This window comes from Miniopterus schreibersii (genome assembly GCF_964146895.1).
Source record: "Miniopterus schreibersii genome assembly, chromosome: 17".
Taxonomy (NCBI): Eukaryota; Metazoa; Chordata; class Mammalia; order Chiroptera; family Miniopteridae; genus Miniopterus; species Miniopterus schreibersii.
In genome coordinates, this window is record NC_138117.1 from 3,771,592 (window position 1) to 3,880,016 (window position 108,425).

The window sequence follows — 108,425 nt, forward strand, 5'->3', positions numbered from 1 at the left end:
ATGTTTGTCCCCTTTCCAGGCTGGCACCTGTTAGCTTACCTCGAGTTGGCTAACACTGCCCGCCCCGCGCTGGTGACTCCCTGAGACCCCGCCCAAGCCCTTTCGGGGCCTTTTACACACAGGCTCACCTAGTGCTTCTGAGTGGCCCCAGGCCCAGCACGGGTGGCAGCTGACCTTGGTTCTCAGCGTGGCCTCTCCCAGGCACCCCCAAGCCCAGCACAAATAGCAGCCAGGGACAGATGGCTTTGCAGCTCGTGCGCGAGAGGCCCAAGAGCCAGCCCGCCCTAGGCTGCTTCAGACCAGGCCAGAGGACCACCCGACCGCCTCCTCCAGCAAGTGACATACTCCAGGGGTGAGCTCAGCAGGGGCACCGGATCCCTGCTGCAATGAGTTCTGCTCCGCAGGGTTGGCCCCTGCACAGCTGATCCTCTGCTGTGCACTCAGCTAGTCCTTACAGAAACTGGGCTGGGTAAAGCCCTCCCACTGACCTGACAACAGCAACCAAGGTTCACCTACAGCAGGAGGGTAAAGGGAGCCTGCACAGGGAACGCACCTGAAGCGCCCAGCTCAGGTGACCCAGGAGGCTGCCCCAGGGGGCCTTATAGGACGCCTTCTACGTAAGGCCACTCTACCAAGACCAGGAGACGTAGCAGCTCTAATACATAGAAACACACACAGAGGCAGCCAGAATGGGGAGGAAAAGAAACATGTCCCAAATGAAAGAACAGGACAAAACTCCAGGGAAAAAAACTAAAAATGGAGACAAGCCATGTACCAGATGCAGAGTTCAAAGCACTGGTTATGAGATGCTCAATTAAGGGGGAGGGTAAATGAACTTAATGAGAACTTCAGCAGAGAGATAAAAGCAAAAATGGAGGTAGAAAACTCACTGAGCATCCTTACACCTGAGACTAACAATACTGCACACCAACTGTAATTGAAAAATAAAGTTATTTTTCTAAAATTCAGAAGCTACCCAACATGGTTTTAAATCCTGTTTTAATCACTTTTTAAAAAAAATTTTTTTTATATGTCTTTATTGATTTCAGAGAGAGGAAAGGAGAGGGAGGGAGAGAGACAGAAACATCAATGATGAGTGAGTCATTGATTGGCCGCAGCCCACAACCTGGGCATGTGCCCCCACCGGGAATAGAACCCCAATCGCCTGGATCCTAGGGTCGACGCTCAACCGCTGAGCCACGCCCGGCCGGGCCTGTTTTAATCACTTTTGAGTCAAGCGCCTCAGGTTTCTACATCTGTAAAATTAGGGTAATACCTCCTTTCCTGGGCTGTTATAAAGACTGAGTAATATATGCATGAAAGGGATGGTCAACATGCTAAATTACTTAGTTTCTTATTTATCTAAGATTTTTAATCAGGACATTTTTAATTTGCCTAGTATTAATTTGCTTCTACAGTACTAACTTATTACTTTGGCTGGCCTTAATTCCTGAGTGTTACACTAACAGTCAAATAGCATAAACAACTCTCTGATATTTCTCAAAGATTATATTCAACTTAAAGCTAAAAAATCAAAAAATGTAATGTAGTGCTCGCTTCGGCAGCACATACACTAAAACTGGAACAATACAGAGATTAGCATGGCCCCTGCACAAAGATGACAAATTCATGAAGCATTCCATTAAAAAAAACCTGTACATATAGTCACATATCCTTATTATTTAACAAATGTAATTACTTAAGAAACAATTATTACACGCATTTGCATCAGCTACTGGGGGCAAACTTCAAATTCTAATGTGATTAAGGCATCTTTAGAGATGAGCTTATTAGGTTTAAGAATTGAAAGGGGGGGCCCAGCCGGGCGTGGCTCAGCGGTTGAGCGTCGACCTGGGATCCAGGCAAGCAGGGTTCGATTCCCGGTCAGGGCACATGCCCAGTGCAGGCTCGATTAATGACTCTCTCAACATTGATGTTTCTCTCTCTCTCTCCCTCTCCTTTCCTCTCTCTGAGATCAATAAAGATATATTTTTTAAAAAAAAATTGAAAGGGGTTTAGGTTTTCTTGGGTTTTTTGAGGCGATTGGGGATATGGGAAGATTTCCTTTACTTTTCAATTAAACATCAGAATCTTCAGAGCTGAGATTTTATTCACTGGTGTTCACCTAACTTTCTATTCACTCACAAATAGTTCAGCAAAACAATAATAAAGGAATGAAATGAGACTCATACACTCCTTTGTTCTTAAAGAGAACTCTATATTTTATGTCAGCTCCATGTGTTATCTCTTGGGGAAAATAAGGCTATTTTCTGTTATAAACTTTATTTCTGTATATGAAGTCCAGATTTTATTAGATACTCTGGATTCTCAAAATAACTATTAGGACACACCTCATTTTAGGCTTTAAATAACTGTAATAAAATAGCAAATGTAGATACAAAGCTGAAACACAAAGTACATACACATTTCTAATGTATAGAAGAGTGTTGTGTTTCTATGCACCAGGGCACCCTAGTAAATTAGCACAAATGCCAGTTTAAATTTTTGAGGGGAACACATTTCTTGGACATAACACAAACTACTAGTTTGAGGTAGTTTACACTTTCAATATTAGATAGCCCTATTATTTCTTTCCAAAATCTGGGTTTTTAGCAGCTGTGAAAACAATTACTGTGCAAAAAGTATAGTGGAATAGAAAATGAGAGCAATAGTGAGGATCCAAGCTGGTTCCAAGGTATGAGAGCTGTACAGGGTCTACAGTTACTAGTGCTTATGGTATTAATTCTTATTAAGCTGTTTGGACTTGACTGCTTAATAAATGGAAGTATTATGCATTTCTTTTGTCCTAGATGTGCTATTAAAAAAAAATTCCTGAAACACTAAAGGGCACCATGAGCTGAGAAAGTATCAGGAACATCTGTGGTGTAGGAAGGTATAACCTAAAAGTAATTTCATCATTCATTCTCTACCTAAGAAATTTTCTAGTCTTATATAAGAAGGAGAAAAAATATATAAAAACATACAAAGTTTGGATTTTTATTGAAATCTTGTGTTAGGTATCAAACAAAATCTGCTTTCTTCAGATAAAAATATTCTCTCAGAGTCTCCAGATAACTGCTAAAAGTCTAAATTGGTCCTTCAATGTCTTATTTTATTTTTATTGTTGTCATAAAATGTTCATATACACGTAGGATGTTCCCAAAATAACTTTTATCGTGTGAAGGACCGTACATGACGACCTCTGCCACTGCCTCCACTAACAAACTTTCCTCTTGAGCCTCCACTGCCGCTATTGGCACTTGCCCATGAGGGTCCAAGTCCCCCACGGCCTCTGGAAGCGCGGTCACGAGGACTTGGGCGGTAGCCTGTAAAAGAAAGAATACAGTATTTAGCTGCAACATCTGTTCCTTTCCCATTATATGAATACTCGTCTATCACATTGAGCACAAACCCAAGACAGAAAGTACTCTTTGCTCCTTTAAAATCCAAGTGTAAGTCCTAGGAATGTGTTAAAGACCAGTGTGAACTGTCCTAAGTAGGTAAAATGTTTCATATGTGAGAGTAACATCTCAAAGCTATTAAGGGTCATATGCTTACACACACAATAAAATACTGCAACTAAAAATGGAATATGCCCTATGAAGATACCTCTTATTAAAAACATACCTTAAGGATTCACTTTCACTATTGAAATATAAAAACAGAGCACATCACCATGAAACTGCTCAGACTATACACAAAGTGCAGAAACTAAAATTCTGATTATTTCTACAGAAACGTACATTAGGTACTCATTCGTATATAAAATTAACTCACTTTAGAATTGCACATCTACATTCTAAAATATTCTCTCCCAGAATCAGAGTACATGACATTCCACAATGTGAAAGTGAGACTTCACCTCCCTCTCAGCAATATCAAGTAGGAAGAAAGTGTACCTGTAGAACTAAGTGGTCTCAGAGGCGGGAGAGGGCCCCTGTTAAAGTTGCTCTGGCCTCCGCGACTTTCATTGTAAGTTCCTCGAGGAGTATTCTGAGCACTCCAACTTGAGCCTCTCGTTCCCTCCCGACGACTGTAGTTTCCTAAAGGTAACAATCAAAATCTTTTTTCAGGACTTCAACTGGATTAAGAAAGATCTGACAGGTTTGCCTTAACCTTCAAAAGTAATGGAAGGTAAACTGAATTTTTTGTAAATGAAATATACTGTAGAGTGTTAGGAGCAGAAGCTCTGGAGCCAGACTGCCAGGTTCACATAGTGGTTCTACCACTTGTACTTATGTGTCCTGGTCAGCTGACAGTTTTCTCTTCTGTAAAGTGGGTGTATTAACAGAGCCTACCTCATGGGGTTGATGCGAGAGTATTATATGTCAAGTGCTTATAGAAGTTCCTGACAGTTATGTGTTTGCTATTAGTGTGAACTCCTATTCTCCTTCCCTCTCACCTTCTGCACTCAACAGCGGGAAAACATGTCATCAATCTACTGGTAAAGTATGATTTCTATAATGAATTCCGTTTCTAAAATCTTGAAACCATTTAAAATATTAACAGAACATTAGGAGGCAAGTACATAAGAGAATCAATGGTGATATAAAACAATCTTAAGAAAATTATTGATAAGTACAACTGCAAAAATAATGCATAAATATTCAGAAAGGATAAATACAATTCTCAATGTAAAAACAAAAATAATCACCCAACACTTAATTAAACTCATCACTAAATGTGCAATCAAGCAAAGGTTAATATAAAAAAGAATTTTTTTCTATCCAATAAAGTACTCTGCAAATAGAACCACTGGTCAAGAGGCAGCTTAATTTTAGTAACAGGAAAATACTTTACCTGAATCACTGCCATCTCAATCACTTCTATTAAACATTCTAATATTCCAATATTCTAACCCAGCAATTTTCCACTGTTCTCATCTCATGGCACACATAATTACTAAAATTCTGTGGCATACCAGAAAATATATTTTTTGCTGATCTGATAAAAAATAGGTGTAATTTTGATTCATTCACACTGGACGGCTATTGTGTTGGCGGATGTCATTTTTTTATTTGACAATCTAAGGGAAGAGGTCAGTGCCCCTGACTAAATAGGTATTGAATGTTTTAAAAATGATTGTAGCGCACTGGTTGAAAATCGCCATTCTAACCTATCAAAAAGAATATATAGCCCTGGCGGATGTGGCTCAGTGATTAGAGTGTGGGCTAGAGCACCAAAGGGTCACAGGTTCCATTCCCAGTCAAGGACACGTATCTGAGCTGCAGGTTTGACCCCTGGCCCTGGTCAGGGCACATGTAGGAGGCAACCAATCAATGTGTCTCTGTCTCTCACACCGATGTTTTACTCTCTCTCTTTCCCTGTGCATGTCTCTGTCTTCCTTTCACTCTCTCTAAAAATCAATGGAAAAAATATCCTTGGGTGAGGGAAGGAAAGAAAAAGAAAAAAAAAAGAGAGGAGAGAGAGAAAGAGAGAGAGAGAGGGAGGGAGAGAGGCAGGCAGGCAGGCACGCACGCACATATAAGTAATTACCTTTTGAGGCAGGCGGTGTGAAAAACCTATTTTGACTATGAAAAGCTCCCCGTCCTCCTCGATTGCCTGAAAATCCACCGCGAGAAGAAATCTTCTGTGATACTTTGAGTGGCCGTTTTGGGGGGGGTATTCCATCTTGAGGGACCACTTCTTTACTTTCAGCTGCAACAAAGTCATCCACATGCATAGATGGTGGTCTGCTTGTGTTCTGTTTTCTCTGACGAAAAATATCATGGGGTCGTATGCCCTGTCCAAATCCTCCCCTGCCCCTTCCTCTTGGTGGTGGCACAACATGAGCTCGTTTGGCAGGTTCAATGTACTCAGATTTTCCACTATTAAAACAAAAATACTCCATGAAAGCATTTTTTAAAAATATGTATTTCCAATGAAAATATAAGTCACTCTTTGCAATATGAAAACTACATTTCAATTATTTCTTATTCCAACTGTGGTTACTTTGCAAATATCTCTACGACAGGCAAATCTTGCTTTAATGTGCTTTACTTTACTGAACTTCACAGATATTGCATTTTTTACAAACTGAAGGCAAGATCATAAACCAGCAAGAAGATTATGACTCAAGGCTCAAATGATAGTTAACATTATTTAGCAATCAAGTAGTTTTTAACTAAGGTATATACACTGGGTTTGAGACATAATGATACTGAACACTTAATAGATTATGGTATAGTGTAAACATAACTTTTATATGCACCAAGAAACTAACAATTTCATGTTGCTCACTTTATTATGTTATTTACGGTAGTATGGAACCAAACCTGCATATCTCCCAAGATATACCTGTACTTTCGATGGAAATACAACAAAACTAGCTAAGAATGGTACTCACATTTTATTGGTATTACTAACAATTATTTAAAATAATCCAGTTTACTCTTGTTCAAACCTTCCAAACTCTCATAAAGTAAAATAATAAACAAATATACTGGATATGTCTTGGCCAAATTATCTTTTTAAAAATTTCCAAACGATATTCATGATTCAAGCCTTATGTCAACTTCCTTTATCCTTTCATTTTTAGTAGTTTATTGATTTTTAGAGAGAGAGGAAGGGAGAGGGAGAGAAAGAAACATCCATGTGGGAGTGCAACATCAATCGGCTGCCTCCTGCATGCCCCCTATTAGGGATCAAGCCCAAAACCCAGGCATGTACCCTTGACAAGGAATTGAACGGGTGACCTCCTGGTACACGAACAATGTCCAACCAACGGAGCCACAACGGCCAGGGCTCCCTTTGTCCTTCATTAGTCATGTATCTGGGTTAAAATACATTAAAGCAAATAAGCTTACACGACCCACAATCAAGATCTTCAGTAGAGTCTGGCCAGTGTGGCTCAGTGGCTGAGCATCTATGGACCCATGAACCAGGAGATCACAGTTCAGTTCCTGGTCAGGGCACATGCCCGGGTTGCAGGCTCAATCCCTAGTTGGAAGCATGCAGGAGGCAGCCAATCAATGACTCTCTCGCTGATGTTTCTCTCTCTCTCTCTCCCTCTCTGAAATCAATAAAAACATTTAAAATAAAAAGATCCTCAGTAGAATAAATTTTACCTTGAAGTTATAAAGGTCTCATGCTTGTGCTTCCCAAGTTTGAATCCTTTAGTGGTCTTGGTTCTCCCTGGAGATGACGGTTCTGACAAAAATGAGCGCTCTAATTCTGAGTGCAAATCAAAGTCGCTACAACATTTTTCAGAGAGTTCAATTAAGTCAACTTTCACCTGCAGTCATAAACATTAAACAAAATGAAAAATACACTTTAAATGTAACTATTAATGTAGCATCTGACTACAGAAATTATTTCCTATAAACTATATGACTCAAATTAATTATAGGCCTGCCTCTTTCCCTCATCTTTTGAAAAAGCAACATCACTGGTAGTAAAAAAAAAAAAAAAAAAGGAATTCACTTGTGGGGTTTTTCAGCCAGGGGAAAGGTTTGGCATTCTTTTTCACAAAAGTGATATTAATCTAAGAGACCTCTGCTGCCTGACAAAAAAATCGCAAGATTTCTCTATATAAATTAACAAGTAGTATCTACAGAACTTTTCCAAAAGAATATAAAAATTACATACTCTGCAAGCCTTGTATAGTCAACATATGTGCTATAAAAGGATTTTGTGCCACAGATCTCAAAGTTCCATGCATTTAATGAGGTTCCAACCTAAGTCTACTTTCTGAAAAATGAAAATTACATTTACTTAGGTTTTATTCAAATTTATCAAACCTAAAAGACCTAGGCCATGTAAGGTCACAATGATCATTGCAACACAGTTGTGATTCAAAATAAAGTTATAAAAAGAACAATCTGTAACACAAATGTTTTATTTGATGCCAAATATGGTAGCCATTAACCACATGTGCCTATTTAATTTTAAATTAATTAAAATTAAAATTAAATGCAGTTCCTTAATCACATTAGCAATATTTCGTTGCTCACCAGTCACATGAGGCTACTGGCTACTGTACTGGACAGAATATAGAATATTTCTGTCACTGCATAAAGTTCTATTGGAGAGCACAGCTCTAAAGAATCAATGACCAATTTCCAATGGGAAAAAAATTAACTCTCTAATGAAATTTAAATTGAATTGTATGTGATCTTTTAAAGAATGAAAAAGAACCCTCAATACATTAAGTGCACTTTAAGTGTGGATCAAATTTTTAGTTTTATTGAACATGATGAGTATTAGCATTTTTTTTTTAGACCAGGAAAAAAATATATATTTATTGCTTTGATCAAGAAAAAAAATCATATATGGTACCGCGTAAGATGTGGCTGAATCATCCTCCCTAATACACCTCTAAGAAGCATGAAACAGACTACACTGAGTTTTTAGTCTTAGTGCAACTATACCATCTCCTACTCAGCATTATGTTTAAGGCTGTCAATTCCCATTAGTACTTCATTGTTTAACAAATACATTCTCTCCATTTCCCCAAACTAAGAAAAAATACCATAACACCATTTCTCTCCTTAAACACAAATACAGGAATAATTATAATTTTGTGGGATAATTTATTCTCTACCCTAAAAATATAAGAAAACAAAGTACTTCAGAGTACTTATGCAAAAATGGGATTTGCCCCTAAAATGTCTTTCTCATATATACAGATCACTAACCAGAAAGAATTAAAACAAGTAGCAATAGCCAGCTGGGCGTGGCTCAGCGGCTGAGAATCGACCTAGGATCCAGGAGATCGTGGTTCGATTCCCGGTCAGGGCACATGCCCGGGTTGCAGGCTCGATCCCCAATCAGGAGCCTGAAGGAGGCAGCCAATCAATGACGACTCTCTCATCATTGATGTTTCAACTCTCCCTCTCTCCCTTCCTCTCTCTGAAATCAATAAAGATATTTAAAAAACGACAACAACAAAAAACACAAGTAGCATAAAAACTGAGTCCTGAACACCATTAAGTGGGTGATTGACATAAAAAGTATGTGGTACTTGATCCCCAAACTTTTAACAGCTATATTAGAAGTAACCTATTTTAGAGCTAACAATACACAAAGAACAAAAAAACCAACTTTTGTCTAAATATTTAGTAATGAAATTATACCAAATCCAGGTCTGCATCAATCTCTTCAGCCTGAAATGGAGTAAACCACATAGACTTCAATTGATCATCCATGACATCAGCTAGTACATATGCAGTCCTGGAACAGGAAAAGTATTAGGTAAAAAGAAGAGTTCCAAAATCAAATTTTTAGCTTATCTTCTAAGTAAGAGCTGTGTACAGTACAATTAAAAAATGTTACCCTGTAAAAGTATTAAAAATAGTAAGCTGGCTCTCTCTACACCCCAGCCATCAAATACACTATTTCTAGTCAACCACAAAACATTGCTTATTTTACCTATTGTTAAACAGGTTCTGGAGAGATTCTGGAGCTGAAAGTACTGGTTCTATGTCCTGGTCACCGAGAGGTAAAGGATCACCTGATGACTCCAGCATCTGCTTAAGTCCAACTACATTGTCCAACAAAGAATCCAGATTGTCATCATCTTTTGAATGTTCCTATATACAAACAAAAACAGAGTAAGAAGGTGCAGGTAAAACTAGAACATTTATGCCCCAAATCTATTAACTTGTTAGTAGAAAAGTTTGTATTATTTCATTACTTAGAAATTTGGAGCACCATCAGGGAATTATCCACTTAACATTAAACATATTAAAATAAAACAAACACCAAAAACACTTGCCATTTTATTTCTAAAGAATGATAGCAGGGGGCACTGCATTCAAACAATAAACAATTCCAAAAATACTGCCTTCATTTACTCCTTAAGATTCTTAACAGTATGAAGGACTTCACTCCAAATTATTAACTCAAAGAGTTATTTCAAATGGTATAAATACCCAACTAAGGATTCACTATTTTTAAAAAGTCACTAGAAAAACCTGAGCTAGTCAAATGGAAAAGAAAATATGACTTGGGAATGCAGTTTTCATTTCATTTCTGTTTTCATTTTTATTTTTTACCAAAACAAGTTTCTCTAGTTCAAGGAACAAATTTTCTGGACTTTCTTCTTTGCTTTGTAGAAGCTGTTTTAACTCTGCAGCATTAATACTCATCGTCCGTGATGGATGAGCTCCATCTACTTCCATGAGACCACTATCATCTCCACAACATCCCTGTAAATGTCACACACAAATCAAATTTGAGAAGAACGAAATTTGCAAAGATGCTTCCAAATTTATTTAGATATTTAAGCCATTTTTGCTGCAATCTTCCCCTCAATGTTTTGGTTTTACATTAGTATAAATGGCTAGCTTCAAGAAGGATTTAGTCAGCTCAAAACTGAAAAAAGTTTTCTTTGAGTAAGATTCACAAAATAAATAGGTAAACACATGCAGTCAATATACTGGCACCAAGATTTCACAACAAAAATATCCAATGGAAAATACCAGTGTACATGCAGGACACATAATATACTGATTGATACTCAAGTTAATAAAATGTCTGCTATAACAAAGAACTGAGGAAACCTGAATTTATTTTCCTGGAGATAAGTCACACAACTAAAGAAACAGTAACTATCATGATAAAAACACTCAACAAGCTACAAAAAGAAGAAAATGTCTTCAGCCTTGTAAGGGAATGTATGAGTAACTATAGCTAACATTGTATTTAATAGTGAAAGATTGAATGCCTTCTCCCTAGGATCAGACACAAGACAAAAATGTCAACACTTGTCATCTGTATTCAACATGTACTGGAGGTTCTTGTGAGAGCAATTAGGCAAGGAAAATATGTAAAAGGTATCCAGACTGGGAAGGAAGAGGGTAGGCTGCCTCTACTTGTATGTGACATGATCTTGTATATATAAAATCCTAAGGAAACAACTAAAAAAAAACAATAAACAACTTCAGCAAGGTTGCAGGACACAATATCAATATACAAAAATAAAATGTACTTCTGAACACAAAGAACAATTCTAAAAAAAATGAACAATTCTATTTATAATAGCTTAAAAAAATTCCCAAATAAGAGGCATAAACTTAAAAGTGGTATAAGATTTATACTTTGAAAACAATACATCGTAGAAAAAAATTAAAGATGACCCAAACAAATGTACAGCCATCCCATTTCCATGGACATGAAGATTTACTGGTAATACTCCCAAAATTGATCTACAGATGGAATACAATTCCCTTAGTGGCTGCAAGGGAGAAAGGGGGTTTCCATCAATGGGCACAAAGGCTCTTTGGTAGGTTATGAAATCATTCTAAAATTAGATCGTGATGATGGTTGCACAATCCTATAGATATACTAAAAACCACTGAATCATCAGTTTAATAGAGAATTTTATGGGGTGTGAATTACATCTCAATAAAAATGTTACCAAAAAAGGAGCAAGAAGGGAAAAATCTAAGGTCACGTGAAACACAACAGAAGACAAAAGTAGGAAAGGCCTGTGAGTAAACTACCCAAGATGAGCAGCCCTGGAGATGAACAAAAGAGGGAAAACCGGCTATTTCATGATTTCTATCTTGAATGTCAGGGAAGATAAATGGTATAAAAACATGAAACAAGTTTATGGGGGAAGATAATTAATTTTATTTTGGACATTCAGAAATTCTATCCATTATGAGCAAAGGCAGGAGAGAGGAAGAGAGAAGAGAGAAAAGGAATCAGGTAGACTATTAGAAGAGAGATCGACGTCATAGAAATGAAGTAATGCAGGGAACATTTTTCTCTATTAAGGAAGGAAACGAGATTAAAAAGAACAGGGAAACAATTAGGGGGGAGTGAAAGGATTTAAAAATTAAAATAGCCTTAATCTTCCTAATGAAGGAGGTAAGAAACAAAAATGCATTGATGAGGGATGAATAAAAGCATCAGTTAGCAGTGCTTGAGTGCCCAGCAGATTCTGGATCATGAATAAACTGGTGGGTGGCTGCTTATTAGGAACTGTTTAACTGATGATATGTGTAAGAAAATGACTATATTGATTACTCAGCAACATGTCACTTATGATCTGATGAAACTATAAGTAGTCTTCCAACAAGTAAAACTCATATCTCTTCAGAGCAGCCACAGTCCTACTGTTAAATATACCAATCTTCTAAAATCAAAGCATCTGGCAACTTTAATTACTTTAATAAACTACCTGTGACACAAAACAAACAATAATTTAGCAATAAAATTGGCACAGCAATAGCTACAAATACAATAGGTAGCCAAGAAGGGTTTATTGGAGTAAATATTTTCAACATAAATTATATGCATAAGAGAAATACACTAAACAGTAAACTTAATTTTTTCTTATGAAATCCTTCCATATTATATTTACTTTGGTAACACTGTACTAAACAGGTCCCCTACACCTCTTCCCAAATAGAAATCTTAAACATGAGCAAAATTTCTTACATAAGTGTTGACAGAATACTAACCCATGGAATGTTAACAGCTGTGTACACACACACACACACACAGGGGGATTTTGCAAGAAATACATTTGGACAAAGTTGGGTTAGGTTGCAGTAAAGCAAATTTCTATTTATCTGGAACCTTTTAGAGCTTGTAATATACTAATGTGCATAGTTAAGTTCCATCAGGGGAGACATTTCCAAACTTATTTGACCACAAACACTTTTTAAAGACAGACCTATTAAAAAATAAGAAATAAAATAAAATAATAAAATAAATATAAAAGATAAATAAAATAAATAAAATATAAAATAATAAAGTAAAATAAAATTTTAAAAATAAAATAAAATAAAAAATAAAATAAAGGCAGGCCGATTAATGGTTTCTGGAAATGTGTCCACAATATATAACATGATTTTGTAAAATACTAATAAGAGAAACTCTTAATAAGATTTTAGAGTTAAATAACCTTTAATTCATATCTAACATGAATCCAAAATAGTCTAGTATAATAAACTTTACATTCACCCCAAAATCACAGCAACCAAAACACAATCAGTAAATGCTCATTTAAGTGAAGTAAATAAATACTTAATTAGAGGCTGATAAAACTTGACTATTCTGGTGACCCTAGCAAGGTAACTCAATGTAAAAAATACACTGTAGATAGTATTTTTCTGTATTTAAGTTGCAAAATCAGCAAGTATTCATAAATTGATAATGTCTAATAAATCAGAGTTCTATAAAGACTACTCAAACATCTCATTTTTAATAAATAAACAATCTGATTTTATAGTGAGGGGAGGACACAAAAACCATGATTCTAAATTCCAAGTTCCAAAAAACATTATTCCAAGGTTTTTTTGAACCCAAGGGGTAGTTTTAACTTATGATAAAAAGTTTATAACTGTAAGAAATACAAATACATATAATATACATATCTACTTACCATTGTGTCAGAGTTAAGAATTTGTCTCATAAATTCCAAAAATGAAGATGCAAGTTCACCTGTGTCCTTACTAAAAGTGCTGACCACTCGTTTCAGTAAACTATGCAGAGCATTACTGTTTTTCCTTAAAGAACTGTAAATTTTAAATAGAAAAAACTCTTACAATTTGAGCATATTAATCTAGTATGAGAAACAATCTCAGTTCAGACAGAATAAAACTTAGTCCACCATTTTAAAAAAAAGTAAAAAGTACTCTGGTATGTCTGTGTACACAAACCATGTAACAAAGCATTATTTATAGTTGACATTTCCTTTAAAGATAAGCTTTAAGCTCTTAAAAAACACACACATACACACACACACAAAAACAAGAAAACCTTCCACCAAATAATAAAGGTATAAAACTTAGCGAAAGAACTTTACAGGTTCCCTTTTACACTTTTTATAACCTGAGGATTTCTCTAACATAAGGAAGTTATAGCTATCTCAGAAACCTGACCAAAAAGCTTAAGTTAATAACTACAGAGACCAACTATCTTTATGTCTCCATAATCTGACAGAAGGAAATGAAAGGTGTGGAGCATGTGTGAACAAGTTTTTTATGTAAAGAGCTTGATGGTAAATAGTTTAGGTTTTGTAGTCTATACACAGTCTGTTTCTCTCTATACAGTTTCAGTCACAAATGCTGAACTGCTGGTGTGAAAAATCGGCCATAGAAACACAAAAACACCAGCTATACTCCCAATAAAACTACAAAAACTTGTGGTAGGCTGGATCTGGCCCGTAGCCCATAGTTTGCCAACCCCTTTTCTCCACATCCTCACCACCACTCATTGTTGATTTACTAATGACAGCCGCTCTGACAGGTGTGAGGTGATAGCTCATTGTCGTTTTAATTTGCATTCCCCTGGTGATTAGCGATGTTGAGCATCTTTTCATATGTCTATTGGACATGTGTATGTCCTTTTGGAAAAAGGTCTATTCAGCCCGGCCAGGTGTGGCTTAGCGGTTGAGCATCGACCTAGGGTCCAGGAGATCGGGGTTCGATTCCCAGTCAGGGCACATGCCCAGGGTTGCGGGTTAGGCAGCCGATCAATGACTCTCTCATCATTGATGTTTCTATCTCTCTCTCTCCCCCTCCTTTCCTCTCTCTCAAATCAATAAAGATACACTTAAAAAAAAAAAAAAAAAAAAGGTCGATTCAGGTCCTTAAGGCACAGATTATTTTAATAGTTTAAATAACATGAGGCAGCAGGATTAGACACTGCAATTACTTAATGATATTTTGGATAATTTAGCTTATAAACACTTTTTTTAAAAGCTTGCTTTTAAAAAGTATTAAAAGTATACATTGCACAACTCTATATAGTCTAAATTAATCAAGTATACTATTTTATGTTCTAATACCATAAACTGCCCAGCCGGAATGGCTCAGTGGATTGAGCATTGTCCCATGCACGAAGAGGTCACTGGTTCAATTCCCTGTAGGGGGCGTGTAGGAGGCAGCCGGTCGCTGTTTCTCTCTCATCATCAATGTTTCTATGTCTCTCCCTCTCCCTTTCTCTCTCAATAGCAATAAAAACATATTTTAAAAATAATAATGATAATAAAAATACCATAAACTAGTCCTTTTTTTCTTATCTATTAAACATACAGATTTTTTAAAAATATATCTTTATTAATTTCAGAGAGCGGAAAGGAGAGGGAGAGAGAGAGAAACATCAATGATGAGAGAGTCACCAATCAGCTGCCTCCCGCACGCTTCAGACTCGGAATCGAGCCCACAACCCAGGCATATGCCCCGACCAGGAATAGAACCCCAATCAGCTGATCCTAGGTCGACGCTCAACCACTGAGCCATGCCCGGCTGGGCAACATACACATTTTTGTCTCTTACAATACACAGTGCTTATTTTCCTGGTATTCTTCTGTACATAATACTATAGCACATTAACACTTTCTTTTCCTTTCTTTTTTTATTGATTTCAGAGAGAGGAAGGGAGAGGAAGAGAGAGAGAAACATCAATGATGAGAGTCACTGATCAGCTGCCTCCTGCACGCCTCCTGTTGGGGATCGAGCCCACAACCCAGGCATGTGCCCTGACCGGGAATCGAACCAAGATCTCCTAGATCATAAGTCAAAGCTCAACTGCTGAGCCACATTGGCCCAGCACAAAACAAATATGTTAAAAGCATGAATTAGCATCCCTGGAATAATAAGATTTCCTTAAATACTCTAAGATGTCCACATTAATTTGTCTGTCTATTCAATTTATATGTTTAATCCCAATTTCATTATTATTAGCACATTCCACTGCTAACAAATCTTCTCCATAAATATAAATCACACCTTCAACCTTGTGCAATAGCTATGAATTAATTACTATCAGGGAGGGGGTGACAGAGACAAAAATTAAATCCAAGAGTATATTAAATTAAACATTACCTTTTTAAATGAAATAATCCATAATCATGCTCTGTAAGAAACATCATTGTTCTAACACATGTCAGTAAACAGTTATAACTGCTCTCAGAGTTGGCCAGCACAGCCAGTAGACAATCACAGATTGAGGCCATCAATTCTTTGTTTGGTAGAGAATTGGAGAGCTGCTCTAGTTCAGAAATAGAACCTTCAGAAGAGTTTGGCAAAATAAGAGCAATGTCCTGTGAGGGAGGTGGGGAATAAGAAAAAATAATTTTTAAAAATGATTATCACCATCACTTAGCATTTTTATTTCAGAAATACTTAGCATTTAATACTTAGTCATTATTTCATCAAAATATTGTTCCAGTCCCATCCTAAACACAGATTCCAACACATTAAAAACAAAGGAATCATTCTGCCCTACTACAGAAGTTAAGGTAAGTATATATACCTAAAGAAATAAAAACCTAAATATTTTATTTTATAATATTTTTACTTTAAAAGAACATCCTTTTAAAAAATTTTCCTTCTGTATTGCACTGAGTATAGTTTGTATCTTCAACTGGTTGAGTGAAGTACTTTTGGTACTAAAATATTTTAGATCACTGCACTATTCATTCATTTGAATATTTTTAAACTTACAAAGAAATTATTCAGAGAAATAAATTTTAATAAATATATCCATATTTGAACTTAAAACATCACAAAAGGGATATAAAGTATAGCATAGGGAATATGGCCAATAATGCTGTAATGACTGTATGGTGTCAGATGCGTACTAGGCTTATCAGAGTGATCACTCTGTAAGTTATATAAATGTCTAATCGCTATGTTGTACACCTGAAACTAATATAATACTGTATGTCAACTGTAATTGAAAAAAATTTTTTTAATGTATTAAAAAGTTGCCCTAACAGGAAAACATTATATTAATTCAACCAATCACAAAGCTATAAAATTCAAGAATGAATTGGTATATAATTGGAAAGAAAATGAATTAGACATAACTAACCCCCCAAAATACTGTGTCACATAAGGCAACTATCCAAGGACACAATCTCATAAAGAAAAGGAAAGAGCTCTTCAAAGAAACCTGTGAAGTACAAACCCAAAGAAATCTTTGAAGCACCAAATCATTTTATCGTTGGTTTCTAGTCAAATTCATTTCCCTGAACAATAGCAGGAGTAATAAAACAGGTGAGATCTCCTTGTTCACAGATAAGAATTACATCAACAGCTTTTAGACACACACACACACACACACACACACACAAAATTTATGAGTAACTATAAATACCTGATCACAGAGAGACTGTAAAATGGATGTGATGTATTCAACGCACTGTTGGTGAGTGACACTGTCTCCGGGAGACCGCACCAAAGCTAACAGGTCCTGGAATATCTCTGCATATTTTTCATCACCTTTAATAGTTCCATTAATTAGATGCAAAATAGCTAATTTACAAGCTTTGTGTGAAGCCAGAGCATCAAGAAGAGCAAGCAACCTGGTGGTTTGGCTAGTATACTGTTTTTCTTTATCTTCTGAAGTGCTGAAATAAAATCAATACATTCAATAAACAAAGTTCTTGATGTTAAGGCATTATTTAACTAATATTTGTTTCTCAACACATATCAACCTATACCAATCTTGTATAAAACATTTCAAAATGACAACTTCTCTGGAATTTTACAATTACTGTAAAATTTTATAAATTTAGATTTTCAATAATGTATTTCCTTAAATCAAAATACATTATGGTTCACCTTTCAAACACCCAAAATCAAGGCCTACAAGGCAATTTGCACATGAAATAATGAAATAAAATTTTCTAATTAAAGTTAACTATCTATATATAGATATATATATATATTCATATTTGTATAGGTGGGTGTGTATGTATATATGTGTGTATGCATATATTTGGTCTATATTAGTATGTATACATCTTATCTGAGCATTCTACACCCTGGTTTCCAAGTTTTAAGGGGAAAAAATGTATGTGTGTCAAGAACAACTTGAAGAAAAAAAATTTAATGCAAAATGAAAAATACCTTTGCAAGTCTTCTACAATCAAATCCAACACAGTTCTCATAATCAGAAGTGCAGTTGGTGAGGCAAGATCACACAATTGAACACAAATACGCCGTAGCATATGTTGAATGGGCTGGCAGGTTGTGCCAGAGAAAGAGCGAACTATTTCTTGGAGCAACTTTGCTTGAACATGAAGGTGCATGCTCCACAATTTTCGGGTGTTGAGTGCCACTGATATATCATGTGGCTCAATAACCTGTTAAAAAAGTATAATGTATGTGTTCGTAGATTTTTTTTCGTATTTATTTATAGTCACAAAAAACTGTTCAGGAAGGACTATTATGAAAGGAACATCTTTACTGCATGCTGAAAACATTTAAGATGCTTAAAACATCTATTATACAATTAAACATTTGCTTGAATTCAATGCATCTAAAAAAATCTTATTGTTCTCAGGTTAGCAGTCAGTAGAGCAGAGTCCATTGGTGAAGAAACCTAGTAAACGGCAAAGTCTAACACATAATAAAGGAGAAAAAAGGATTTAAAAATAACAAAAGTACAAGAATACATAACAGCATAACAAAATTCACATTAACAAAAACTTAAATGTCACCCCCGTATTTCCTTAGTGACCAACTTGCTTCAGTTTTATCTCACCCTCATCCAGTTATTTTACGTCTTTTTTAGGGAAAGGGGATGGAGATTGTTTTCGTTTTAGTTTTTCCTTTAACAAAATCACTGGCTTTTAAAAAAGTGTTACTGCAGTCATTTATAAGATGCATGTTATATGGAAGTGATACCTGAGTTGTTTGCATGGGCAATGGTAGAGGCAGCAGCTCTGAAAGGAGTATGAGTCCAGAAAAAAATCCTTCAGGAACCTTCAAGATTGAAGAAAGAACTTCTTTTAACATTAAAGACCAAGTATTATTGGCCAGAGTCTCTTCTGAGATTGTGAGTTTTTCATTAACTCCTTGTGTAAAAGTCAGTAAGATATCAATGATATCATTCTGAATTTTCTGTTCATCACTATCCAAACGACCTGAGAGGGGGATAGAGCACAGGAGCATGTGTAAAGTCACAAGTGCTGAAGGAACACGCATATCCTTAAACTCAAAGGAGCCACCTCTCAGGAGTTCCGTTAACATAGTTTTAAGAAGAGTGAGTGTGCAGCGAGCCATTGAAATAGTAGTAACTCTGTGAAGAGTAGTCCCCATGTTGACATGGAGCCTCCAAGGCTGAGTCAAAATACTGTTCAATTTTTGCAGAACCCGAATAAAGGTGTCCATTCCTTCAGCAGAAAAAAGCTGAATAACAGCAAGATTCCATTTCAGGTCTTTCTGTTGACCTTTATATAAGATAAGAGGGGAAAAAAGCGAATTACTTATATGTTAATAATCAGTTAACATTTTTGAATATTTTATTTAATAAATGATATTCATACTAGGCTTAAAAACTGGTAGTTTTAAAAGTTTAGTAGCCACATTACCTTCAACAGGGGGTGGTGGGCATGCCACATTGCAGAGAACACGCAAAGCAGTGGTAAGGCCAACTCCTTCTGGAGTCATCAAGTTATCGATATTCTTTAAAAATAAAAATAAACAAAGTTTAATTTCTTGTTACCTATCAGAACAAGAGAAAATTCCAGAGAAGGCATAAGTTAAAAATATGAGTTTCAAATTCACATAAAGTTCTTAAATTTAAAAATTTGAACTTTTACATATGTTGTACCATGTGATATTATGTAAATAAAATAATTGCAAAGTACAAATATATTAAAAAGTACTGAAACAAAAGTAACATACAGAAATGTATGAGACTCTCTGTAATAAGAATTTAAAATAGCTCCTTTTGGTATATTCTTTCTATACATCCTCTCTCCCAAAAATGAACCAGATTCTGATTTTACAAAGCCCTATAGGTGATAAACCTCTTTCAAAACTGAAGCAGCAGCCCAGCCAGCATGTCTCAGTGAACTGAGCATCGTCCCGTAAACCAAGAGGTCGTAGGTTAAATTCCTAGTCAGGGCACATGCCCAGGTTTCTGGCTCAATCCCCAGTATGGGGCATGCAGCAGGCAGCCAATCGATATCATGTTTCTCTCTCATTGATGTTTCTATCTCTCCCTCTCCCTTTCTCTCTAAAAATCAGTAAAAACATACTTTTTAAAAATAAAAAAAAACTGAAGCAGCAGCCCTAGACGGTGGCTCAGTTCGTTGGAGCATCGTCCTGTATACCAGAAGGGTTGCAGGTTCAATTCCCAGTCAAGGCACATACCACAGGAGACAACCGATTGATGTTTCTCTCTCACACTGATGTTTCTTTCTCTCTCTCTCCCTCTCTGTCAAATATCTTCGCATGAGGATTTTTAAAAAAACAACTGAAAAAGCAGTAAGAAATGTTTACAACTACATAACACACATTTTTAAAAACAAAGATACCACCGGAGTCTAGTTATGATGGTCAGTTGGGGCATAGTTAGAAGACAAAAAAAAATACAATTGCTTATGTCCTTAGCACTATGTTTCCTGACAACAAATAGTTATGATTAAATTTCGTGTGTGTGTGTGTGTGTGTGTGTGTGTGTGTGTGTGTGTATGGTTCCCACAGGGTAACATATAGATGGTTTAAAAAAACTAAGAAGAAATAACACATTAAAATGTTGCTATTTCAACTTTAAACCTCAGAAGAGAAACTTAAAAGTCAGTCCTTTCCCTCATAGTTTTGCACCTTAGATGATCTTTTCTTCTATCTCTTCCTCGATGACTTTCAATAATTCCACAAATTATACAAGGCAGCAGGAAGCCACAGAGTGAAGTTTCAGTCTTAGATCAACTGTTTTTAGTATATCTTGGAATGAGAGTCATTTATAATAACCATAATTAATGGGATGAGGATTTGCATAAAAATCAAAAATCTTTTAATTACAGCATACAATTAATTCAGATTTCTAGAACTAAATTTCTTGTTGGTTAAATACTTTTAACAGGCCATCTGGAATTTACTGACTACTTCATACATTCTCCTGACCATGCACAAGTACCCTGAACACATGACCATCTAAATTTACAGGACATTACTGTACTGCTACTGAATTAAAGACTAAATATAATGGAAAGCTACAGATGACCATCTGAGGCCAGAGCAAGGAACAAAGAATATGGTAGTATACCACAGGAGGTGAAAGTACTCGAAGGAGAGATGGAGTAAAAAGAGAAAATAAGGGAAGGCAAGTCGGTCAGAAAAACTCTGAAGCAGAAAAACCCAAATGATACGCTTTGTTGCTGGGTCAGAATAGCAATAGACTGAATAATATACTACATACATTTCAACTCCAAGACCAAGATGGTTTACAAACACTCACACATGTACACACATAAACACCATACACATAGCCCATCTGTTAAATGAAAGATCACTCAAGGTGCATTCTCCCCCTATAGCACAAAACCTTTGTGCATTTATAAGCACTTTTAGCCCTGAATGTGTATACATACACATTGTATTCAATTTTAAACTTCCAAAACTAACAATGCAATGATTTTTTCATTATGATTTACTTGAACTGTATACAAATTTTCAACTGTAATATTATAACTTACATGATTTTCACCTTTTATGAATTTTTTTAAATGTTTTTATTTATTTTAGAGAGAGAGGAAGGGAGAGGGAGCAAGAGAGAGAAACATCCATGAGAGAGAATTATCGATTGGCTGCCTCCTGCACACCTCTCATGGAGGACTGAGCTCGAAACCCAGGCATGTCCCCTGACTGAGAATCGAACAGACACCTCTTGGTGCATGGTATGATGCTCAACCAGCTAAGCCACACTGGCCCAGCAGGGTGACTATAAATTATTTCAATTGCATATTTGAATAGTCCCAAATTAGCAAAAGTAGAACTAGCCTCCATTGCAATTATCTGGAATTGATTCCATCACTTTTCACCTAAAATTTTGTGGGAAATTCTTTTTCACTAAAGTTTAACTGAAACAATTACATGTTACATTCTCATAGCATTTAACTTTAAAACACTTCTGTAAATGTCATCAAAATGGTAGGTGACATTACTGATTTGAGAGGGAAAAAAGGACAGAATCTGGTAGGGGAAAGCAGAATACATGAGGTTCTGTGCATGTATGTTCATGTATATACACAATCGCACACCCACCTACATTCATGTGCCAATCTGTAAATAGAAGTCTAGTAAATCAAGCAGTACACTTAATAATTACTGCGTTATCTACACAATTGATTTAATGAAATATTGCTATATACTACCAAAAAGTTCACAAAATCAGGCACTTTTAAGCTTTACTTACCTGTTTGACATATTCGATTAGATTTGGGATGCAGTTAATTTCAAATCTAAGGTTTTTCAGAGGTTCAAGCCATTTGCCGAGTTCTTAAAAGCAAAAAGAGTAATTTAAAATATGTTTTAAAATAAGAGCCTTTATAAAAGAAAAAATAAAGGTACTCGTTTCCAAAGAAAAACATTAACAGATCCATACTGATTTCAATAATCTAAATTTCACACAGGAATGAACTCATGTCTAATCCCTTAAACAAACTTTAAAATGAAATATAAATGCCTTAATATACTGGTTTAGAAGAAAGAAGTGACCACTCTTAGTATATGATTTCTGAAAATCTAAATGTTTTAATTCTTAAATAAGACAATCTAAATTGTTTTTGCAAAATTAAAAAATTTTTAATAAAACTGACTGCTTATAAACTAACTAATAAAACAGAGTTTATTCACCTAATGCTGTCACTGCCTCCCACACTCTAAAAAGAGCATGCAAAAAAATGTATTCATTTCTAACAGATCAAACCCACTGGGGAGGCATTTACTGACTACCTTTTCCCTTAACATGAATTTTAAATTTTGTCACTTTCCTAATTTGACCTTATAATATTAAAAAGACACTATCACCCCAAAATAATAACAGCAAACTTTGTTTATAAAACAAACATGAATAAAATACACCATTTACAACTGAACTCAAAACTCTCCTAGAAGCTATAGCCAACACCTATACTTAATCACCAAATTATGTTTTTTAAAAAGCATTCTAATACAAAAAGTAATATATCAGTTTCAAACACTTTATAGGAATGACTAAAGGAAACTAAAAATTGTCATGTCTGCCTTGGTTCTATACTCCCCTATGAGGATTACGACTGTGTACATGAGTATTTTTCTTACTCACTTGAATATCAACTCTTTCATATACACAGACTATATTGCTCGAATGAAAAACATAAGGAATAATAATAAAACAAATACAAGTGGGCCCACTGCCCAGATTAAGTAGTAAAGCATTAATACCTTTGCAGATACTGTGCCCTCCTTCTATAAAGGCACACTTCAGGGGAAAAATCTATTTCCAGTTTGGAAGTTGAGTTTACTACCCAAGATTTACTGGTAGTATCACATAAAACTGATGGCTAAAAAGAAAAAAAGGCTCTGGCTAAGTAGCTCAGTTGGTTAGAGCATTGTACCAATACACTAAGGTTGTGGGTTCTATCCCCAGTCAAGACACATTCAAGACTCAACCAACGAATGCATAAATAAGTGGAACAACAAAAATTGATCTTCCCTCTCTCTCCCTCCCTCTCTCTTTAAAACAAATAAATAAGAAGTTTAAAAAAGAAAAAAACTTACATGCTATTCACAATATTTACTCAGTGTTATCAAATTTTCTACTTGGTAAGGTCAGCAAGCCAGGAACCAAAATAAAATACTAAAACACTGTAATTAGATACCTTAAACATTAAGACTGCCCACATAAGCCTTGCCATAAACTTCATTCAACATGTTTATATATATTAGAACATAATGTCCATATTCATTATTCATTATACTTTTGAGGACTGCACTTGTTAATTAACCACAAGTGGTTAAGTTGTACTTACAACAGTGTTAAACCTAGAAATATATACATAGGAAAAACATACATAGGCAAACTATACTCAAAACTGAACTTCTGAGTTTGTCTTTAAATTACTTTTTCCATTTTGATTAGGAACTTCAACCAACCACTAACTTCCATGACTTTCCAGGAAAAGGTACTTTCAGCAATTTCCTAAAAATCTTTTTAATGCCATATGAAATACCTTCATAAAAGGTACTTTCAGGGAGTTTAAAAACAGAGTATTACTAGGAATATTATCAAAATATAATAAAGTATTAATTAGAGATATTCGAAGACTTTTTCCTTCACACATCATAAATGCTTAAAATAACTCAAGTACCATACCTTGCAATTTAGCATTATTTTCATCTGCTTTACAAAGCTTCAAGAGAGATACTGCATGATGTTCTAGCATTTGGACATCGCTGGAAGACTGAACCACCACCAAAATAAGTATGCATGCATAATTATAAGCTACTGACTTCTTAGACTTGGAATCACTGAAACAAAATAAGATTTTAAAGTTTTTGGTACAAAAACAATTTTTCCGGAATTATTTTAAACATTTTTTTCTACTTGGTTTTAAAGAGACCAAAGAATTTTACAATGAAACCTGAGTCATTCCCTGAAGAAATGAGATTTTAAATTTCACTTCCAATTCACCTAAAAACAACCCTTAAAAGTATATAAACAAAGCACATATATCACAATGGAAAGTGAAATTCTATTAAGAAATAAGATCAGAAAAACAATGAAATATTAACAAATATATTTCATTAGCAATGGATGATTAGAGAGTAACACTTCACTGGTCTCCTTTAAAATGTTTAAACAGGAACAAGTATGCTGAATCAATCTACTGCCATCACCATTCTTCTTGACATAGAAACCACTGCTGTCTGGCCTTCCCTAAAAGACCCGTCACTCAGGGAGTCACATTGAGACCCAGCTGTGAGTTACCTGGATGCCACTGTGTGACACGAGCCAGGAAGAGCATGTTTCTCTGCTCATACGCTAAAACCTTCTGCCCTACTGGACAGGACTTGAAAACGATTATCATTCAATCCCCTCCACCCAAAGCACTTCTGAAACCAGAGCACCATGAATAGCTTAGAGGTCAGAAGATAGCAAGATAGTCCTCTTAAGGTATATATATATTCCTGTGCCTTAGGATTCCCCTCCACACACATTAGCAGGGGCACTACAGTTGCAATCTTTGTCAACACCACAGGAAAACAGAAAGAAGGTGCTAAAAGATCCACTTCATTGTTTCACAGCCATTTTTTTCTATTTTTAAATTACTGTCATTCTAATCCTGAAATTATTAGGTTATGTGTTAAACAAAACAATATAGTTTTTACTTTCCAAGCAACACCTTCTAAACAACTAGTCCATTAATGATGTAATTTTCCAATATAATAGAAAATTTAATGAATAAATAGGAAATTACCCTAAGGCTTCTTTGGAATAGTATTCCATTAAAGTAATAAGACTTTGGAGATTTTTCTCAAGACTGAAAACATGGCCAACAGCTGATCTTCCCACAGGATTAAAAGTAATCAAATAAAGATTGTGAAGGGTTCCCAAGAGATCTGAATGGTCAGTTTCTTCACTGGTTGTGCAACGCTGAAAATGGTTGAACAGTTCTGTAATACACTGCAATGTCTGTGTTGAGTCCTGTAGCCACAAGGCAAATGCATCATCAATAACACCATCAGACTGGAGACCGTCCTCTTCATCTTGATCGTAAAGGTGACATAAAGACCGGATCAGCAAATTTGTTGCTTCATATTCTGACATAAAAAAAAGAAGACCCTTCTGTGACTGTGCAAGAAACTTTAAGACATCTTTTGTGGCTTGCAGCACACCAGGATGGGCACTTGTTACTGGAATTGACAGGAGCAAGGTAACCAACTCCAAGAAATGGTGACTGTGAAGATACCTGTAGAAAAATTAATTGATAGATGTTAAGTCAGTGTAAAACATTCTTCACTTACTGAATAATCATTAGACAGGAGAGGTAAAAATTTTAATGGCCATAATCCTTATCCTCAGCAATATACTGCTTTACTAAAAACATAAGGTGAGTTACAAACTTTCCCTCCACTGGGCCAAACAAACGTGAAAGTTCTGTGAGGCTTTTTCCTTGCTAGCATTCAACAGATGTTGAATAAACAACTGTTGACAAGTTTTCTCTTCTCAGGATCAACCCTGACTGTAAATTCTGGGCCTTTTTTCCAGGCTATTTATCAAATGTTTCTTTTTCACCACAGTCCTAATTTATCCATGGCATATCTGAATTAGTGTATCTAGGAAAAACATAGGACATGTACCATAAAAAAATATATAGTATATTCGGATTTACTATAGGTAAAATAGTACCTCTAGAGAAAAATATTTCAAATTATCCATTTTTCATATTTGACTAGTTAATACTACTATACATAGCATTCTTTATTAAATCCAAGAACCATTTGTAGCATACATGGTTGTTGTACAAAAAGTCTGAATTTACTCAGCACCCCAAAATAGACACAACTGCTACTGATAGAGTATTTTCATTGTCCTAATACTCTATACTCCACCTATTCATGCCTTCCTCCTCTACAATCCCTAGAAATCACTGTTCTTTTTTACTGTCCCCACAGTTTTGCCTCTTTTAGAATGTCATATATAATTAGAATCACACAGTATAAAACTGCCTCTTCAATCATGTTACTGCTTACATTCAGGCTTCTATTTCATGATAATAAACACCCTTACTAACATTACCATAAAGGCAAACAAGACTCTCAAAAAGACAAAACCCCATAATTACTATGCTCTAAGAACATCATTACCTTATTCAGAAAACAGTTAACATGACAGGCCTTAGACTGCTTATTGCTTGCAAGGTTGGCCCTTGGCTAGCACCTGGGAACTTGGATTTTGGGAGAGCTCCCATCGCCCAGCTGATAAGAATACTCACTGTGCCTAAACTGTTTATGCAAACAATATGTAATTTACGCTGAACATAAGCTTTCCTTCTGGGAGTCTGAAATTCTGGTACATGCTACGTACTAGTAAGCTATTTCCCAATAATAAGCTTGGATGCTGAGATTCTAACGAGATTTCAAGTAGGCAACATTTCACACATGTTGTCACAATTTGTTTCTGGAGAATTAACTGGGTCCTGTTTGGTTCCACTGGGAGAGGACTCTAGAAGCTTATGACTGGTTCCCCAGGCTTCTCCCTATGTACTTTCTTCTTTTGATGATTGTGCTTTGTGTCCTTTTGCTTTAATAAATCATAGTTGTGAGTACAACACTGAGTCCTGTGAGTCCTAGCAAATCTTGAGGGTGACCTTGGAGACCACAACATAGGACATTAGAGTACTGCCATCATTTCAAACTAATACTTCCAAAATGCAATTATTTCTCCTTTCAAAATTCTTTCTTATTTACCAGTTTTTGTCAATAAAACCAACAAAGTTCCAATAGTTACCGTAGCTAAAAACATCTTTAGCTCTTCCTCACTGTCTCTTACCTACTTGGTCCAGTTGCCAATTCCCAATAACTGCTCTTTTATAAACTCTATCGACAGTAGCACAATATCTGTCTTTCCATTCCTTGTAAGTGCCACTATTTAGGCCAAGTACTTAACACAACACCAAGTACCTAGAATCTTCAGACTGGTTTATCCAATAACTCCAATTTCTTTTCCATTGCAATACATCTCACAACATATAACCTAAAAACACAACTTTGATCATATCAGATGAGGTATTTCAAGATCTTTCCACATTCTAAAAACAAAATCTAAATTCCTTAACACAGCATTCCAGACCCTTTACTTCCTAAAGCCTGATACTCAAACATACCTCCTCGAGGTATGGCGGAAAAAGCAATATGTAATAAGTCATTAATTACAAGTTTCCCGACTGTTTGAAAATATTACCTCTTTCCTACACTCACTACCCTCAGCCATCCTCAGTGCATGACTTTACCTTCTACTTTACTAAAAATGATCAGTGAGAAGTGCCTTGGCTCCTTTACTGTCTCCATACTACAAATGTATCTATATTTGTATACTTATAAGATTTCTTTTTTCTTGTTCAAAGCTAAACCCCTACACTTGTACTCTTGACCTCTTCTCCTACCAGATACTTGCTCCAGCAATTACCATCTCTTATTCCTACAAGAACTCAAACTAAGGCAAGATCTGTTTCAGTTCAAAACAGGACTGGACAGGCATAGACTCTAAGAGTGAACAAATACCCTATTTCCTATTATTGCACTATGCTCCAAATCAAGGCAAATTTAATCACAGAGAAATCACGGCTATAAGAAGTAAAATAATAAAAATACCATTTTTCTATTAGTTATGAAATTATTTACAGGCAAAATGTCCCCCCAAAAAGATTAGAAAATTTTTAAAATCTGCTGTGGGTAATGATCCTAATAATGGCAAAAATGTATCAACAGATAAACAGAAAGTTAGATGGCAGAAACAAATGCTAATTAAAACTTAAAGATATGTTTAACTAAGACCATAAAATTAAGTTAGTAAAATATAAATTTAACCTACAGTATATTAGAGGAATAAAGGTAAAAAGAGGTTCATACAGAAAAGCTCTCCTTCCTAATGCCATCCATCCTATTATACCACCTTCCTAGAACTCAGCAGTTTCTCATTTATTCTTGCTCACAGACATGCTTATATAAGCATTGTTATTACTGTATTTCTAACTTAAGTTGCTACTACTACTTTAAGAGATAACAAAATACAGCTCACCCACTGTAACATACTTCCCAGTCTCACAGCTATCTATTTTGAAATATCACATATCCTTACACAGATATGCATTATCTAATGACATTTTAAAAAAAATCAACCACATAAAACTGCCTCCAATGATTTGTGAAATAATTTCCCAAACCAGAAGTCTTACCTAAAAAGAACAGGATATGGATCATCCCTCTCTGGAGGTCCAGTAATACGTGCCATCGTTGGAAAAGACTTAACAGGAGGTTGGATCATTGTATGAGGTGCGGTTTCCATTAAATGGAAAACTTCTTCCAGGAGGTTAATAAGCTTTTCTATTTCCCCTTCACTTATATTTGAGGATTCTAAAAGATCCATATCCATCGAAGCCTCTACCTCATTTTCATATTCTGGGTTTGCTCTTTCAAGTCCAGTATCTGTGTCATGATCAGGTTCACCATGGTTAGGAACAGATGAAGTCTTCTCTGCTAAATGGTCCCCAAGTCTTTTAATCTCTGACAGGATTTCATAGAAATGGCACTTCTGAAGGATAGCTGAACCAGCAGTGACAACCCTCACAGTCTGATCTAAAAGTATGAGCTCCAGAAGTTTTTGATAGCCACTTTTTTCACTCTGCCTACCTCTTAAAAAAGCTTCCATTCCTTCTGTCATACTAATGACACTGTCCAAAGCTTTAAAAGCGTTTAACTTAAGAGAAGATGAGACATGATCAGCAAACAGGAGCTCAAATAATCCATTGATCACTCCTGCTTGTAGCAGACCCACGACACCCTGAGATCCACATTCTGCTAGTGAAGACACTAATTTGGTCCCAGCTTTGAGCTGTCGGACATTTAAGGCAATGGGTTGGCGAAGGGCTACTTGTAAATTTAAAGCTTGCATGGTCCAGTCTACCAACTGGCCAAAGGAGTCCTGTTTTGTGTTTGTCAATTGCAAATAACTTAATCCTTTTATTATTAAACTTGGAATTTCTTCTAAAGCTGTTACCCATTTTGCGCCTCTGTCTTCCCTATATAAATCTAACAGTTCAGTTAACTTCAGTGAGGCTTCGATTGCCCCTGAATTTTCTTTATCTGGACCTTGATCCTTCATTCTACTGACTTCAATTTCAAAAGTAGTCTTGTACGGGCAGCTGAAGTATAAAAGTGGCACAAGCTCCCTATCATATGGATCATATGTCATAGGAGGAACAGAAGCTAAGTCTTCAGCAGTGTATTCAACATCAAAGTTTGGATACTTAAATGTTTCACGTTCCAAGTCAGCAATTCCATCTTCATCGCTGGAAATTTGTTCATAACCATCATCCCCTGAAAATTAGTTTGGATAGTATTTAAATATTACATCATTATTGTTTAATGCCAAAAGTCTAATTAATCAAGTTTATTTAATAGTATGAAAAAAATAAGAATGATTTAAACAAAATAAACTTCTGCCTCAATATCTTAACAATTACATTTATAATTTCTAGTACTTATGAAGAAACGTCATAAGCAAAGTCTTCTATTATATTTGTTCAGCTTTACAACTAAATACGCTATAGATATCTTTTCCTCACAAAAATGAAACCAGAAATTAACTAGCCTATTCTCTCACCTTCTCTACTAAAATGCCCTCTGATTAAGAAAACACCCTGCCTAAAATCTAACTACTATTTTCCAGTCAAATACAATAAATCTAAAAAGGATTATTTGATGATCTGGGAATGGGGAAAGCTAAAAATGTATCACTTGCCCTGGCCAGTGTGGTTCAGTTGGTCGGGCATCATCCCACGCACCAGGGAGTTGTGGGCTCGATTCCGGGTCAAAGGCACACGCCTGGGTTTTGGACTCGATCCCCAGTAGGGGATGTGAAGGAGGCACCCAATCAATGATTCTCTCTCATCAATGTTTCTACCTCTCTCTCCTTCTCCCTCCCTCTTTCTCTAAAAAACAATAAACAATTCTTTGGGGGGAAAAAAGGCCCTCTTGGAAAAAAATTTTACTCAACCTATTTATATTTTGTAAAAGGGCCTCTGTGATGCTGAAATAAGCCTCACTATTTTAGAAAAAAACAAGGCAGACCATCTGTCATTTTGAATAAATGCTTTAACATCATATGCCATCTTCTGGACAAATTAAGAGTTCAACAGCTGGAGTATCTCTCACATTTTGCTTCAAAAAAAGGCAAAACCCAACTAAAGTAGTCTTAACATCATGCTCTCAATATCTCTGTCCTGAGATTCTTTTCCCCCAGAATTCCTAACACTAATGCAGCTCTGAAAAGCTGGGCGGCAGGCCTCTTTAGGGCGTCTACCCAGCTCACACCACCACACCTTCCTTTGAGACAGGTGGCGGATCCTGGTCACTGTACTGGCTGCATGACCCTGCTGCCCTGACCAAAGCCCACGGTATCAAAGGGCAACTCAGAGCTACCAAGGCACACAGAATCTTTCTCCCAGGACACTAGACATGACAGACACAGCCAGTGAGCTGGCTGATTGGAAAGAGGAGGCTGAAGCTGTGGGGTGAATGGAGGAACAGGTTAGCTGACTGAAAACAAACAGCAACGTAAAGCGGAGATGGGGACCCCCCAGCCCAGCCCGGGCTTTCTCGAACACCTGCCATCCCCGCCCAGCCCGGCCTCGGCTCACCTTCACCATCCTCGTCGCCCTCGTCCTCGTCGGGGAGGCTGTCCACCGTGTGCCGGTCGTCCTCGTCGTCCTCCTCGCCCTCGCCCTCGCCCTCCTCCTCCTCCTCCTCCTCCTCGCCCTCCTCCTCCTCCTCCTCGTCCCCCTCTTCCGGCTGCTCCTCCTCGCCCTCATCGGAGTATGGGCCGTCTTGGGGAACAGAGCTCCGATCCGGGGAGATGGGCTCAAAGTAGTCCTCCCTGTGCGCGGCGTCATCCTCCTTGTCGCCCGACACTGAAACATTGAGTAAGGTGCAGGTCGCTTTTTACACTTATTTTTCAACTACAGCTGACACACACTATGACCTTAGTTCGGGTGCACAGCAGTGATCAGACGTCTGTTCACTTCACAAAGTGACCACCCTGCTGAGTCTGCACCCAACACCAGCTGTCCTGAGACCACTTGCTACGTTCCCAACGCTGTGCTTCACAGCCCCACGGCCGCATTTGTAACGGGCAACCTGGACGTTTAATCCCTTCTACCTTTTTCACCCCCTCAACCCTTCCCATCGGCCACCATCAGGGTGTTCTCTGTATAAGTTTATTTGTTTTTAGATTCCACATATAAGTGAAACCATATGGTTATTTGTTTTTCTCTCTCCGACTTATGCTGCTCAGCACAATACCCTCTAATTCCATCCATGTTGTTGAAAGCAGTTAAGATTTCATTCCTTTTCATGGCTGAGTAATGTTCCCGTGTATGCAAGCACCACCTCTTCTTTACCCATTTCTCTTCAATGATTGCTTCCGTATGTTGGCTACTGTAAATAATGTTGTAATAAACATGGGCGTACATATATCTTTTCCAATTAGGGTGTTGGATTTTTTCAGATAAATACCCAGAAGTGGAATTGTGAAGTCATATAATAGTTCTATTTTTAATTTTTTGAGGAACCGCCATGCTGTTTTGCATAGTGGCTGCACTAACTTACATTCCCATCGCCTGTGAATGAGGGTGCCCTTTTCTCTACACATCCTCACCAACACTCGTTGCTTGTTGATTTACTAATGACAGCCGCTCTGACAGATATGAGGTGATAGCTCATTGTGGTTTTAATTTGCATTCCCCTGGTGATTAGTGATGTTGGGCATCTTTTCATATGTCTATTGGACATGTGTATGTCCTTTTGGAAAAAAGTCTATTCAGGTCCTCAAGGCACAGATTATTTTAATAATTTAAATAACAAGAGGCAGCAGGAATGGATACTGCTATTACTTAATGATATTTTGGATGACTTAGCTTATAAATACTTTTTTTAAAAAGCTTGTTTTTAAAAAATATTAAGAGTATACACTGCACAACTTTATATAGTCTAAATTAATCAAGTATACTATTTTATGTTCTAGACTCACAAGATTAATCATCATCCCATGCACTAAGAGTTTATTGGTTCAATTCCCTGTCAGGGCACATGCCCTGGTTGCAGGCTTAATCCCTAGTAGGGGGCGTGCAGGAGGCAGCCTGTCGATGTTTCTCTCATCGATGTTTCTCTCTCTCTCTCTCTCTCTCTCTCTCCCTTCCTCTCTAAATATCAATAAGAACATTTTAAAAAATAATAATAGTGATAATACCATAAACTAGTCCTTTTCTTATCTATTAAATATACAGATTTTTATCTCTCACAATACACAGTGCTTATTTTTACTGATACTCTCCTGCACATAACACTACAGCACATTAACACTTTTCAAAGCAATGTTGTTACACCTTCAAATGAATTCACTGATTTTTTTATAAAATAAGTTCATGCCCTAGCTGGCTTGGCTCAGCGGTCAGAGCATCAGCCTTCAGACTGAAGGGTATTGGGTTCGATTCCAGCCAAGGGCACATACCTTGGTCACAGGCTCAATCCCCAGCCTGGTCAGGGCGCATGCAGGAGGCAACCAATCGGTGTGTCTCTCTCTCAGTCATGTCTCTGTCTCTGTCTCTCTCTCCCTTCCACTCTCTCTGAAAGCAATGGAAAAAATATCCTCTGGTGAGGATTTAAAAATAAATAAAAAATTTTTAAAAATAAGTTCATATGCCAACAGAAAAATAGAAGGAATTCCTGCACAGTAAGAAAGGGGGAAAAAGCATTCATTAAGATTCTATTACTAGCATCTAATTTTTTTCCTTTAATCAAAAAACACTATTAACATTAATCAAGAGTGTTAAAACAAACAAACAACTAGCACTGATTTTATTTGTACCTGGCAAAGGCATAGGATCATCTTCATCATCATCAGGTGGAGGGGGTCCTGGCGGAGTTCTTGGTCCCCTTGGCTGTGGTCTTGGAGGGCTTCCATTAAATTGATCTTCTTTCTCCCCATCAGCTAGAGTTTTATTAGAGACAGAAAAAGAACTTCTGAGTTATTGCAGTACAGAGAAAAAATACCTCATGATTTGAGGTTTTCCTCTTAAGGGTTTATGGATCAACTTTCCTGTCCTGATGTCTAAGAGAAATTTTGCTAATTCCTATTAATGAAAGAATTTCTGACTTCCCACATACCAAAATGTAATGTATATACTTCTTGGGTATTATCCCAGAGAAATAAACTTATTTTCCTGCTGGTATGAATGCTCATACCAGCTTTATGTGCAATCATCAAAAACTGAAAACTACCTAAATATCCTTCAATGACTGAATGGTCAACTAGACTATATTACACTCATACAACGTAATACTACTCAGCAATAAAAACGAATGAACTACTGACACACGCAACAAAGTAGATGAACCTTGAATTATGCTGAATGAAAAAAAGCCAATCTCAAAAAGATATCTGCTGCATGAATCCATTTATGTAACATTCATGAAATAATTTAATTATAAAGAACAGATTAGTAGTTGCCAAAGGTTAAGGATAGGTGAAATGGGTATGGCTATAAAGGGGTAATGCCAGGGAATCTTGTGATGGTATAATCAAGTTTCTTTTTTTTTTAATATATATATATATATATATATATATATATATATATATATATATATATATATTTTTTTTTTTTTTTTTTAAATATGTCTTTATTGATTTCAGAGAGAGGAAGGGAGAGCGGGAGTGTGAGAGAGAAACATCAATGATGAGAGTCATTGACTGGCTGCCTCCTGCACGCCCCCCCACTGGGGACTGAACCTGCAACTTGGGCCTGTGTCCTCACAGGAACTGAACCTCGATCTCCTGGATCATAGGTCGACGCTCAACTGCTGAGCCACACCAGCCAAGCTTTTATCACGTTTCTTGATTGTAGTGGTGACTATGAAAGGCTAGACATGACATAAACTGCAGAGCTACATGCACACACACACACACGTGCATGTATAACTGATGGAATTTGAACAAGCCCTAGAGATTGTACCAATGCCAATTTTCCTGTTTTGATATTGTACTATCCTTCAACTTTTTAGAGATAATTTTGATAGTAAACCATGAATAACCACTGGATTACTTTATCATTTATATATTTAAATTATAAAAAACCTCAGGTCAATTTAAAAAGCATTCTAGGAAAGTAGAGGAAGAAAGTAAAATGTAACCATTCCAACATAAAAAGAAACTCTTACAGGAAAGAAAAGGAAACTGACAAATACCTTGTGAAGTCTTAAGCAAGGTTCAAAAGGTAGAAGAGCTCTTTGAATTACCTTTCCCTGCTATAATGGACATAAATGTCACTGACAAAAGCAAATTTAAAGTTCTCACCATGTTTTGGATTCTTTTTCAAACTTGGCTGTGGTTGAGGAGGTGGAGGTGGTGGAGGTGGAGGTGGAGGAGAGTCTCTGTCATGACTTATCACTCTATCCACTGATCCGTATATTGCCAGTGTCAGACAATTATACCAGCCTCTTAGCACCAAACCATCAGTATTCACCTGATTTGTTAGGGGAAAATATCTTTCAAATTAATGTTTTAATATGCTAGAAGTAAACTGCTACCAAATTACTTTGTGGCTCAACTAAAGTCTTTAAAAGTATGCTGAAAATGCCAAGGTCAATACTGGTGAAAATTCACCAAAAGGCACAGCTTTTATATGGCCCTCGAGAGCTACCTCCCTTAACCGTTTCAAGACTGTCCCCATTCCTATACTTTATGTCAACCTTATTCGAAAGCATAACAGATTCCCAATCAAGGGAATAAAAATGAGAATGAAATTAAGTGGGAGTTAATGCCAATTAACGAATTAAACCCGAACTGTTACAGGGGTCATGGAGGTGCACAAAAGTACAAACTGTGCCCAGTCTCAACATTATTTATAAAGTCCATAAAATTGTATATCATTCTTTTAACATGCCCAACTCAAACATGCAGGTAACTTTTATGTACCCATGTTGTACTTAAAAAGCATTAAATGAACTGTTTTTGCAAAACCTCCTCCTAAAACGATCAAAGACTTTATCAATGCCATTAACCTTCAATACTTTCTTATAAATTTTTTTCCAGAATTTATCTCCATTAATTCCTCTATTTTCACAATAACTGTAGAGGTAGTCAAAGCAAGTATTACCAACAAGTAAGAAAATCAGAGTGTCAGTAGAAGAACCTGGAATAGCCCCTGACTTCTGAGTTCTCTTTACACTCTACCACGTTAGGTAAAGATGAAGTAATAAGTGGTAATGGAACCCCTTCTAGAGGCACAATAAGGAACAAATTATTATTCTCCTGGCTAACTCTAGCAACCTCTAGTAAAGGGAAACTGGGGACAAGAAGAAAGGCTTGAAGGCTATCCCTAGGTATTGACAGACTCTAAATAGAAATCCAATTAGAAGGTAAAGAAATAAGAAAATTTTTAGTCTAAACAGAGTGCAGAGGATTAAATACCCATACCCACCAAAAACAAACAGCATGCTGAGTAGTCCCAAACTAGATCACAATTATTTTTGGATTTAAGATCTTCCATGATTGGGATCTAGATGCTTCTAGAATGGCATTTGGTATAACAAGAAAAAAAGGCATACTTTTGATATGAAAGGGAGAAATATGGAATATGTACTTTTTAAGGAAACTTTAACTAAGGCAAAATAGTGTTTAATAATTTACCTGCCTATCATCTTCTGAAGGTGCGACCTAAACATAAGGGAAAGTACAGATGCTGACCTCTTCCTGACTCAAGTCAGAAAGAGCTTAACATTGAGAATGACATTATAATGTCTTTGCTCCATTTTAAAATAGCTTCTGGAAACAAGAGGAATCAGACAAGTAATGATGATATTGTGTAGAACTGGAACCAAATAAGCTGGCATTCTGCATCACTGGTTTATTTGGATCAAAAACTCTGAATGGAGGTGAAAACAAACAGTAGTAACAAGTTGAAAACTGACTTTCACAATTACCTTTGAGTTGGGTCTAAAGATGATGGACGTATTCTCATCATATTCCAGGCTGCCAAAAGAGTAGGAATAAATATACACACTCAAACACTGAACATCACAGTTCATCAAGAAGTCTCTCTAGTTTCATATATTTTAATAAAATCATGATAAATTTTCATTTTGATTTAATAAACTGCAATGTTTGGGTTTTACTACTCCTCCCAAAATGTTATTTTTTTTAAAAGTATAAAACAAACCCCTAGAGATTCTGATATAATTGTTTTGAGGTGAATGTAGGTATCAGTATATTTTAAAATGCCCTAGTAATTCTAATGTACAGCCAAAATAGAGAACCAGACCATTATAGTCTTCAAAAACTGTACTATGCTGGGATCAAAATTAAAGAAGAGCACCTACTTTAATCAAGTAGGTATTGATATAAGAAAAATATTCTAGCCAGGCCAGGCGTGGCTCAGCGGTTGAGCATTGACCTAGGATCCAGGAGATGGAGGTTCGATTCCTGGTCACGGCACATGCCCAGGTTGCCGGCTCGATCCCCAGATGGGGGCGTGCCAGAGGCAGCCAATCAGTGATAACTCTCTCATCACTGATATTTCTCTCTCTCTCCCTTCCTCTCTATGAAATCAATAAAGATATATTAAAAAAAAGAAAAAGAAAAATATTCTATGATATTAAAAATTAGCTGCTTCAGATTATCTACCTTCCCATCACTTAAAAGGTTAAATTATCAATCTAATTTAATAATAAATGAGTAAAGAATCAACGAAAGAATAAGTCTAAAAAAACTGTTAATTCCTGATTCACACAGAAATTTTTCCATTTTTAATTTGCCTTTTAAATTTTTTATTTTATAAATGAATTCTAAGAAAATCCATTTAATAGTCAACTATTTTGCAGATGTCAAAACAACTAGTTTTAATAATACCTAGCACGTGTTAAATAATCCAAAAAGAAGTTATCTATTAACAATATTCTCATTTTACAAAATATGACTATGCAATTTTAAATATGCAGTAGTATGATATAAAAAACAGACAAAACATTATCCCTCAATGTACTTATATAGTTATTTTTATAAGAATCAAAAAGCAATCTTTTCCAAATTAGGTTATTATCAAATCATGACATGTATAAGAAATGAATACACTATAAAAAGCAAGCAAAAGATGGCTAATGTTTCACACAGTTAAAATTTTATTTTGTAAATAAACTCAACATCTTCTTAGGAACATGTCATTTCTTTAATATTGCCAACTGATGAAATTAAACCCTGAGTTCCTGGGTCTACCACCAAATATATCCTTTCGTCTATCTAAAGAATGAAGAGGTTTGCTTACTAATTCATGAGTTTCTAGTGAAATTACCTAGTAGGTACATACCTTCCCAATCTATCGAAGACCGGGGCACTTGGTTTGCTTACATTGTTAAAAAATAAGTCTAACTGAAATGTGTGTGGAGATGTCTCCCTGTGGGGGAAAAAAAAAGTTGAAACGTCAGCCTTTGCAATAAATAGTTCCTAAATTACAACAAGAAGCAAAGTAAATACAAATTAAAATCAATTCTAGAATTAAAATATAATATTCCTAAGATTTAAATAACAAAAATATACAGTTAATTGTAATATTTTCTGTAATTTTATTCACATCTAATTCTCAAGCAGCCAACTATCCACTTTGAGTATTATTTTTAAAAGTTTAATCACCAAGTATCACCCCAATAAATTCAATAAAAATTTTAAAAATAAATTACAAAAAAAGTTATGTTTCTAGGAAAACCTTTAGTCAAAAATACTTTCAAAAGGAAAGTTGACTTACCCATATGCTCTATTGTCAGGGAGGTTGCTATGGGCTCTTACTCCTGGGGGTATGACTCGAACTTCATTGATATAAACCACACATGGAAAACGAACCACATCTATATGAGAACTTTGCTTTAAAAGGGGAAGAGTGGGGGAAGGACATACTGTAAGTAAAATACTTTGTCTATTCAAAATTTACTCATCTTTAAAAAAAAATTTACTCATCTTCAATTTGTTTCATTCAGAATGCCACAAATAATCTTAAAATAAACTCTGTATCATTAAAACAGTGCAGTGCTATTACATTACTTACAATACTACAAAAATCATTCCTTTTTAAAATAGCTCGTGATTAAATGTACCTAGTTAAATCTTTCCATCTGTATAATAACATTTTCTACAGCATATTTTTCTCCCTGATTTTTTTAGGCCAATACAGACCTACAATCTCTTATTGGAAACCTCTAGAGCCAGGTACCTTTTAGAATCCTGACTTTTTACATCTTTAGAAAAATAATATGATACAAATACTGTTTATTATTTAACACCCCCAACGGCTTCTGGGACAGCACCTTGTAATCAAAATATTAATATTTCTGCAGTCACATATATAAACATTCACACTAAATAAAGATTCTAACTAATATCATGTCAGGTCAGATCAGACTGCATGCTCAAATGAATTCAGGGCAGATTTTTCTGCCATTTTAGAATTTCTGAATCACAGATAAGGGATTGTGGATCTGTATTTAAATTAGCTTAATTTATTAAACTTAACATACCAACTAATATCAAGAGAAACCATTTGGGTATAGAATAGTTGAGGTAAACCCTCTCTGAAATTTAAAAAAGAAAAAAATACACAAATTAAGTTTATCATAATAAAAGAAATAGATAGCATAAATTTAGTGTATACTTATTTCTTTCTAGCATTTGACATAGGATCAAACAAATGAAGCTCTTGTGATCAATAATTTTAAAAGCAAGCTTTCACATTGTTTTTGGACTATTTTACATCAACCTTTCCTAGCAGTTCAGTCAGTCATCATTACCTAGTGGTCAAACTTCATAAAGAGAAGAATGGTTCACATTATTTGCATCTAGAAAGACCGAGTCTTCAGTCTCTCTTGAAGCTGCAAAGAATATAATGCATATCAACAGACCAAATGACTGTTCAAGTTTGTCTTTCCTAATATGTGACAGAGGACAACTTCCCAATTTTGCAATTTGAACTCAGATTACAACGAAATATATAGGGCATAGAAATCTTAATATAATGTTTACTATTGAAATGCTTTAACTCTCAAAGATATAAATGCAACAGGATGAATGCAAAGTGATTGCTAGCTGTCTTACAACACCCATTCCTGAAGAGAAATCTGAGCTGGGCATAAGTGAACTAAAGACTGGATTTCCCATACTCCTGGGAAGCCAGTGTGAACATATGATTACTAAATTCTGGTAAATGGGATGTAATGAAAATAATGTAGGTAACTCTGGGTCACGACATTAATGGGAAGGTTCAGACTTCAGAAACTCGTTCCACCTCTTCTTCCAATATCCTGTTGTCTTTCTAGAACATAGAAGTTACTGTAAGCTACTGTGAACAAGGCAGGCAATACCCTAAAGATGGCAGGGGAACAGTACAGAAGAACCTAGAGCTGTCATATTACCCCTAGAATACTTACAACTACATTACTGAGAGAAAATCCTATCATCCAATCCACTGTTATTTTGACTTTTGTGACAGCAACTCAACTTGTATCCTAATTATTACAAATATACTGTAGGTATTCAACAAATACTACAATGGGTTTATATAAAATAAGCATTTTGCCTCAAACTTCGGTGCTATGTTTCCTTCCTGTAAGAAACTCTTATACTTAAAAAGTCTCCTACAGTCATGTGTTACTTAATGGTGGCACACATTCTGAGAAATGTGTTATTAGGTGACTTCGTCACCACACAAACACTTAGGGGCCATGATGAAAAAAAACAAGAGATTAAATGAAGCACAACAGAAACTGATGCAACCAAGAGGCGAATATCTGTGAAGCTGCTGCTGGCCTTAGAGCACACTGTTTTTCAGCAAAGATTTTATAAGTAGAAAGAATACGCTCTAAAATAACAAAAAGTATAGTCCAATAAATACATAAAGCAGTAACACAGTCACTTATTATCAAGTATTATGTACCATACCTAATTGTAAGTGTTATCTTTTTATATGACTGGCAGTGCAAGTTTGTTTACATCAGTATCACCATCAACACGTGAGCAATGTGTTGTACTATGACACTACAACAGCTACGACACTAGGTGACAGTAATTTTTCAGCTCCATTATAATCTTATAATCTCATATATCCAGTCCGTCATGGATCAGAATGTTGTTATGCAACATATGACTGTACACAGAAGCTCCTTTACTGACACGGTTATAAACTCTCATTAATGTTTTACAAAGGACTCTTAGAGCAAAAGTTTATCAATTCTCTCCTCCTCCAACTTGCCTGTCACTAATTAATGAACAGTATTAGCAGTAGTTAGGGTACAGTCACTATGGACCTACAAAAATGAACTTAAGCTTTTTAAAAACAGCCTTTCAAAATCTATTTTGTTTATAAATAGAAGATTTTCTGTATTAGGTGCTACCACTTTCATTCAATAATTATTTCTAAACATTTATTAAATGTCTATTATGTTCCAAGTTATACTAGGCCCTATGGATACAAAGAAAAGGCAACCTCTGCCATTAAGGAACAATCTATTGGGGTAGACAAATTATTATGATATAAACTCACACAGGAAATTATGAAAATTCAGAGGGGTACTTACCTAACTCAGATTTGGGGGAGGGAGAAGGAGGGAAGTTTTCCCAAAAGAAGTAGAACCTTAGCTAATTAATTCTTCAAGGAAAACAGTGGAAGAGAAGATCTTCCCAGGCAAAGGAAGAAGTATGCATAAAAAGAAAGCACACAAGAATGTGGAAGGGTCAAGTAATTGCAAGCGTAATTCACCATGGCAACAGGGCAAAATAGGGGAGGAAAGTAGGGCAGAGTAGCTAAGTACAAGCAATAGAATTACAAGAAATAAGATTTTCATCTGCAGCCAAAAGTCAAATCTATTATCTCCATCTAGGACCTCTCTCCTGAGCCCTAGACCCCTATATCCAATTGCATACTGGACATCTCCATTTGAATGTCCCTCTGGCACCACAAACTCGGCAAGTCCAAAAACTCCTGTTTCATTGATAGCACCACCATCCACACAATGGCCAAGACAGAAACTATTATCATTTCTCGCTTCTACCTCACCCTTTTCCACCTAAATCATTCATCCATCCAAACATCAAGTCCTATTCATTAAACCTCTAAATAGTTTCCAAATCTATGTGATTCCCTCCATTCCTGCTGCCACTCCTCTAGTTCTAGACACTTTGCACTCCAGTATGAAAAACAGCAATAGGGTACCAAAGTTTTGTGCTTCTTTCTTGCCCTCCTCCAACCCATTCTCCTATTGCAATGTGATCTTTCTACAATATGAATGTATTACTTCCCAGTTCCTTACTATCCCTAGGCGAAATTACTTGGTCTTAAAAACAAGTCTGGGCTCTTCTCGTCACTCCAAACATATAGCCCAACTTACCATGCTCTTTCTCGTTTTTTTTTTTTAATATATCTTTATTGATTTCAGAGAGAGAAGAAGGAAGAGGAAGAGAGAGATAGAAACATCAATAATGAGTCACTGATCAGCTGCCTCCTGCAGGCCCTCTTCTGGGAATCGAGCCCAGAACCCAGGCATGTGCCCTGACCAGGAATCGAACAGTGATCTCCTGGATCATAGGTTGATGCTCAACCACTGACGAGAAGAGCCCAGACTTGTTTTTAAGACCAAGTAATTTGGCCTAGGGATAGTAAGGAACTGGCCACCTGGGCACTCTTTCTCATCTTTATCATGCTACTGTCTCTGCTTAGAATCCTCCCACACTCTGTCACAATGCCTTTCAGATGTCAACTTTCTCTTGAAAGATGAGCCAGAGCAAGTCCAGATAGGTGCCTCCCCTTATATATCCAAAATCTCCTATTGAACTAAATTGTAGTCACCACTTTTCTCTTCCCCATTAGAGTGTTGTTTCAAAAAGACAAGAATTGAGTCTGAGTTTACTCTTATATTCATAGTACTTAGCGTATTCATTTAATAAAAGGACTTTTACTAGTTGCTTAATAAAAGTTTATTGCCCGGCCAGGCGTGGCACAGCGGTTGAGCGTCAACCTGGGATCCAGGCGATCGGGGTTCCATTCCTGGTCAGGGCACATGCCCGGTTTGCGGGCTCAATCAATGACTCTCTCATCATTGATGTTTCTCTCTCTCTCTCTCCCTCTCCTCTCCTCTCTCTGAAATCAATAAAGATATATTTTAATAAATAAATAAATACATAAATAAATAAATAAAAATAAAAGTTTATTAAATTGTATTTGCAGAGTTTACAATATTACAATGAAGCAGGAGCTTAAAATATCTAGAGTACAGGTTGAACATGGGAAATCACAGAAGGATTATAACTAGGGAGCTAACAGAAATGTGAAGATTAGACTGGTCGGATTCCAGGACTCTGAGCCATACCTATCCATTTGAAGGAATCTTTGTGTGTTTAAAGGTCACATCTCCCCTTTTTCTTTTTTACCCTTTCCTAAGGGTAAACTAAGGCTATCTCATCTTTTCCTAACATTTCCATTATCACTTCTGTTCAGATGAGTTACAAATTGGTTTCTTAAAGGAACTCTGAAATGAAGTAGGGCTTCCTAGCATCAATCTCTCTCATAAGAATGAATTTTAACCCAGCAATTCCACTCTGAAAATAAATAACTGAAGATGTAAAAAATAACTTAGCATCAGGAATATTACATCACTGTAAAAAGTCAGAAGCCTAACTGTACGAGAATTTAATAAATAAGTAGCATTACCACTTAAAGAAATAAGAGGCAGCCAATAAAAATGATATTGCATAGACTAGGGAAGGAAGCAGGATGGCTTGGGGATAGAGATGAGAGAAAGACTTACTTTTTATTGTATACCCTTTTGTACTTTTTGAATTTGTACCTCATACATGTATTACCTAGTCAAAAAAAAGAAATAATATTTAAAAATGAAGCTTGCTTTTAAAATGTTATATAGGTGTACTTCTTGACTTATAAAGATACACTACGCACCGTTAGGTAAGAAAAGGTATCACAGAACAATATTAACGTATCAGTACATTAAAGTGGATGATGAGTGTATGCATTTAAGCATATGCAGGCTGGGGCAAAAGTAGATTTAGTTCATATGGAAAATAATACAATAATTAATAAATAATACAAAAAATAAACTGTTCCACATACTCACAACTGTAAACCTACTTTTGCCCTACCTTGTATATATTTACTAGAGGATTTGGAAAAAAACATTTTAAATTAATAATAGCTGGGACTAACAAAAGTGGAACTGTGAAAGCCTCTGCTTTTATATAGTTTCTAGTTTTTTTATAATGAAATTAAAAGTACTAAAATAAGTTATTTTTTTATTTTTAAAAGTGGCATACAGCCCAGCAGGTGTGGCTCAGTGGTTGAGCATCCATCCATGAATCTCGAGGTCACAGTTCAATTCCAGTCAGGGCACATGCCCAGGTTCCCCAGTAGGGGGCTTCCAGGAGGGCAGCCGATCAATGACTCTCTCATCATTGATGTTTCTCTCTCCCTTCCTCTCTCTGAAATCAATAAAAACATTTTTTTTTAAAAAAGTGGCATACAAACACAATTCGCAACTCACTCAGCACCCTCAAACCCCTGTAAGTACTCCTCTTGTGAAACTGGAATAAATGTCAGTCTTCCCTACCAGACTACAAATTCCTTTTTTTTTTTTTTAAATATATTGTTATTGATTTCAGAGAGAGGAAGGGAAAGGAAGAGAGATAGAAATATCAATGATGAGAGTGAGTCATGGATAGGCTGCCTCCTGCATGCCCCCCCTGCTGGGGATGGAGCCCGAAACCAGGGCATGTGCCCTGATAGGAATCGAACAGAAATCTCCTGGATCACAGGTCAAGGCTCAACCACTGGGCCACGCCAGCCAGGCTGTGGAACATATCTTGTTGCACCAGAGACCAAGTTCACGTGCCAACTGCCTTGATGAACTCTTCCCAATACTCTCAAATGAAGAGTAATCTCTCCCTCCTCTAAAATCACTTAGCGTTTATTTGAACCACCAAAGAGAGCTAAATAAATGTTGACTGAGGTCCTAATATGTCAGCAAGTGATGGGCATTTTGGAAATAAAGGTGATAAACCCCGAGGAATTCCCACTCTGTCTCTTCATGCACTCATCACATTCTAACTTGAATCATAATGTTGTGGACCTAATCTCCAATAGTTACTTATAAACTCCTTGAGAACAAAGATCTTAATATTCCATATCCCCCCACAAACCCCTACTTCTTCAAGAATCAGATCAAATGAGATCTCTTCTACGTCTTTCCCAAACATTGCCAGAAGAAGGTATTTACTACCGCACTACCAGTCCTATCCTCTCACGGTTGTCAATGTTTGTCTAAAAATGAAGAAATACTAGACCCTTAAATATATAAGTGAATGAACGCCAATTTTCCTAAACTAAAATACCACTAAACTAACTCACCATATGCTTCTTTCTTTCATTTTTAACTTTTCTCTATCTCTGTACACATAATAGGTTTGTTCTGGTCCAAATCTACTGCCTCCATTCTGAGTTTTCTAAAGCCTCGTTGTAATTAGTCAGAAAAGTATGATCACTGAACAAACAGAGCTAAGTGACCCACATGAAATGAGAGACCACAAACGAATTCACTGTTAGCAAAATATGCTAGAGTTTCCAAAGTTTCTATTTTTACAGACCTATAAACCATGTGTTAGAATAATTAAAACAACAACGTTGTCGACTTTTCATTTTGTCAAGTAAAGCATTAAAACTAAAATATAACCACTACCCACTATCAATCACTATTTCCAAAGACAGACCAGTCCTCTAAAATGATTACGTTTACACTGAAAGAAAATGTGAGTTCTGAGGTTTTTTAAATTTCTCTATGGACTGGGTTAATGTTCATCCTTGACCAGCTTTTGAGAACCTTTATAACCTGTCTGGCTATACTCGATTTACATGTGGCAGGGCCAGCCGGACGATCACGGGGGCTCCGTTTATTTCGAAAAGATTACTCCGCAATTCCCCACCCTCGCCCCTCAAAACCACTGTGCTACAGTTTGACTACGAGCCTCCCAATATTCCCCTCCTCGCACGTATCCTCCACGCAAAGGTCTTTCCGAGCAAATAGTTCATGTCCTAATGTGTGAGATCTTCCCCAAAGAAAAGCACTCAAGTTTCAGGACAGGCTGGGGAACGCCACAAACTGGGGAACACCGAGCGAGGGGCACACCCGGGCAACCTGGCTCCCGTTAGAAAAGGGACCTAGGAGAAGGGGCTTAGGAATCACGACGCCAACGTGACCCGCTCGGTCCCCTGAGCTCCTGTCAAACGCCAGCTGCCCGAGACCCCTCCCCAACACCTGAGGCAAACCTGAGAAGCAAGACATTCTCGAGGCCCAAAGCTGACGGGGGGAGAGGGGGGACAGAACAGCCCACTCAACCAAAGACGCGGGAGCCTGGGACAACGCAGGGAACGGCCCGGCCCACGGCTGCCCTCCCTCGACGCGGCCCCCACACCCCGCTGGGGGAGGGGGTGTGGACGTGAGGAACTGCAGCAGCCACCGCCGGGGGGAAAGTCGAGGCACGCCTAAGGATTTTTTTTTTTTGCAAGGGTCCTAAAGTCGAGAAGCAAAGTCGGAATCAAGAAGCGAAGCCTTACCTCTGCGCTGGGGTGTTTAAAAGTATCTAAAAATAGCAGTTCCATCGCCGAGTCCACCGCCATGTTTGCAGCGGGAGACGGGCGGACCACTTCCGGGGCAGCCCTATAACCTCAGCGACAGAGGCTCAGGAGAGGGAGAGACGGCGGCACTTCCGGTGACGCAGCGCTTGCGCCGCAAGCCTTGGCCAATCCTGAAGCGCGGTGCTGCCGGAAGTTTCCGGCCCCGCCTTCTCCAGCGCGGCGGAGGCCAGAGAAAGGCTGGGAGAGAAGGGGCGGGTCCTACGGTGGCTCTAGTGGTCCAAACCCTGTCGTTGTACTGCGTTACCAAGCCACGGGGGCCTCAGCGCGGAGGGGCCTTGGGGGATGCTTCCAACTCGGGATACCCAGTGGAATCCCCGGCGAGCAGTCCTTCCAGGGCTGGCAGGAGAACGCTGCAGTGAGCGAAGAGAAACGTCTCAAAACGAAGAGATTTTGTTTTCTCGCCTGCAAAATGTGATTCAGCCATTCCCAGCTAGATAGGGCTCCGCTACTACAGAGGCACTTCACACCGTGGTGACCTTCGTTATGTGGTTTGCTCTGCTTTGCCTGTGACCCCTCAATTTGGCTTTTTAAAGTTGACTTTTAGAGAGAGAGGAAGGGGGAGAGAGAAACGTCAATGAGAGAGAAACACCGACGGGCTGCCTCGTGCACGCCCCCTACCGGGGGTCAGGCCACAGCCAGGCGTGGGCCCTGCGGGGAGTCAAACCAGCAACCTCCCAGTGCGTGGGCGACACTCAACCAGCTGAGCCACACAGGCCAGGCGCAAGGGGGCGTTTAAAAACCTGCGTGTCTCCAGCCGGGTGGCTCAGTTGGTTAGAGAGTCATCCGGACCCCAAAAGGTGGCGGGTTCTACTCCCCGCAGCCCTATAACCTCCGCGACAGCAGCTCAGGAGAGGGAGACGGGGCATTTCCGGTGACGCAGAGCTTGCGTCAGGGCACGTACACAGGTTGCACGGACGTAGGTTGCAGTGCAATGTTTCTCTCGCGCATTGATGTCTCTCTCTCTCTCTCTCTGTCTCTCTCTCTGTCTCTCTCTCTGTCTCTCTCTCTCTCTGTCTGTCTCTCTGTCTCTCTCTCTCTCTGTCTCTCTCTCTGTCTCTCTCTCTGTCTCTCTGTCTCTGTGTGTGGAATATAATTAAGAGTCCAGAAATAAACCTTTACATACATTATGAATTGATTTTCAACAAGAGTGCCAAAGCCATTCAATGGGGAAAGAATAATTTCTTCAATAAATGGTGCTGGGATAACAGGATATCTACATACAAAAGAATGAAGTTGGACCCTTACCGCATACCATATGCAAAAATGAACTCAAATGGATCAAGGACCTAAATACAAAAGTGAAAACCATGAAACTCTTAGAAGAAGACATATGGGTAAATTATTACCTGAAATTTGGCAATTAGATATGACACAAAAAGAGAGCAACTAAAGACAGAATAAATTGGATTTTCACAGAATTAAAGATGTTTGTGCATCAAATGACACTAAAGAGAGTGAAAAGAAAATCGGTAGGATAGGAGAAAATATTTGCAAATTATGAATTTGATAAATGTCTATTTAAAGGAAATTGAACAATGGATGGGGAGGAAAGCCGAGTAAGTTACTCTACTGGACTCATGTGGCCACCAGGGGGAGTCTAAACTGTTCAAACCATTTTATCAGTAGAACCTCTGCAGTTTTGTTCTTTAGGTACTATCTTTACCACTGACTTGCTCCAACCCAAACATGTATCTCATACAGGGTAACGTGTTACATAAGGCAGCCCAATCCTGTTTTCCTCATATAAGGACTTGGAGCCTGTTCTGTTTCTCTGCTGCTCTACCAAAGTGGCTAAGGGTCCAGTATGACAAAGTGAGTTTTCTAAGCAAAAATAAGGTCCTGAGGATCTAAATTCTAACCACTGCTTGTGTACACACATGCTCCAGTAGATGGAGTAGCAAAGAACCAGCGTGAGCTCAGCTTTTCACACGTGTGCTTCTTTTACACTTCAAATAGACCATTCTCAGAAGTGGCCGGAAAAAAGAATTTTGGGGCCCTGGGTAATGAAAAGATAACAGTGCTTCAGCCCTACCCAAAGCAACACTAAACTATAAAGTGACAAATCCAACATATTCTGAGCTCTATCCACCACTTCACAGATGAGAAATCAAGGCGATAATCTCATGCACAAAAGTTCCAGCCAATATTGCAGTAACTTTGTCACTGATAGGCAGCAGGACCTTTTCCAGCATGTACAAGTAGAGACACGGGGGAGATAGGTCATTTTATAACAAGTGTCTACCCAACCTTATGGAAAAGTGCTCTAGTTCATATCTCTGTTGATGAATCTAATAAAAGGAATATGCTCAAATTTATCAAAAAACTACTAGAAAATAAAATGTGGGGTTTTTAAAAATCATTATGCTTTTGTGGAATAGACTGGCATATGAGACATGCAAGTTTGGTAGTAACCTAATTGCACATACCCAGACATCTATTTTTGAAAACCAGTGAAAGGAGTTTCATTGCAGATGCCTGAATAATTTTGTTATTATGTAATGCCCAGGTTAATTTCAGAAATCACTTAAAGCAGGCTGGCGATTAGTAAAGTAAGCAAAAAAAGATCAAAATGTAGAAAAGTCACGTCCAGATATGTTTTTTAACGCTCAGATCAGAAGCTTCAACTCTTACCCTTTCCTCTCTCCAAGCTGCCAAACTGGCTTTTCTGGAAGCAAGCCTTGCTCTGGGTGAGTGGCAGTTGGTGATATTTCTGATTGGGTAAATCTCCTTTGAATTTTTGGTTTCTTGCTCTTTTCCCTAACTCTTTACTAGCCCAACACTGTGGAAATGTAGAATTGAATGTACTTCACACTAAGGGGTTGTGCCACTGTGTCTGATGCTGCTGAGCTGTTGAGCAAGATGAGAAGGAAAAGTGATGATGACCTTAACAAAGGTAGTTCCAAGGAGTGAGGAGTTGAAAACCCACTGGAAACCTGGTTTTGATAATAAGGAAAACTTTTGTGAAAACAGTTTATCCAGAAGAGAGGCATATACAGATATGTTGGAAAAAGTCCACCCAGGGCACTAAAGAGAAATCCTGAATAAAAGAGATTCCCAACCTGGCTGAATGTCAGAATCACTGAGGAACTTAAAAACAAAAACAAAAAAAACAACAAAGAGAGTTTCCCAGTCTCCTTCTACATCTACTGAATTAGTAGTCCCTTACCCAAGGGGGATACCTCCCAAGACCCCTGGTGGATGTCTGAAGCCACAGATAGTACCAACCCCTATACATATTGATTTTTTTCTATACATATGTACCTATGATAAAGTTTAATTTATAAATTAGGCATAGTAAGAGCTTAACAACAACAACAATATAATGAATTATGATAATATACTATAATAAAAGTTATGTGAATATGGTCTCTCTCTCTCAAAATACCTTATTGCACTGTACTTACCCTTCTTATGAAGATGTGAGGTGATACAATGCCAACGTGATGAGATAAATAACGTAGCAGTAAGCTACTATTGACCATTGGACAGTGTATCAGAAGGAGGATTACCTGCTTCAGGTGATCCTGGGTCATCGAGCCATAACATGTTGACAATTGGCTGTCAGGATCAGATGATGTTGATGATTGAGGATCCTCAATAGTTGGCTTTTTTTTTTGCCAAAAGCTTTTGGGAAAACATTATAATTGGAAGTTGCTGTTTCTTTTTAACTCATCAAGGTGTTGCTGCACAGATGGTAATTCTTTGGTGATCATCTGGGTGACTTTAATGCTGCATCCCATCAAGGAACATATCCCATAATTTTTGTAAAATCAGGGTTGCTTGAACACTGGCACAATGGATCTGATAGCCCAAAGGGCTGCTAAGTGACTAAGGGGCGGGGATACCTTGGACAAAGGAATGATTCACGTCCCAGGTGGGATGGAGTGGGAGGGCAAGAGATGTCATCATGCTACTCAGAACTGCACACAATTTAAAACTTATGAAGTGTTATTTCTGGAATTTTCCATTTAATATTTTCGTACCACAGATGACCATAGGTAACTGAAACCACAGAAAGTGAAACTGTGGATAAAGGGGACAACTGTGTATATATACACACACACATAATTTTCATTAGTTTTGAATTTAATTTTTACTAATGAATCTATATTTTTTAAGGACTCCAATAATTCTGATTTAGCTAATTAGAGTAGAAGCTGACTTGGACAGGAACATTCCCACCAAAACAGAATCAATACCTTTCTCCTAGCTTAAAAAAAAAAAAAGGGTTAATAGGTAGAACATTCAAATTTTAAATTCGCTTCCCTAAGTTGTTTCTTCATAGAAAAAATGAGAGCGTGCTACCACTTATCTTTTGATGAACTTTAATGGAACACAAAATGAATATGTACTGAAAAACTCAGAAACAGGTACCATACTCAGTCTGCTCTTTTTCATGGGTGTCTGCTCATGGCTGAGATTTGACACAGCATATACTGAATTAAAAGGGTTTTTTTGCCACTGAAATTGTTTTGGGGTTCTTTTAGTGATTTCGACAGTGTTACGCAAAATGCATATAACTTTTAGGTACTCTGCCATCAGAACAAGTTTGAGAATACTTGAAATGAGCTCTGAAACCTTCATGCTCTCACTTTCTCTGCTCTCCCATCTCCTCCTCCCTCTCTCCCCCTCTTAATCTCTCTCTCTCTCTCTCTCTCTCTCTCTCTCTCTCTCTCTCTCTCTCTCTCTCGACCTCCCTCTCCCATTTTTCCTCCCCACCCCCACCACCTCTCTCTATCCCTGCTCAGGTAAGCAATATCCTCGAGGGAGACCTAATAGCTAAATCTCTGTACCCCTTGAGTTCAACTAGCTGGAAGAAAATCCCAAAATAGGAGTAATTTGATCTGTCTGGAAGAAGTAGGAAAAACAATATTTACAATAGGATCTTCCCTCAAAGAGGCCTTATGATACCATCTCACGTGTGTAATCACCTTACAGTTCACCATGCATCTTTATGTCTATTACTTTATTTGATCTGTATATGAATCTTGGGAGAAACTATGCTCTTATCAACTTACCACCATTAAAAAACAATAACAAAAACACACAGATGAGTAAATGGAGGCTTGGAAGGGTTAAGATAATTCCCAGGGTCCTTCTAAGAGACTTGTTCACAATAACAGAAAAAAAAAAAGAAAAAAAGAAACTCAGCAATAAAAAGGAACAAACTATTGATATATGCAACAATTTCGATGACTCTCCAGGGAATTAGGCTGGGGGGGGGGGAGCCAACCCCAAAAGGTTAAATGCTCTATAATTCCATTTATATGAAATTTTTGAAATGATGAAATTTTAGAAACACACTAGTGATTGCTAGGGGTTAGGTATGGTGGAAGGAGGTGGGGCAGGAAGGAGGTGGGTGTGGTTATAATAAAGCAACACAAAAAATCTTTGTGCTAATGGAACTGCTCAGTATCTACACTGCCATGGTGGATGCGTCCTTAATGAGCAATGAAAATGTATAGCTCTAAATACACACACACAACTGAGTACAAGCAGAACTGAAAATTCTGAATAATGGATGACATCAATGTCAACATCCTGGTTGTGCTACAGTTTTGCACAATAATACCATTGGCAGAAACTGAGTAAAGGGTACATTTTCTCTGCTTCATGCCTTACAACTGCATATGAATCTGTAATTACCTCAATAAAAATTTCAATTTGAAAAAAAATGAATGAGTCAGAGTATGTCTCTAGCTACTGGTTCTTGCCTGTGCAAGAACTCTTTTCCTTCCCCACGTGTAATGGAAAGAGCTATGTCCTTGTTCTTGGAATTGCCAATTTGACTCAATGCCCTTTGAGTGAGTTAGAGATGGGGGCGTATACAAATCTGACTCTGGAAGGTATTATTAAATCAGACCAAAAAATAGGTTCTCCAGAGTAATTAAACTTCCAGAGTATCATAATTGGGAGCCAGGACACCCTAAACTTTAGATGGAGCATCACAACATTTTTATTTTTCTGAGCCAGCTATTCCAACACGTGTACCCTGAGTTTTCCCTTAGTTTTCCGGCTCAGCTTTTGATGGGACAGTGTTCAAGATTGAGAAAGAAGGGAACAGGAACAGAGCCCTAGATCTGTGGGGCAGGGCAGTTAGGGTTGCTTGTGGGAATAGCAAATTTCTCTAAGTCATTATCTGTGTGAAAGAACCAGAGCTAAGCGCCCGGATGCTCAGCCATCCCAAGCCTCAGTCTCGATTCCCCCTTTTCCTTCTGTCCGCCTCCTGCCACTTGACTTTAACTGCCTCTCTCTCTGCTCTCCCCACCCCACCTTCTTTTCAGTCTCTCTCGTGATTTTTATTTTTCTTCTTTTTGCTACCTTGTTCTACTATGACCATATTTTCATTAACACAGAATTTTAAAGTCTCTACAAAAAAATAGCTTCTGGCCAGTGTGGCTTAGCCGCTGAGCATCAACCTATGAACCAGGAGGTCACGGTTCGATTTCGGGTCAGGGCACATGTCCCAGTGTGGGCTTGAGCCCCAGTAGGGGGTGTGCAGGAGGCAGCTGATCAGTGACTCTCTCATCATTAATGTTTCTGTCTTTCTCTCCCTCTCCCTTCCTTTCTCTGAAATCAATAAAAAAAATATTTTAAAAAATATATAAAATATACGGTGAAACCTCCTGTCTTAAAAAAAAAACAGCAAGACAGTCACTAAGGCCTAAAACGGTTGTTGCTGCAAGGTCACAGGACTGCAACTCTAGTCCAGAGCAGCCTCCACTACGAAACAGCTTCCTAAGAAAACCTGAATTACAGTCTGGGCTCCACCACTAACTTGCCACTTTGACCTCAAGCAGCTTGTTCCCTCACCTACGAAACAAAAGGAAAGGACTCAAAAATTTCCCTCTTGAAAGTCACTTTCAGTTTTGTCTGAGTCTGGAGAAACAAGTCTTTCTGGCCAGGAGTGGTGGGATGCTGGAGGAAGACCGGCCCATCTCGATGGGCAATGAGAAGTTAGGCCACTTTGTTGGGCACCTTTCCTGGAGGCTGGGTATTCTGGTGGGCAGGGAAGTTATCAGCAAGCCATGTGCCATCAACCCAGGGCCGCTGTGCGGGCCAGCCCTGTAACCACACTCACTCCTTAGCAGCAAGCAAGAGCTCGGGGGCTGGACCACAGAGAGGGGCAGTCAGTCAGGGGGAAGGGAGATCTGACGAGCGCAGAGTGACTGTCAGCCTGGGAAGGGACGCGATTCTTTCATGCGCCCTGGCAAAGGTGTGCGTGGGTGACTCACAGCGGCAGGGAGAAGGCTCTCATCAGGCACCGAGTGAAGAACAGAAAATGTACGGAGCGGAAAACAATGAAGAGAAGTTGCTCTTCCCGAGGCCCATTCCCACAGCAAGAAGAATACCCTGCCCCTGCCCAACAGGTTAGGGTCAAAGCAGAGGAGGGGCTTGTCTGTGGGGAGGAACATACAACTTTTATTGGGCTCTTAGTACAGGCCAGGCACTTTCATGGGTGTTGTCTCATTTAATCTCCACAGCAACACTACCAAATATTAATCTCCATTTAATACCCAAGGAAATGGAGGCTCAGGGAGGTTAAGTCACAAACTAGCATGTGGGGCAAAGCCAGCATGAAAGCTGGGCTCGTCTGAGTCCTAAACCCGAGCTTTGTATGTTCTTTTATTTTTTCTTTTAAATATGTTTTTATTGACTTCAGAGAGAGGAAGGGAGAGGGAGAGAGAAACATCAATGACCAGAGAGTCATGGATCTGCTGCCTTCTCCAAGCCCCCTACTGGGAATCCAGCCGGAAACCTGGACGTGTGCCCTGACTGGGAATTGAACTGTGACCTTCTGGTTCATAGATTGACACTCAACCACTGAGCCACACTGGCTGGGCTGTAGGTTCTTTTTAGCAGCTCCTGAGCCATCACTTACTATGAAATCTCTAGTCTCACCTTGCCCCAGACCCATACACTAGTGATAGCTCTGAGAATGCTGTATTATCTGGCAGTGGGCAGGAAGCTGCGGCCCTGATTTTGAGTCCGAAAATTCTGAATTTGATTCTGGCTCTGCTAAGTTTATGCCTCTGGGCAAGATGCAAAACCTTAAACCTCAATATTAACTTTTATTTATTTATTTATTTATTTATTTATTTAATTTTATTTCAGAGAGAGGAAGGGAGAGGGAGAGAGAGAGAGAAACATCAATGATGAGAGTCATTGATCGGCTGCCTCCTGCACACCCCCCACTGGGGATGGAGCCCAAAACCTGGGCATGTGCCCTGACGGGGAATCAAACTGTGACCTCCAGGTTCCTGGGTCAATGCACAACCACTGAGCCACGCTGGCCAGGTTCAATATTAATTTCTTTAAAGTGGGAATGATAACACTCACAAGTCCCAGAGTTGATGTGAGAATTATATGTAAATATAAATCAGAAGCTCAGTGCTCAGCACATGAGTGCTAAATAAACAATAGCCCTTAAATGATGTTCGTGTGAGCCCAAGGTAGCGCTCTATCTTGGCTGCACACTGGAATCACCTGAGGAGGTGTAACTACATTGAGGCCTGTGCTGGCTCCAGCCCTAGAGGCTCTGCTTTAATGGGTCTGTGGTGCAGCCTGGGATGGAATTTTTGCAAACGCTCCAGGTGATTCTAATGTGGTTCTCGGGATTTGGGCACATGCTTCAGCATCACCTGGGGGTCCCACCCCCACATTCTACATCTGAAACCTGAAATCTTTCAGAGCCTCCAAGCTTTCCAAGTTCCTTAATGAAAATAACATTTTTGTTAAATACCTATTACTTACTGGACATTATGCTAACTGCCCTAATGGTAGTATATCTCATTTAAGCCTCACAACAACCCTATGATTATTTTTCATTTTACAGATGAGTAATGTGAGGCTTAGAGAGGGTGACTCATTCCAGATCCCACAGTTCTTATGTAGACAGAACCAGTTTGGGCTCCCAAGTGTACCTTTTTTTTTTTTAAGTATATTTATTGATTTCAGAAAGAGGAAGGGAGAGGGAGAGAGAGAGTCAGAAACGTCAACGATGAGAGGGTCATCATTGATCATCTGCCTCCTGCACACCCTCGATGGGCATGTGCCCTGACCCAAGTGTACCTTTTAATCAAGGCTCTAGAAGGCCTCTTTCCCTTCTAAAGCAACTCTTCCCTGATTGGTTTGTCCTCAAGCAAATAAGGACTCCAAATCCACGCAGTGTGGTCCAAAAGGCACTCTCCTGACAGCTCAGAATAGAGCCACTGGGGTTGGCCAGTGAGGAAGCTGATGGGGATGTGTGTAGCTTCGACTAAATGGAGAAAGCCTCAGTCTTTTGGTTAAAATGGGATTCCAGGAACTCTCTTATAAGGATTGGCTCAGATGGCAGAAATGCAGCGCAGGCAGGCAGTTCAGTGCAGAGGCCCATAGTTCAGTGCAGGCTTCCCCCTAAAGTGTAGTTTGTAAGAGAGGCCCCTGGGTAAAAATGGCTGCTAGGTTCTGGTGTTTTTTTGCTTTTAATTTGAGCCCAGGTAGCCACTGGGAGCCTTTTTTAGTAGATATCTTCTTTCTCAGGGTCCACACTACAAACAGTCCAATAGAAATGCTTCAACTCAACACTGGGTACTATGACATATACTAGAGCATAGTTGACTTATTTGCTGCCGTATCCAGTGCCTGGCACAATACCTGGCAAAAAGTAAGCGCTTGAAAAATATTTATTGAATGAAGGAAAGGAGGAAGGAATGAAGCTGGGCAGGTAGGTGTGAGTAGGTTTCTGGCTTTAGAGCTGTGTGAAAGTAGGGCAGGGTATTTGTGTGAATGAAGCGTGATGATCACCGTAGGCTTAAAAGCAGTATTTCCAGAGTGGAAAGAGCTGCTTGTGGCAGCCAAAGATGTCTTGTTCCTAATCTTGGGAGAAAGCATCCAGTCTTTCACCATTAAGTATGAGGGTAGCTGTGGGTTTTTCAAAGATACTCTTGACCAAGTTGAGAAAGTTCCCCTCTATTCCTAGTTTGTTGAGTGTTCTTCTCATAAAAGGGTGTTAGACTCTGTTAAATGCTTTTTCCATAGTAACAGATGCTCATATAGTTCTTGTCATTTGTTCTGTTACTATGGTGCATTACAACGGTTTATGTATGTTGGGCCAACCTTGCATTCCTGGGACAAATCCCGCTCGATCACAGAGTATAATCTATTTAAATATGTTGCTGTATCCAGTTTGCTTTATTTTCTGTATTTGAAAAAGATATTGGTCTGTAGTTTTCTCTCCTTGTGATGGTTTTGTCTGGTTTGGGTATCAAGGTAATACTGGCCTTATAGGATGAATTGGGAAAGCGTTCCTTCCTCTTTTTTGAAAGTGTTTGTGAAGGATGATTAGTGTCAATTCCCCTTTAAAGGTTTGGCAGAATCACCAGGGTACCCATCTGGGCTTATGGATTCTTTGAATACTATATGGTAGGAAGTATGGACAGTGTGGGAGGCTAGAGGAACAAGTGGCCGGCTCTGCTTAGAAGAGCAAGGAAGCTGGATGAAGAAAAAAAGAGTTTCATTTATATGGCTGATATATAAGGGACATGAAAAATGAGAGAAAAAAAGGGTGGGGGCCCTGGAAAGACAGGCTGGAGATAGATGAGGCAAGATACTGAATACCTGATCCACATGCTCATCAAACATAATCTGCTACCCCTCCTATGTGGTTATTGCTGCCATTGTTTTGAGTGCAGGGGAGGTAGGGAGGTTAGTTGAGGGCATTATACCAAATAAGTAAAAAGCCACCCACCAAACCATGGGAGGAACTTGCTGGCCGACTGTCAGTCAGTAGAGATAACACTGCAGGGTGAAAAAGGTAGTTGAAGTCTGAGTGTCTAATGAGGAAGATGGAATGGGGTTAGCCATACTGGCAACTCTGGGGCTCAGGAAAGCATCCCGTGCAGACCATGTGCTGCGGCAAGCTCCTTATACTTGCTCTGGGCTGGGGCCATGTCCTTAAGGTGTCCACACCACACCAGTCAGGCAAGTTCTTTGAGCTTTGCCTCTTCAAGCTCCTTAACAGCAGATATCATGTCCAGAGATTTACAAAAATCAAAAGAATGCATCCCTTAAACTTTCTTTGGAGAGTTTTTATTTTATTTTTAATTTTTTAAAATGTATTGACTTGAGAGAGAGAGAAGTGAGAGAGAGGAGGAGAGAGGGATTTTTATTTCTCCATTTATTTATTTCAGAGAGAGGCAGAGGGACAGAAACATCAATGATAAGATTCATTGATCGGCTGCCTCCTGCATGCCCCCACTGGGGATCAAGGCCCAAACCTGGCCATGTGCTCTGACCGGGAATCAAACCACGATCTCCTGGATTGTAGGTTGATGCTCAACCGCTGAGCCATGTGGGCAGAGCTGTTCCACTTATTTATGCATTCATTGGTTGACTCTTGTATGTGCTCTGCCTGAGTGGGCATCGAACCCACAATCTTGGAGAATCGGGAAGACACTCCAACCAACTGAACTATCCAGCCAGGGCTGGTTTTATTTCTTAAATGGCTCATCCAAATCCACATTCCCACCTCCTGCTCTCCCACTAAAACTCTTCTAAATCCTCAATGTGTCAGGCAGTAGCTCCAGAATTAGATTCCAGAATAGAAAGGTGTGTCCCCATCAGAGAGGAACACCCAAGTCCTCTTTCCATCCCCTAAGTTTCAATGAAGATCTCTGAATCAAGATGTCTGTTCCCTCCCAAAAGCTTAAGAAAGGTAATTGTAGCCAAAATTAGCTATACAGACACCTCTGAGTCCCATCTAGAAAGCCTACTATATTCTCAGAGGGAGCATACTATCTGGGTAGTCATGGACACAACAGGGAAAGAGCACTGGGTTGGGAGCCAGGAGACCTGAGCTCTAAGTACAGTCCTGCTGCTAATTAGCTGTGTCACCTTAGTTGGGCAAATAAGTCACTTTTGCCGATCTGACCAAAAAATAGGTATAATTTTGATTCACTCACACCGGATGGCTATTGTAGTGTTGGCTGTTGTCATTTTTTTTATTTGAAAGTATAAGGTAAAAGAGGTCAGTGTCCTTGACTAAATAGGCAGGTATTGCATGTTTTAAAAATTCTTGTGGCACACTGGTTAAAATCACTGCTCTTGAGTAGTAACTTTCCTGGTTCTCAGGTTTTTGTGTGTGTGGGTGGGGGTGAGGGGGTTTAAGGAAAACACTTCTTTATACATATCCTCTCCCCTGAAAGTGTACATCATCACCATCTCCATTTTTACAGGTGAGAAACTGAGTCCTTGTGAGGCCAGAAAACACACCCAAGGCCACAAGGTAGTAAATGGCAGGGCTGATTAATAAACCCATACTTTGTCCACACAGACTGTCTATAATAATTGCTATGATAAAAGTTCAGACCAGTAATTTGTTTATATGTGTAATGCACAGAGTAATCAACAGAAAACTATAATGTATTTAGTTATCTTGACGATCACCTCTCCCTACCTCTTCACTTCAAAGAGGTTGGACTTGTCCAGGGACTATAAAATGTGATTTCTCTTACAACTGCATCTAATATAAGTAACTAAGAAATATCAATGGCTTGGCAGCCTCACATCACAGGCTTTTACTTTGATTTGATTTAAAAAAACACACACATATAGCCCAGCTGGAGTGGCTCGGTGGTTGAGCATTGACCTATGATCCAGGAGATCCAGGTTTGATTCCCCGTCAGGGCACATGCCCAGGTTTCGGGCTTGATCCCCAGCCGGGGGGAGGGGGGGCAGGAGGCAGCCCATCAATGACTCTCATCATTGATGTTTCTATCTCTCCCTCTCCCTGCATCTCTCTGAAATCAATAAAAACACATGTATATATAAAAAACCCCACACATATAATTTACATGCCATAATGCCCAGCCTTTTAAAGTATACAATTCAGTGGTTTTTAGTATTTTGTGTCTGTGCAACTATCACCACTGTCTAATTAGAGAACATTTTCATACTTTGATTCACTTTGGAAGTGTGTTTTCTTACAAGAGAACATGCAATTGAGAACTCCAAGAAAGACCCAGAGGTCTCAATCAGCTGGAGCCGGCAAGTGCAGTGCTGCTACTGTCGTCATAAAGAGGGAGCTGCACTGCAGATAGTGAGGATGTAACACGGAAGGCCGCGGCCCAAGGGCTATCGCTTGGTTAGGGTGCCATCCCAATGCGCCAAGGTTGCTGGTTCGAACCCTGGTCAGGGGCACATACAAGAGTCAACCAATGAGTATATATTATACACATATATACATATATCTATATGGCCAATGAGTATATATTATATATACACACACACACACACACTTTATCAGAACCATTTGGAAGTGTTATAGACATGATTCCCCTTATTCCTAAATACTGGGTACTTCCTAAAACGAAGGACAGTGTCCTGCCAAACCACAGTATTACAAAAATCAGGCAATTAACACTGATACCATACTGTTATTTAATCTACAGACCTTATTAAATTTTTCTTCTATTGTCCCAACAATGTCCTGTAAAGCAAGAAAAAAAATAAAGTGTTTCTGGTCCAGGATCCACGTTTAGATATGACGTCTCCTAAGTTCCTTTAGTCTGGAATCGTTAGTTCTTCTGTGTTTCTCGCGCATGACCTTCACAGTGTTAAGAAAACAGGCCCGTTACTTTTCAGCCCTCTCTCAGTTTGGGTCTCTGTTACTTAAACAACAACAACAAAAACAAACAAAACCCTCACATTTATTCTGGAAGTTTTAGGGGGGCTTCCAGCGAAGGCCTAGGCAGAGCGCGCCTCTTCCCAAGGCTCCCCCCAGCCCCGGCCGGGCGTTGCCGTTGCCACGTTAGAATTCTCTGCGGGTGGGACGGCAACAGGGCACGCGGGCAACAGGACACGCGCGTCCAGGACAGACGCGCCGGCAGCCACAGGACTCCCCCTGGGCGTCCCTGCATCTCACAAGGGTCGAATTTCTCCAAAAGCAGGTTCGTCTGAGAAGTCGCACCCGCTCCTCTCTAAGCACCCGAGGCCTCAGTCACCTGCGGACTCCCACTCTCCGAAGCTCCCCTTCGCGGTGGTGAGCTAGGCCCTAACCCAGGTGAGCTGCAGAGCAGGGACGCGAGTGGCTCCCCGAATTAAGTCGACAAGGATCCGCGGCGCCCTGGCCGGGAAGCCGGGGAGTCAGAGCGGCGTCCCAGCCGGCCGAGGGCTGGAGCTCGCCTCTGGTCAGGGCGCACGGGGCCGGCGGGCCAAGGCGCGAGCCGGCGGAGCCACAAGCCCTGCCCCCCCCTTCAAGAAATAAAAAATAAAATACATCTGTGTATCCGTGGACCGCCTCGCCTAGGTCGGGCTCCCTTCCAGGCCCTGGGAATACCTTCGAGGGCAGAGAAAAACAAAACTGAGCCGGCGCGCCGGCGACCCAGGTGGGCACATTAGAATTTAAATGAGAGGAATCAGAGCCCAGGGGTCGACTTCCTCACACAGGAAGAAGGCAAAGCTCCGCGCGGACGGGAGCCCCGAGGCTCGGTTCTAACTCGGGGGGCGCTGCGGGACCCGCCCGGCGCGGGCTCGCTTCCCCGGGCGCTTTCCACTCGGTCCATCCCGCCGCCAAAGGCCCGGGGGCGCGGGCGCGGCAGGGATCCCCGGCTCTCCAGCCACCTCTCGGCCGCGTCGGTCCGCGGTGCGCTCGGCGCTGCACCTCCGCGCGGCCCGCACGCGCCCGGGTGCGCCAGCCCGGCCCCGCACCTGGCCCCGCGCCCCCGCCTGGCCGCCCCGCCCCGCCCAGGGAGGGCCGGGCACCTGGGCACCGCGCGCCGAGAGCGCCCCGCGGGGCGCGGCCCGGGGGAACCGGCTCCTCCGGCGGCCTCGCCCGCTGCAATGCAACCTGGGTGGTTTCTCCAGGTCCCTCCCCGCCCGGTCCTCGCCCAGTCCCTGCCCCCGCGGCGCCTGCGGGCCCCGGAGGGTGGCTCCGAGCTTGGGGACTGGGCGGGGCGGCGGCTGGGGGACCCTTTCCGACGCCGCGCCCCGCGGCCCGGGGCCGCCTCCCGCACCCCAGTAGCCGGGAGACGCGGCGGCTGCGCCAGGCTCCGACCCCCGCCCGCGCTCTCCCCGCAGCCCGACCCCCGCACCCCACCCGGCCGCGCGTGCTCCCCGTCGGGAAAGCGCGATCGCCCGCTTCCCCTGACACGCGTCCTGCAAGGTTCTCGGTTTTACACCCGGAGCGGGTCACGGCAGCGACCTGACTATGTCGTGGACAGAAAGGGATGGACCCCTGGAGTCGAAATAGTACATTCAGACGGGATTGTGTCCCCGAGAATAGATCAGCTCGAAATAGAAAACTCGAGGGAACGTCACCTCGAGCGCTTTTCTCTCTAGAACCCAGCGGGTCCCACCACGTCGCCGTCGGGCGGTGGCGGGCGCCCAGCCTCCGGGCCCGACCGCGCCGAGCTAGAGGGAACCGCTTGGGAACTCGGCCAAACCGGCCCGAGGACAGAGGCGCAGGTGGGGCGGGGGCGCGGGGCCCGAGCCGGGGGCTGCGGGGAGGCCTGGCTCCGGCCCGAGGCACGGTCCTCGGGGCAGCTGCGTCTGGTTTGGGACTCAGGGCACAGTAAGGAACTGCGCCCCTGCCCTGGAGGAGGTCTCGGTCTCCAGGCAGCCAGGACCGAACTAGAGGTGGCAATCACAGGAGGAAAGGCTGTGGGGTCCACTGCGCCTGATTTCCCCCCCCCCCGGGGACCCCCCTGCTGCCTAGCGCGCCGCGGCTGCTTCTCTGGGCGCCGTTTCGCGGCTGGTCATCCAGCCCCCGGGCGCAGGGCTTTCACCCCAGAAGGTGGGGCGGCACCTTGGGGTCTGGAGGCGCTTGCGCCCGGGCGCCAGCTGGAGGCGGGCGGGACGCGGGTCCCGCGGTTTGCACTTGAAGGTGTGCTGGGCTTGGGAGCGGCTTTCCCGGCACCTGGCGACGGCCCCGCCACCTCCCGGCTGCCGTTGGCGGTCCCTCCCTCCCTCCCTCCCTCCGCGATTCGCCCTCTCGAGGCGCCGCGCCCTGGGCAGCCACGCACCCCGCGGCTTCACCTCCGGCCCGCGGCCGCCTCCCCGCGCCGCCGACCCTGAGAACCTCCGGCTCCGTTCCCCGCAGCCCGCCTTTCTCCAAGACCCCAGGCCCCTCGGTTGCCTGCAAAGGCGTGACCTCCCCGAGGCCCGCACCTTCACCCTTCACCCCTCGCCCTTTCCCCTTCTGGCGTCAGCTCCCCTCCGGGTGGCCGCCGCCTCTTCCCGCCCTGCGCGCCTCCCCCCGCCTTCCGCGGCCGCCCCTCTCCATTCATCCAGCCATTGTCTCCTGCTTCCCCCAGGCGGCCTCCTCCCCCACCGCTGCCACGTCTCGGTTTGAAGGAGCCAATAGGCCGGCGCCGCCAGGTGTCTCTTACCTGCACCACGTGGGGGAGGGGAAGGGGCGGGCAGGTAGAGCCACATCCCAAAACAGCGAAGCTTTCAGCCATTGCGCGCGCCTCCCGGAGGTGCAGCCCGCGCCCGGCTCTCGGCAGCGACGCCCGGGCCCCTGGTACGAGAAGGGCCGGTCCGCGGCGCCCTCCGTCCACCCCTTCCCGCCGGGCAGTGGGGTCCGGCCAGGTGCGGCCGGTGGCTGGCGACCGCCCTCTGCGCCCGCGGCGAGGAGGAGGGGCGGGTGGGCGCACTTTCCTTTTCTCGGGCGGGAGGGCTGCGCCCGTCGCCGCGGCCCCGCTTCCACCCGCCGCCGGCCCCTCGCCCCTCGCCCTCCCCGCCGCTCGTCATGACGGCGTCTCCGGATTACCTGGTGGTGCTTTTTGGAATCACTGCGGGGGCCACGGGGGCCAAGCTGGGCTCCGACGAGAAGGAGCTGATCCTGCTGCTGTGGAAAGTCGTGGATCTGGCCAACAAGAAGGTATTTCTCCGCGTTTCTGCCCCGGGGGGGGGGGGCGAGAAGTTGGTGGTAGGAGTTGCGGTGCGTGCAGAGGGGGGTCCAGGTCGGTAAACAAGCGCCCCGGTGTGTTCACCTGCGAGGCGGGACCTGGGGCCTAGAGCGCGCAGTCCGACCCGGCTCCGCGGCCGCCGGCCTGGCGGCCTCTCGGCCCCCCCGAAACCTGGCTGCGCCGGGAAGGCCCCCTGGGGCCCCCGAGCCCGCTTCCGACCCGACCCGGGTGGGGGTGCGGGTGGGGGGGGGAGCGGGGCGCGCCGACCTCCCCGCGCCCGGAGTCGCCGGCAGCCCCGCGGGAGGCGCGCGCGGCCCCTGGACGGCGGCGAGGGCGGCGGAGGGGCCCGCGGGCGGGACGCGGGGACGCGGGGACGCGGGGACACGGGGACGGACTCCTGCGTCTCCCGCGGAGGTGGGGCAGCTGCACGAGGTCCTCGTGAGACCCGACCAGTTGGAGCTGACGGAGGACTGCAAGGCGGAGACGAAGATCGACGCCGAAAGCCTGTCGTCCGCGCCGCAGCTGGACCAAGCGCTCCGACAGGTGACAGCCCCGGGCCGCGCGCCCTCCCGCCGCAGCCCCTCCAGGCCCCGCGCGTTCCCGGGTGGGGGGACGGGGCCCGCCGCCCGCGTGCGTGGGGATCCCGCCCGGAGGCCGCGTCGGGCCTGGCTGGGGGGTCGCCGCTGCCCCCCGTCTCGCAGACCCCAGGCCTTGCGCCCAGACTCGCCCGCTTTCGAGCTGCCTCCGGAGCGGTTCCCTGGGCCGGAGGCGCCCCCTCTCCAGGCCCAGCCCTGACGCCCGGCCCCCCGCAGGGGCTGGGTCGCGGCTCAGCCCGGGGTGGGGGCGCCGGGGTGTGGACCCGGGGCGCCGGGCCTCAGGGCTCTGGAACCCCCAAAAGGAGAGGCTCGGTCCCGGTTCCACGATTCCTTTAGTGGCCCCGGGAGGCTTTGCAGGCCCGGACACGCAGGGCTGCCCGTCGGTCCCCGGGAAAGTGCAGGAATCTCCAGGTTGGAACTGAGGTGACCTAACCACCGCTGCTGCGGGGCCCTGACCTGGGGGGGGCGGGGCTGAAACACCTGCGCCCAGGTGCGTGTCGGATGCTCCGACGGCCCCCGCCTAGCACACGAGTTGCCAATTACCCGGGAAAGCAAGGCGTCCTGTTGAGGCGCTTGAGGAAACGCGTTACCAGACTTCCAGAGGTCCGTAGACCCATCACCCACATTGCCCAGCGGGCAGCTTTCCTAAGCCTAGAACATCCAACCGTAAAAAAAAGTGACACCGGGGAATGATGTAATCTGCAGGCAATCTGCTGACGAAACGAGATCTCTGATTTAAAAGTCTTGGATTTTCCGCAGAAATAGAAGGGGGTAGGGAGCGCATTGACCGAATTCTCCCTTTAGTAGCTGCGGGTGGACTGGAAAACCTTCCTGTCTAAAGGAAGCACGTGCTTTATGGGAGCCTAGTCTTTCCAGTGTTGCCCCCAGCGCCCCCGTGGCCCTTTTCACAGCAGGTAGCTCGGTTTTCTCCGGTGATCACCGAGCGGGGGGCCGCTTTGCAGGGTTTGGAAATGCATCGATTGCATCCTGTGTCTTGTTCTTTTCAGTTTAACCAGTCAGTGAGCAATGAACTAAATATTGGGGTAGGAACCTCTTTCTGCCTCTGTACTGATGGGCAGCTTCATGTCAGGCAAATCCTGCACCCCGAGGCTTCCAAGAAGGTAAGAGCGCTGGCTGGTTTACCCAGTTTTCTCTATTTTAGATAGATGCATGTGGGGAGCTGTGGTTTCATGGGTGCAGAATTTCAGTTTGGGAAGATGACAGAGGGATGGTGGTGATGGTTGTGCAACAGAGTGAATGTACTTAATGCCACTGAACTGTACACTTAAATTGTTAAAGTGTTGGCCCTGGTCGGTAGCCCAGTTGAGAGCGTGGTCCAGATAAGCCGGGGGTGCACAGGTTGGATCCCCATTCAAGGCATATACAAGAATCAATGAATGAATGCATGGATGGGCGGACAGCAAATAGATGTTTCTCTCTCTCCCTTTCCCTTCCTCCCTCTCTCTCAAATCAATTTTAAAAATTACATGTAACTTGTTAAAGTGTTAAATATTGTATTACGTATATTTTACCACAATACAAACTTCATGACACTTGCATAGAGATGTCTGAGATTGCAGTAATTTTAGAGATAACCCTTAGGTGACTTAATAAACGTTTAAGTTTTTGAAATGCGTGACATTCTCCCTTTTCCAAAGCATATTAGCTGAATTTTTAACACTTAAGGTAAACTAGTCATAGGAGAGAACTGTACTTTATAATACACTGTAATAGTCCCATCCATGCAGAACATGCTTTATCATCCTGGAAAGGAAGGGGCAAAGAAAAAAAGTTCAATTAAAACTTTTTAATTGTATCTTTTCTAATAATTTCATTTAAAAGCTTGTGCTTCGAAAGTAAGACTTTACCATGTAACTAGTCAAATGTGGATTATGGTATACTGTGCTTTGTCTGACTTAAAGGAAATGCTCGAAACTGATTGAATCCTGTGTCAAAACAGTAGGGCCAGCCCCATCTTTTACCTTTGCTTGTCTTTCTGATAATGGGAGAGAGCTTGGAGAGAGGGAAACCAGGGTCTTACCAAGGGGCCTCTCTCCAGGGTAGAAGCGGGGGCTGTGGGGCAGGAGGCCCCGGCAGCAGGCCCACTGTGGCCAATCCTGGCTCATGCAGTTCACCTGAGCCACTTAAGTAGCTTGAGCTGTAACTGGAAAGGATGGAAGTAAAACATCTTTAGGGAAACGGTATGAGGCAGTTCTTGTGATGAAAGGCTCAGACTGACCGTTGATGCCCTAAGTGAGTCCTCAGTGCAGATCTTTTTACTAAGCTAGGGAAAGGGAAGAAATAAATGTATAATGATAATTTTTAAAGTTCAAAGGAGAAACTCCGGTTCCTATATCTTGAGGATTGAGAAAATCACCCCCTGTAGAGCAACCTTAGTAATTATTTGATTAAGAGGGGGGAGTATTTTTTGTTGTTGTTAATTAAATGTTAGACCAAATGCTCTACCCTTGATCCAGAGATAGACATATATGAGGACCCCTCCCCAAACTTATATGAGGGGGATAGAACTCAGCCCTTTCCCTGCTGGGCTGAGGAAGAACAGCTGGTTTTGTTGTTTTAGATGGGCTGCTTTGGATATGGGAAAACCTCCAGAGAAAATCACACATTTTCCTGAGTCACTTCGAGTAGGATTTGGATAAAGAAAACAGAAACTATTTAGTATCATAAAACAAGAAACTAAAACAGTTTAGTATCATGATGAAAGTTACTCTAGTCATTAAGGAAAAATAGAGAAAATGGTAAAACATTAAAGTAAATAATTCTGCCACTCAGAATATCTTGAAGTATTTTTTTCTAATATGAACATATTTGAGTGTATTCTTTGAGATTTTTGTAGAAAAGCTTCATGTTTACAAGGAGCGTTCACACTACACAAACCTTTTAGCCTGCTCTATACTTTAACATTGAAATCTTCTGTAAGCACCAAATAAAATACTCAGTGTTTTAAATGGATGCAACTATTTAAAGCAATATTTTATTGCTGAATATGCAAGTTATTGTTATTATAAATAGCTTTTAAATGAGCATTTTTGTAAGAAATTGTGAGGATTCATGATTCTTTTGGTAACTATTTTGAAAACTGATCATGATACAGTGATAACCTATTTCAAATAGAGCATGAGCAGGTTACATCTAACAGAATCCAATAGCGGAAATTTAGAGAGACATTATTGCATAAATGTTATGGGTCACAAACATTTAAAAGTCTTTATTCCCTTGACTTTCTAATGTACAAATGAGTAGAAATTCCCAATAAGTGAACACAATGAAAGGTTTTGAAATTTTAAGAAAAATCTAAATTCAGTTTTAAAAAATCTTCAAAAATTATTCAATGAAGGTTCCCCCCTCCCAGGGGGTGGGGGCAGAAACAATAGTGTAATGTTTGCCCCAACAGTTGCTTTGTTTAATAACCATAAGGGTGGTGCTAGTAGCTAAGAACAGCTACTTTGCCTTTGAGATTTGTGAGGTCTTTTTCTTTTTTTTAAGTCTAATTTGACTTCTCGGGTATAGCCAGAAAAATGGTCAGGAAAACTAATGTGGGACTGTAATTTGGCACAAAAATAATCCTTTTCACTATCTTAATCTGATTTTAGTACAGAAAATATGCATTATTAGAACCCAGTATTTAAAACTACTATGTTTTATAACTGAATCCTATGTTTAAGCATACATTGTGAATGCATGCGTTTGTATGAGAGCTGATTCGCTACCTGAAAATACAGCTGATCTAAAATGATTACAGCTAGAAAAAGAATATAGTCTTATCAAACACAGCATATAAAACAAAACAGCCCACATGTATTATAGCTTCAGAAGTGTTTTGAATGGATGCATAGTGGAACGCAAGCTTTACAGCCCCATTGCCTTAAACTAAGACGAATTTCTTCCCATGAGACTTGTATATTGGTTGTAATACTATAACCAATAAAATAAAAGCACCCTAATATTTGATTTAAAAAAGAATTTTTTTTTAATTGTGGTAAAATATGTTTACATTCAATCCTGAGATTCATAGCAGTTAGGGCGCCGGTGACCGAATTCACCTGGTTAATGATGTATGCCTTGCCCTCCTCAGAATGTATTGCTGCCTGAATGCTTCTATTCCTTTTTTGATCTTCGAAAAGAATTCAAGAAGTGTTGCCCTGGCTCACCTGATATTGATAAACTGGATGTTGCTGCAATGACAGAGTGTATCCTTTAAGTGATGACCCAAAAAGCATTTGAGAAGATAGCTGCAGGGGGGGAAATGGCAGTTCAAGAAATAGTCAAACATTTGTTGCTCTGTCAGTGTGTGGATGGAAATGGCCTGCCCAAAAGTTGTCTGTGTGCTGCGAAGAATAGTACAATTATAGGCACACTTTAAAGTAGTTACAATTTGCAGAATTTTAATAGTGACTTCGGTGAATTTTTGTGAGTTGAACACCTCTAAAGTAGAATTCAATTTCATATTATGGGAGTGGTTTGGGCCTTTTTCGTTGTTGATAAGTTGAAAAATGTGAAGACTAATTTCTTTGCCACTTCCAAGGCCACTTGTTCTTGATTATCTTGGTTTTAGGGTTTATTTTGGCTTCGTTTGAATGGATAAGAATTTTTTTAAGTAGTGAATATATTTCTCTTTACAAACAGCTGTTAATCGGTAAAGCTGGGATTGTCAAATACATATAAAATCGTGGTGATTATATTAAGCCATCTTTTGAGAGAAAGGGAGGTTGGTTTTTTACCCTCAGATTTTTTATTACCAAGATAGTACATTGAATGCATTCTGTATTTAAAAGTAAGTCTAATACACACAAATCTTGTAATCATGAATGACTCATCTTTAATCCAGTAAGCCTGAAAGTGCTAATTAATAAGCAGTCCTGTGCTAACATATTGAGTGCAATACTGAGTAATAGAAGGCTTAGGTGACACACCCAAAGCCACTATGAGAATTGTCATGAAGTTGGATTCATGTTGCTTTCAGGAACTTGAGGGTTATAGATGTTTCTTCTTAAATATGCTCATTCCTTTTCTGGAGCCAAAGCCCGGTTTTTTATTTATTCCAGAATTTCTTTTCTTGATTGAAAAAGGTTTGCATATTTTTTCTAACCACTTGTAAGTGGGTCACACCCATTTTATATGCCTTCTTACTGGAAGCAAGTGAGCTGCAGTTTTGGTTTAGCTGCTGGTTAGTAGCTGAGTTTTGGTTAGCTGGTTTAGCTCCCAGTAGTGCTGGGGGAAGGGTGGAGTAAGCACATTGCGAGGGAATTTTTACAAGAATTTCATTAGAAAGCTGGGACAGCAGAAAAATCCTTACTTTTTGTTTTGTTTTGAATGCTGGATTAGTTAGCTCAGGCTGCCATAACAAATACCATAGACTGGGTGACTTAAAGAACAAATTTATTTTCTCACAATGCTGGCGCCTGGGAAGTCTAAGATCAGGATGCCAGCAGGGCCAGTTTCTGGTGGAGGCTCTTCCTACCTCCTCACTGTGTTTCTCAAGGGTGTGGGGAGAAGTGGGGGAAATGTTCCTTTTCCTCTGTAAGGCCACAGGTCTCACAAATTAAGGCCCCTTCCTTATGACCTTAACTGCCTCCTGAATACTCTGTCTCCAGGTAGTCACATCGGGGGTTAGAGCTTCAGCATGAACTTTGGGGCAGAACACTGGTACAAAATAGAAAACTAAAAATTCTAGAAAATAAATCAATAGATGGTGGAGGAAAAGTTTAATAAGTTATCTTAATTTAGAAAAAGACAATTTGAGTAGGAAAGGCAGTTAAGAATTGTTTATCCCTGACTATTCAGTTCCCTCTTTTAGCAAAGAAATGCTTTTCCTGGCGAGTGTAGGTCAGATACTAGTAAAAATTTCCATAGCTACAAACAAAATATTTTTATATTTTGATATTTTGGTTTTCTCAATGTGTTGACAGTGCAGGGAAAACTTGTTAAAGGTTCATCCATTTTTTTCTTCTTGGTTTCCTAAGAGTTTCACATATATAAGGTTTGGGGCTGTTATTAAACATTTTCAATACGGTAAACTGGGCTTTTTACTTGCTCTGTGCTGTGTTATCTACACACCTCGGTGTACGTTGCTTTTTAAAATAAACTGCATTATCTGGCCTTTAGGTGAGTGGGTAGGATGCGATGCTGTTTTCTGGTCATTCCTTTTCATCCTAATTCTATAACTATTTGTTGGCGGTTCTTTTTCAAATGCCACGCAGATGAAAATCAAATATAACAGATGGTTCCATTTCAGGCACATTGCACCTGAAGTTTTTGGAAGGATCTCATATCCACTAAGTAATGTCTTCATTGGAAAACTAGAGCATTTTATATTTCTTTAAAAAGAGCCTAATTAAAGCCTAGTTTCTTTTGGCTTACATTGGGAGAGTCTTAGGTTTATAGTTTTACTACCAGTTAAGAAGTGGATTTTAAATCTTAAATGTTTTTATTAACGTTTATTTGTATGGTCCTCCCCCCCCCCCCCCCTTTAGCAGGTAAGAGATTTTATTAAGCCTTCCTAGTGGTGGCTTTTGTTTTACTTTGCTACTGTGATCTATTGTTTTATGGCTCCTAGTCAGAGGAATCATTATTTCCCTGAGCGGGCCACCGAACCAATTCCTGAGGTCGAGGGCAGTTATACCAGATTTGAATATCAACTTGCCCTTATCTACGCAAAGGGTTTCCACAGTGTCTGAGCTCAAGAGTGTCCTATGCTTCCAGACCACTAAACATTTTCCTTTGTAATATGGAATCAGCACTAAATCTGGAAACATAAAGATGGTCATTACACATCCTTGGTGGTTTTGCCAAGTAGATGGAGAGTCACTTGGGCCTGAAGGGATTACCTGTTCTACCAGGTAAACCAGCAGGAGAGGGCGGCTCTTGCCAACCCCTGGAAAGGGACAGGTAAGAGAATATGCAACTTTGCTTCCCTGGGAAAGTCACTTGCCTTCTCTACGCCTCAATTTTATCTCAGGTATTCCCAAATGAAAGCTTTGTAAACTTTCAGGTGCTATGTAAACAAAAAAGTATGACCACTTTGATAAAAGGGGTTTGAGGAATTTCTTGAATGCAGCTCTGCTTATTTTAGCTCTTACTTTGCTCTTTTGTCACTGCGTTGGTTCTAAAACCACTTCTGGCGTCGGTGTCGGGCCTCTCCGAGTTATGCCAATGGCAGTGTTGTTACCTGCCTTTTGAACTAAGCAGTCCCAGCTGGAGAGAAGGCTCATTTCGTAGGTGAACTGTGGGTGGCATTTGGTAAGCTTTTTACTTAATCAAGTGAGGTGGTGAGGGTGTGGTGATAGGGATCGGGGGCCCCTGTGATTTGTTGTTCTTTGGGGGAAGAGATGATCTTAGATCCCTTGTGGAAATTAATACTAATGTCTCCTGGTGAAAGGACATTTTGATTGTGGGACTATTTATACAAATGAGTTACCCAGTTTTAAAAAGTGTAACCCTATTGTATCCCCTCATGTGGGATGGAATTAGTTTCTCCTGGTTTCTTGACCTATTTTTTGCTAGCTTTGTTATTATTTGTGAAATGATTTATTCTTATTAATCAAGACCTCTCCTGTTTTGTTTACTCCACTTTGCCAAGCCTGCATTAAGGACTTATTTTTAATAAAGGATGGCCTTGTACGGAGAGCAGGTGAGAGAAGAGAACTGTCCATTGAGTGCTTACTGTATATCCCATCAATAGCTTCACAGCAGCCCAGTGGAGGTGGTATCACCCCTTTTTATAGCTGGGGAAACTGAAGCTCAGAGGTTTTTTCTTGTGTTGGTTAGGAGCACTGGCATTTGATCCTGAGTCTGATATAAAAGTCCTACTCATTAATTAGAGAGCAATATTCCAAAATGTGTCAAGATCATTTGAGGGTGGGGTTGGCATTTTAAATAGATTATCTCCCTTATAAATTTATGTCCCGAGTTCCTGAGCACATACTGACTACACTATTCAGGAAAGGGAAGTTGATTTTGTAAAATTTCTAACCAGTTGTAGGGTATTGCATCTGTATGGATTGTTTGACATTATTAGCAAATATCATTTTACTAGCTCAGCTTTCCATGATCAGGGTAAAAAAAAAATCACTCAGCCACTCTTGCCTGCCTATCCAAGGATTAGTAGAGGTGCGTATGTGTTTACGTTTCATCACTTAATGGGGGTAAAGGATATATGTGTGTGCGCGTGCTACTAACTCCGTGACATTGCCTGTTTGTTTTTTTTCACATATTAAAGGTGTCATATATAGCAGAGTGCTTAAGAACATGAGCTCCAGAGTCAGATTTTTTGGGGGTGAATTTACTGCACCTCTATACCTCAGTTTCCCCATCTTAAAATGGGCATGACTATTTTAAGGAGTAATGAGACAGCGTCTGCAGCCACATAGCCAATGCCTGGCCTGCTGCACACTCTCCAAAGTTGGCTCTGATCCTTTGAACCTCACCAGGTTGTTGGGCATCTCTGAAGAAAAACAGCTGCCAAGGACTTGGAAAACGACTTCCTTATTGATTTCAGACCATATTTAAACGACTTGACACTTAAAGCTTTTTTAACTCTGTGTGAGACCAGATACAGACCTTTTACAGTAAACTTCAAGGTTAGTTTCACTTCTCCATTTGTGAACTATTGTCTGTTGTGGGAGTGGTTCATTCTGCTCTTCTGTGCCTATCGGCTCTGATTAATCTCACAAAGCTTCATCGCCCTGCTTAAGTGGAAGGAAGTACCTTTCAGGGTATGAAAGGGTGTTGTTTTTTAAAAAAATATATCTTTAGTGATTTCAGAGAGAGAGGGAGAGACAGAAGCCTCAGTGATGGGAGTCATTGATCGGCCGCCTCTTGCACGCCCCCTGCTGGGGATCGAGCCCACATCCCGGTCCTGTGCCCTGACCGGGAATCGAACCTCCATCTCCTGGGTCCCAGGTCAATGCTCCACGGCTGAGCCACGCCCGGCTGGGCTGAAAGGGGTTTTTAATACTATCCAGTGCACAGTTAAGCTGGGTGAGTAGTTGACCCTGTTAGCTAGAGGGGGGAAGAAATTATCTTTGGCATCACATGGACATGATGTGAGTCAAATCAGCAAATACTAAGTTAAGGGACTAGAAATACTGTATATTCTTGGCCAACACTCAGAGATATGTTGATTTTGTATGGCTTGTTTTAATTATAATTTACTTTTAAAATATGAGTTGGGAATTCCAGGATCATTTTTTTTGTGTCAAAAGGCTTTAGAAGAATTGTTTTACTATCATGGAATCCCCCTTCCCTAACTTACCCCATATAAGTGGCTTTTTCTAAAGTAACATTTTCATCTCTTTTGTTGCATTAGCTCCCACTTCCATTAGATTTCTCCTGGGGTATAATTGACTTGTCAGTTTTGTTAGACATTCGTGCGATGCTTCATTACAGTCGTACCTCCTGAAGAAATATTTGTTAGGGTAGATATCATTGTTTTCCTCTTGGAAAGGGTAAGCTTCTGAGGAGTAGAGTTAAAACTATGGTTTTAGGTTATTTTCCCAGCATTCATTATGGGTATAAAGACATTTTTCTTGCCTTGGCCCCTAGTTATGTTCTTTTCCATAGGCATTCTTGACTGGCTTCTTTCAAAGCTCATTTTAAAATATAGCAGATCATTTGTAGAACCCATTTTTTAATTTTCAGCTCGTGTAAGGGTGATTTGTCACTTGCTTCCCTCCTTTACATAATTGTAGGAGTTTCAGTTCTTAACTGGAGCACCACTTCAACTTTTCTCTTGGCATATTGTTTGCTCTTCCTTTTTCATTACCTTAGGTATTTTATTGTAACATGCCTGGTGGTTTAGGCAGTTGTGTTATACTACAAATAAAAGACTAAACAGAATAGAAGGGGAAGAGACAAACTTGTCTTTTGAGGGGTCCCTGGCAGGGGAAAATGGCTTCGAATTGAAATTTTGAATTGGGGTGCAATTGTAACTTAGGATATTTAAATTATGCAGTTTAATCTTAATTGTTGCACAGTGTATTTATTATTTTATATGTGTGATTCTCTTCGATATTAACTAAAAACTTGGTTTAAAAAATGTTTTTAGAAGTAAAAATTAGGTCTTCTGAAAACAAATGTGTCCATTTTCAGTTAGTTGGGAAAGGTGACATTTTTGGAACAGATAAGCTAATGAATTTTGATGAACTTTGCAAAATTTCTCTCTACTTTCAGCTAGTAAAAGTGTGGGTTCAATCCTGAAATTCGTTTCACTGAAGGTGGCACTAGAGAAAACACCCTTCTTGCTCAAATATACAAAGTCTCTGGACTCCTAAACTGAGTGTAAATGTAGCACGTCGCCCACTTTTGGCCTGAGATGTTAGGTTTGTTCCCACTGGCAGGCGCTCCCCTCCGCATCCCTGGTGGCGTTTCCCATCCGTAAAGCTGGCTGAGCCTGTTGGAGCTGTTGCGGCCGCCCCGGGCGGGATGAGTAAGGTGCGTGACGAGCCATAACTCAGGAGGCGCAGGCCATCCCGCCTCCCCTCAAGATCAGGCGTGCAGCAGCCATTCAATATATAATTATAAATTGATAGGGGAAGGAATTGGTACCAAAACTTCTTCCTCACTCCATTTGTTCTTGTTAAATTCTGGTAAGGGTGACGAATGGAACAAGCCCTCCAAAGAGGGTGTGTGTGTGTGTGTGTGTGTGTGTGTGTGTGTGTGTGTGTGTGTGTGTGTGTGTAAGGGGTAGTTTGGGTATGGGGGGGGTTCAGTGACTTTTCAACATTGTTAGGAGCTTAGAACTGCTGATCCTTTGGGTGTGACGACTTGAAGAGAAACATGTTGGGGCGTGTTATGTGGAACCACGTTAGCCAAATGTCTAGAACATGTTCTTTTTTCCCAATTACATCTTACATTCAATATTATTTTGTATTAGTTTCAGCTCTAAAGCATAGTGGTTAGAACATCATGTCTTTTACAGTGTTTGCCCCGATGATTCAAATGTCCACCCGGCCCCAAGCATAGTTATTACATCATTGACTCTATTCCCGATGCTGTAATTTACATCTCTGTAGAACATATTCTTAATTAAAAAGTAGAATTCAGTAAAATAATTCTCTGGCTATGAATCTCTGTCTACACAGATAGGATACTTTAGGTTTTTACTTTTGCTGTCTCTTACTTGGCTCTTACATACACCATTTAGAAAGCTTCTCACAAAGCATTGCTCCAAACAAACAAGGCAGAGCTTGGTGCAGGGAATTCAGTGCACATGGTCAGATCTGAGCTGTATTGTAATCCCAGCTCCATCACTTACCAGCTGGGAGACTGGGCAAGTTACTGCAGTTCTCTAAGTTCTAGTTCCTTTACCTGTTTGGTTTTCCTATTGGCAGGGCTATTGTGAAAATAGGAGGAAATAGTTGTTGTTTGGCCAGTTTTCTTTATTTTTTAATTTTTTAAAATTTTATTATTTATTTATTTTGTTTAAAATATTACAGATGTCTCTTTTTCTCCCCAATGACCCATTCCACCCCGTCCCACCCACCCCTCTTGGCCAGTTTTCTTTAAAAATCTCTGTCCAGTGATGGTCTCGTACCTGTAAGAGCTTTTTCTGACAGTTCAATAGTTGGTTAAGGGGTGGAGTTGGAGCTGTTGGGAACTGGTAGCTTTTACCAGTGGTCCTCAGCCTTTGCCCACCAGAGGACATTTGGCAATGTCTAGAAACAGTTTTAATTGTAATTGGGGTAGGGAGGAGCCAGCATGCTACAAAAAAAAATCCTGTAGTGCACCAGAAAGCCCTTCCCAACAAAGAATTACACGCCCTACATGCCCAAGTGCCCAGGCTGGGAAACTGGCTTATACAGTAGGATTGGTTTCCATTCCTTGGATACATTTCCCTCTACTCGTTCCATTTTGTTCCTGGCAAAGCTGGAAACGTTACTGTACTAGAACTGCAGGGTTCCAGATGGTTATTCAGCAGTGACAAAGTTTATACGAAAAACTATGGCTGGTCACAGCAAATCTTTCTTAGTTCTGTAAGGGCCCTTAGAGTAACCCCTTGGCCCTCTGTTCCTCCACTGAAAATTTAGGGCAGTTGTCTCCCCAAAGTATCATCCTTTGATTATGGTTTTCTATCCTGCCATCATTCTTTGAAAGTGGCACTGAATTAATAAATACTTCTATCCACAGCCTTTCCGCAGGTGACCATATTAATGACCCCAGTAGGTGGTCATCGCTCTGCTGCTCGGAAACCTCCTGGGGTTGGATTTTTTCTGATCCTTCAGTGAGCAGCGCATTTGTTTCATCGCTAGGTGATGTAAAGGGTGCGTGTGCATGTGTGTGTGTGTGTGCGTGGCAGAAATTACCTACCATGTTAGCCTGATGGTTATCTTATGAGCATACAAATAGGCATCTGGTGAATTTAGATTTTTTTAGTCATAAAGGTGACCCTCAACGTGTGATTATATAATGGGTTATGAAAGTTGGTCACCTGAGGGTTCTAGGAAGAAGGGGAAAGGACATCACTTGTTAAATGCCTCTTTTGTGCCCTGGGCTTGCTTTATCTCATTTAATCTTTACCAAAAAAAGCCCAGGGAACCAAAGATGATTCCAGTTTAGACTTTACAGGTAAACTGAAATTCAGTGGGGTCACGTAGTTTGCCATCTGCATTTGTACCTGTGGTATATTTAGCTGCAGAGACCTGCAGCTGGGGAGGGACCACAGAAGAAGGGATTTGCCTGGCCTGGTTGGAATTATGATAGCTCTATTCTCAAGTTTTTGAGGAATCATCGTATAGTTTGACATAGTGGCTGCACCAGTTTACATTCCCACCAACAGTGTAGTAGGAGGGTTCCCTTTTCTCCACACCCTTTCCAATACTAATTTGCTGTCTTTTTGATATAGCCATTCTAATAGATGTGAGGTGATCATTATGGTTTTAATTCCCATTTTCCCAGTAACTAGTGATGTTGAACATTTTTTCATATGCCTGTTGGTCACTGTTTTCATTTTAAACTTGAGAAGAAATAGAGACCCATTGTATTATATGTTGTTTTTTTGTTTTGTTTTAAAGAAATTTATGTTTTGAGGGCAAGAGGAGGCAAGCAATATAAAAAGAAAAAGCTTATCTGCCTTTAATTGGCTTTTCTTTCTCTTGTCAAATGGGGGTGGGATTTTATTTGTATAAGTTCTAAGGGTCCCAAGCAACTCATAAATCCTTAAACGGGGAAGCTGTGGGCAGAAGTTCCTTAAGCAATCCATTGGGAGAAATCTCAGGGTGAGAGTAATTGCTCAGTGTCGCCTACTCCCTTCTGCTCCCTGTGTACTACAAAGTAGGCATTGCCTGCGATAGTGAGCCCAGCAGTAGTGGGAGAAAAACTCTAGAAGCCCACTCTGTGTGCTTGGCACTGGTCCAGGTCCATTATGTGGCCACAGCCTTGATTTTCTAAAAAAACCCAAGGAACTCCTTTTCCATGAGCTCTCTCAGGAAAAGGAGTTCACATCACATCACCTCACATCTGTTAGAATGGCTATATCAAAAAGACAAAAGATTACTCCTTTGTTGAGTAATCTTTATCCTCAGCAAATCTGTGAGGTGTGAACATCATGATTTTCATGACGTGTCCCATTTGTGACCGCATTTTGGTGAGGTCTTGGCTGGAGGCCTGGCAGGATTGCTAGGCTGGCTGGATCGCTGGGCCAGTCAGTTTTGTTATATGTATTCTACTACATTATAAAATTAATACGAAGGGTAGCTATAGCATTGAAACTTTAAAAAACTTAAAACTTCAATGACTGTTAACTTTCTAAGGTAGCTATCTTAACAAAGATACGTTTTTATTTTAGAGAGATTGCAAATTCATAAGACTTGATGGAACTCTCTTTTGGGTTTCACCCTCAAAGCCAGTTTGAGCCATGCATTTCTTTAAAGCTTCCTGGTTTACCCAAACAGCCTACTCTCTTGATCAAGAGCTGTGTTGGCCAGTGTTGGCTCTGAGTGCTTGAATTCTTTCTTAGCAAATTGACTCTCAAGGACAAACATTTGCTGCCATCCAAGATGGCCATACCATGGGCCTCTTACAATCCCCTAGAAGGGAAGTTCTGAGTAGAAGTAGCATCACAAAAACAGCGTCATCAGTAATTTGAGGTGTTTTTTTCCAATATTAGGCTTAGAAAAGTCATTTAATGCCTTATGGTCTTAACCAATGCAATCGTATCTTTAAGTAGACATAGGCATTGTCTTGTGTGGGCTGTAACAATACATAGGATGAAGAATTCTATTAACTTTGTTGAATACTTCATGGTTTGAAACTAAACAAAAGTCTCAGTATTTGTGCGTTTGTTTGCTACTGCTCAACAAACAAATTTTATTGCTGGCAAGTACCTCAGGACAGGGTTGAATTTGGCCATTTTACCTAAGAGAGCATTGGAGACTTCAGGATGTGTGAGAATCCAGACTGAGGACCTGGCCATTCTGAGGTTTCAAAGAATTGTCAATCTGGATACGTTTCACTTCACTTCTTAGCTCTGTGAGCTCAATTTGACGTTAGAAGCGACCTCATTCTACCTCCCCAAAATGTTTCCTTGACTTTATCTCCCAGGTTTAAACTTTGAGAAGAATAGTTCTGTCTCCCGGTATGGAGCCTCTCAAGTTGAGGATATGGGGAATATAATTTTAGCAATGGTTTCAGAGCCTTATAGTAAGTATCGCTGTTGAACACTGCAGGCCTAGAATTTGCCCCCCCCTTCCCTCGCCTGTACATTTGAATTTCCTTCCACAACTGTGTCTCTAATAGTAAAATGATGACTTGTGTGTGTTCTCATTTTTAGATCACAGGTTTTCAGATCCAGAGAGAGTAAATTACAAATTTGAAAGTGGCACTTGGTAAGTACTTGGGTACTATTGCACTTGAGCCTTTTGATATGTCTTCTTAATTCTGTGGTATTTAACTCCCTTTATAGTCTGGCTATCCCTTCTTCAAAATTAGGTCATTTATAAAAGAAGGTCTATCTTAAAAGTGAGTTTGCATGTCGGGATTAGCATTTAATGACACATTTGCATCCTTAGTCACCATGACCTTAGGTTCATCATGTTTATGTCTCTGGTTCTCATTCTAGCCTCTTTGAACTATCTACCCTCTCACTGGGAAACTTCCAAAGGGAAAAACCATAGGTTTTAAAAGAGTTCACAAGGTCTTTACTGAGATAATTTAAAGTCTGTTCTATGAGCTTCTACTTTAAAGCAAAGGAAATAACCGGGCGGGAGCGTGAAATGGTGGTATCTCTGTTTGTGATCACAGGGAGACCTATTTTAAATTTGTAAATCACTGCAGTAAATTGCAGGAGATTGCCTGGTGCCTGACGTGCACAGAGACTTCTGACATCTTTGCCCACAGACAGACTTTGAGGCCTATTTAGTTGTGGAGAAAGTGAGTCATTAGGAAAATGTCTTAGGAGTACTGAAAATATGAATGTGGGAGGAATAGAACATCAGGTGTCAAAGTAGATCGCAGGTGACTTGCCAGTGACTCATCAAGGCGTGTGGGCACTCCCAGGCATTTCCACAAGCACTCTTTAGGATGGCTCCCCTGTTTGATAGGGCAGATACTGTAATGGCAGACTTGTGCCCGTGCTCGCACATTCCTCATGTGGATAAACTGCCAGCTTTAGGCAGATCTTTTTTCTTTTTAAAAACAATATGTTTTTATTGATTTCAGAGAGAGGAAGGGGCAGAGAGAGAGAGAAACCTCAATGAGAGTCATGACCAGCTGCCTCCCGCACGCCCCCTGCTGGGTGGGATGAGCCCTTGCGGGTGATGTGCCCCGACCGGGAATCGAACCCCGACCTCCCGCATCCCAGGTCCCCGCTCAGCCCCTGAGCCACGCCGGCGGGGCTCCACGCAGATCTTAAATTTTGCTGTCAGACTGGGTTGAAACCCCACTGGCGTACTGGCCGGTTCTGAGAATGAGCGTAACAAACCCTGCGCCCGGGCTCCGGAGCCGAGGCGCCGCCAGGCTGTCTGTCGGGGGAGCTCTGCTCGCGGCGAATGCGCCCTGGGTCCCCGTGGGTTTCCCGCCCGGGTGGGCCCGCTTTCCGCAGCGAGCCCCCGAGGGTGACGCTGAGTTGTGCCCAGGCAACGTCGGCGGGGGCGCAGGGCGTCGGGCAAGAGCTGAAAGCGGGCCCCGCTCCCCGCACGCAGAGAGGCGGGCGGACCGACGGCGGGGCGCGCAGAGAGGCGGGCGGACCGACCGACGGCGGGGCGCGCAGAGAGGCGGGCGGGGCGCGGGGCGCGCAGAGAGGCGGGCGGGGCGCGGGGCGCGCAGAGAGGCGGGCGGACCGACCGACCGCGGGGCGCGCAGAGAGGCGGGCGGGCGGACCGACCGCGGGGCGCGCAGAGAGGCGGGCGGGCGGACGGACGGCGGGGCGCGCAGAGAGGCGGGCGGACCGACCGCGGGGCGCGCAGAGAGGCGGGCGGACCGACGGCGGGGCGCGCAGAGAGGCGGGCGGACGGACGGCGGGGCGCGCAGAGAGGCGGGCGGACCGACCGACGGCGGGGCGCGCAGAGAGGCGGGCGGACCGACCGACCGCGGGGCGCGCAGAGAGGCGGCCCCGCGCCCCGCCCGCCCGCGTCTGGCAGCCCCGCACCCGGCCCCCCCCTCCCCCCGCCCCGCGTCACGCAGCCCCGCGCTCGCTCCCCGCAGCAGCAAGATGGAGCTGGTGGACGACAGCACGGTGGTGCGGGCGCGCGGCCTGCCCTGGCAGTCCTCGGACCAGGACGTCGCCAGGTTCTTCAAAGGGCTCAACATCGCCAAGTGCGTTCCCTCTCGGCTCCCTTTCACCTAACAGCCCCGGGGGGGGGGGGGTCCTGGGCTCCCCGCCCCCCTGCCCCCCTGCCCCCTCGCCCCCTCCCCCTCCCCCTCCCCCTCCCCCTCCCGCCTGACCGACGCGTTTCCCCCTCGCTCTCCGTTACCAAGGGGCGGCGCGGCCCTCTGCCTGAATGCCCAGGGCCGGAGGAACGGCGAGGCGCTGGTCAGGTTCGTGAGCGAGGAGCACAGGGACCTGGCGCTGCAGAGGCACAAGCACCACATGGGGACGCGCTACATCGAGGTGCGTCCCGCGCCCAGACCCGGCGGCGCGCGCCCAGGCCCGGGGGCGCGGCGGCGGGGTGCTCACGGCCCTTTCTTTCCCCAGGTTTACAGAGCCACCGGGGAGGACTTTCTTAAAATTGCTGGTGGTGAGTGCCTTTTGTGAAACGTGGCTGTGGCAGGGACTTACGAGCTTTACGTATAGACCAAGGTTAGAAGAAGCAGGGACCTGAGTGGTTTTATATTTTTCTAGTTCCCAGGGAAACATAGGAATCAGTTTTTTAATTTTATTTTGGTAGGAGGAAGCAGCTGTCCAGTAGTGTCAGTAAGTGCCTCACCCTGGCCCTACGGCTGAGTGGAAGCCTTTAGTGAAACTGCCGCTAAACGTGGCCTGACACTATTGGAGGTGAAAGGGGCGTAGCTCTTGGAAGAAACGGAGCAGTCTGAGAACTGCTTGTGAACAGCCAAGTGGAATACCTGCAATTGTTCAGTATCTGCTTCTAGTTTTTCTCGAAATGTCCTTAATTCATCAGTGGCCAGTGAACATGGTAGCTTTCCGGCATCTGGTATTTTGGGGGATATGTAGTGTTTGGAGTAGTATGGCCAGGAAGAAGCGGGAACAGATAAAGTCTTTATCTAATTCTGGAGTGATTTATAACTTTAAAACCTAAAATAACTGATGCATAAAAAAATGTTAACTATGATTTGTCCAACAGATTTTTTTCTGTATGTGTAACTACTCCGTAAGTTTCTGTGGCTCTGTTCAGGTTGCTTTATAACCCCCTCGCTCCTTTGAGTATAGTGAATATCTTCCTGTGTTACGCAATTCTCTTAAATGTTAGTTGCTATTCAGTATCTTACGTACCATAAATTTTTATGAAGCATCCCTGTTGCGCATTTACACTCACTTATGTTGCAGTGAGTATTTTTGTACCTCTGTATGTGCCACTCATTAGGATCATGTCTAAAAGTGGGATACTGGAATCAAAGATTGTGGGTGACCCTTTTAAGTGGCTTTTGACCCCTTTTGCCAAAATATACTAGGGTGACTTTCACTTACAGACAGAGAACATTTGTTATATAGCCCTGGTAAAAATATTTGCAATTGTAGAACTTGTAGTAACAGCATCCTGTTTACACAGTTTGCTGTTATAATTCTGTTCTAGCACTTGTTTCCTGAGATAAACCCAGGCTTCCAAATTCAGAGTTTCAAGTTTAATAGTGTTTAATACTGTTTGGTATTGGTTAGGGATAAAGTATATTTTGGATTGCTGTGATTCTGAGGTTCCATGGTCGATAACATTGTAAGATGCAGGTGGCAAAGTTAATTAATGTTCAAGTTAATGCCTGGGATTTCATGGTGTGTACGCAGTAGGGTTAAGGGAAAGTGTTACTAGAGTATGAGCTTGAGTGATGTGCATTTGAGTATTTGCTACGTGGCCTTACTGTGCAGAATGCTTTGTGTCAGGCGGAATGTTGACAAATGTTGAAACTAACTGCCAAGTATATTCATTACAATATTCTCTCCACTTGAGTGTGTTTTAATCTTTTGTAATAAGAAGTAATCAGAAAAATAACAACAAAAATCACCAAAGTACTTTATACATAATAACTTGTTCTTTTAATTTATGAGAGAGGTAATTTTACCCTCACTTTACAGAGGAGGAAAGGAAGTCACAGAGGCTAAGCTTTACTAAAGTCGTAGCCTAGTAAAAGGGTAAAGCCAAGATTGGACCCAGACACTCTAGCTGCAGGACGTGTGCCCTTAACCACCGTGATCAGTAATTGCCTCTCCACGAGAAGAATATGGTGGTTGGTCCATAATTTAATTGTCTGGCTGTCCTCCTAATTGAGGCGTGCTTATGACAATGGTTAGGGGGAAAGTTTTAAGTCTGTGGGAAGAGAGTTCTTTTTTCCTGGGTGGCTGTTATCAATTCACTTGGGAGTGTGGGTCTTAATTATGGATTCAAGACATGGCCAGGGGTTTTACTGTTTTAAATTTGGTAAAGTAGGTGTCTTAATCATTTCTCCCCATGCTTCCTAACATTTGTGTTTCCCAGGTACATCCAATGAGGTAGCCCAGTTTCTCTCCAAGGAAAATCAAGTCATTGTCCGCATGCGGGGGCTCCCATTCACGGCCACAGCCGATGAAGTGGTGGCCTTCTTTGGGCAGCACTGCCCCATCACGGGGGGCAAGGAGGGCATCCTCTTTGTCACCTACCCAGACGGTAGGCCCACGGGGGATGCTTTCGTGCTCTTTGCCTGCGAAGAGTATGCACAGAACGCACTGAGGAAGCATAAGGACTTGCTGGGTAAAAGATACATTGAGCTCTTCAGGAGCACAGCGGCTGAAGTTCAGCAGGTTGGTTTTTAATAGCATGTTGGTGGTTTTGCACTGTTTCTATTTATTCCTGAAACTAACCCTGCATTACTCATTGTTAAAATAAAATCTTACTCCGTAACCAAATGATAGCCGCTGTTGGCTTACGTACACACAGAAAAAATACCACCTGTTTTTATATAACTGGAGTACTGGTATAGAATTACTCTTTTGTATTCTGTTTCAAAACTATGTATCTTGAAAGTTTACTCTTGTCCAAAAAAAATTTATATTTAAGTTAATATGTCTCATGGAGGTTCATATAATTTATTTAGAAATTCTGTTGTGCATTTCGATTGGCTTTTTTCCCTACCATTAGGAATTTCTAGATAAACGTGCTTATAAAACTCAGTTTCTGATTGATTTCTTTACAACTGAATATAGGACATGAGCTTTTAAGGTTTGTATTTCTAATGTCTTGCCAAGTTTAATTCCCAATAAGCTTGATCAATTCCACACTGTTGGTGGCAGTGTAAAGTGTTCGTTTGTCCTGTTACGTTCAGAATTCAGAGTTGTTTTTGAGGCACAAATGGGATAATCAGTTCCTGAAAACATTGTAAGAATCTATGCATGAAACCATGTGTGGAGTCTCAAGGCTTTTGACTTCTCTTCCTGACTTACCAGCTGAACACTTCTCTTCGGGGGTTAGGGTTCCCTTGGAGGCATCCTGTAGACGGCTTCATAAGGCTCTTTCAGCTTATTCTCCTTGGGCCCTGCAGTAGAACATAGTCGTTTTAATGATTCCTTTGGGCTTTTTTGCGAGCAGTTAGAGCACTGATTCTGCTATTATTTCTGTGAGTTCATAAAATGATTCTGTGTAGCTTCTGCAAAGCCCATCGTATATTGTGACTTAAAATAATTAAATAAGTCTGTACCTTGTTGAAAATGAATATCAAATTCTGAATCTCTAAAATATGCTGACCATGCTTGGGGCTTCAAACATTACCTACATCCTTCCCAAACTAGAGAGAGAAAATGAGATGTTTTTATTAGATTTAAAATATATATATGTGTCTATTGATTTCAGAGAGAGGAAGGGAGAGGGAGAGAGACAAACATTAGTGATGAGAGTCATTGATCGGCTGCCTCTTGCACGCCCCCTGCTGGGGATCAAGGAGCCTGCAACTCAGGCGTGTGCACAGACTGGGAGTCGAACCTCGATCTCCTGGATCCTAGGTGGATGCTCAACCGCTGAGCCACGCCAGCTGGGCTAATGAGATTTTTAATTTGAAGACCGATTTCATGGAAACCATAGCCTGGAATTGACTACCCCAGGGCCTTGGCTACTTTGTATTGATTGTTTTAGGTGTAGAGTGTGCTGCCTCTATGTGACCCTAGCATAAGGTGGTTTTGAGTGTGGGTGACCTTCCTCTCCAGCCCCCTATTCCTAATGATTTATTTAATAAGATTGGAAGTAGTCACAGACTCTGCACTGTCTCTTTTCGTTACTAATGATATTTCATTCAGTAACTATTTGCGCACCTCCAGTTTGGCAGGTTCTGTAGGTGCTAGACCATTTCCCGCCCCAGGTTTGTCGGCAGCCACTTTCCTTTTCCTTTTTTCGCATTGTGTGCCCACCACAGAAGTCAAATCTTCCGTCTCCAAGTATTTCATTCCCTGCTTATGTGAAATGCCTGTTCATGTTCTTTCTCCGCTTTTCCCTCCTACTGGCTTATTTATTATTTTCTTATTAAGTTATGGAGTTCTTAATATTTTGAATATGAATTATCTGTAGTTTGTATTTTTTACTCTGCGGTGTCTTTTGATGAACGGGAGTGCTTTGTTATAGTATATATTCCCTTATGGGAATCTTGAACACAATTTTTAAAACTCTTGAACATGATTTTTTTTATCTCAAAGGCATAAAGATGTACTTGTATGTTGTCTTCTAAAAGCTTTATAGTTTTGCCTTTCACATTTAAGTGTTTATCCTACCTGGAATTGGTTTTTGATGAGGGGAATCTAATTTCATCTTTTTTCCACATGGATACCCAATTAGCCCAGCACCATAGTTCATCCTTCCATCTGATCTGCAAAGTGCACCCTGTCAAAAATCAAGACTCCATGCTGTGTCTCTTTCTGGGTTCTCTAGTATGTCCTGTTGGTTTAATAGAAACTCTGTGCTAAATCCATGCCCTCTTAATACTAATGCTTTATAAATGAAATCTGATACTTGATAGGGTAGATCCCACTCCTTACCCGAACCAAATCCCATCATCTTTAGAAGTAGCTTGGCTGTCAAACCACAGTAATTGTCTATTTGTGTTCTTTCCCTAGTGTTTGCTGCTTCTGGACTGTTTGTATAATTTTTAAAAGTCTTGCTGTCTTGTGATAAAATTTCTTTGGTTGTATTTTGTATTTGTTCTTTGGAATTTTTTTCTTTCTTTCTTTTTTTTTTTTGTCACCTCTTGCTCAGATAGCAACTGGACAGGGTGTGAGAAAATTAGGGCAGATTTCCAGGAGTTCCTCAATTCTGTATTTTCAGTTTATAGGATGATAAAGTTTGCAATGGTGAATTGTTCAGAAAACCCAGGGATGCCACACGCGGTGTTTGCACGAGGACCTTCTCATATTAGCAACCAGTAGGCATATTCTAAACTAAGACAAAAATAGGCAAGAACTTTGAGTTTTGCCTGGGAACAACTTTTTCTCTCCAAAATGTACCTGGCCTCGTTCATTCTCAAGATAGTTTAATTTCATATATTTAATAGTCAAGATCCTCTGTCTTGCCTGTGTCTAAAGTTCACATGGAAACTAAATGGTTATTTTTATGGAGACTAAATTATTTTTTTCCGTTGTATATTACCGTTCTATCTTTTGGCTTTATATATTACTTGCTTTATAAATGTGGCATCATATTTTCATATAATCCAGAGTCACCATTTTACCTGTGGTTCCATTACTCTGGGTTATTTTCTTTATACTTCTTAGGTTTGGAGGTAGAATGTGAAGCAATACTAAGTGGACTATTGTACTTAGTAAAATGAAATCTAATAGATTGCTACAATAGTCCACAATTAGTAATTCCAGATATTTATGAAAGTGGCAGACTTTAAGGATATTTGTCCCAAGGCAGATAGTGATGTAATGGTCGAATAGACAAGTCCTTAAACTAAGTGCTTTTGTGCTGGGTGTGGTATATGCCTTGGCACGCATTTGGCAAACGTGGCTGTCATGCTTGCCCAGATGAAAAGCATGAATCCCTTCCTCCATGAGTGCTGCTCAAACTTTAATGTGCTATGAATCATCTGGGGACCTTGTTAAAATGCAGATTTATATTGACTGGATCTGGGGTAGAGCTGAGATTATACATTTCTAACAGGCTCCCCAGGGATTCCCAGGCTGGTCTGCAGACAGCGTTGGCTTGGCAAGACTCTAAATCACTTCTGTTTTGCTTTGAGTACAGGTGCTGAATCGATTCTCCTCGGCTCCTCCTCTCATTCCACTTCCAACCCCCCCCATTATTCCAGTACTACCTCAGCAGTTTGTGCCCCCTACAAATGTTAGAGACTGTATACGCCTTCGAGGTCTTCCCTATGCGGCCACAATTGAGGACATCCTGGACTTTCTAGGGGAGTTTTCCACAGATATCCGAACTCACGGGGTTCACATGGTATTGAATCACCAGGTAAGAGTCGCTTACTCGGAAACTGAGTTGCTTATCTTTATCATCAAAGAGTGCCTTCCAATAAAAGAATACAAGTGCAGTTTTATAGCAAGTCTTGAAGGAAAGATGTAACTGTAAATGCTAGAGGTCTTTAAGCTGAACTCCAGGAAGAACGCGGCCATGGGTATGATCATCGAAATTTGGGTCTGATTCTGTCGTCACATCCATCTGTCAAATTCTCAAAGGCATCACATAGGACATTGTCCATCTAAGACAACATTTTACTGTTGCAGCTACTGAGCTCTGCAGTCACGGACAGTACGTAAATCCATGAGCTTGTCTGTGTTCAAGAGTATTTTTTATCCATAGACTGTTTAGAAACGGCTTATTTTATATATGTGTGTGTTTTAGATACCAAATTACATTCAGTAAAGTGCAAACTCAGTAAGGATTAGTGTCTGCATTCACCACTTAGAGTGTGGTCATAACAGGCACTCAAATGTATTAATGAATGAATTGTTTAGTAGAAACCTCTATCAAAATCTAACCAAATTCTCTGGTATACAGGCATATATTCTAAGGATATTAAAAGTTGTTCCTGGCTTAGTGTCCCTTGATTTTTGGTTTAAAGAAAACTGATCACCTTTTTGCTGGATAGTATGCCAGTATTTTCTGCCGTCACAAGCAGGACAATTCTCAAAACCTATAAACCCTGTAGTCCTAATTAAAATTTTGGCACTCTTTATTAAAAGCAGGGTTGTATTAATTTTTGAAAATGAGGTGTTTCTGATGAATGATGATTGAGTGTAGGTTTGTATGGGAAATACCAATGTTTTTCTAAATGGCTAGTATTCCACTTTCTCTCTTCACATGGGGATTTGGTCACATTCACAACCATAATCCCGTCTCACTGGAAAGTGCATGGCACTGGGTACAGGCAGTCACCATTTCTAATGACCCAGGGGCTATCATTGCTCTTTCACTAATAACCACAGACAGATTCACCTACCACTGACCCACAGGGCCTCTTGTGATTGCACTTGGGAGAAATGCTTCTTAGATTATGGACAGGCTCTTAGCTGTCTCGAAGGTGTTAGGTTTCCATCTTGGACTGGGTTTCCCTGGTGTCCCTAATTTCCCTGGTATGGTAACTCGTATGGTAACTTGCATGGTAATAATTTGCACTGCATAGTCCCTCAGAGGCTTTTAAGGGAATCCATTCATAAGGAAGAAATCTTATAAGCTGATTGTATCTTTCTCTCCCCCATAAAATGTCCATGCTAAATAAAAGTGAAGCATTGCAGTTCTGTGGAACAAATCTGTCAGCTTGGCTTTAAATAGGAGATTTTTAGCAAGCTATTAGTCATAGAGAAAATTACTATCCACACCTGCCTGGCCAAGATGTAAGATGGAAGCACATGGGCAGAGGTGAGAGAAGGGCTCCCATGCAAGGCTGATGATAGAGCTGTAACCAACCTTCGCTGTGCTTTGCAACTGCCAATTTCCTGTCTCCCTCCCCTTTCCCCAAGGCACGTCCCAACCTGGGCTGCTGGGGGAAAGGAAAGGGATGTTGCAGGTCAGTGACGGCCAGAACTTAGAGCCGAAAGAACGCTAGTTGATTCAGTTTCTCGTAGGAGCACACACAAAGCTCTGATACTGGTTCTGTCACCAGCTTTTCTCAATCAAATGTTAGAATTGGGTTTTTCAGAGTGCAAAGCCCAATACACAATCCTATACTTTGAAACCACAGTCACAAGGAGACCTTTCCAAGACCTTGTAAATCTGATAGGAATAGAAACCAAAAAGGATCACTTTCAGCTATGACCTCTCAAAACTGTGTCTTCTACGTTTTGTGGGCCATTCTGGTAATTAGGTGATGAAATAATGCAAGTCAGATTTCCATAAACCACACTGTCACCCAGATTTTGTGGCTAAAATGTCTGTAACTATGGGTGATTGTCGCTTTGCATGTTTTGAAAGCAACCATTTCCTTGTTGAAGGAGACAGTCTCCTTTTGTTTCTATTCTTCCCCCACGCGCTCAGGGCCGCCCATCAGGAGATGCCTTTATCCAGATGAAGTCTGCGGACAGAGCATTTATGGCTGCACAGAAGTGTCATAAAAAAACCATGAAGGACAGATATGTTGAAGTCTTTCAGTGTTCAGCTGAGGAGATGAACTTTGTGTTAATGGGGGGCACTTTAAATCGAAATGGCTTATCCCCACCGCCATGTAAGTTACCATGTAAGTTTTTCTTGGGTCTTGGCGCTGTTCTACGCTATATGCTGGTAGGTGCTTGAGCTGCTTTCTGTGTCCTTGGTTCTTTCTGAGGCAGGCAAGGTGGTTCCACAAGGCTTTCCCATCTGAAATCGGTAGTATCTGGTAATCATGTAAGACCTTGGTTGTGGACACCCATAATTAGAGATGCTACAGACACCTTTCAGATTATACTCTTGCTTTTCCAGTGATAAGCCCTTGATTTCTGAAGCTTAGTGTGCTCAAGATAAGCACTGACTCTGGGAGGCAACCTGGCTATGTAGATATTTTAATACGCATTTAAAGTAAAATAAGAATGACTGGATCTTTTTTTGATGCCCATTTTGTATTTTTAAGTTATTGAGCATTAAGTATTTTTTGGATAGGATAACCTGGGGAGCATTTCTCTTGCTCTCCAGGATATCTGGAATGAGCAAGTTAGTAAAAAACATAAATGCGTAAATAAATTAGCCAAAGTTTCCATTGGGTCGCAGGATCAGTGCTTAATTTCAGGCCATGCTCTTGCTCATTGGCACCTGGGTGCAAGCCATCTGGAATCCTGTTTGAGAGGAATAAGCCCTTTAGTCTGAAGACCAAGCTCTGGCTAGTGACTGATGTTAAAACCTGAACCTTTTGGCACAGTTTTCACTTTTGAATAAGACGTACCTTGTTAGGAGGCATGTTGGGTATGTCTAAAAGCATGTAGCACTTGGAATACAGTCCAAAGATAACAGACCAACTGGATTATGTGCTTGATTCCAATAAAATGGGGAGTGTTAGGACATTACTTTCTAATCAAGAGGAATCTATACCAATAAACCTATTTGGATAAGTATTATTCATGGACTATTCAGTGGGGGCTTACTCCTTTTTTCCCTTGGAATTCTACTCGCTAATACTCCATTTAACTGCTGCTTGCTGTTGGTGACTATCTAAGAGTTGACCACTAATGAGCATCATGTTTTGAAAATTTATTACTGGGTTTACTTAGTTATCTTAAAGTAATCTTAGTCATGTATTCTGTCCACAAGCCGCTGGTAATGTCAGTAACGTCTACAATTTCTCTTCGTGATAATCTATCAAGCATTGTGAGATAAGGGAATTTCTCCTTCACGTGTAACCCAAATTCTGCTCAACACCATTTTATTTATCTCCTCCTGGTGCAAAACTGGTCATTACACTTTCTTCATAAGATTTTCATTTCTTCCCCTTTCTCCCTCACAAGCACTAAAGTAATAAAAGTGTTAAATGCATTTTTCACATAAAATGTTTTTCCATATCTTCGCTATTAATAGTTTCCAAAAATTTTAGCTAAAAAGAAAGAAAATTTGGCTACTGGCCATTTTAGTGGAAGAGTTTACTTATTTTTTAGTTTAAATCAGAATTCTATTTATGCGTGCTAATTATGCCTGTTCTCCTGGACTGCTTTTTGCCTCCCAGCTCACTTTTGGTGATTGCCTATTTATACAACAGCCAAAAAATACTTACAGAAATCGCACTGTTTTTTTATATAATCTCAAGGACTAATACAGTTTAAAATGGTGACTAATTATGACTCACTGAGGAGTTTCTTACTGAATTTCAGAAAGAAGTGCTGCTAAAATCTCATTGTTTTAAAGTTGTAAACATTTATTTATTGGAATTTAACTTTTCAAAAAGTTGAGCATTTTAAAGTCACCTCCATTTTTGAGCCTGTGAATACGTACGTCTTACTCTCTTTAGGAATATGAGAGCAGCTGTGCTTTCATTTGAGGAATACCCAGATCTGTTTAGTTATTAAAAATTACTACTTTTCTTTGTTTTGAGGCAGAAGAGACTTATACCTACTATATATGTCTGTCTCTTTAGTATGAGATGCTGTCGTTTCAAGAACTGATTAATAGTTTTGAAAGCAGGGTATGTGCATAGACTTTGTAATTTTCTATATGACTACGGTGCCTCAGTTTGTCCTGATTGCCTTTTGTGTGGACTCTTTAAGGCCAGGAATCATAATTTAAAAATCCATCTACATGTTAGGTATGAACATGTAGCTCAATTTTTGGTGAGTATGAATGAGGTACCCAAAAGGTGATGAGGCCGACATGTGTCCCCGTATTCAGCGGACTGCCCTCCTCCTCTCCATTCACTTGTAGAAACTCAGAAGACTTGTAGGAGACAGTAGAGTTTCATGTGAAAAAGCTATCCCTTGGGCCTCTGCTACTTTCAAACAGAAGAGGTGGTTCTGGGTGTGAATGTTAAAGTTAGGACCCCTAAATTCAGACAACCTCTCAGTTACCTCTTTTGTTGGGTACAGATGGCCTGGATAGTGTGTTCATCCCACTCAAATGCATTGGGTAACCAGGAGACAAAGGAATTCCATTCTTTCTATTTTCTATATAATCTGGGTTCATAGTTTAGCTGCTGACTCTCAGGGTGACTTGTGCTTCTATTTTTCAGGGCTAATTCCCAGGTTGGATTTAAAAAAATTTTTTTTTAACAGTTTTGAAGGTGTAGACTAGCTTCAAAGGTGGAAGTAATGCAGAGTTACTCTACTTCTTTTATATCAGTTCACTCTGAAACCATCTGTGCTCTGGCATAATACATGGTGCTGGTGAAGAGCTTCCTCATAACCATTTTATTTCAGGCTGTACTGTAAGGTAGATAAGATGGAATAGCAGTGTAGTTCTCAAAAAAACAAAAAATCCAGCTTTTAGTTTGAAGTTATACTAAACGTCAGCCCTATGTGTCTTCCCTCAAAGTGTTTGTGGTAACTGGCACTCAAGAGTGGAAAAAAAATAGCACATGTCAAGAAATAGTTGAGATTTTGATGGTATTGATTTTTCCAACTTTCAGACCGAGAACAGTTCTTGAGGTTGATGGAGTGAGTGTGAGAACTGAGATTACTTCTAGGTTTTGTCTATATAATCAAAAAGAAGTTGCTTGGCGTAGTATGAAGAATTGCTTTCTTACTTGAAAACGTGTATATGCAATAGTAACCTTATGCCTTTAGTGCTAGCACGTATGTGTCAACTGTTTCAAAGGTCTCAAAGTGTCTCTCTCTGCTTATTTAGGCCTGTCTCCTCCTTCCTACACATTTCCAGCTCCTGCAGCGGTGATTCCTACTGAAGCTGCCATTTATCAGCCCTCTCTGCTTTTGAACCCCCGGGCTCTGCAGCCCTCCACAGCCTACTACCCGGCAGGCACGCAGCTCTTCATGAACTACACCGCGTACTACCCCAGGTAAGGCCCCGGTGCAAGTGGAAATGAGGCACGGAAACAAAAGGCGCCTTTGATAGCCAGTGCCCGAGCCCACAGAGGAACACTGTCTGCCACATCGAAGGTTAGCATGGTGGGCAATAGCTTCTGGTCATCTCTAAGCACAAAGGTTGTTTCAAGACAAACCGAAATAGATTTCTTTTTTAACCATGTATTAACAACATCTTTTAGGCTATTTTTGTATACAACTTTACTTCTTCCCCTTCTCCTTTCTTAGGGCCATAAGTGAGGGGGGCACTGTGATCGTTGCAGTAGGGTGGCAGTATCTTGTGAATGAATTTAAAAACAGGAAAATCCTTAATGACGACAATTATAGTTTTACATAGCATTATTAATTCATGTTACCCCACAATAAATAAGAAGTTACTTTAAGTTGTACACAGCTTGTGTTCTTTCTCCCCTAAATCTTTACTAACATTCCAAAATGAGACTTATTTAGAACTTCCTTAGAATCAACTTTTTTTACTGGTTTCTAGGAAAAAAGTGTTTTAAATTATAGTTGACATACAATATTATATTGGTTTCTTATGTATAACAGTGATTAGACATTTATAAAACTTACAAAGTGATCACCCTGATATGTCTAGTATCCACCTGACACCGTGCATAATTATTACAGTGTTACTGACTGTATTATAACTGCCCATATGTACTTCTTAATTCCTTCACATTTTTCACCCACCTCTTCAACCCCCCCCCCCATCTGGTAACCATCAATTTGTTCTCTATCTATGAGTTTGTTTCTGATCACTTATTTTGTTTTTTAGATTCCACATATAAATGAAATCATACCATATTTGTCTTTGTCTAACTTATTCCGCTTAGCATAGTACCCTGTAGGGCCATCCATGCTATTGCAGATGGTAAGATATTTCTTTTTTAATGGTCAAGGATTATTCCATTGTATATATGTATCACATCTTCTTTATCCATTCATCTAGTGATGGACCCTTAGGTTGCTTCCATATTTTGGTTATTATAAATAAAGCTGCAGTAAACATAGGGGTGCATTTTGGGTTTCTTTGGCTAAATGACCAGAAGTGGAATTGCTGGGGCATATGGTAGCTCTATTTTTAATATTTTGAAGGACCTCCATACTGTTTTCCATAGTGGTACCACCAACTTGCAATCCCACCAACAATTCACGAGGGTTCCTTTTTCTCCACATCCTCACGGGCACATGTGGTTTGTTGATTTATTGATAATGACCATTCTGACAGGTGTGAGGAGATAATCCGATTGTTTCGATTTGCATTTCCCTGGTGATTAGTGATGGTGAGCATCTTTTCAGATCTCTGTCGGCCATCTGTATGTCCTCTTTGGAGAAATGTTTGTTCAAGTTGTCTTCCATTTTGTAATTGGATCGTTTGAGTTTTTTGGTGTTGAGTTATATGAGTTCTTTATAAATTTTGGGTATTAACACTTTATGGAATGTATCACTGGCAGATATCTTCCTCCATCCGCTTACACTCAGCCTGTGTGTGTCTTTTGATCTGGTTCGGGTCATTAGGAGGCAGCAAATGTGCAGCTCTTGCTTTCGTATCCATTCAGCCACTCTGTGTCTTTTGATTAGAGTATTTAATTCATTTACAATTAAAGTAATTATTGATAGGTGTATAATTATTGCCATTTTATTGCTTTCTGATTGTTTTTGTAGTTTTATTCTGTTCCTTAAACTGTTGCTTTCTTATTTTTGTTGAGTTTATTAGGGTGGCATTGGTTAATGAAATTTATAGGTTTTAAGTGTACAGTTCTGTAACACATCACCTGTACATCGCATTGTGTGTTCATCACCCCAGTCAAATCTCTTTCCAGGACCATTTATCCCCCGCTTTACTCTCTTCTACCTCCCCCAGCCCCCTTTCCCTCTGGTCACCACCATACTGTTGTCTGTTTCTATGAATTTGTTTTTCTTTTTTCAAATTTTTTAATCCCTTTACCTTTTCCCCCAACTGCTTTTATGATGTGCTTGCCTTTGTCAGTGAGAATTTTTGTCTTTCCTGTATTTTCTTATTTGTATTTTTTTACCTTAGAAGTCCCTTTAACATTTTTTGTCTTATTGGTTTGCTGGTGATGAACTCCTTAGCTTTTTCTTGTCTGGGAAACTCTTTATCTCCTTTGATTTTAAATGATAGCCTTGCTGGGTAGAGTAATCTTGGTTGTAGACACTTGCTTGTCATCCCTTAGGAACCAGGAGGTCACAGTTCAGTTCCTGGTCAGGGCCCAGGCCTGGGTTGCAGGCTTGATCCCCTGTTGGGAGTGTGCAGGAGGCAGTGCATGATGTCTCTCTCTCCTCTGTGTTTCTGTCTCTCTCCCTCTCCCTTCCTCTCTCTCAAAATCAATAAAAACATATTTAAAAAAGAAGAAGAAGGTTTTTTTATTATTTTTGCATGGATCTTGTCTTCATGTTTAACTTGAGAAACTTATTAGCCATTCAGTTATTTTCTTTGGAGAAATGCTTATTCAAATCCTTTGCACATTTTTTAATTGGCTTATTTTTCTTACTGTTTTTCAGTTGTAAAACCTCTTTATATATTCTAGATAACAGACCTTATAAGATATGATTTGCAAATATTTTCTCCCAGTCTCTGGGTTCTCTTTCATTTTCTTGATAGTGTGCTTTAAACCACAAATGTTTTAAATTTTGATGAAGTCCAATTTATTTTTCTTCTTTTCTCATGTATACTTTTGTCACATGTCACCCAAGGTCATGAAGATTTCCTATGACATATTATAAAAATATTGCAGTTTTAGCTCATATTTCGGTATATTACCAAATTAGAATTAATTTTTTTTATGTAGGATAAGATAAGGTAGAGGTCAAAATTCATCATTTTGCATGTGGATATTCCCTTGTTTCAGCACCATTTATTGAAAACTGTTTTTTTCTTCATCGAATTATCTTAGAACCCTGGTAAAAACTTAATGGACCATAAATGTAAAGGTTTATTTCTGGCCTCTCAGTTCTGTTCCATTGATCATTGCCTGCCATCAAGGGAGTACCACACCATCTTGATTACTGTCGTTTTGTATTAAGGTTTGAATTTCAGAAATGCTGTTTTCCTACTTTATCTTTTTCAAGATAGTTTGGCTTTTCTGGGTCCTTGGCATTTCCTTGTGTGTTTTAGACTCAATTTTATCAATTCTGCAGAAAGCCAGTTGGAATTTTGATAGCTATTTCATCTAATCTGTACAATTTAGAGAGTTTATGAACATGGGCTGCCTTTCCATTTATTTAGATGATCTTTTATTTTTTTCATAATGTTTTGTGGTTTTCAGTGTATAAGAGTTGCTAGATTTTTTTCCTAAGTAGTCTTTTTGATGCTATTGTGAATGGAATTGCTTTATTAATTTCCTTTTCGGATAGTTCACAGTAGTGTATAGAAATGCAGTTGATTTATTTTGTGTATTGGTCTTGTATCTTGTAACCTTGCTGAACTGGTTTATTAGTTATAGTAGTTTTTCAGCAAATTCTATTTTATTTTCTACATATTTAAGTTTACCTTGTCTCTGTCCTATCACTTTCATTCTATAGATTACTTCATTTTTGCTGATTATTTCAATAATGTAAAAGATCTTGGAATGTAGGTTGATAGAAAATTCTTATTCGCATGCCTTGTTAGTTATACAGATTGTTTCCTTTTCCTTGAGGTGCCTTTGTATACAGCAGGTAGCCCTAGTACAAGAAATATGGATGTGAATCCAGGTTGTGTTACGTTTGGGCTTCATCGGAATATGTGTACCTTATACATGGTGAACATAATTTTGAAACCTTGAATTTCCAGGTGGATAACTTTTATCTTTTTACTTTATCTTAGTTGTCGTTTGAAGTTACTAGATGCCTCCACTTAATTTATAGGTGGTCTTTAGCCAAAGGAATGGAATATACCAGGACAGGGCCTTGGAAGTAAGTTGTATATTATGGAAATGAACTGACTTCCATATCCAGTTTGGAAAATCTGAGTAACTAGTAATAAAATTACGTGGTCTTTAAATATTCAAGTTAGTGTTTATCAGACATTTGACATGAGCAGGTAATGGTCTTTGGATGAATGGTGGTTTTATGGGGGAAAGCATTGAACTAGAAGTTGAGAGGTCTCGGTGGTTCTCTTGGTTTGGTGAAGCACTGTTTGTGTGACCTTGGGAAACTAACTCTTAGTCTCCCGTTCCTACCTCTGTAAAAATGAGGAAATGTGGCTGTCCTACTCAGGCCTAAACAGCATCCCTCCTTCCCTCTCTGATCTCATAGTTGCACATGGATTGACTTTTAACAGGCTTTCCTCAGAGGGAGTTGTAAAAATCTCCCCAAGTGACCCTAACGGGCAAACAAGTTGAGGATCACTGCTTTAGAAACTGAAAAGGTTAAGGGCAGCTTGATGTCAAATAATATTTTCAGGCTCCCATATTTTTAAAACGATGAAACAGAATGATGGTTATGGAAATAGTGAAAGTGAAATAACACATGATTGCATGTATGGCTTATGGAGTAACTTGGCATGTTTAGTGATTGAACCCGAAGAACAGGGCTGTCAAGCAGGTGACTTGTTCAGGGCTGGCTGCTGTGCCATAAAAACATGGAGTCTGGAGCTAGGTGCATGTCTGGCATCATTCCTATTAGCCCATTAGTTAGGATTGTGTAGGATAGATCAGCTCAAAGGCTTTTAGTGCCTCTCATTTTGTGTTTACTTGTCTTTGAAATGGGATAGTCACTTACTTAGAAAGATTTATAAGGGTTAATAATCTAAAACTGTGGGTCTTTATTGCTCTTTAAGCTAATAACTTGTTTGAAAATTTTCCCTATATTTTCAGTTATGGGTTTCTGGCCACTAATTGTGGTGGAAAACAGATTGGGTGGGGAACAGGGTGAAACTAATTCTATAATACGGTGATTACTTGAGTTGCCGTATGAAGAATAATTAGGTGTTCACTTGGTATGTGTTCCTTGGGGGGTGATTGCTATAGATCCACCAAGAGGGACGCATACATCAGTTTTCCCCTTGTGTTAATGGTGATTGGTTTTAATTTGTTGTGAATTTCTTCCAATTTACCCAGCACCTCGTCCTCTCTCTTTTTTGTCAAGTTGGAAGGAATAACTCATAGGTGCCATAGTAATTTGCTATGTATTGTGCTCTGCTTGCTGTGCTGTACCTTTGCTTGTGTGTGTGGGTAGAACAGTCTGCTCCTTGGAAAAACCACTTCAAATGGTTTTGGTCTCTGTGGCTGTGGTTCTTGTTAGTCTTTTGTATTCATGCCATTTCCTGCCTTAGTATTCCTGATAACCAGCCAGTTAATCATCAATGAGCCGGGCTTTGGAAGTGGGGCTTTGTGGTTGAGTGACCTTAAAGGCTTAATTCTCTCCTTCCTGTTCCTTTAACAATCTCAGAGAGAACTGGATCTTTGGGGAAGCCCTGCGTTTAACTCTGCATTAATCCTTCTACCTTTCAACTTTTGGCTTTTCTGGAAATGTGGGACAGAACAGCTATGGTGTTCTTACCTGGCTTGGGAGAGAGAACTCTGAGAAGTCTAAGATCACCTTGTGAGAGTCTGTTTCCTTAAGTAACTAATGTTTGTAGAGTAAATATTCGACATTGTCTGTTCCTATTGGTTCACTGTACTTTCTCTTCCTTTAGCCCCCCAGGTTCGCCCAATAATCTTGGCTACTTCCCTTCAGCTGCTAATCTTAGCAGTGTCCCACCTCAGCCTGGCACGGTGGTCAGAATGCAGGGCCTGGCCTACAATACTGGAGTTAAGGAAATTCTTAACTTCTTCCAAGGTTACCAGGTCAGTAGCTTGAAGAAGAAAAATATTCAGTGCCCTTAATACTTGAGTTGATTTGCCTAAAGAATGCAGCCAGGAAAGAAACCGATTCTCTGAAACTCGCGTGTGTACAAGTGCTACCAGATGGCTTATAGAGGCAAAATGAGCCAGGGTCCGCCTGGAGGACTAGTGTGAGTGCGAACGTCAGACTCATCCCTTTGACAAGATTAGGGCGTTTCCTTGCTATTTTTACTATTTCAACTTAATCTGTTGGTGCCCTTTCGGAAAAGCTCTTTAGGACCTAGAGCAGTGTGGGTCTTTCAATCTAGAGTAGGATTCGCTAAGGATTTTTTATCAAAGTCAAGCTCCTTTTTAAAAAAAAATCCTCACCCAAGGATATATTTGTTTGTTTGTTTGTTTGTTTGTTTGTTTTTATTGAGAGAGGTGAGGAAAATGTGGATCTGTTGCCTCCTACCCGGGATTGAACCTGCAGCCTTTTGGTGTACGGGATGACACTCTAACTAAGCCACCCCGCTGGGGCCAAAGTCAAATTCTTGACTAACAGAAAAATACTTAACACATGGTGTTGAAGTTGAATATTTAAAAAGTTGTCAGAGGTCTCTCTGCCTATCCTGGATAAAACAAAGGAGACCCCATGAGTTTTTAGATGGTAACTCCTTAAAATGAGCTGTGGGATGCCCAGTGAGCCTTTTATGTAATGATCTGCAGGTTAATTCTTGTGAAACTGGTATTACTCTTGTCAGTTTCTCTACCACTGCCTGTATCCATCAGTTGGTTTTCTGACTTAAGCTGAAAAAATGGGATTTTTCTTTAACAATGAGCAAAATCTCCTCATTGCCATCTCATCTGAGCAGACACCTTTCCGTAAATCACATTATACCTAGAACCTGGATTCTTCTTTCTTGCTATATCTAAAAGTCATTATCATACAGCCTTTTAATTGCACTAATAGCAAAAATTGTCTTTCTTCTTGGAGCTGAACTTTGCTTGAGTCTTTAGAGTTGAGAAGCATAATTATCAAATCCTAAAATAGCCCTTGGTCTTTTACGGTACAGCATTTTAAGGCTTGTGCCTGCAGAGGCTGTTTTGCTGTTAGCATGGGTTTATAAGCTTGGTGTCCATGAATCATGGAGAATTGTGGAGCTCAACTAAAATTATCTCACTGGAGATGCCCCAGATCTACCACGTTACCATAATAATCCTAAAGGCTTTGAACATACAAAGGCTATTTTCTGACATGAGGAAAATCTGTGTCTGATTGAAAAACTAAATGAAGGTGGACATTCCTCCCAGAAGTATGATTTTTTTTTTCAGAGAGCAGTAGATACTTGGCTTCTTTCCTAAACAATTAAGCTGCCTGGCAGAAGAAGCCCTTGCAGAGATTTTTTTTTAAAGTTACTTTTCAGATTTCGTATCTCATTCATTAGATTATGAAAGGAATAGAGAGTTTTATCAAAGGCTTTTAAAAAGGCTGCTTAATCTTGAGGAGCAAACATTTGAGTTTTGCATTTTCCCCTATTTTTCAATTCTACAAAGTACAAGCAAATTTTTAGGTTCTAGTGGTGAGCTGAATTAATTTCTTTTTTATTTTCATGAATCAACTTTTACATTCACACTGAACGGAATTGCCAGTTGTGCACATAAGTTGGTTATGAGATTAAGCAAAATTGCTGCTATTACTAAGAGTGCCATGGCTGGCGTTTGTTGGTATTTATTTTACCACAAATTAGTAATAACAATTATTTCTAGATTTGTGGCTAAAATATTGGCATGCTCCTAAATTGTGATAAAATAACTTCAGTCTGCAGCAGTTTATCTTCCAGTAGCTTCTAAGGAGCCATCAGTGTTGGGGTAGAGTTATCTGATATCAAAAGCCGAAAGGTTGTCCAAAATGATTTCATCTCAAGGCATTTGACCTTCATTTCTGAAGTGCCTGGAATTTATGAATTGTCCCAATGAATTAGGATTATATAGGAACCTCAAATTTTCAGTTCAGTATATAAAATTATTCCAGTGTCATCTTCAGTAATTTGAGCTTTAAGATAGTTACAATGCATGCATTCAAAATCTTTTGTATAAGTATATAATTTACTTATATTAAGCAAGTCCTTGGTGATAATTGGTTGAGGGGATGAAATCTCTCAGTAGTTTGATTGTGTCTTTAAAAAATACATCTTGGTATAATGTATATGTCATTCTCTATACTTCTGTTCTCTTTAAGTACAGCTTTTGGAGGTATGTTTCCCCTACTCTCAGCACAATTCCTTCTATAAAACTATTCCAACGTAAGTTTTCCATACTTCATTAAGGGTGAGGGTCAGGGTGCAAAGCTGCAAAGGGCAGGGTTTCCACAAAGGGAAGAATTCTGGTGGCCTAAGCAAGATCACTAACTACCATGAGAACATTTGATGCTGAGAGTGCCATTCTGGTAATGAAAATAAACCTGTATCTATATTTTAGTTGATGGGTCTATCATTCTGAAATGGACTCTCAAGAATCCTTAAGGAATTCCCTTCACGTCTTTCATTTGCTCTTTTCATCCCTTTACTGTCAAAGATTTTGCATTTTCAGTAAGTGCTAGTTTTTGTTTCTCCTTCAAGTACTGACACATCATTATCTCTTTGGGCCTTTCACTGCTCAGAGTTTTACCTGCTCTCCTACTGAGATTAGATCAGTGTTACAGGTACATCTAATACGATTTAAAGTTGACAGTTGTTAGCCCATATTGGGCTTATTTTACTATACCTTGCAAATAGTTGGTGCTTAAATATTTGATATCTAGTCATACCTGTGGTATCATGGAAACTGTACTCTTAGCAGGATCTGAAGTGTTTGGTGCTGTTTACTGTGGTATGGTGCTGTGTGTTTAACTTGACTTCCATATGTTCAATCTAACTTTCCTCCTAGAAGGGATTTTTAAGGTATTTAGACATGTTAAGTAACAAATGAAGACTTGGGATTAACAGTTAATGTGTGTGACTTGTACCAGTGTTAACCTGTTTTCTGTCGTCTAAATGTCCTATAATTCTGTTGGTAGATCTGCTCAGTTGAAGCACTAACCATCCGTAGTGATGGTTTGTCCATCCTTTGACCCTGTTTGTTTTAACTTGCATTGTAGTATGCAACCGAGGATGGACTTGTACACACAAATGACCAGGCCAGGACTCTACCCAAAGAATGGGTTTGTATTTAAGGGTCCCAGCAGTTAGAGCATCCTCAGAAAAGAAGGTAAGGCTCTGTGATACAAAAGGTAAATTATAAAGGGCCAAATAGAGGTGAGGAATCTGCAAGTGTTCTTTTAGGAATCAGGTGAGAGGCCTCCTCTTTTCTTTAGTGCGACGTAGGTGTCAGAAATCCTGGAAGGGATGGAGACTGCAGTTAAGGTTGTCATCTAAGTAGGTAGATCTAAGCAACACTTATGGGTAACAGTATGTGATTTGGCATAAGGGGAAACTTTCTAATTTGGAAATTCACTTGCTATAGCTCATATGGACTATAGGTTAGGAATGCTTTTTTTTTTTTTTAATTGAAGTAAAAATCACATAACAAAATTAATCATTTTAAAGTATCCAATTTGGTGGTGTTTAGTTTGTTCACGATTGTACAGCAGCCATCTCTGTCTAGTTCCGATACATTTTTAGCTCCCTGTTTTCCCTCCTCGTAAACCCTGACAGCTAATCTGCTTCCTATCTCTGTGGATTTGCCTGTTCTGGATATTTCATATAAATGGAATTATATAGTGTGACTTTAAATATACATAAGGTAAAATTTACCATTTTAAGCATTTTAAGTGTACAGTTCAGTGGCATTAAGTACATTTCACATGTCGTATAACCATCACTACTATCTAGCTGCAGAACTCTTTCATATTCTCAAACTCTGTTTACATTAAACAGTAAATCCCCACTTCCCTCTTCCCCCAGCTCCTGGCAGCTGCCATTCTTCTTTCTGTTCTTACGAATTTGACTATTCCAGTAACCTCATACGTGGAACAACACACTACGTGTCCTTCCATGACTAGCTCTTCGCTTAGCGTAATGTTTTTGAGGTTCACCAGAGTATGAACTTGACCTGTTCCAAAATGACTGCAAGGCTTGTGTGTCGTATCTTTTTCTTCTTCTAAAACTTTGTCAGGGAAGGAACCCCGATAAAGCTTTTTTGAAGGTAGCTAGTTGTCTGTTTTTCTCTGCTAGCCTGTAGCCTTTCCTTAAAGGGCAGTGCGCCCTGGGTGAGGCTCCTGGGGTGGAGGTTAGGGACACCTTCTTTCTCTCTCATCGCTGGGTTTGCTGGAATGGGCTCGCTGACACGTTGTTCTCAAATTCTGCCAACGTTTTCATGGCTGAGGACTCTGTGGGCTTTAACCATATGGATTCTATGTTGAAGTCGGGGTTGCCAGGACAGTGTTGCCCTTGAGAAATTACAACTGAGGTCTTACCTTCTCACTCTGAAGCTGTGGAAACTCCAGGTCTGGGTTGGAAGTGATGATCCTCTGCCACTTTCACTGAGGTTTCAGAGAGCATCGTGCCCAGATCCTGAGCGGTGGGAATGGGGTGTTTCCTAGTGTAGTGCACAGTGGCAAGAACACACTATCCTAGCCTGTCGATACTCGCTTGGGTTCATACTTTGTCTCTCCATATGTTCTTTACTCACAGCCCTTAACGCTGTCTGTGAATTCGGTAAGCATACTAGCTGTCCAAAAATGAGTAGATTGAATAAGAAGTGATTATAAATGGAACCTTTTGATGCTACATTAGAAATGTCCTAAATTCTAGAGGTTGCCTCTAAATCTATCTTAGGCTTATATATTTGGGGTCATGGTAGAATAACAAATCAGGTGCTTTGCTAAAATCCAGATACCTGAGTTTTCTTTTTCTAATAACCCATCAGATTCATCTGCCTTTATATTGAGAATTGTAAAACATCACACAGGATACTGTGTGAAATACTTGGCATAGGTTATCTCAACAACCCTGGGAGGTAAGAATCATGAAAGTATTATGGGCTCACTATAAAGAATTGGGAACGTATAGACAGGTACAAAGGAAACGCTAATAATCCCACCATCCAGAAATAACCACAATATTTTCTTTCAGCTTTTTTTTTTTGGATGCCCTCATGCAATTTTAGACCTTGTTTCTTTCCCCTTAACTTTATACTGTGATTATATATTTACATATTTTTCTCATTCACCTAAATATCAAACTTAACATCACAACTCATATTTTATACCAACAGAGTGGCTTTCACTCTTATACCTACAACCCCATCTGAGTCTCAACATAGCCCTGTGAGGCATCAGGGCAGGTCCCCATGGTTCCACCTGACAGACGGGCAAGTTAAACCCAGGGTGGCCAGACACCTGTCAGAGCCATACGTTTGCCCAAGCTGACCAAGGGAGCCAGAACTCCTGGCTTCAGGCCTGGGGCTCTTTTCCACTGACCACATAAGAGCACTGTAGAGTTAAGTGACTGTCGTAGGCTGAATGGTGGCCTCAGATATGTCCATATCCCAGTCCTTTGGAACCTGTGACTATTTACTGCCTTATATGACAAATGATACAATATAAGCATTTTGAGAAGAGTAGCTTATCCTATATTATCTGGGTGGGCCCTAAACGGAGTTATAAGGGGCAGAGGGAGATCAGACAGACACACACAGGAGAGGAGGAGGCAGTGTGACCATGGAGGCGGAGTCTGGAGCCCAGGAACGCCTGCAGCCACCAGAAGCTGGAAGAGGCAACGACTAGGTTGTTACCTAGAGCCTCTGGAGGGTGTGCGGCCTGGCTGACATCTTCATTCCCGACTTCTGGCCTCCAGAATTGTGACAGGATAAATATCTGTTGTTTTAAGCCACCAGATTTGTGTTAATTGGTTAACAGCAGCCTCAGGAAACTAGTATAGTGCTCTAAAAATGGATTGAAAGAATGACACAGGATCAGATAAAGGTAGCTTTTCACTTTGTTCTCCCTCTAGTTGCTTTGTCCCCTCAACCCAGCCAATATCTGTTGAGTACTCCAGGAACTACTGTGGGTGGTATGCCTCCTCTTTCTCATGAAATACCCCCAAGGGCATCTCTCAAGCCATTGACAGACCCTAGCGCCCTCCAGGGAAGGAGGTTTGATAGCTAGCTAGACAACTTCAGGTGGCCACAGTGTTTGGTGTTTCACTACCGTCAACACACACACAGACACACACACAGGTGACGTTTCACTGCTTAGTAAAATAGGCATAAATTTGCTTCTACATGTCTTTTTTTGTGTGTGTGGAAATTGGGTAGATTGATGAGTGTAAACCAGTTTTAGAAACTGCAAGTTTTTATTATTATTATTATTTTAAAATATATCTTTATTGATTTCAGAGAGAGGAAAGGAGAGGGAGAGAGAAGGAGGGAGGGAGAGAGAGAGAGAGAACAATGATGAGAGAGTCATTGATCGGCTGCCTCCTGCACACCCCCTACTGGGGATTGAGCCTGAAACCCAGGATGTGCCCTGGCCAGGAATCGAACTGTTATCTCCTAGATCATAAGTTGATGCTCAACCTCTGAGCCACACCAGCCAGGTGAAACTGCAGTTCTTTATAAAAATAAGTAGCTATTTTGTTGCTTGTAGTTAACAATAATCATAGGGGCAATGTTTTTGACTATTACCTGCATTCCAAACATTATTCAGATTTCACCAGTTTTTCCACTAGTGTTGTTTTTCTACTCCAGGATCCAGTCTGGGATCCCACTTTGCATTTAGTTGACCTGTCTCCTTAGTGTCCCCTGCTTTATGTTAGCTTCTCATTTCTCCTTGTTTTTCCTGACCTTGACAATTTTGAGGTATAGTGCTTTTAGGTGTTTTGTGAGCTGCCCTTTACTTTGAACTTATTTGATATTTTTCTTGTGGTTGGACTGGGGTTAAGTCCATTTAGGATGCCATAACAAAATTCCGTGGCCTGGGTGGCTTATAAAAACAAACAGTTATGGAGGTTGTTTTGATAGTTTCCTTTGCCTCTTGGGAAAACTGTTGTCTACATTGGGTATTTTTGGAGACTCTTGCAATGTGTTTAGAAGTTTTATACCAACCCGCCCCCCCCCTCCCCCCCACTCGATGGAACTTCTACTGGAGAGTATTTTTCATACTTGGCCTCTTAAGTTTACAGTTTGTATTACTTTGTAGATTGAAAATGATCTGTCTTATGTGAAATAATTATGGCTGCTAAGGATTGGAGATTTTCGAGACTACAATAGTTCCTTTTATTTGTGTTTTTTTTCCAGTGTTTGAAAGATGTATGGTGATCCTGAAACCATCAGACACCAAGTCATCTTCTAGCAACTTCAGGGGAAGTTTGTCTACACTCAGGCTGCAGTATTTTCAGCAAACGTGATTGGACAGGGGGCCTGAGCCCTCTCTTTTGGTGGAGTGGAAAATTTGAGCCAACGAAGCCAAATCCTATAGCAAGAAGCATGTGTGGCTCCTTGCTGATTGCATTTAAAATGTGAATTGGAAATTGGATGTCTCCATTACTTCCAGCCAATGTGGCATCATGGGTTTTTCTTAAGTTTTATGTCTTGGAGAAAAAAATACTCCGCTTATGTCTACTATCTCCACCAAGAACTCTGTTCTGGAAACTTCATTTTTGTGTGTTCCCGCTCCTCTCTCTCCACCTCCCTACTTTCTACACAATCATACCCTCTTACTAAGTAATTCAAGAGTAAGGTCTTGGAATACTTAAATCACAGACTTTAGAAATAAAATTAATATTTTTCTCAGTTTCTTGGCCATCATGATGTCTTATAGTTAAAAACCAATGAGAACAATTTTTTTAAAAAAATATGTCTTTATTGATTTTAGAGAGGAAGGGAGAGGGGGAGAGAGAGAGAGAAACATCAGTGATGAGAGTGTCATTGATTGGCTGCTTCCTGCACACCCCCAACTGAGGATCAAGCCCAAAACCTGGGCATGTGCCCTGACCTGGAATTAAACCACCATCTCCCGGATCATAAGTCAACGCTCAACTGCTGAGCCACGCCAGCCAGGCCCAATGAAAACAATTTTTAAAACACTTTGGGATAAATTAGAAATAGCACACCCACCACAAAAGATACATAGTTTAAAAGTTGGATCTTTTTTCTCAGCAGGTACCAGTTGTAAATAAGAATGAACTCTAGGGGCCAAAATGCGAAACCAAAAATGAAGCAACTGCATGTAGTTTGTAATTTCTAGTTTGATCTGTAACTGAATATTGTGGCTTCATATGTATTATTTTATATTGTACTTTTCCCATTGTTGATGGTTTGGACTTTAATAAGAGAAATTCCATAGTTTTAAACCTGACAAAAAGAATATTTGGACAGTGTATTCTAGACAGCAATGTACTAACTGAAGTGAATGCTTGTATATATTAAGATAGCCTTAAACCTTCTCTAATGCCTTAACTATCAAATAATGAAAACTTTTTAAAGCTAGGATTAGAGTCAGCATGCTAGACTGGGAGGTGAACACTGATCCCCTTGGAGCAGGTACTGATGCTGTCAGTGTTTAGCACCGTGTTTAGCTGTGTTTATGCTAGCTACAGAAGTGCAATATTAGACACTAGCTAGCTAGTATTGCTGCCTCATTAACTCCAAAGAAGAAAACGGAATTTGATTAACTCAGTGCACGTTTCTTTAAGTTACTCATATTGTCCTTTGCTTGAATGCAGTGCCATGCGGATTTTCGTGGCTGCTAATTTTTATTTACTTTGCATTACTTTGACTAACACTTGGAGAGCCAAACATCCCCTCTTCGGCTGACCAGGAATAAGGAATAGCCCTTTAACTGCAGTAGGAAAAAAAATTAAAAAACAACAATTTTGTGTGAAAATCGGTGATAACTGGCACTTAAGATCAGAAAAAAGTTCTTTATACTTGATGCCTTAAGATGCTGTCTGCCCAAAGCTCTGAAAGACTTTGATAGGCAGTAATATTTACAATACTACTGAGTTTTTGTAGAATATTTACATTTGATAATAAAACCCACCTGTTTAATCTCAATGTTTCCATTCTTTTTTATTAGAAGAGCTACAGTGGTGGAAGGGCATGGGCAAGCCATCTTTTCCTGAGGTGGTAAGATTGTTCCCTAGGTTTACACTAAGTATTTGTAAAAGCTATCAATGATAAATGCACTCCAGATACAGCACAAACATCCTTTGAGGGTTAATTATTGAAACTCTGTGACATTTTTAACTTATGGCAGTCAGAGATACTAATATTTGGTCCTTGCATTTACTGGACCTCTATTTGCTTGACAACTTGAAAACCTATTTAAGGCACATAAAATTAATAAGATCTAGAACTTTAGTGTTTCTGAATTCCACATACTTTTTTTTTTTTCCCCCAATCACTGTCCGCGCTGATGCCGAGTTCTCCAATATTGTGTAGTCCAAATTCTATTTTTTAGACCGTGGTTAAGTCTTGATTGACTGCTTCCATATTATATATATATACTATATATATATGATATATAGTATCACTTATTTGACATATAATCTTGTTAAAGAGCTCAAGTGTATCAATTCTGAATTTCTATTCTAACCACAGGCAGGAGGTATGTTCACTCCATTTACCCTCATTAAGCATTCACTGAATAGAGTTTAGTTCACCTGGGAAAGTTTTTCAGTCCCAGCCTTTGCCAACGTCATTTACGAAAAGGGAACAGTTGCTTTCAGGTTTGTAGTCAGCGTTGGGTCTCTGCCACCACCTGCAGGAGGTGTCCGGCTCTAGGCAGGCTGAGCTGACCCAGGCTCCTTTTTCTTTGATGTCTCTGGCAGGCACCTGATGTTGCCCAGGCTCCTCCCTGCCCTCCCCAGAAAGAGTTGCCTGAGTTAAACTGGTTTTCCTGCTCCGCTCCCTGAAATAGAACCTCAGTCGCTGCTCTTCTCATGGCAGAAAAGTAGGAAGATGTGGAGTAAGGGTGGTGGGGAAGGAAGAGAGGGAGTAAAGATGGGAATGTATAAAAGGAAGGCTCAAGGTCCAGCTCTTAGGTTTATAGTTAATTACACAGTTTCTCCCTGCTTTCATCAGCTCTTTGGGGGAAATTTTTAAATATTACAAAAGTAGAGAAACTAATGAACATCATGTATTTTTCACCCAGCTTCAGAATTACGAGCTGCAGGCCAATCTTTCCACACAGTTGTACTATTTTTTTTTATTTATTCATTTTTTATTTTTAGTTTTTAAATATGTCTTTATTGATTTCAGAGAGGAAGGGAGAGGGAGAGAAACATGAATGATGAGAGTCACCGATCGGCTGCCTCCTGCGCGCCCCGACTGGGGGTCGCCCCGGGCCTGTGCCCCCACCGGGAATCGAACCCGATCTCCTGGGTCCTAGGTCGACGCTCCACTGCTGAGCCACGCCCGGCCGGGCAGCATTATTGTTTTAAAAATAATGCCATGAAATGGGCATTTCCTTGG

General features: G+C 40.6%; 2 protein-coding genes across 13 annotated transcripts; one reads left to right on the forward strand and one right to left on the reverse strand.

Annotated features, from left to right (window-relative positions):
* Positions 1-2,983: 2,983 nt before the first annotated feature.
* On the reverse strand, positions 2,984-46,201 carry VIRMA (vir like m6A methyltransferase associated). 5 transcript variants are annotated; one of them, XM_081116774.1, is made up of 25 exons: positions 46,109-46,192; positions 43,296-43,350; positions 38,252-38,367; positions 37,817-37,903; positions 36,438-36,486; positions 34,810-34,978; positions 33,325-33,447; positions 31,100-31,369; positions 28,637-29,777; positions 25,157-25,648; positions 24,052-24,206; positions 22,111-22,193; positions 19,280-19,373; positions 18,594-19,138; positions 17,814-18,049; positions 17,059-17,311; positions 15,783-16,000; positions 13,337-13,469; positions 9,996-10,148; positions 9,370-9,530; positions 9,075-9,171; positions 7,068-7,234; positions 5,497-5,828; positions 3,900-4,043; positions 2,984-3,326 (listed from the first exon to the last, which is right to left on the reverse strand). In XM_081116774.1, exons 7-25 carry the CDS (start codon positions 33,335-33,337, stop codon positions 3,172-3,174), a joined length of 4,842 nt encoding a protein of 1,613 aa, XP_080972900.1. In that variant the 5' UTR covers positions 33,338-33,447; positions 34,810-34,978; positions 36,438-36,486; positions 37,817-37,903; positions 38,252-38,367; positions 43,296-43,350; positions 46,109-46,192; the 3' UTR covers positions 2,984-3,171. The 5 variants fall into 5 exon arrangements, with proteins under 5 accessions (XP_080972900.1, XP_080972901.1, XP_080972897.1 ...); XM_081116775.1 differs by lacking the exon at positions 43,296-43,350 and adding an exon at positions 39,288-39,368 and having other exon boundaries at positions 46,109-46,170; XM_081116771.1 differs by lacking the exon at positions 43,296-43,350 and having other exon boundaries at positions 46,109-46,201.
* A 16,410-nt stretch (positions 46,202-62,611) lies between these two features.
* On the forward strand, positions 62,612-107,004 carry ESRP1 (epithelial splicing regulatory protein 1). 8 transcript variants are annotated; one of them, XM_081116955.1, is made up of 16 exons: positions 62,612-63,050; positions 63,493-63,621; positions 64,682-64,795; positions 67,771-67,885; positions 78,234-78,332; positions 78,463-78,517; positions 80,334-80,444; positions 80,607-80,739; positions 80,824-80,866; positions 82,778-83,079; positions 86,504-86,725; positions 88,748-88,946; positions 92,039-92,177; positions 97,844-97,994; positions 101,110-101,219; positions 105,249-106,982. In XM_081116955.1, exons 1-15 carry the CDS (start codon positions 62,919-62,921, stop codon positions 101,182-101,184), a joined length of 2,019 nt encoding a protein of 672 aa, XP_080973081.1. In that variant the 5' UTR covers positions 62,612-62,918; the 3' UTR covers positions 101,185-101,219; positions 105,249-106,982. The 8 variants fall into 8 exon arrangements, with proteins under 8 accessions (XP_080973081.1, XP_080973080.1, XP_080973082.1 ...); XM_081116954.1 differs by having other exon boundaries at positions 88,748-88,934; positions 92,009-92,177; XM_081116961.1 differs by having other exon boundaries at positions 62,622-63,050; positions 92,009-92,177.
* Positions 107,005-108,425: the final 1,421 nt, after the last annotated feature.

Excerpts from the sequence above, each read along its gene's own strand:
- ESRP1 (XM_081116961.1), top strand. The coding sequence starts at position 62,919 with ATGACGGCGTCTCCGGATTACCTGGTGGTGCTTTTTGGAATCACTGCG. Across the intron at positions 80,445-80,606 it reads AAAGGGCTCAACATCGCCAA|GGGCGGCGCGGCCCTCTGCC; the intron begins GTGCGTTCCCTC and ends TCCGTTACCAAG. Across the intron at positions 97,995-101,109 it reads ACTTCTTCCAAGGTTACCAG|TATGCAACCGAGGATGGACT; the intron begins GTCAGTAGCTTG and ends CTTGCATTGTAG.
- VIRMA (XM_081116771.1), bottom strand. The coding sequence starts at position 46,171 with ATGGCGGTGGACTCGGCGATGGAACTGCTATTTTTAGATACTTTTAAA. Across the intron at positions 38,368-46,108 it reads TTAAACACCCCAGCGCAGAG|CAAAGTTCTCATATAGATGT; the intron begins GTAAGGCTTCGC and ends CCCCTTTTAAAG. Across the intron at positions 4,044-5,496 it reads CACACCGCCTGCCTCAAAAG|GAAACTACAGTCGTCGGGAG; the intron begins GTAATTACTTAT and ends TGTTACCTTTAG.